The 144,179-nt window shown below is 40.5% G+C and overlaps 3 protein-coding genes and 1 long non-coding RNA gene across 13 annotated transcripts in view; 1 reads left to right on the top strand and 3 right to left on the bottom strand.

The window, feature by feature from the left end:
• Positions 1-11,209: 11,209 nt before the first annotated feature.
• LCA5 (LCA5, lebercilin) lies at positions 11,210-29,595 on the bottom strand. 8 transcript variants are annotated; one of them, XM_027696766.1, is made up of 11 exons: positions 29,522-29,595; positions 29,303-29,419; positions 28,556-28,671; positions 27,019-27,218; positions 23,443-23,825; positions 20,494-21,023; positions 18,847-18,984; positions 17,512-17,608; positions 16,342-16,487; positions 14,390-14,528; positions 11,210-12,607 (listed from the first exon to the last, which is right to left on the bottom strand). In XM_027696766.1, exons 5-11 carry the CDS (start codon positions 23,639-23,641, stop codon positions 11,802-11,804), a joined length of 2,055 nt encoding a protein of 684 aa, XP_027552567.1. In that variant the 5' UTR covers positions 23,642-23,825; positions 27,019-27,218; positions 28,556-28,671; positions 29,303-29,419; positions 29,522-29,595; the 3' UTR covers positions 11,210-11,801. The 8 variants fall into 8 exon arrangements, with proteins under 8 accessions (XP_027552567.1, XP_027552577.1, XP_027552621.1 ...); XM_027696776.1 differs by having other exon boundaries at positions 27,019-27,214; XM_027696820.1 differs by lacking the exon at positions 27,019-27,218.
• A 23,652-nt stretch (positions 29,596-53,247) lies between these two features.
• SH3BGRL2 (SH3 domain binding glutamate rich protein like 2) lies at positions 53,248-94,059 on the top strand. The gene is made up of 4 exons (XM_027696752.1): positions 53,248-53,406; positions 75,491-75,676; positions 88,688-88,768; positions 89,875-94,059. Exons 1-4 carry the CDS (start codon positions 53,362-53,364, stop codon positions 89,875-89,877), a joined length of 315 nt encoding a protein of 104 aa, XP_027552553.1. The 5' UTR covers positions 53,248-53,361; the 3' UTR covers positions 89,878-94,059.
• A 17,413-nt stretch (positions 94,060-111,472) lies between these two features.
• On the bottom strand, positions 111,473-122,746 carry LOC113972915. The gene is made up of 3 exons (XR_003536071.1): positions 122,734-122,746; positions 120,778-120,781; positions 111,473-111,601 (listed from the first exon to the last, which is right to left on the bottom strand). It is a non-coding gene; the product is annotated as an uncharacterized LOC113972915 (long non-coding RNA).
• A 21,274-nt stretch (positions 122,747-144,020) lies between these two features.
• The window catches only part of ELOVL4 (ELOVL fatty acid elongase 4), a 36,960-nt gene continuing 36,801 nt past the window's right edge, over positions 144,021-144,179 (bottom strand). For all 3 annotated transcript variants that reach the window (XM_027696729.1, XM_027696721.1, XM_027696738.1), the window contains exon 6: positions 144,021-144,179. This exon is cut by the window's right edge and continues 4,655 nt beyond it. The gene's annotated coding sequence lies outside the window, so the exon portion shown is untranslated.

Below are 144,179 nucleotides of genomic sequence, written 5' to 3'. Positions count from 1 at the left end.
GATGCAATAAACTGAGTACAAACGAGCAAACAGAATTAATTTACAGTGAAGACAAATAATTACATACTTGGAAAAAGAACATTTGTGCTTATGGGAGCAGTGACTGCACCCTGGGGAAAAGAAAAGAAGTTGAAGGGTCACAGTAGATGGTGAGATAATCATGAAGCTTCAATACAAGGTGATGACTTAAAGGATTAACATGACCTTTAAATATGTAAGGGATGGCACACTGAGTAGGAGCAGGAGTCTCTATGCTTCTGTATCTAACACCAATTGCTTGAATAGTAACATTTCTGTCCTCAACAGAAACAATGGGAAATTGTCCCTCATCACAACAGTCCTTTGTCCTCACGTGAGCTAGGTGTGAAAGGCAGCCCATGAAGCTAAAAGAGACAGGGATTGTATAGATCCCATAAGTTATCAGCAATACATTGGGTATCAAATTTCATTACGATATATTTGAGTAACTGTCACAAAATTTTAATATAGCTGCAGCCACATTTTCATTAGTGTTTTGATCAAACTACCAAAAACTATTATAATTGATAATAAATGAATACTACTTAATAATTATTCATTATTAAGAGACAAAGCACAGATCATATGCATGGGTCCTAGCTCCCTTAGCTTTGAAGGTGCTCACATCAATGTATCAAGTTCAACTCAAATTAAGTCAGAGGTCTTCTTGTCACTAAAGCAGTGAGAACAGCTTTTTAGAAGGAAGAATGAGGCACCAGAGCCAACTTGTCCTAAGACTGAGACAATTCAGGTTAAGTCAAAGATGACATGACACCTTCTCCTGTCTGAGTGCAGGACTGGGTTTCATAAAGAGGTCCCTTCTGCTTCTCTGTTTTACACTGAAATAGAGGTCAGGAGGTAGGAGCTGGTGCATCTGAACGTTGTATGAAAGTTCTAAGAAGGTCATAAACTGGAATAAAGAAAATCTTTAGACAAAACTAGAAGAGATTCAGGAGGCTATGGCGTTTTGCATGGCTGCAGTGGGACACTGTCAGGATTGAGGTCAACTGGGCAATGGCTAACATTAGAGAAAAATGAAAAGCTTGAAAAGACAAAAAACAGATATAACACTGGCACTGCTTTAAAGCAGTGGACTTCCTGAAGGTACATTCATACCTAGCAGCCATTTATTTTCCATTATAAAAGTCAGAAATCACCCTAACAATACAACAGTGTTTGAAGGAACATTCATAGTAAAAGGAGTAAATTGTCCTTGATATAAGATGGAGCTCTATTGCTGTGTTAACTACAGTCTCCTTCTAAATAAAGAAAATACTGTTGAACTTGGACTTTTCAGGGAGTAAGCTGACTGTGTTTTGGAAAAGTAAGTCTAGCTTAAAATTCAAGCAGAACCCATTATGGACATAGTGACAGAGGAACAATTTCATAATTTTTTCATCAATGACTGCAGATCACTCGAGCAGCATTGTCGGTAACTGACCTTCAGAAGAAGAAGATCAGGAGCACACATCTTTCGTAGAAAACCTCTACTAGGCTGAGACAAGTGAAGTGCTGCTGTACTTGGGACAAGCCTCCAAAAAGAAGAGAGCCAAGAATGTACTTGTGAGATGCATCCTCCTCTGTTGCTGAAAGCCTCTCTCACAGCTGCTATGTAACCTCACTTCAGGACTACAACTGCCTATGCAGCTTTGCAGTAGAAATGCCAATTTGGAGCCTGTGGGGTATACAGGGCCTCAAGTATTTTAATTTTTTATGCTATACCTGAGACCATGGCAGGGAAATACACTGAAAGGGGAAGATATAGCACGAGCAGTGAGTCAGCACAAGAAGTGACACCAGACTCAGGTTTAGTTTGTGTCTGTGGCCACTGTCTCCTTTGCTAGCTGTGCCTTTTGATGGCTGGGAACCTGCTCATTTCATGAGGCAGAAAGCTAGTGAGATAAAGCCAAGATACCACATACAACATCCCTGTTCAACCCACGCGATGCTGCAGCCTGGCAGCCTCATCTCACTCAGAGATGGTCCAGACTTGTAGCCTTAGGAGTGTTTCAGGACCTACTGTTCACTGCTTTCCCCGCAGAGCAGGTGCCTGAGGGCTCTTGAACTTGGCTTTTAAGTGTTTATAAATGGTTTTGAAACAGAGCAGGTGAAACATCTTAGATCAACAAGTAACTGATTTCGTTCAAATTTGGATTGTACTTCACCGGCATGGTCTCAGCTCTGAGATGTCTCAGATCATTGAAATATGATAGGAAGAAGTTCTCAGAAAGGGTTACAATTACTTCTAAGTTAACTGGTGACACTTTGAGGCATGCCACTTTTTCACCTTTTTTGAAGAGGGAAGAACAAACGTACAAAGAACTTGTGGTTACAGAGAGGTTGCCAGCAGCCCCACTGGCTCCTGCATGAGTCGAGATTAAAACACGGCACTTCAAGTCTGAAACTGGAAAAAGTGGATGTAGTCACTGAGCGGCTAAACCTCCCTTAAGGTACCTGGGAGCCAAATATTCTTAGGAGCTCTGGAAGAGTCAGATTCTGTGTACTTTTTCTCCTCCTGTAAAGTGGAGACACCGATAATATATTTATTTAATTGGACAGGAGTTATTTGGATAAATCCTCTTATTTAAGAAGAATACAGCATTCAGCATAATGGTGCAAACCAGTCTGAAACTCATGGTCATCTTAATGGGGACTTGAAGAACTGTTTTTCTAAGCAAATCCAAAATCCTGAATTGTCACCTTTTGTCATGAAAATAAAAACATTAAAAAAATGGTAGAAGATGAAATATACATTTGGAAACTTTTACGATGTTAGCATGTATTTTTTATTTCTTGAATGTGCTTTCTATATCTCTTTCTTTGAGGACTCCAGCTTCTATCTTTGAAGGTTTTCTCCACAACCATAGGAAAAACTCTACCCTGTTTATTTTTAAATCAAAGCTAAAAATCTCATGGGATTTGCAGACTCAGCAGCCCTGAAATGAAATTCAATCCCCTAAGGTTTAGGATCACAGCGATGTAAACATGCCTGCCATCGGTGACTATGTAAATAAACTAGAAGATTGGAAGAACTAGATTTTCTTCCAACTTGGTTCTGATGATTTAACTAGGAAAAAAAGACATTTTGTAACATTTCAGAAGAGATTTGATGTTTTCAGTGTGTTGCAAGAGTGAGGTTGCAATGCTTTTGGGAATCAAGGAATAACAGTGAGTCCCATTAACACAAAATAAGTTTATATTGAGTTTCCTGAATATCAGGTCCATCGAAGAGGTTTAATCTGCTGAGTGTTATGAAAATCACCTGTGGCAGGGATAGAAGAAGAGATAAGTGGTGGGTTGGTGAGATTCATTGGATTACATACCTAGGGACATCTGCTGGGCTGCCTTGCAGCTGTTGCTGCTGCCCTATGAGAGCTTCGTACAAGCCACCAAAGAATGGCTTTTACACCCTCATCTGGGCTCTTCTTCTTCCTTCAACCCAGTCCTCCCCCTCTGCCTGTACCAGTCAGCCTGCTCCCACTGTAGGCTACAGGCACCTTTCAAGCCAATGAATAAGACAATGTTACGAACATAATCAAAAATCTGGCTCAGACTGCAAACATGCTGAACAGTCCTCAGTCATCTCCAGTTTTAGAGAGTGGCTAGGGCAGCTCTGCAGTTAATTACTGCATAAGCATAAAATATAAACCCACATTATCAGGACCATGTTGATGCAATTGCACAGAAGAGGGCATAAGCAATAATAAGGAGTGAGAGAGAAGGTAAGCATCTGAACGACTATTTTGTTCGATGTTCTTCATTACAATAATTATCTGGACAAATGAGATACATCCTTTCGAGGGTTCAGTTCTAAAATTAATGTCATTTTTTGTTGCAGAGCAGACATTTATTTACACAATTATCCTGCTTACATCACTGTGGACTTCCCTTGAACTATGCATTGCCTCAAGCTGAGAGACTACAGTAGGCACTTTCCATGCTTCCCTGATATCTGTGCTTCTTCATTAAAAGATAAGAAGTAGAAATGTAGATTAAGCAATCTAAAAGCAACTTTCTTCATTCTAGAAAATAACTCACATCACACATTGACACCCTAAAGCTGCACCCTTTTGGAATCACTTTATCAAGCAAGATGACCATGCAGCCATATTCTGCCCACCTTGGGTAGAGCATACAAATAAAGAAATTGAGAGTGGGAGAGAGAAAGATGGAATGATACATCTGGCTGCAGAAACATTCTTTCTGCTGGAAAACAGGTACAGTCATAGGGAAGGAGAATCCAGTTTATTTCTGCAAATCCAGCTCATACAGGATGGTAAAACCCACATGTCTGAGACCACACAGTGGAAGTGAAGGCTCACTTGTGCACTGCCGTCTATGAATTGAAGCTGAGCCTTTGAGTCATCTGAAAGCTTTTGTTAGAAGACACAGTTCAGCATCCTGGAGTGTATGTTCCTTCCAGCATTTTGCATGGTGACTGAGAAAATAATCACAGCCAAGGCCTCAGAAGTCTATTACAAGGTGTATTTTATGTCAATTATTTGCATATAGTAGATAATGTGCAGTAGACTACAGCACCCAAAATATTTAGAGCAAAAAATACTGAAATGTACCTCAGATGCAAACACGTGGGTAACAAGCCTCATTAACAGCAAGCACAGGAATCGATGTAGGCTTCAAGGAAGTCAATGGTGCCCTCTAAAGGGAACTTGTGATACACAGGAGCGCTTGACAGCTGTAGTACCCATGCCCATACAGCCACGGAATAACGCAGGAACTGTTTCTGAGCAATAATTTAAATAATTAATAAGCCAACAAAATATAGAGTCATTAATATCCCTTCTGAATTTGGGAAAGACAGCCTGGGCAAAGTTCAGCTTTTTTCAAGCATTTATTGTCTAGGGTAAGAAGGTATCCTTGTCCCAAACCATGTAAATGTTGGGAGCAAGACCTTAGATCACAGCTCAGAAAAGAAAGGTACATCGAATTAGCAGGACAGTCTGCACAACTGAAAGTGGGCCACGATCTATTTCATAAAACTTTAATCTCATCTAAACAATTCTTGCCCAGAGAGGTTGTGGAGTCTCCCTCACTGGAGATATTCAAGAACCATTGCATGTAATCCTGTGTCATGTGCTCTAGGATGACCCTGCTTGAGCAGGGAGGTTGGACCAGATGATCCACTGTGGTCCCTTCCAACCTTACCCATTCTGTGAGTCTGGAATAACATAACACAGAGGAGGTTATAAGAGCTACTCAGGAATGAAGTGCGTGAATGAACAAGCACCACAGAGCAACCAAATCTCTGTAAGCAGCGCTTTGTCTTGGCCTTAGCCATCAGGAGCCTGCAATTACTCTGCAATTCACTTATAAATTTCAACATTTTCTCTCTCAAGAAATATGAAGTACCTTGAACAGCAACACATACTTTGTTTCAATTTTCCAGTTGAACTCTGGCTGACTGAACCAGCCAAAGAACATCATTTGGCCAGATCAGCAAAAGAGCTATTGATCTCCAACGTACCGATGCAGATCTTATACATGGGTATACATTATTTCTGGACAAGAATCTGCTTCCCAGGAAGATTAATCTTGCATTGAATTCAAGAGGCACCACAATGCTTCGCTGTTCAGAAAGTCAGGACAATTATTGCCAGGTTTAGTGATTGCCACTCATTAAAATCAGGATTTACTTGATTACATTTTAGAGGAACTCTAGACCTCAGAGTGTAATTTATAACTGAGAAGACAAAAATATTAATATTGCTTAAAATTAAATATTTCTACTGAATCTTGTAAATGTTGTTTATGCTTTAACCATGCTTCCTTTCCCTCTGGACTGCAGGAATGTATCATGAGGATGCTGGGATTTACCAGTCAAAGCAAAGTTACATCCTTTGCTTACAAAAGTTACATTCATGTGCCAGCATATGTGGTGTATCCACTAGAAGTAAACAAAAAATCAGAGAGACATGATTTTTAGAAGACATTAGAATAATCTTGGGAACATTTCCATCCTAGATTTATGCTTTTCATCAATAAAAGAAATTGCACACCACTCATTCCAGACTGCAGTTTGATTGAATGCCGTTTTCATTACAATTTTTGAGACTTGGATAGAGGATGCCCATACACACATGAAATTGGGAGCAATGCCTTATAATGTGTGAGAATGTAGAAATTCCTAGTCTAACTTCCACCACCAGCCAGTATGATTTGGAGAAGGCCATTTGTACCTCTCATTTCCTCAGAGTTTCCACATGGTTTTCATGAGGCCAATAGGTTTAGAGAGCATGTTGAGACAGAAATGTCTCTGAAACCCAAGTGCTGTTGTTGTTCCTGTATGTGATAGGTTATGAGACAAGGAAAACCATGTACCAGTGAAACAAATGCTTGCTTGTTAAATAAGGATCATTCCCCAGGACTTGGGTGCTTGGTTTGCACAGGCGGTTTAAGACTTGGTTTTGTGCTTGTTTCAACTGAGAATTCAAAGCCAGAGTTAGCTTTACAGCAAGAGGAAGGTCAGGTATGGGAGTTCGGTTTGTGCCCTTTGCCAACCCGAACACGATTTCCTCATGCTGAGTACTAGTAATTAACTGATCTCTAGTGAATTACAGCACCTGCATTATCCATCCTCGCTATCATGAGAATGATTAAGCAGCAAACTGTGAACCTAACAGCTTGTTAGAGGCTCTGCAAAACACAGCCTGAGTCCCACGACTCCCAGTATATCACAGCGTAGAGAACAGTAATGGAAACAAGAAGACTGTACAAAGGGAAAATGACTGGAAAGGTCTGGAATATGGGAGCAGCAGGAGGATTGGTAGAAGGGCTGTCAGAAGCACTCAGATTAGCAGGTCATCAAGATCTTAGCAGAGTAATGTACAGTTTTTTAGGTTACTTGGAATAGAAGGGGTGGCCTATACCCAGACTAAAACAGACAAGCCATTGAGGGGAGATGTTGGGAAGAACAGGCTGGAGCTCTTGGCAGTTTGGAGAAGGTGAGAAAGGACAATGAGGGAATCCTAACGACTTGCAGAGGTGGGATAAGATGGATACAAATTCATGGGGCAGTTCCTAGAGGACACAGATGGCGCTTCCAATCCCCGGTCAAAAGAGAGACCAGAAGATTGAAGAGAATTTATCAGCAGGCTCTTGGCTGCTGTGAGGACCCCTGTACAGGCCAACTGGGTATACACACCTTTGTTCCCGGTTACTGGACAGACTGCTTGTGTACCAGCACCTCAGTGCTCATGTGCGGGGTGTGAGCACAAGCAAAAGCAGTTCCAAAATAAGGGCACTTCCCTTTCCAAGGAGGCCTCTCCTACTCTCTTGCAACATTACTTCCACCTACAGGTGAGAAGAAAAACAGCACAACACAGCTGATAGGGAGCTCCAAACTGAGGAATGAAACCAAGGGAGAGGAGATAAAGGGAACTTAGCGAGAAGATAACTGTGATGCCTAGGGGATGAAAAGCAGAAGTCTGTTCAGGCAGAACAAAGGTGTTCTGATGGTTCATCAGAAGGAAAGACATGGAAGCAGCAAGAGGAGTTTATGAAAATTTGAGGGAAAGTGCAGAAAGACGGTTGCAGGACAAAGGAGGATTCACAGAAACGATGGCAAGATGTCCTGAAGGCAAAGTTTGAACAAAATGTTTCAGAAAATAGGAAGATGGAGGGAAAAAAAGGTATTGGAAAGATAAGCATGCAGGAAGCAGTTATTGTGGAGGGAGTTGAGTCAGGATTTGCATCCTGAATAGAATGTTGTCATATTCAAGGACAGATGGGCACACAGGAGGTATCTGAGGCAACTTTGTGCAAGTAGAATGAAGGAGCTTTGTGTGAAGGATTTCCACTGGAAGGGAGCATTAATACCAGTGGAATGTGGCAAGGATGACAGAATCACAGAACAGCTTTGGTTGGGACCTTGGTGGGTCATCTGGTCCAACCCCCTGCTCAGAGTGGGAAAGAAAATAATACACAGGAGATGAAAATTCCCTTACATCTTCACAGATATAAAGTTAGGCCTTAGCTATAATGCCAGAAATGTACATCCAAAGTCAAACCTTCTCTATAGTTGATGTTCCCCTGTGGAAGCAATGTTCATTTTACAGATTACTGGAATTGCTACTATACCTCTGGATTCTTTGCTATGAAGCACAGAGGGTTTTATTGCATATCAAAAGGCGGCAAAGAACACATATGACAATCAACCTGTAGCTTGCCCTAAACACACATGCACATATGATGCACAGCTGACACTAGCACAAAACAAAGATAGGAAAAATATTTCTCATGCAAACTGGGTTGGTGGTTAATCAAGTGAATCGTACCTTTTAGAGAGGTATCCTAGCAACCCCCCAGCAGTCACAAGTCCTGGCTGACGGTGCACACTGATGCAATTGTTCTCCTCCTGCAGACATCAACACTTTGCAGCTAATCAAAGAGATAATTCGAAACAGGAGAGCACGTTAAATTTGATCCAACAAAAGGGAATTTTATAAATTGAGCAGTGTCACCCGGGGCATCTCTTATGCTTAAAGTTGTCATCTTGGAACAAGAGTAGGTCAGGTTTAGCAAAGCCGTGCAATGTTGGGAACAAAATCTCCCTTCCTGCAACTGGCAGCTCGATTCTCCTGAAGGCACTCACTTCTGCTGCATTGATTTTTGCAGGTTGGTGCTTCAGAGCACCATGCAGAATTTATTACTATTTTCTTGAATAGCAAAGGCTTACCTAAAGCACCTTCTAGAGCACAAGTATCAGCAAAAGCCCTGATGATGCTCTCATAGCCACCTGTCCCACTATGTTTCCATGAGCAAATTCATACTCCTAACATGCCGGATTAGATATTCTTTCACATTTCCTGACACTGCATATAGACTCAGGGCTGGCTGGATTAGACCTTCTGTCTCAGGACCAGCAATGAACCTGAGGCTACCAATTAGCCTAAGCTCATGCTCTGCAAGTGTCCCAATTTCAGAAGCATTATAGATTTGCATTTTACCTCTTTAGGCATCGATGCAAAAGGCAAAGCAAAATCACAGACACAGGATTTACCAGCGTTCTGAAAAATCACCTTTTTTTTTTTTTCAGTCTTTAGCTAAGCCCAAAGATACCACAGAGCTGAGAAAAAAATTCAATATGTTTAAGTATTTCCTAGTTCAGTTTTCTTACCACTGCAGTGTTCTTCAGGTTTCAGTTCAGAGTTGTGAAGGGCATCCCAAGTTCCACTCTGATGGTTTACACATTTCTTCTGGACTACAGAAGATTTACTACACTCCCCCCATGCTCTACAGTTCATCTCCTCTCTCAAAAAGAGAAATCTTTATTCTTAAAACTTCCTGTTTTCTCTGTTAGGTGAGCTCTGACACTTGCCTACTCTCATCAGATGCTCCTCAGATACTTTTCTTTGATGACCACCCTCCTGGGGATCAGAACTGGATGACCAGTTTTCCTGGGGCAGTAATAATCTCCCTGAATATCCCACTAAAACTGTTAATCAAACTTTAATGATCCTTTCCTGTTGGAAAGGAGGAATTTCTCATCTTTGGTGGTTCAGAAGGAAAGCAAAACACAACACAAGTAACAGCCATACATTTAAACATCAAACTGAACCTACAACTGGATATACACATCAAATCATACACAAATCATCAAAGCTTTTGTGACCTACTTTTTACTGCACAAGTTGAATTTTTTTTTTTTTTTGCAGTCAATCAAGTGCTATTAAACACTGCCACCACTAAAAGCAACATGAAGATTACCCAGCTACAGTACCCAAGACCAGGGGTCCAGAGGACTACAGGAGATCAGTGTGCCTAGTTGTAAGGTCTATAGACCCTTTTAAGACCTTGCAAAATTTTCTTCAGTGAGTACAAAACTACTACTCAATAGCAGAAACGCTGCTTACAGATGTTAGAAGAATCAAAAGGTTTCCTCCCACTATCAGAAGATTACCTCTCAAAGTGCTGCCTTTATACATTTTAACTGTAATGGTATTTGTATACCAGTAACTCTAAAAGTAGAAAGTGTCGCAGGAGAAGAGAATAAATAAGCTGTAGAGGTGGACAGCAACGAGGGGAAAAGGAAAATTATACCTGCGATACTGTACCCAGCAGATCAATTTCTTTTCACCTTCCTAAAGCAGATACATCTTTTATTATTTGTGCAAGTCACCGCAGTATTTGCTTCAGGAAGTGTCTGGTAACAGGATGCGAAAATTTGTGAACTCAAGAAGGGGCTGATAATATAAAACAGCTTAGAAACTATACATTTGTAATTGAAACAGCAGGGCACATCAGTTCAGCATGATAGTTAGAATTTGCCAGATGTTAATGAGTTGACATGCAAAGAAACAAAAACCCATCCCTCCATACACATGATCCTTAATAACTGCAGCAGCTACATCATTGTTTTATGCCTCAGAACCCTCAGCCACAGGAAAGAAAAATAAACAATGCACCCCCTCAAAAGTATCTTCAGGAGCAAGGTGCCTTCTTCTAGAAGGGCAGCAGTCACCCACAAGTAGGACAAGAAGCTAAGACAAATAACCAGCCACTCACAAACACCCACAGTGTCTACTCACAGACTTTTCCCACCTCTTACACCACAGTATTCCCCCCAAAGAAGTCACTGCAGTAGAGTAACACAGATAGTTACATTCACTGTTGCCAGTCAGAATTGTCCTGATATTCTGACCATCTGCAAGCAAAATGAACCTGATAAAATCTGTAATATTACAATGAATATAATTGGGACTGTAAGCAAGCAGGTGAACATGAGCTGCTCTTCTCTACCGAGAAGTCAGAACAGTTATAGACACTGGGTCTGGATCTGTGACTAATTTTCTTTCTGAATGGGGGAGCAAAGTGACTGCATGATGCAGACACCAGCCTTTCTTTTCAGAAAAATCATTGTGTTCAGAGAAACCTTGACTCAGAGCATCTTGAAATTATGAGATTTCTTCTCTGTATTTTAGTATGTTTTGAATCAGGCTCATAGGGATCAGAGAGGCATTTCAAAATATGTTGTTCTAGTCAGGAATGATCTTCAGCTTATTTTCTTGAATGTTTCTGCTAAATCCTTCATTACCTACCTTTTTCATTTGCGTACACAGCACCAACCAGTAAATAACATCACTAGCAATGTTGCTACCAGCTCCTTCCCCAATATCAATAAACAATATAAAAAGTCAGAACTTTGTACTAAAGAGGATCTACGCACAAAAAATTTACTCAACTCATTTAATAAAACCATTCTGTTAAAAAATTACTTAGTAGTGATTGGAATTTTACATATAAAATTCAGAAATTACAAAAAATGGCATTGTATAACAGATATAATCTGTATATATGAGAAAACTTAGAGACATTTGGTAGTAAGGTCCACAGAAAACCTACACAAAAGAGAGATTGGCTGTTCCTGAGTTAATTGTGCTTCTGTTGATGTTATAACATGACAGCAGCGTAAAATATTCTCTTTCTAAGAGAATTTGTGCTAGGAATGTCTCTTCTATCTATTTCATGACTGATATTACACATGCCTTCTCCTGGCACAGTTAAGTGGCTCTCCAAATGTGTGAGAAAGAAAACATCTGAGGCCTAAAAGAAATACTCCAATTGAAAAGCAGTGTATTGTGAGCAGCCTTCAGGTAAAAAAAACAAACAAGCACTGCACCTCTCCTCTATACATATATCCATTTATGCAAATTATTCCTTCATAAGGCTTTACAATATATCTGACATCTTTCAAATCTGTATCTAATAAATATTACATGAAAATAGTTTTTCAGTATTTACATATGAAACATATAAAAATATGATCACTGTAAGATTACTTCTTCGATTTCATCTTCTAAAGAACCAAGGGTCTTAACTCCTGTCTTGCTTGTAGTGTATTGCAAACGGTGTCTGTTTAGGTTTCTTCCTTCACCAAAAAGCTCATTGTCTTCTTTTACTTTGAGTTTACTGTTTTTATCAACAAAAGGAGTATTACTAGAGTCCCAATCTACATCAAAAGGTGCTGTATTGTTATTTTTAGAGAGAACAATGGTACTGGCACTGCTTCCAAAGAGTTGTTCCATTAAATTGGACTTCTTTTCTTTCTTACTATCGAAATCTACATTTTCCTTAACATTTTCTTCTAATTTGTCACTTTTTTGAGTAAGCCAACTTGGTCTCCCTGATCCTTTCCCAAAGGAAGGTACATAACTACCAAATGTTAACTCACTACTTAAATCTACAGTCCTTACATTTTGTTGCTTCTGCCCTTGTGTTCTTGTGGCATCGTCCTGGCTGTCCTTTACAGGAAATCCATTAGTAACCTTCCCTGGAATCCCAAAGAATGGATTAGTTTTTTCCTTTTTCTCCAGGGAATCAGATCTTCTTGCTGTATTTATGAGTGGTGCTTGGGAAGTTGGTTTCATGTTTGCTGTACTTTGAATTTCTCTATCAATTTCTTGCATTTTAGCAAGCAGGAACTCTCTTTTTCGCCGCTCTTCCAACATTTCAGGGCTTTCGCTCTCTACTTCAGGTTTGCGGATTTCTGCCTCCATCTTTATTTTCTCTTCTTTATCCAATAAAAAATTGCTTTCTTTTTTCATTTTGTCATATTCTTTCCTTTCCCACTCTGTGAAAAATGTTTAAGCAATATTTAAAATATTTTAATTTTAATGTGCCCTTAAAAGATTTTAAAAATAATGCAAGCAAAAGCCATTGATTTTTTAACATGCTCTTCTATGCACAATGTGGTTTTCCTACTGCAAAAATAAATTCTTCAAAAATTACAACTAAATCCACTCCTGGTTCTCTGCTAAGCTATAAAAGTCTATTGTCATCTTCCAAAGGCATCAGGACATTATCCATGTATTAGAATTTTCAGAGCAATTTCATTTCTGCCAATTGCCTTCCCACTTCCTGGGTTTGAATGAAAATTAATACAACATTACTGATTTTAATAGTTTTGACTTGCACAGTAGTTTAGTTTTCTTTGTCATCATCACTGACATTAGGCCTGTCCTGGGATATATGTTTGGGGTTTTTTTCCCCCATAAAGGTAACTACTTCTGTGAAGCTATCAGATCTCAAAGTCATAGGAGTCATTACCTACTTCAAGTAGTGAATGATTTAAAATATACTGCATCCACTGCATACAGAAAACACCTTTACACAAGTGCCTGTGCATCACAGTGTGGACTCAGAGTGACTGTGCACAGCTATAAAGGGACACCAAAGGTACAAAACAGTAACAAACTTATAACCAGAACCTATAAACGCTTATGTGTAGAAGAAAGAGGAAGCTTCTCAAATATTTCTCTCTTCAAAATATTTTTCTATCGAGACAACAGACATGTATTTGGCCAAAAGTTGAATATGACTACTTGGCTCCTGCAACATACTGGCATTCTCCTTTCAACACTTTACTCAAATTTCTGACTTCTGTTTTCATGGAGTTCCATGTTATCTACTGTAATTCAGCTCAAGTTTTCAGAAATAACTGCAACAGTTCAGTTAAAATATTTAATAGATATTTTTTCAGTAGTATATCATTCTATCAAATTAAGTAAGGAGCTACCTTTCTGTCTGTAAGGTGGGGAAAATACCAGCTTATGTCGTACGATGGGTAAGGTGGTTAAATCATCTTATTCAGAGACATAATAGAGCAGATTCTCGGCTTATGTAAGTTGTGTTCGAAGATTTTCACAGACTTTACCTCTGAAAACAGCTACAGATTTTTAGAATTCTTGTCATATACAATAAGTGCTACTGTTCATTAACTATAATCACTGAAAGAGTTCTTTAACATGACAGCATGAAGTCCATCTAAAATACTTGAGACTGACTTATGAATATAAGTTATTAAGATGCTGTGAAAATCAAGTGAATAAAAAAGCAGTACTAAAATATAGAAACTGTCATTTCTCAAATAGCCACACCAAATGATTCAGATAACAAAAACTGAAAAGAGAAACTACAATTTCAAATTATACAAGTGAAGTAGATATGTACTGAAAAAATAGGCTATATTAAAGACAGCAGATTTGTTCTACAATAGTAAAAATCTACTGCCACCCTCAATAACATTTAGCAAATCAGAGCTAACATCAGCATTTACCTGCTATCTCATTCTTGTTTTGTAAAGCAAAATCTTTTGTAAAGCAAAAGACTCCAACACTTTTTTGTGGACAGCATTTTTTGCTGTTGCATACTTAATCACAGCTGAGTAGAGGACACAGATTATTCTATATCCCATATTTCTTTCTGATTCTTCTTTGCATAATATAACTGAAAATAATTTTCCACTGTAGTGATCGCTGCAAAATCATTTTGCTCTTCTCACCAGAAACCAGTAGCCTCATTTGATTAGTATTCTATGGTGCATTTTTCAGCCTTCAGCTGCCTCTTTCCTTACCGTCATGAAGTTTTGAAACTCTCTCCTCTAAAGCCTGCATTTCCTGAAAATATTTCAGTTTCTCTTCCCTTTCCCTGTTTTGGTCTTGTCTTAGGAGGTCTGTTTGCTCTTTCCACCCTTTGTCTCGAGTTTCTTTTTCCTGAAATACATTAATACAAAACCAAAACTGATGGGGAAAACCAGTCAGTAAAACAAACAAACTAACAAAATCATAAGAACTTCTATGTCATTCTGAAATCACATTCTTACTGCTACACATAATACAAGTAAGTTACCCTAAACCAAATCAAATTTGACAACCCAGGGGTTTGGCCCCAAAATATCACTTCTAGCATTGTTTTATATACCTGAAACAAAATGAATAGACAGTCAACTCTATTCTGTATTACCCATTTCAGGGAAGCTGCAGCTCCAATGTCATAAAGGAAAATTATCACTGCCAGGGTAGTTTTCTTTAGAAGCCAGAAGTTGTCTTCTTTAAGGACTTTAACAGAAGGCCAAACCTCACCACCTTATTCTCTTAACAAGCAAGTAATTAGTAACCCTCTACTTCCACAATCTGATCTTTTTACTCAAGCAAGTGGGTCGTAGATTCAGACAGTTTCTTAAATTTTTAAAGTATTAAGTAACAAACAGTGAAGGAGAAAGATTTATTCTTGCATGACAAATTCAGCTAGCGAGTATACATACACATTTAAAAGGAAGGAACTTGTAGAAAAGATAGTGATTTTCACTGCTGATATTAATAATACAGAAAAGTAGTGGCAATGAAGTGAAGAAAAAGTCAGTGTAGTGCAACATGTGGGAGCTTACTTTGTAGGTTGTGCTCATTTTAGAGCAAAATAAGCTTCTAGATTAAAAATACACTTCTAAGTGAAATAGTTACTACTTAATGAACAAAGAAAATATGACTATTAGCCAAAAAAACTTGAAAGTATTTTCCCTTCATGTACAAGATTATCATTGTTATATTAAAAAGTATAAACTACATAAGGAGATGGTGGCCAGGTATTTAAAATGCTTCACTTTAAAAACTGACTACCTAAATCTAATTTGCATTATTTAAAGCAATAACCATATAGAGATCATATAGTTGGATTTCATGAGTCCAACTGCACTTGTACCAACTGTATGGTTCTGTAACTCACACACCCAAGTATATACTGGAATAATATATATAATAAACTACATCTATGGTTACAGAAAGGATTTTGGAAGAGAGAATATACAAATGAAACAGCCATGAAAAAGTTTCAGCCCTAACTGGAAGCCAGTCAAGACCATCCTCAGAGCATTACTTCCGAAAAATAGTCCTAGTCTTATTTGTACAATTTGTACAGAATCTGGCTCATTCTGATCTTTAAGACTTTACAAATCTCTTTGATTTTAGCCTGGGGTCACAAAAGTATTAGCAATACTTCTAATGGTACTATTTTTATAATAAAAAGGGAAATGGAAAAAAAAAAATCCCAAGCATTTTGACAAAGCTGGAAAACCAGAAGAAATACCAGCACTGTGACAATAAGAGGAAGTGTTAGATTTATGCATTGTGAAATAAATCTGGAAAGTAAAAGGAACCATAATTAAGACCAAAGAGAAAAGAGAGAAAAGGCAGCCATCACCGTTTAACAGATTGCTCAAATAAGCATTAGAAACAAAGAAAAGGGGAGAAAACAAAAATGAAGTCTCGAAAACTTGAAAAATATGACAGTGGCAGAAAAAGAAATAAATTGAGCTAGTGGCTCAAGACATAGAATATGATAAACTGTCACAAAAATGGAGCACATTATTCATAGAAAGGTAGATTTTCTCTTAAAACCCAGAATGTTTTTTAAATCACATTTTCTATATATTTATATTCATATATTTACACATATTTTCTAAAAGCTCTGCCTTAAGTAGTCTGATAGGTGAATTATCTGGAGCAGGTCTCAAATTTTTATGGAACTCACTATTTTAGGAAGAATTCCTTCTTTCTTGTTTACTGTGTCACCACAGACAAGTTCTGATTCCGGAAGAAGTTCTGCTGGTGAGAAGTATCCACTGGTTTGTACACCTTTTGTGAGCTGTGGTCCTTTTTTAATATTTTGGTTGTTGGCTGTAGAAAATATAAACTAATTAAATTGTGGTTTTGCTCAAAAATATCCTGCTATATATCTGTGTCTCATTTTTCATGATTTGCAGCAAACATAAAAGACTGTATTGAAGTAAATGGAAGTGGAAAGTATGGACAAGTTCCACACTGTTGTTTTAAGCATCTGTAAAAGTTAATTATAAAAAAAATTATAAAAAAATGCATGCAAAAATTCTACTGGAAAAAATAATTAAAAAACCACCTTAAAGCTACTTATAGTGTCATTACAGTATATTGAGTATTTGTTAAAAATCCCCACAAAATATCTCACTCATCTTATTGCTTGTCACAGAAGCAAACTCATAAAATTAAAATTCACTTATTTGCATCTTTGAAATATGTACACTTATCTCTAAGGAATAACATTTTAAAAAATCTGAACCTAAAATGGGATAATAGTAGAGCATCTATAATAAAATGAGCAGTAGACAAACTGTTTGAAATACTGGCCTTAAATATTTAAAACCGTCTCATAAATTTCTGCTGCTTCTGACAAATAGATTCTACTGATTCAGTGATAACAGCCCAAGTACACACATAGAATACACATATTTATGTGGGTAGCATAAGGTTTGAGGCTCTCTTGTCACACCAGAAGAAACCACAGTACTGATAATTTTAGAAGATTAGGTTCAGGGACATATGTACCCTTTGAGGAAAAAAAGGAGTGCAGCTCATATGACAGACAGTAAATTTGAATCAGTAAGAAATAAATAAAACAGATCTCCAAAATATTCAAAGCAGTGAAAATACATATTTTTAAAGCTTTTGCAATTTATTGTCAAGTGGACATTACCTATTATAGAACAGTCAACGATCCATGTGCCCTCCTTTGTAACCAGTGCTGTGATGAAAGCAGTGCAAAAAGATAAACCTTCCTGAACAAGCAGCACCAGAGTGAAATACCAAGTGTCACAAAAGGTATAACCCAGCTGAGTCATTTCAAAGTGGTGCCAACAATTTTTCTTTATTGCTTTATACAAGTTACCTCTTTTTCTTTGTACAATATCCATGTCTTTTCTTGGTGATAGCTTCAACATACGATTAGCATATATATTTTTTGCTTCAAGTTCTCTTTCTTTTTCCTGTGAATGAAAGAGGTAGGTATAACAATGAGTTACTAATATTTCATTTACTAGCCATTAGCAAAGCTGTAAATTAAATTAAAAATACATATTGTAAATAGAAACAGAGTAATCAATTGTTTCACCCAATGTTTTAAGGATAACAATCACATTCCTAACCTTGTTTATGCTATAAGAAAGCAGATAGAACTCATTAGCAAAATATTAGGGGAAAAAAGCAGCTCTGCAGTGAAAATAAAAGTAAACACCAATGCTTCCATAAACACAAACAAGACTTACAATGTGTGTATAGATTGCACAACTAAATTTTAAGTATTGTAAAGAGTTAAACATTTCAATGCAAGCAATACTTGTCACAGGGCACGTCAGTATCAGGGAGTGGAGGCCCATTGTATCATAGAGGTAGAGGCAAACTCTTCTTTTAGCACATTTATTGAATAAAATGCAGAAATGAGCAGTGAGTTATCAGAAATCATCTGACAATGAAAATATTTTCAAACCATCAAATTCTCCACTAACAAACCAGGCTTAAAATACTTACCCTAAAAAAGTAAGTTTTAGAGCTACTAACACTATTACTTGCTTAATAGCTAGGAAGGTGGTGAACTGGTGCATCTCCAACATGTTTGAGACTTGGAGTTTCAAGGAAATTCTCCTAGAAACTAAGCACTTTAGCTCGTCTTATTTCTTTTTATTTTTTTTTCCTAAAGATAAACTGACTAGGTAGAATATAACAATATTTAAAGTACTTTAATTGAGAATTTGGGCAACAATGGCTGGAGGGATGCAAATAAATCTTTGCACAAATTTAGCAACACATGAGGATATAAAAAATACATGAAATTCATCTTTACACAAATCTACTGTAATGCAAGTACATTAGTAACATAAAGTACTGTTTATGCCTGCAGATTTAATTTTAAATTCAAGGGTTCAAAACCTAATTTTCCATTAGATTTTGTGGTTTAATCTCAGTGCTTGGTTATGTACTTGAACTTACTTTTCTTAACTAGCGCTAACAATAATGATTAATGTAGAAACATTCCTGCTATAAACACTGGAGAGTCAGAGCACAGAACATTTCGATTTAATGCAGGAAAAGAACTCACACGTGATACATAATTAAGTACACATCAGAGACTGCAGTTACTGCTAAACTATTCAAACCCGACTGCAGGTACTTCCAAAGATAAAATGCCAGAACATGGTTAGTAACTTCTATTCCTTCCACATTTTACCTTCAGCTTGTGATTTAGCTGATGAAGCTCTTCTTGGAGAACTCTGTTTTCTTCTTGAGCCTCATATAGCTTTTTTTTCTTTGAATGTAACTCTCGTTGAAAACTGCTACCACTTAACTCAAGATTTCTTTCCAGATCCTTCAATTAAAACAAAATACTATTTTTTAATAACTGAAGTCTTTTCTATAGTCAAATTACTTAAATAAAATTACAGTAAACCAGTGTCTTGGATTTAAATATCAGTTCCACCACCACTTCTGCAACACTGAATACATTTAAACCCTTAATCCTAACTTTCAGGGGGCAGATAGAGCACCTGCAGATGCTGCAGCTCATCCTTCTGAGTATTGAGAGGTGATTTGAGGACATAATGGGAACTCACACTACTTTCTGCAAGGCTCTTGCCACAGTGGACCTCCACATCTCTAAGACAAATCTCCAACTGATGAGTAAGAGACAGAATTCCTCCCTCAGAGTGCAGGATTAGAAGGAAGAAGACAAGAAAGAATTTTTAACCTTCTGACTAGAAACTAGCCTGTGATTATGATTGCATTTACATACCTTTATCTTGCAATAGATATTTTAAGTGAACTGTGTTGATGAAAGAAGAAAAAAAAGTACCAGAAAATCCCTTACTTTTTAAAGCGTGATTTATTTTAATGTGATCTAATACTACAAATGCTGAAATACCTGATCATAAACCTACAGATAACAGATGGTAACACTACAGGTGAGGTGGTTTGGCTAACTCAGTGGTTTATATCTTTGTACTTTGGGATTTATTTTACAAAAGCTTAGTTTCCAGCTTAATCCTTTGGATTTTCAGATCTGTTATCTCTGTAATTACTAATATAGACAGCAAACTTTAACATAATTTTAATGACCAACACAATTTCAGCTAAAAATAGGATAAAATTTATGTACTATGTATAAAAATACCTAGTATAAAAACAGTACAACTACCAACAGATGTAATAGTGTTAACACAATTTTTAAGTAAGATGAGTTTATAGACATATTTACAGTGTAGACACACTTAGACATGTTTAAAAAACATAAACATTTTGGCTGGACAAAATTAAAAAAAATATATTGGACAAATTTCTTACAATGCATATCCATAAAATGTTCTAAAGATCATTTTGGTATTTAAAAAATGCTCTAATTTTGTTCAGTTGAGCTCTTGGGTGTGCAGAATAGTGGACAATCAAACACTGCATGAATGCTGTTCAAAAATTGAAAAGGAATTACAATATAGGGGGTTTTTTTAGAATTTTATTGTACAGTTCCCTAAATACCCAGAAATTTTTAACAAATGCTTCCCCTCCAAGAGGATAAATTAGATCGCATAGAGTTGTACTATAACTGCATGCACTTCTGAAATATTATTAGTAGTTATAAAAACACTTAAATGCAAAAATCCACAGGCTATATTCTGAGAAAATACACTTAATTTGTAAACAGAAATTTGAATGCACAACTACTAAGTATGTAACTATATAATCACCTTGGAAGTAATTTACTTGATTCTACTTCTGTGTAAAAACAAAAAATACTGATTTTCTGTTTGCTCCATGACTGTGAAAAATTACAATTCATTATGGTAAGAAATATCTGAATTTTCTTACAAAAAGAAAGTCATCTCACCTTAACTCTTTTTTCCCTCTCCTCTAGCCTGCTCTCTGCATTGGCTAGTTTCTTTGCCAGGTCATCTCTTTCGGCAAGGTGCTTATCTGCAGACAGCTTTTTCAGTTTCTGCAACACAGTTTTTGTTCTGTACAGTTCATCCTCCGAATCTTTCAACCGTCTCTCAGTTGCACGTTCTCTCTCCTGAGATTTTCGTAGGCGCTCCCTTAATATTCTAATCTCATTGTTGTGCCGAGCAAGGAGCTGAGAGATTTCGTTTTCTGTATCTTCAAACTTATTCAGGGCTTTCTCCTGCCTGTGCTGAAGCCTCTTCAGTGCCCTGTTTTCCTTCTGCAGCTCATCTAGTTTGATGTGGAGTTCAGTCAGTTCATTTCGGAGCTCATTGATTTTCAGCAGCCTTGCAGAAAGAACTCTTTTTGTAACAAGATCTATATCTTTTGCAGGAGAATCCCTAGTGAGGCTCTGAGAACGGAAACCCCACCGTGTCCCTCTCTTGCTTGGTGCATATTTGGAATCCAATTTCTTTGTGGCTAAGAGAGAAAAAATAAAAAGCATGTTTACTATTAGACAAGGCAGTTTGTCTACTCAGGCATCCTTCTCGGAATCAAGCAGCTCTGCCTAAAACAATTTTTCAATATTTAGCAGAGATGGCAGATTTCAAACCAGACAATAAAAGGCATATATATGATAGACCTATGTTCCTTTTGATAGCCAAAAAATGGAGATCTATGTCTGTGATCTACTGTAAGAGGTAATATTTGCAGCCATTAACACAGGACCATTGTAAAGTAATCATCTGCAAATTGTATCAGAAACAACAATCATATTTTCATATTGTTTATTAAAATGGTTTAGAAATACGATACTATAATGCATACGAAATTATCAAATGTTTTAAAATGGCAACAATTAGCTAATCACTAGCTAGTTATGTATCATGCGAGATGTAATTCTCCCAGACAAATGCAGTAGTATTTTCAAATCCAGCTGCTGTGCTTACAGACAAAACAGCAGATTTCAAAGGCTCAATGCAAAAAGCCTCCAAAGCAAAATTATAAATCCCGTGAAAATTCAGTTCTCCTTGAATAATTTATTCTTGTATCACAAGTTATTTTCCACACAGTATTCTCATTTGATTACTTGTATGCACTGCTCACATTCCTATTTGGTATTATTATTTTATTTCCATCCCCATAGATAAAAGCAGAACATTTTGTTTCTATCTTCTTTGCCTCTCAAGCCACACTCAAAAAATAAAGCATATAATCCACCAAAAATATCTCTTAAAACAATTGAATTACTAGAGATAATTCATACAAGCTTAATTCATCAAGGTACCTCAGTGTTTGAAAGAAATACACTGAGCAGCAGTTTATAAATCCCAGCTTGAAAGCTGGGATACAGCAATAGTGCAGTTACCTACACACAGACAGTGAGTGTGTGTGACAGCAAATTCTTCCTCCCCTTCGGCGCTCAGCACGTTTCTCTAGAGAATACTTTTCAGCAAAAATAACAGCTTAAAAATATACTTTTATAATTTCCTACAAAAATTTTGCACAAATGCTCATTCATTTTCTGCTTGATGCTCATTTTTTCCACAGCTTGGGTAAACAAAAGGAGGTCTGTTTTTTTCCTTTACAAAGAACACTTATGTCACACTCAGGTGTGAAAAGATTATCTAATACATGCACTCCTACCACCAACTGAGGGAATTCCCATTTACCATAGAATTCCAGCTCCTTCAAGAATTTCTCCATACTTAGGACAAATTTACCGTGATTGCACTTTTGATCATATAGTTAAATTGGGGAATAGTGTCTTTCAAGACAACATAACATGACATTCACAATACCTTCATGTAATAATTATGTTCAATTCTGGCTATGTAATCAAAGAACTGGTCACTCATTTGCCCCCTTCAAATTAAACAGCACAGAGGAACTGCAGTTTTTGTTTTCCAGCGAAGACGCCACTTCGGAACACAGAGAAGCTCAGCAAAACACCAGTTGCACCAGAACACTCACACTGGCAAGGATCTGAAGAGATCCACTCCCTGGGCAAATTCAAGATCTTCTGGCACAATCTAGATCATAACGTTGACCAAATGATTCATACAGTATCAAGCACTTACAAATGAACTGGGACACCTGCTCAAGTAAGGCAGGACATGCTACGACTTCACCAGAAAATGCATACAGTTATTTAGAACAAGCTGTCAAAGTGTGGCAGAAAGCCTTCATATCCCTATTTCAGCCCAGGACCTGTATAACCATTCTCTTCTTTTATGCAGGGATGTTCACCTCCCCACACACTCAATCAAGAAAAGCAGCTTATGTCTGTGAGGGAGCTCAAAGTGGAGCTATGTCACCTCAAATTGGAAATATTTTACCCTCAGGGAAGAAACAGGAAAAGCTTTCTTTTGAATTTCTACCTGAACCTAACTGTCGCCAAACCCATTTTCTCTCTTGCCACATTGCTGGTCTTCATTTGTTTGTTGAAAGTCACAGTATTACCCTGTAAAGCTCAGTCAACTAGACTTCCACAAGACAGATACCTTTAGGTTATCTGGTCAGGGGAGCTTTAATAATTGTCTCTCTTTTACAGACTGCATAGTAAGGACTTCCCGTGGGTCCTTGGCCTCGAGTTTTTTGTCAAGAATAAAAAGCAAGCATCAGCATGATTCAACAAAAGGCTAGAATAAAAGCCACGTTCTCTTGTTAAGAAAAATACGAAGAATTCTGAAAATCACCAACACCCCTCCTCACGCAGGAACAGATCAATTTCAGTTTACAACAGACTAGTTACTGTCTACCTGCCATTTGTCGCATTATTCACATGAACCTTACTTGTAGATCCTCATAATGCTAGTTTCCCACTTTTGTTTCAGTTTTCAAAGATAATTGACTCTTTGGAGCAGTTACAAAGCAGCAATTTCTGCTATCTACCTACCTTGGTAGTGCACAAGGCTGTTTGAAGCCTGTGTTTTGTGATGTCTCTTTTCTTGGCTTGTAGATGGAGAGCTTAGCGCTGGTGACTGGCTGGATGAATGAGATGCGTTACCTTCATCTGAATAATAGGAGTCACTACTTTTATCCTCATCTGATCTCCTCTCGTGTTCAGAATCTGGGCTCCTTACTCTTTCTCCCATTTTTCAGATTTTACAGCTTTCCAGATTTTTCTCAAAGACTGTTCATTTTGGCACAAAGGATATTTCAGTTGCCACAATGGGAGCAGCTGGATTATTTCCTTGGGTTTATCATGTTCATCTCCAAAGCATGAGATCTTTGCAGTTCAGTTCAGTAAGCAGTAGTTATCGTTCAGAATGCATTTCTCTGTAACAATTTAGAGAGAGAAAAAAAACAGTGAGAACAGTGTTCTGCTGTTAAGAAAGAAAGGTAAAAAACTTGTAAAATTAGTCAGGATTCTTACAACCTTGTTACCTTAAGATATATATTCAATGTGACAAACATCAGTCTCGGAATGCTACTATTATTTTCAGAAGACTGAGGCTCTTCAATCCCAAAAGAGAAATCAGAAAATTAACACAGAATTCAGAAAATTAAATCCAGAATAAGAATAAGAAACTAATCCCAGGCTAGAGAGGGGAAAAGAAGCATTTGGGAAACAAAACAGAACACAAGCAAAAGTTTGACACTATTCAGGAAACTAATTAAGACATGTTTTAAAACTTCCTAACCAAATGAATTAACAACTTATCCATGCAACTAGAATTGAGATATTTGTGGAATTTGACTAAATCCTCCATTTCACAATTTCTGACAATCCAATGATGTTAAATAATGGGCTTGAAAACAATTGTCCCATTTATCTGGAGTACCTTCTGTCCCTAACCACTAATGAGACTGTACCTAAATATCACAATCTTCACCCTGGAAAGTACTCTCATCCTCTTCAAAATCTAGTGCTTCATGCCTTTAAGAACTGACCAGAGCACACATGTTTTATATTATATATATTTTTATATCTGATAAGAGAGACTACACTGCTGGTATATGGTAAACAGTACACCTGCAGCAGGTATAAAATGAAAACGGCCCCTCCTGCAGCCTATCTTTTGATAGAAACTGGAAAAATCCCACAATCTCAAGATGAAATCACTTCATTTTTTATTTTTGGAGACACTTCCTGAGAATATAATGGAGTAAATATGTTAAAAATTTTCCTCACCTTCTCAGTCAAAAGAATTCTCTCAACAGTTTAAGAAGTGTTTTACTGACTATGCTTAGCTTCCCAGGTCTTTTGTCTCTCTCAACACTCTTCACAGCTCTCAAGCTTATTTCTCTATCTCTCTTCAATCCAACATCAAGCCCCTAATGGGTGAATAAATAGGCCTTGCACCAGAGCTCATCAGTTCTACCTGTTGAATGACATAAGCTCCTAGCTCATTTCTAAACGACAAAGCAAATTACACACAAAAAACCTGAGCGGCTTTCAATCAAAACTGCTCTACGCTGCAGGACATTCAACACACCTGTAAATGAGCTGTAAATTTTTCACTGTATTATTTCCCAATAAAATAAACTTTGCCTGCTTCTCAGCCTTCACTGCCTATACATACAGAATTGCATAGCCAAGCAGAACAGAAATGTCAGCTGCCAAGACTGTTTCTGTTACAAATTCCAGCTTTCTGGCACAGTTCACTATTAGCACAACTCCATCTCAAGTGACTGGAATGAATCCATTCGCCCTCATAATCTATACAGAAAGAATTAGAGGAATAAATATCCCATCAGGTTTCTAAACTGGGAAGCTGCGGGGAAATTAATACCGAATTACCTGGAAAAGAGTATTTTTCTTTACTGAGGGAGTAACTTTTCAAAATAATGTTTTGTAAGCATCTAAATATTCTCAAAGTGGTCCGAATAATAATAATAATGACTTGCCTAAAACTTATATAAAAGGATTCTGATGACAACTGAAATTTCACTGCAAAGCCCAGAAAGAAGACAAGCTATGCTTATGATCAACTGTTCTAGAGACTGCTAAACACATGCTTGGAAGGTATCAGTTATTGTGAACATTCAAATGAATCTGTATTGACTGTTCTTTTTTCTTCTGAAATAACGGAATTACTACAGATATTTCAAAAGATTAGACCTAACCATAACTGTATTATCTTGTCTGAGTTTTAGTATAATGAAGACCCCCATACATTTACATGAGTGCAAAACTAAGATCATGTAAGAACATTAGAACATATGAAGGTGCTGCCCTACTCCCAAGTAGTTCCACTCCTAAGCCCTGGCCCCACAAACACCTGTGCAGAATACATGTTATTTTGCTCCTTGAAGAGCAAACTAATAACAAACTAAAATACAGACAGAGTTTTGGGGATAACCTGTTCCCTAGAGCAAGCACAGACAAGACTGCATCAAGTCTGTCTCCACAAGACAGAATTTCAGGGAATACAAAAAATTATAAAATAACATATTTATATTAAAGTACTAATATGAGATATAAAAACAGTACTCTGGAGGGCTATAACACAGACCTCATATTCTTACAGTCACCCTGACTGAAAAAAAAACATTAAAACCAATAGTTGCTTTTGTAACCCACATGAAGTGAGGTGGTGTCATTGAAGCCACAGGCTTTCTTTCCAGCTAACAACATGGGCCACAAAACTTGCCAGACTTTGTCTGAACTCATCCTGGGTGCCTGGAGCTTTGCTACAGCTTATTTAGCTGCAACAAATTCAAGTTAACAACCAGGGAACTTATCTAATTTGTTGTAGCTTTTTGCTTAGCTTTGTATACATTTATGTTTTAGAGTAAGGGACAGCAATAACCAGTAGTTATTCTCTGAAGAGGGAACCATCTGTGATCTACAACTCCTGCAAAAATGCACCATAGGGGGGTACAGGCATGGGGTGACTGCAGGGGCCTGAAAGTGCCAACACAGTACAGTGCTGGGGCCCTAACCTGTGACATTTACCTGCACTTAATTCTATGGGAGGCAGCCTCGGGAGTTGGATAAAACCCAGCAACACAGAGGACAAAGAATGAGTAGTCAACATATGTAAAACACACCATGTGTAGTAAATTCAGACGTAATGTGGAAGTGAGAATCAATGATTAGAATAGAACAGAATAGAATAAAGAGCAAGGTGTTGATAAGTGGTGTTATCAACCATGTAAAAATGATCACAAATGGACACAAGGTAAGGAGGAAGAAACCATTAGCATCCTCCTCCTGCCAGGGAATGTTGATGACTTGCTGTAAAGACATCCCCTTCCCAGCTGAAGCCAGTCAAGTCCCAGAGGATGAGTGAGTGGGCAAAGATAACACCAGAGGGTTTGGCACTAGAGTTTGTGTCTGTATCACTGTAACCATATGTGGCTTGAACTGTGTTAGTATCTGGACTAATACTAAACCTTTGATTAGACCGTTAAGATTTTAATTAGACCAACAATAATTTGTTGGCTCTGCATTTGTGTTCCTTGTTTTGCTTATAACTGCTGAATAAAACAAATTGGCAGGAATTCAAGCAGCCTAGTCAGTTACTTGGACACAAGACTGCTCCATGGCCACAATGGCACATGTGGCATCCAGAGGAGTCCCAGACCTCTGGAGGGCATACATCACTGTTAGAAGCACCACTACATCCAGAGGTGTTAACCTAGTCCTCTGTGCAGGCAGGGATTACTCTGCGAGGCAAGTACCTTCAACAGTGTAGATACAGCACAGACACAGATTTTGTCTACCTTCAGGACACAGAAGAATAAAAAGAAATCATCATGCACAGACTTTTTCTTGTTTGAAAACAAATGGGATGGCATTTAGGGAAGGCATAAATTCCTACAGTTCAATCATCAAGATGTCTAATTATATATATATATATATATATATATATAAAACAAGAACACTCACTTTCACATACCAACTTAAAGCTGATCAGTTATTTTACAGTCCCGCAAGAGTCCACTGAAGAGGCAATAATCGTTTTGAAGAATGCTTTTCATAACTCACTGTATTTAAAACAAACAAATTGTAAGAACTGGAGGATTAGAATTATCCATCACTTCTGTACTGGATATTTCCCACATTTAAGAATATTTTGCTATATTAAGTATCATTTTGACAAACAGCAATATAAATGAACAGAAATTTCTGATGTATTCTGGAAGTACTCTGAAAAGCAATGGACTGAAAACAAATTGAAAAAGGTGAACCAATGAAAGCTCCCTTGAGAATTGCCAAAAACATTTTTTGAATCTTCAAATGGTTTTCAGTTTTATAAATTTTATAATATTATCATATTTTCCATACAAAACAAGAAACCTTAGTCTGTCAAGTCTTGCCAATTAATTTTTCCATCAGTTTATAATATAATTCCATTAACAAAAGAATGCACAGTTTGTCTTGAGAACAAAAGAATCACTAAGACATTTGAGTTTTACTTCAGTGAGCCTAAGGACTGTCTAATTAAGAAATGTTTTTGTTACCTGATTTTTCAATTGTTACCAACTAGTTTGAGCTGATTATCAAGTAAGTTCAACTTGTGTGAATCCACAAAGATATTGATTTTCTACTTGTACATGTAATAATTTTACGAGGAATGAAACATTGTAGGTTAGCAGTGGGTCTACTGAGATCCAACATCACCACCAAAACCCCAGTCCCCTCTCCTCAAGTCTCCATGCAGGCTTTTAGAAGCCTAAGGAATCGAGATCAGGTCAGTATAGAATGACTTTAGAAAGAGTTTTGTTTCCAGAATTTCATACTCCTTTCACTTCAGTGACGTCTATCTATTGCTATTATTTCCATGTTTTGTATTGAGAATATGTTCATTATTACAAAAAACAGTCGAGCACCAGGTCACTGCAAAGGACATAGACAGAACAGAGAACACAGAACAACTGAAATGGTGACAGGAGATTCTCTCCCTATTACTCCTAAGTAAATCACAGAAACAGAAATAGAACCATTGGACTACAGGTATTAAGCAACAGACAGAAAGGAAAACCACGCAGTAATTCTTCTCTCACAGTACACCTAGAGCTTAGTTCTGTAATGCAAGACTCATAAAACTTTTTATGACCTTTTCAGTATTAACACCCTTCCAAGACCAGGGGATGCCCGGCGCTTTCACTGGTCGCCGAAGGGCACTTCCCGAGTACAAACACTGACCTCTAACGGCCTCCTCAGTTCTTCCACCTATTCCGAGAGAGGGACAATGCAAGAAAGGCGGCTTCAGGCAAGTACAAAAGCATCAACCCAAGTTATTAAAGTGCTGAACTTAAGAGCAAAGAAAAACTTCAAAAGAAATTCGTCTTCCTCCTCTTCCTCCATCCATCTTTTTGATATCCAAATGCTGTATTTTTTCCAGAAGAGAGAGGAGCAAAATAATTTACTGTATCACATGAAAATATACTCAGTGATGAGACTTTAGTGAGGAGGAAGTATTTTATTAGGGAAGTTTTCTGCCGCTGTTGACTTAACTATGCATTTCTTCTAGGTTTACCAGCTTCTCACAGACTCACAGAATCAATGAGGTTGGAAAAGACCTCTGAGATCATTGAGTCCAACCTATGACCAAACACTACCGTGTCAACTAAACCATGGCACTGAGTGCCACGTCCAGTCTTTCCTTAAATATCTCTAGGGACGGTGACTCCACCACTTCCCTGGGCAGCCCACTACAATGTCTTATCACCCCTTCTGTGAAGAAATTCTGCCTAATGTCCAACCTAAACCTCCCCTGGTGCAGTTTAAGATTATGTCCTCTCGTCCTGCATTTTGGTGAATTAAAATGCAATATGGTTTTAAAAGCCAATGTTATGTCTACCTGACGTTCTGACAGTAATACATAGTGTTACTTTCATCAGCTCTCAAAATGAAAAAGCTGCTCTAAGGCCCACGTCAGGAATGAGGAAACATCAAACAGGGAATGTTCAGGCCAGTCCTACAACCAGGAAAAGAGATTATATTTCTAAATCAGACTCCACCACGGAGGCCCACGCCGTCGCTCATATTCCCACCAATATCCCAGTATCTGCAGACTTACCTAGTTCAGCTTAGCCATCCCCAGGAGCAGCTCTCCAGTTTCCAAAGTGCAAGTGGGCAGCTTTCCTTCACCGAGCACAGAATACATCGAATATTATTTTCAGTCAGCACTTCCTGACAACACATTTTAAGCGTAGTCACCGAATCGTACCCACGCTAAATGACTTCGCAGGAAAGAGGCTGAATACTGGCGGCCCGAGACTTTTCGGAGGCCAAGCCCAGGACTAGGCCCGGGCCCGCTCCCAGCGCCCGCAGCCCCCAGGGAAACAACCTCCCCCAGGAAAACAACCTCCTCCCGCCGCGGTCCAGTTTCCCCCGGACGCTCCCTCCGCCCCTTGATGTCCCCTCCGCCCCTCGATGTCCCCGTCACCCCCGTCCCGGCCGTTCCGGCGGTACCTGCCCGGCCCGGCCCGGCTCCGCCCGCCCGGCGAACGCGCCGGCGGTTGCCGCGTTACGCTCGGAGGGGCCGCGCGGCGGCCATTGACAGCGGCTGCCCCGGCAACGGGCCGCGGGGGGGGCGGACCCTCGGCGCCAGCCATTGGCTGTTCGCCCTGCCAGCTCGGGGCAGCTGCTCTTTCCATTGGCGAAGGGCCGCACGCCGGCTGCTGATTGGCTGAAGTGCTGCAGGGCGAGGGGTGCCGTGCGGGGCTCAGGTCGCGCTGCCGCTCCCCGCGGCTCCGACCGCGCCGGCAGGGGGCGCTGCGGGCCCGGCGGGCACGGTGCCGGGGGAGACCTGGCGGGGGCGGTGCGGCCGCGGCCCTGCCCTGAGTCTGCCCTGCCCTGTCCTTCTCTGCCCTCCCTGAGTCTCTGACCTGTCCTGCCGTCACCATCTTGGTTCTGTCGGGCCGCGTGTGTGACATCGCAGGACAGCAGCCCAGGGAAAAGGAGCTGGGGGCACTGGTTGACAGCGGCTGAACATGAGCCAGCAGTGTGCCCAGGTGGCCAAGAAGGCCAATGGCATCCCGGCCTGTATCAAGAACAGTGTGGCCAGCAGGACCAGGGCAGTGATTCTTCCCCTATACTCAGTGCTGCTGAGGCTGCACCTTGAGTGCTGTGTCAGTTCTGGGCCCCTCAGTTCAGGAAGGACATTGAGGTACTGGAGTGTGTCCAGAGATGGGTAACAAAGCCAATGAAGGGTCTGGAGCTTGTGTCCTATAAGAAGCAGCTAAGGGAGCTGAGGCTGTTCAGCCTGTGGAAAAGGAGGCTCAGGAGTGACCTTTTTGCTCTCTACAACTACCTGAAAGGAGGTTGTAGCCAAGTGGGCGTTGGTCTTTTCTCCCAAGCAAACGGCCACTGAATGACAGGGCAGTCTCAAGCTGCACCAGGGGAGGCTAACATTGGAGATTAGGAGGAATTTCACACAGAAAAGGTGATTAGGTTGGAATGGGCTACCCAGGGAGGTGGTGGAGTCACCATCCCTGGAGGCATTTAAGGAAAGACTGGACATGGCATTTAGTGCCACAGTCTAGTTGACATGGGACCCCTGGTGGCCTAGTGGTTAGCATGCAGGACTCTCACTGCTGCAACCCAGGTTCGATTCCCCAGTCCCCAGGGCAGATGGAGCTCATTAGCCCTGTGAGGCCATCCATCTAAGAGAAGGTCACTCTAAACAAACCTACGTCCTGAGGACCTCACTGCCATTGTCCAAGCTTGCTTGACCCCGGCAGATGAACCTTAGGATTAAAGGGTGGGCTCAGTTCAGCGCAGGCTGTGTCTCACCTAAAAAATCCATTGCGCAGGCTGGAAAGGTAAAAGACCTTTCCCAAAAAATCTTCGTTCGCGAAGACTGGCCATTATTACTAGGTGAGTTCACATAACTAGTTGACATGGTGGTGTTCGGTCCTATCGGTTCTGGACTCAATGATCTCAGAGGTCTTTTCCAACTGGAATGAATCTGTGATTCTGTTCAGAGAGCTGCCAGGGAGCACAGGGGTGGACGAGCAGCCCATCACAATGTTGGCACTCATTGCACCCCCTCACAACCCCTCCAGGCAGTGGGACTGAGGGAAGCCTTTGGGGAGACTCAGGCACACACCAGCATTGCCAGCTTGAACACAAAGCTTTAGGTCAGGGCAGCACTTGGGTGTAATGACTGGTTAGGGATGAGAGCAAAAATAGAGAAAGTGCTCTCTGCTGAAATGTTTTTCTAGGATAGGAGTTAAAGAAATAGCCAGTATGACCAATATGTGACAGGTTTTATGCATATGTACATATATATCTCTGTGTGTGCATGGTGTAATTTAAAAGCAAAACTCCCCCAATCTTGCAGGAAAAAATGAAAGAGGAACGCTAGCAGATTATAAAATACCTAGAATTTGAAGCAAAATGGATTGTACTGACAAAAGGATAAAAGTACTGCCTAAAGCCAGCGAATACACTTGAATTCAAAGGCAGGCCCAATTTAATGAGGCTGTTGTGGTTTATTCCACAAAGAAGTAAGAGGGTTTCTAAATCTTGGCTTTTATTACTCCAAGTTAATGTTATATTTTTTTTTTACCCTAACGCTAATCTTTGTTAATAAATGTAGTTAAACAAACTTCTTTCTAGAGAGAGGAAGGCAAAAGGAAATAGCAGATCTTGCTTGCATCACTGGCTGATGGAATATGTTATGATACTACAGTGATGGAAGTGACACAAGAATTTGGGTGGAGTAGGATAAAGCAGAACATTTGGTACGAAAATTATAACCTGCCTGCATGGGAAGGCATAAATGGGACATTCTTGAGAAGAAGACAGATTTGCCTTTGACAGAACTGAGTTTCTACACTTCTGGATGTTCAAAATTAGTGCTCATTGACCATTAAATGAAAACAATAAAATGGAGGATACAGGAAAAAGTACCAGTTTTTTTACCATGGCAATATTTTCAGGCAAAACCCTCCACTTTCTTCACAATAAAAATAAGGAAATATGTGAGAAATTAGAGTTTTAATGCACTGGAAATTAAAATATTGTCATCCCCTCCTCCCCAACCATAAATTTTAGGAGGAAAAATAAAAAAAATAATGATTGTGAAAGAATTGAGAGATTCTCAAAAATTATATGCATTGTGTGCAAGAACTCTGAGTATGCTTAATTAAATTATTTGAAAATGTGATTTAGTGAGTAGGCTAGAATGCAATCATAAACATGTCAGCATAAACTCCAGTGAAAAAAGAGGAGATAGACACTGGTAGTTCAAAACCAAAAAAGTACCTGTGAGGCATAACCTGAAATGGGTTCTCCCAAGCTGAATGGAGCTCTTAATTTTTTGATCCTAAAATCCAAGAAAACAGGCATGAAGCATGCAAAAAAACCCAAAACCCAGTCTGTGAATTTCCTAATTTTGATTGTCTCCCTAATTGCACTTGATAATTTTGCTATACTTGCCTTAATATTATGAAATTGCTTTAAATAAACAATAAAAACTCATGTGGCTCATTTTTAAAATTCATCCTTCTGTGGCTTTGTGTAGCTCACCTTTGTGCTAAACAGTTAAACCATATAATTCATCACAGCAACGCTGGCAGAGAATCATTGATGTCCTTCAAAAAGATCCAGGGAATGACAAAGACAGAATAATTTTATTGCTTGCAACTGGAGGAAATGTACTGCTTGTATCTGGCAGCAAGCCAGGCCGGAATCTGAAATGCTGTTGCTGCTGTAAATAGGATGAAAAGGATTCATGAGCCATCTCTATGTCCACCATAGCTAGGAAAATTGTAAGCAGAAAAAGCAATTAAAAAACCAACCAGAGAAAGCACTAAAAGACGTGTAATGGGCTTTTTCTGTGTTGATAATTTATAGGCTAATTGTCATGACTAACCATTTGGGGCTTGGTTAGTAACTGACTAATGATTAGTTTCTGAATGTAAGTAATACAGGTATTGAGTTCAGACAGTATGTATGTGTAATATAGGTATTGAATACAGGTATTGAGTCATACTGAAAACAGGCCTCTTATCAGACTTCTCCATCAAATGCTCCGTTCAGAATAATGCCAACAGATTTGAATCAGCTGCTGAGCTGGAATACATTCAGATATTGCAAAAGGTTGGCATAGGGATTAACTGATGGAAGTTTGTTAATCTAAAACCTACAAATAATGTATTTTAGATATTGTCCTAACAACCTAACATTTGATACAGTGCAGATAAATGATGATGTGGTATTTCAGATTCCCTTGGACAGGACAAACATATGAATCACCTGAGCAAGAAAAAAAATTTTGCAATTTTCTTCTGTCTGTGTAAAGCAAGTCTGATGTCTTAAGTGATTGCTTGGATGGGAAGGTCGTTGAAACAGAGTATGTAATTCAAAAGCTGGAAGGGGAAGTAGAAGGCTCGAAAGGAACATCAGCCTTGGAGTTTATCTGAGGGGAGGAATGCTTTAGAAAGAGGGGTGGAAGCCTTCAAAAACTAAATCAGGTCATAGTGTCACACAGATTGATACTCCCAGAGGTACCAAGAGGGATAAAGGCCCCGGGCTTATTCAGAGGAGTGAAACCCATGCTCATTTAATTGTCATACATAAATATTGGCGGGGAATCCCTGATGCATAGAGAAAATGCTATTGATTTCCACTGCACCACAGCAATGGCTGTAGCATATGGGGCAGGAACTGTTACAATGAGTTTATCTAATGTGATGGATACAACAGATTCCCTGAATTGCCAGAACAAAGATGATGTTCAAATTTGGAAGGGGAAAATCTTCATGGTATTGCTTTCAATACCACAACTTCTTGAAGAAGTGGTGACTTAAAGTATGCACGGAAATATAAATGAGGGAGCCAAAGTGACATACTGCTTGCTTTATCTAGGAACACAGCATGGTGTGAAAATTCATCATGAGATTTAAGTTTAGACACTCAGTTTATGCAAAAGATCAAAGGCTGGTGAAAACTATCAGGTTGAGTATGAAGTACCAAAGAAGATCCCTTTTTGATCCTCGAGCCTTCACATTTTCTGATGCTTTCCCTCAGAATAGGCTATATGATACTGCCTTGCACATTGGAACAAATGCATAAACTTAATATGTATCTCCCCACATATATACCTAAGGCAGTATTTTGCATTCACATGTGCAAAAAAATCTTTGTTTAAAGTCAGTGAGTTTATACTAAAGAGATTTTGGCTCAAAGCAGTTCCATAGGTCTGGGTAGCCAGGAGTGCTAGTTCAGGCAGCTGCTCCCAGTAGCAAGGCAGATATTTAGAAGATAGAATCACAGCATCATTTAGGTTGAAAAAGACCTTTAAGATCATTAAGTCCATCCATATTTTGTTCCCACTCTCCACTGCTATAAAGGTGGCCTACAAGGTCAGTAAGATCTCTCTATTAGAGCATGAGTATGGATGTAGTTATGGTTCAGCTGAAGGTTTTTTCCTTAACATATGTTGTAATATTCTCCTGCATACAAGATACACTGTGTATGAGCACACACCTCCCTTTGCTCTCAATTATCTGCAATCATATCATCAAAATGTTTCAAATTCTAATACAAATAAAATTAAATGTTAGTCTGTTTTGATGTTATAAATATTCATGGTCTCCTTGTAATGTGTCAAAATAAGCTGTGGTTTTGTTGGATGCCAGCTGCTTTTCTTACTGTAGGCTCACCAACCTTGAGAAATGAAAAGCCCAAGATCACTTTCAGAATTTGCCTCCCATGCCCTGTGACTTGAAGGGATCCAAAACCATTTCTTTTTGCAAGTGCACCTGAGTCATCCACTGAATAGCAACCGCTCACCTTTTACAACTTAGTGTTATAATTCCTTGAAACATGTCTTCTGGTGTCACTTCTCATACTATGACAGGTTGCAACCTCCTCAAGGGGATTTTCTTGAGCGTTTTCTGACCATGGTGGCACTGGAGCTGCTGCAGTGCTCCTGACACCTCTTTTGTGTCTCTGACAGGCACCGGAGAATGGACTTCCATGAACTCAGCTGAACTTGAAGATGTATAAAAGATGCATTGAGCATTGTTCATGGGGATTTGCTTTTAATAATGCAATTTTCCAAGGCTGTGAAATATGGAAATATTAAAGGGAAAGTATAGTGCAGTGAAAGAAACATTTACATATACATTGCAGTACTAGTTGATTTCAGAGAATTTAGGCATTTATTATAATTCTTTGTGTTAGTATACCTGCTTGGATTTTGATCTTAAAACTGCCTTGTGGAGAAATACCAGATGAATAACAAAAGTGTTTGCTGGTGAATCCCAGGAATGTAATTTACAATGTGATGAATTAACACTTCCACATAATAAAATAAGGTGCTCCAATACTACAATATGAAATTTTAGCTTCTCATGTTGTCTTTTAGCAAGCTCCCAAATTAAAACAAGGTAATTGCTTATGGTCCAGCAACAAGTAATTTATAAGCAATTTAAATTACAAAAAACCCCCAGTAAAGCCTGAGAAGGTGGAGAAGATGCTGAGCAAGTATTGTATGTTTATTAGAAAGAAAGTATTTGAAGGAGACATTTCAGTTTAAGGACATCTCTCTTTGGAAGACATATGCTACTGGGAGGAAAATTTCACACGTATTATTCAGGTTCTGGTAGTTTTATGTTAAATACTGCATTTATTCTTGGAAGGTTTTAGTAATGTTTCCAGAAAACCACTTTTTGAAGCACAAACATGGCATCTGTGGACTTGTTTCTGCTGCTTTTGCATAATCTACAATTTCATATTCACAATATGTGTATTAGTCTTTGACAAAAAAAAATGCGGTGACCAAATAATTTTGACAAATTGTTTAATCAGAAGCAATGTATTTTGCTTCTGAACATCCATCTCTTTTGGCTTTAAAATTAATTTCTACTGCTAGGATAGGAAACGAATTTTGTTCTGTCTCTGTAGAGTTTAGTGATATAAATTATGTTGTGGAGGAATAAGGTCAAATATATCTTTGAAAATATCTTTGAAACCATCTTTGGAACCAGTAAAGAGAACGAATGTTATGTCAAAATAAATTTGGCTTCAGCATTGAATGTGACTGCTTTGAAAACAGTTTTATTGTTCTAGTTGCACAAATGTTGTATAGGGATGAAGAAAAATCTTCCCCTTAAAAAACAACCTTCATTCAAAATGGAGACACATTTTGATTACTAGTGTTAAACTAAGAAAGAGACTTAAATGACTCACACCACTTCTAGACACCTGAACATGTCATCAAAATTTTTATTTTTATTTTTTTTATGCAAAATGGAATATTTCCCAGGAGGAAGAAGTGCCACCATTTTAGCCCACAGTCTTGTGTATCACAGACATTGGGAAAGTAGGATGTAGGGATGTGTCCACTCAGAGGAGGGAGCTGAAACTTGGGTCCTTGGATTTCTGGATGTGCCTCCCAAGTCAAACTTGTTAAGGGAGAGTAGGCAGACTGAAGCTGTCCGTGAGACACATCCAGAGCTGCCAATCACTGTGAAGGCTGAGATGCCTCTGCGCAGAACATGTACCTTGGGCACTTTGGGCACAAACGATTAGGACAGCAGCTTGGAGACAACATTCTTGACTTCATGACCTTGATTTGTTAAAATCCTGTTTAGGGTGCATTTGAGCCTTTACAGCCTGCAGTGCATAAACTCCTGCAATGTATGCATCAGCTTACTGGAATTGTCTTTATAAGAATTAAATAACATTGACTTCGATGATCCTTGTGGGTCCATTCCAACTCAGGATATTCTATGATTCTTGAACATGATTTTTGTCCTCTCAAGACTTGCAGTAGTTTAACAGTTTTGGGTTTTTTTCCAAAAAAGCTAGAATATTATACTATTCATGTTGTGCCTCCATACTCTGCTTCAAGGATGCTTTGATTGATGAAGTCTGCTTTCTGGATGTTTTTTTTCCTTCCTCTATTTTACAACCAAAACTGTCAATCCTCTTCTAAGACCTAATAAATAATGAGATCAGTCACTGCGTTGTTGTCAGAAAAGCAAGGACAGTGACTGAACTAACCTGGACTGCAGGGGAGGGATGTTTCATATAGTCAAAGAAAAATCCTGGGCCTGCTCAGACAAATTGAAGGACTGCATAAGGGATGTTTACAAAGGCTAACGCTGGGCCCGAGGGGCTAGTCCTCTGGACAACTTGTGTCATCAATAAAAATGGAGAAACACCCGTCCAAACAAAGTGGTGAAATAAGCTTTACTCTCACTTGCTTTATCTCTTTCTGGTCACTGTGTGAGGAACCTTCTCGTAGCCCAACACAGTATCATGAATGGCCCTCTTGCTGGACACATGGTCTGAATTGTCATGAGTCAGCTACTAGCCGATGGGAGAAGATGGTGGTGGGGAATGTTTCCTTGAGAAAGGAATGGATTTGGGTCTGTGTTTCACCTGTTCCACAGAGCAGATTCTGCTCCCTTCTTTCTGTCCTGCACCTTTCAGGCTTATGAGTTTAGTGTAGGCTAGAACTGGAGAAAGAATCAGTTTGTACCTGGGACTGTAAATCCATTTCAGTTAAAGTAATTAAAAAATGATAAAGAGGTACTGGTCATTGGGCATTTAGTCCAGTCCATTCCATGACTGCTGCCAGGAGATACCAGTCTGGAGAGAAAAGTGGCATCACATTTTCCTCTACCACAAGTCTAACCTGTCAACTGCAATAAGGTAGGCTGTTGTGGTGTCCACACTTGAAGAAAGGTGTTGGAAAACATTTCAAGAATCACCAGGGGTCCACAAAACTCAATGTTACAGTGAGAGACACGCAACAGAAGGTACAAATAAAGGTTGAGAGATAGTTTGAGGGTCAGTTCAATTGTTCCTCCTGGTAGGTGACTTTTAGTCCATCAGTAAAAAGGTGCAAGGAACCTTAGTTGTTAGAAGTTGCAACTAGTTCCAAGCAAGAAAGTGCACATTTTTTAAAGGCAAAAGGGAGTGCTTTTACCCAGATGAACTGAGTGGAAGAGATGTAGGAGCTTTATGAGTGACCCCAGCTGCCTGCTCTGCCATGTTGTTGCTGGTGACTGCTCTTATGAGAGCCTACAGAAGGAGATGAGGGGCAGTATTTCAGGTAGTTTGGAGTAAATCTGGTATTTTGAGTCAAATTAATCTTCACCGGTGACTGAAGCTGCTCTTCCAGGGAAGGGGAAATTGTATCATGCTAAATTACCATAGCAGTGTTTGCCAGAAATGGTGAGTTGTGTCCTCATTGCACTGTAAGAACAACCTGTAAGGCCCAGTTGACAATGACTACCTGTTACTTGGTGAAATAACTGTGAAGAAGCAGGTTGGAGAGGTTCTCAAAAGCAGGATGTTGAAATGAGCTAACCGTATGGTTTTAACTGGATCCCAGCTCCGAGGTCATTTCCAGTCTGGACCAGGAGTGTGTGTGACACAGAGTACCTATGCCGGGAGGTAGTTAGGTACTGATCTCTTGCATGAGGTATGAATGTTAACATGAGCCAGCAAGGCACTCTTATGGCCAAGGCAAGCAATGGCACCTGGGTCTGTGGGGGAGGAGTGCTGTCAGCTGATGAGAGGGGGGACTCTTCCCCTCTGCTCAGCACTGGTGGGGCACTTTCGGAGTGCTGGGACCAGTTCTGGGCTCCCCAGTAGAAGAGAGGCATGGATATGCTGAAGTAGGTCTAGTGAAGGGCCATAAAAGTAATGAAATTATTAAGGCATCTGACGTACAAGGAGAGGCTGAGCAAGCTGGAACTGTTCAGCTTGGAGAAGAGAAGGCTCGGGAGGGTCTCATCAGTGCCTGCAAATACTTGGTGGGAGGAGTGAGGCAAAGGGAGTAAAGGCAAAGGAACCAGACTCTTCCCGGTGATGCCCAGTGGCAGGACAAGAGGCAATGGTCACAATCTGAAATACAGGAAATTCCATTTAAACCTAAGACAACACTTTTTACCGTGCAGGTGATCAAAGACAAGAAGTTTTTCCGGGGAGGTTGAGGAGTCTTCATCCTTGGAGATACTCAAAACTTGACAGGACATGGTCCTGGACAACCTACTCGGGCTGCCCCTGCTTGAACAGATGGGGGGTTGACCAAGGTGATATTCAGAGGTTCCCATGACTTCAGCCATTCTGGGATTCTGTGATACCAGAATACATATTATGGACATGGAGTGCTGGTGCTAATGACACTTGTTCTACTAAGACACTGTATCATTCGAATTCTCATTTATGTAATGTTTTGATTAGGACTTTTACTGTGGCATCAGCATCCAACTGCTGTTCATTAGCCCCTCTTCTTCTGATGGGCTTCCTTTAACATGTTCTATTGCATTTTAGGACTCAGCCTCAGATCTAGAAATTTAATTGTTTTTGGTTCTTAAGTGCATAAGCTTGTGTTTGGGATCACACCTAAATTAACAAAACTGGACAATTTTTTTTTATCTCAGCAATTGATCAGTCAGTCTATATAATAGAACTGTTGCCTTTATTGTTTTCTACATTAGCAATTTATGCGTCATGTTGCAAATTTTATGTGCAGTAATGCTATGTTTTCATCAAGGGCATTGATAAACGTATTGAAAAAATTCATGCCAAAAAGATCCTTCTATAAGCTCACAAAATATGCAATTCCTTGGAATGAAAACACTTCAGCTATAGTCTATTTTTATGATCTAGTTGTTAACCAGTTTTAAAAATTAGCATTTAACAAGTTACATTGATTTTTTTATAGTTATTTTTTAATGCAAGATTATGTCAGATGTTTGTTAAAGACACTATTTCAATCACAATCTTCATTATCAGTCTAATGCTTAATCTCATTAAAGCAGTATCAAATTTGTTTGATATTCTGGGTTCCTGGCAAACTGTGTCAACTGACATTAATAAACCCATAATCTGTTAATTCCTTCATTAGTATCCTATAGCAGCGTTTCTATTAGTTTGCTTGATGACACTTGCTAGCTAAAGATGCCTGTAGTTACCCAAGTGATTATATTTCTTGCCTGAAAATATGGTTTCAACGTTAACTTTTTCAATACAAAAACTGAAATTCAAATTACTGCTGTCCCGTTGCCAAGGGCCCTGACAGCAGAAGCACAGGATTGTCGAGCAGGCCATTTTGTCTTCGGTTTCTTAACCCTTCTCCACCTCCTTAAAGGCGACGGACGGGGTTTTGTGGCTTCCCCCTCGCTGCCCGCCCCGGAGCGCTGTCGGTGCCGGTCTCGGCGGGATGGCGGGCGCAGTAGCGCGGCGATGCTCTAGATGGGGCTTCAGCACCGGCAGAGGCAGCGAGCTGGCCTGCCCGCCTCTGTGCGAGTAAAACCAGCCCTTAAAGGCGGTGGAGGGATTGGAAACAGCGTGGTCCCTCCTTCAAATTCGTCCTTCCTTCTTTGCTCCAGTTGCCTCTTTTCACACGGGCTTGCTGTTGGCTAGAGGCATCCATCAGGGATGGAGACTGGAGCTAGTGTTGTTTAATGTCTTTATTATCGAGCTGGACAAGGGGTGGAGTTTGTTTGGGCTTTGGGTGTATGTTTCCGCTCCTGGGGTTTGGCTGCTGGGCTTGGGGCTAGATCCCTAACTGTGCAGCCGAGAGTGGCCTCTGGGGATTGGGGGGAGCTCTCCAATGTGCTGTGGAGAAGTTGCAGCCAGGGCCAACCCTTGCCATCGGGAGCTGCTTTCAGCTGCCTGTCTTGTGCCAAGGGCACTGACCTGTAGATGGGACCTCTTAGCTCATCCACAGGCAGTACTGTGGTTATGGACCAGTCTGGTGACCACAAGATCTGGGCTGCTCCCATCACGGCACCAGCCTGGCCCTGCTGGCTCTGCAGGCACTGCAGAGCTGGCCCCAGTCAGTGAGACCCTGCAGGCTCCACTTTCACCCTTGGGTGAGAGCAACCCCAGGAGGTAAGTATGGGCCAGGAGGCAGTTCTTCAGAAAAAAATCTGGAATCCTGGTGGACAACAGGTTGAACATGAGTAAGTAATGTACCCTGGGATCCTCTGTCTGCTGTTGCCTGCTGGGAGGGTGTGGGGAAGACTGATCCAGACTCTTCTGTAAGGTGCCATGCGGGATGATGAGAGGCAGCTGAACACACACTGCAACATGAGGAATTCTGAGCAAATGTTAGGAAAAAAATTGTTCACTACAAGGGTGGTCAAATAATGAAGCAGACTGCCTGGGGAGATCATGACGTCTCCAACCTCGGAGATAAAATCTCAGCTGTACACAGCCCTGAGCAGCCCAATCTAGTTGCTCCTACTTTGATCAACTTATCTGACTGATGGCCTCCAGAAGTCCCTTCCAAATTATATTAGTCTGTAATTCTGTGATTCTGAAACTGTGTTGCTATATCTAAACCAGCAGTGTGCCCCGGCCTGTGCTGCCTCCCAAAGCGTGCATGGAGATCCCTGGGGAGAGTGCTAGCTCATCCACAAAAGCCATGGCACTGGCTGCTGTCCCAATTTAACAGGGAAGGAGACAGAGTTCCAGTGCCTGGAATGGTTTAAGTAAGAACAACTTTCTAAAATATAAATTTGGAAAATAAAAATACCTCTTTATTTCATGCAAATGCTGTTAGCTTGCCAATTCCATTAATTTCATGTATGGCAATAGTTACAAATGTGAAATCCTAATCCTTCTCAGGCTGCAATCTGGACAGGGATCATTGGTTGCTTGTGCACATCAGTATAACTATATACAAATACCTTTTCCTTAGCAGAGATATTTCATTTGTACTTTTGTAGATTGAACCCCCTTTTTGAAACTGAAAGCTGAAATTTCAGAACCAAACTAAAGAGTTCTTAACATTTGACTGACTTCCTTTAATAATACATATAGCTAATTATTAAATCCTTATTCCTGGTTAAGGTCCATTCATATCAAGATTTATAAAACATGATGACTTTTAGGATTGCTCAATTTTTTGCATACAGAAGATGGTGTTTACTATATACATATTTTAAATAGGGTTTTCCGGAGAAATCTGGAAGTTGAGAGGAAGCTGAGACTCTTTCCTGCACCTTCCAAGTTCACAGTGTCATTCCTAGAGGGAGAATATAAGCCAAAGAAGCTGAAAATGCCCTGCCATCAGCCTTTCTCTGTTTAATCTATTAGCCAGTCAGCTGTATAATGTATTATCTGTCACACAGCGATAAGCAGCTTAGCTCTCTGAGATAATATTAAATATGTTCAGTTTAGCCTAATTCTGCAGCACTCTGTGAGGAGACACCCTGATGTCCACCAGGAGCCCCTATGAAACCAGTGCAGCCCTGCATAGTGATGGGGATCCTCCTGAATGGCTCATGGCCTTGGAGAAGAATATACTTTACAACTCTCTGGCCCTTCCTTCTTTTTTAAAACCATTTCTTCAGTTCCTGTTCATGCACTTTAAAAAAATGAAATATTCAAGTGAGCCCATGCTCTAGAAAACAAAAATATCCCTGTCACAGATCATCCAGAAGTTTAGAGGTTAAAGTAGAACTGCCTCGATCTCTTGCTTAACAAGTTCTGCAGTAAAACCACATTTACTCCTACCCGTATTTTCCATAATTTAAAATCACATCTATTTAGTATTTTATTAGTATTTCATTGGAAGTTTGACAATCACATCTACTCCCTATATGCTCTTTCATTACTTGTAAAATTCATGTCACCTTGCAAAAACCCCTGAAAAATCAAGATTCTCTTGAGCCTGCTGAAAGCCTTAATGACACTAATACATACGTGAGGTAGCGGTCTTTGCCTTTTTTTGATACCTCTCCGAGGTTGAAGGGATAAAGACTGTGTGACAACAGATCCTCTCAGCTCCCTCTCCACAGTGGATCCAACTGTTCCTGGCACAGATGCATGGACTTCTTTGCTGTTCAGGGAGCTCCACCGGCAGCTCAATGATTACAAGCTGAATTTTAACCAATGGATATAAATAGATTTGATGGGATGATGAATGTGATAGTCATCCTTAGACAGTCGCTGCCAAGAAAACAGCAATATTATTTAAAAAAAATATATCTAAAATGTTTGGCTTCTTCGAAGAGGGAGAATAGGGACAAACTGAGCTGAAAGGATGCAGTTATGGCAGATGCAGAACTTAAAACCAGTATGAACTGATATTTATGTTGAATAAATATAATAAATACAGCACTGGCTAAAGCTCAGGGCTACCAGTGTTGGTGGGTGACCCTGAAGTAAGAATTGGTGAATACTGTTTGTGATAGGAAAAGTAGAATAAACACAAGTTTATGCTCTTTTTCCTTGACTTTTCTGTTAATTCTTTGCATATTTTAAAACACAATCACAGTCCTCAGGTCATCAGCTTAAAATAAAAATCTGCTCAGACTTCTGCTTATAAATTCTAAAGTTACTGTTTTTAGAGTATTGCATGTATTCCTTTCGGTGGGAAATTACATTTAACACTGGAGTTAAATGTCATATGACCTCAAACAAGATGGGCACCAATGCTGAGAAAACTGAATAGCATGGTACAATTTCCACAGGATTTAAAATTAACCTCATTGGATGATTGGCTTACATTTCTAATCCGATATATCAGGCTAAATATAGACTTTGAAGACAATTTCTTTCCATGCAAATAATCACTGCTGGCTAAAAATGAGTGAAAATGTAAATTAATAAAGAAAAATATTAAATTAAAAACTGTCGCTTTCTAGAATATTGACCTGAAGATGCCTGCAAGGGAGACAATGTAAAAGTGGAAAAAATAAAGAGCAAAATTATTATCTTTGAATATATATTTATAGAGGGAGAGTTCCTGATGCTGTCAGCAATTTCTGTCAAAGATCTACCTTTAGAGGCATCACTGCTGACTTTCAAACATTTCATGTTTTATTACTGCATTTTAATCATTAATTATGAATGGTGTCCCTGAATGATCTGCAGGAGCTATGAATCATTCATTATAACTAAAACACTTTTTTTAAAACCAGGAAAAGGACAGCAGAACCTTTAGAAAAGAACTAACATTTTAGGAAATGCTACAAATCTGTAACTCTAAGGTTACAGAAGGAACCAGAGAGTTGAGAATAGGACTGTATGCAGGTTGTTTTTTTTTTAATTTTGTTGTCTCCTGTAGTCTCCTAAATTCCTGAAGGATGTAAGTATCATAAAATGTATTATGTATGCAGATGCAAGTTGAATTTAGTAAGTCCATATTAATATTTGCTTGCTTCTGTGCAAGAACCAGCCCTGTGGCACTAAACCAATTTGGGAACAGTCTTTAATTTCCCATAATAAAGCAAGACATGAATTTCCATGTGACAGATAAAAAATATTTGCTTCACTGACAAATGTTGCTAACTCTGTTGGAATTCAGCAAGTTCCAAACATAGGAGAAATATTATAACCCAGTTCACTTGGTTTTATTTATTTGTTAGTGTAACTTGTGCCAAAAGGTATAAATAGCCCTTAGTTCCTGGGGAAGCTCACAGCACTGTTTTTGATCAGTCTCACTAGAAATTTACTCTGAATCCTTAATGAGTTTATTCTTAATACATGAATTCCAGACTATGAGAGAAACTGTGTCTTCAGCCATGATCTTCATTATATCCTAGTCCCATAAGTCATTCTCATGACTTTTGATGTCTTATGACTCTCAACAACATCTAGATGCAGTTTTCAGACAAACAGGTGAGACAACCCAGGCTTGGAAGTGACAGCAACAAGTAGACAGTGTGAAGATACCACAGGTAAAGCTGAGTCTGAGTAAAATGGAGATGTCTATAAGTATGAAAACCATGACTAACAATTACCTACTGCTTGTCATGCTTAATGGCTGCATCCCAGTGAGCTACAAAATGGAAAGATCCTAAAAGAAATATTGAAAGGGAGACTGTCTCTCAGAAGTTGCTTTAAAGAAGATATGCAAGACATATATTATTCTCTCGGGACCCCTGGTGGCCTAGTGGTTAGCATGCAGGACTCTCACTGCTGCGACCCAGGTTCGATTCCTCGGTCCCCCAGGCAGATGGAGCCCGTCAGCCCTGTGAGGCCATCCATCTATGAGAAGGTCACTCTAAACAAACCTACATCCTGAGGACCTCACTGCCATTGTCCAAGATTGCTTGGCCCCGGCGATGAACCTTAGGATTAAAGGGTGGGCTCAGTTCAGCGCAGGCTGTGTCTCACCTAAAAAATCCATTGCGCAGGCTGGAAAGGTAAAAGACCTTTCCCAAAATCTTCGTTCGCGAAGACTGGCCATTATTATTATTCTCTGATTCTCTGCCTGCTGCAAACTAGGTTGGCTACTAAACTCAGAACCAAGCCAGGTTTCTCGGCCTCTAGGCCAGTGTCTCACCACTGGGTCATGCAATGGAAGTTTTGTAGGGCCCTCGCCAGTCATACTCTAAAAAGAATATGATCTTTGAGTTCATGATGATTCACAGTTGCTGTCTCCCAGCATGAATCTGCAACCTATTTTGTGGAGTATCCATTTTTCACACAGATAGTCCCATTTACTTGTCTGAGTGAGGTCTACTCAATGGGAATACTCAATGCAGGTATGGGTTTTAAGATTTGATGGGGAACTGAAATGAAGGAGCTGAACTGGCTCTATGGACATATGAGACAATATTTTTCCATTCTGTGAAGTCTTCTATGCTGGACCCTTGCTAGTCTTTGATCCACTGATGATGTGAGTGATCTCAGGAGGAACCCCTCACACTGGACCCCAGTGCAGCCTATTTTGTAGTCCAAAAACTCTGAGAAAGTCTGTTTTATGTCGTATTATCTAGATTCCATTAAGAAATGCTGCATCCAATTGTGACACCAAAGTATCTACTGTGTTGAGTTTAATATTTCTCAGACTTTCCTAAACTGTAGTAACCAACATTAAAAAGTTAGTATCAAGTCAAAGTTATTTCCTGTTATTTTAAATAGAACTGGTGGGGGTTTTTTATGCATAGAAAGTAGACTGGGTATCACAGATATCTACCCACTTAGGGTACAGGACATGGAAATGCAAAACATAACGAACTTTATTCTACAAATCTGAAAGGAAAAAATAAATGTTAGCAAATTTTGCAGGATTACTTTACCAAAGAATACACAAAGTGTATATACTTTGATAGGCAAGTCCATGCTTAGCACAAAAGAGTTTGGATTGAGACTAGAAAGACAATGCATGGAAGGACAATGATTTCTCTACCCATTGCCTGAGACATTGTATGGTTTCTCATTTATTTGGCTGCTGTTTAACCTAGCTTACATTGCCTTCTACATGTTCCTTTGTTCAGTGTATTAGTTGAACAGATTTTATCTTTGCTGATCTGCCAGGCCAGGCAGCTGGTTTCCACCCAGTGCACTCTTGCTCTGAATCCACATCTCTTCCGCTTCTGCACAGGCAGTAGAGGGTCCTCACTGTTAAAACCATCCCATGAATCGCAACGATTTCCCATGTAGGGCAATACGGCCTGTCTGCAGCACATCCCTAATCATTGTTGCCATATTTTCCTCTTCTTTCTTCTCCCTCCACCAGCTTCAGCTCAAACTTACTAGTCCCCTCTCCAGCTTGGGTCATCCCCTCTCCAGTTTGGGTAACAAGATCCATGTGGTTTCCACACTCTTTCATTCTTCTTGGTCCCTGACCATGAAACCTGAAATGCTATCAAGGCAGCACTCCCCTGGCCTAGAAGAATGCCAGTAGGTTGTCTGCAGCTGCTTTTATGGAGTTGAATTAATGCCATTTATGCATCCTGTCTGTGGGGAGAGTCTCTGGCAGTTGCACGTGATCTTCGGCAGAAAGATGGGCTACACCTCTGACAGGGCAGGCGTATCCACACTGCACCTGGGGCCTCTGAGATAAGGATTAAGGGTGGGCCAAAGTCTCTCTCCTGCTGGTTCCTAAAGGTCATCTCAAACCTGTGACCGAGTACAGTCTTGTGTCCCCTCAATGTGAATGTGGCCCCCATTCATGGGCTTGAACCCATACTTGAAATGAGTGCACACATAGTCTTTATCCTCAAATTTATGTCAGCTTTCCAAGTTTGAGATGTTTCCCCACCTCTCTGTTCTGTGAAACATCTAAAAAACTCCTGACTATAAAAATGTTAACTATTCTTAGTTCATTTAGTGCATACACTTTGGGAAAGTTGCCAGTATTCATGTACTCAGCTGCTTCTTATTCTCCACAAGTTTGCTCGCTCTTTGTCCTTGTATACATAAATATTATTGGAGACCCAATTCTCCTGCATCCTGCAAGAAATGAATCTTCTAAAGTGCCTTGTCAGAGTAGAACTGGTCAGACATGGAAAACCAGCTGGAAAATGGCCAAAATGAATGTGGTGGTAGATTGTTTTTCCAAGGGCTTGGCAGAAGGTCCCTCCCGGAAGGAGCTGGCAGGAATGTAATGCTCTATGGCTACTCCCTGAGTGCAATTCACATTTCGAGTGCTCACTAATTCAGGTTTCATTGGAACTGCAGATGGGAAAATGGTATTTGTGGAGGGTTCCATCCCTCTGCAGTAATGAAGATTACTAAAGGTTGTTCAAATTAGCAGAAATAAGGATGCAAGCCTACTGAACCAGCCATTGTTAAGCCTGATTTATTTACAGTATATTAGACTGAAAGAGTAGGTAGGGTGGAAGGCTGGATGCTGAATGAAACCTGCCTGTGTTCCTGCCCCTCAGTTAGAGGCACCATCTTCAGCAATGGTGAGATCTTTAAAGACATAAGTAGAAAATGAACTCTGGAACTTCTAATAAAATGTAGCTGTAAGTTTAAGGAATCTTGACTGATTTAATACAGAACATGAAGGATGTATTAATCTCCAGATTCAGTTATTGCATGTCAGATTACTGAGCTATATCAGATGATGAATTTCACATGAAAATGTTTTTCTTTTCAAAGGTTCTTAGTATTAGGAATTCATGGAGGGAATCAAATCAGCCACAGATACTAAAATCAGTCATGCTTCAACTGAAGAGCAGCAGACTAAAGGGCAGAAGCTGAGAAGAATGGACTCATACAGCTTTGGAATTATCGAGGTATATTTAGATTTAAATGGCATGGAGGAAGGCTTACTCAGCTCTCTGTGGATTTTTTAATCTTTTTTTATTTGTTTGGGTTAATTTTTTTCAGCTACTTATAAAGAGATGGTACAGAAATCATTCTGAAATCAAGAACAGTGGTACCTTTCTGCTTTCCTCAACATGCCTCAAATTTGTGAATGTGAGTGTCAAAACCTTTCTCAAAGTCGTTCCAGCTCTGTCTCTTTCCAAGAGCCTACTTTAAGACGTGCTTTGTAGTAGCTTCAGAGTAATTCAAGTCAAAAGAGAAAAAGCTTTATCTTGGGACATTATCTCTAAAATCTGACCATGGGGAAAGCTAAGAAATGCTCTGAAATGTAAACCTCTGGCCACAGTGAAGGTTCTGGAAAAACAGAGTCTTGTGTGAATCTGAGCTTGTTATTGAGAGATGTTGGTAATAAAACATCCAAAGCATTTTTTCAAGGGACAGGGTGATCTTGACTAGGGGCTGCCTGTTGTGCATGTAGAAGAGGACTCATAATAGCATGTAAAGCACACAGCTGCAGGCATTAAGCACAACTGAGAAAATGTACCCTAGAGGTTTCTTTGTGATTAAAATGATACTTTAAAAATACAGTGGCTTCCAGGATGAATGCAGAGAATTGGGCTCCAAACACCATTATTTCATATGCTTTCAAGCTGTGTCTAGCAAAGTTGTTTATAGGCTATCAGCCACCACGCTGAGTGCCATTATGCAACAAGTGGAACAGTCTTGCACTTCCATTACATTACTTTGGCCATTTTGCATGGTTTAGAGCCTTTAGGTTATCTTTCTCTTGGATTCTGCAGTGAGAGCAGCTGATGATATTCTGTAGCTCTGTCGAGGCTGGAGCACTATGTTTTCTCTGCTGTTTTCTGCTCCCTACCATGACAGTCACATTTCTACCAAGGAAGATTGCTCAGAACAATCAGAGCTTTTAATGAAACTCTAAAACTGTAATTTTCTAAGTTTTGATAGTTAGCATTTTTAAAAAGTACTAAAGAATCCTTTAGAAATTTCAAGTATGTGGATTGTTGCAGAGTCTATGTGATCTTCCAGCTTAGCAACATTTCACAGAACCCAGAGAAGTAACTGATGGGTACCAACAACACAAAGACCAGAAAACTTCTAATATGCCTCGGACAGACTGTTCCTTTCAGGTGAGAAATGAAGCCATCTTAACCACTTTTTCAGTCCTGAACAAAATATTCTCTTTCTCCCATATTTTGCTCCTATCCCTGTTGTATCTTGCTATAAAATTCATCTTTTATCATAATTAGAATGTTCTTTGTCCAAAGATGTACTTTTATACTTCTGTTTTCACATACTTGTATGCCTTGGTTTTGTGTGTACTTTGTTACCTTAGCAGCAGTAAAGTTCTGTTTAATCTTCCATGAAGACCTGGCATAACAATGAATCATTCTTACCAAATCCTTAGAAACTACCCCGTGCCCCTCCTGTAAGGATTGGAAACTGCTCATAAATCATTTTAGCAATGTTTTTAATTTATTACACTTTCTCTACTTAACTAAATGTTTGTACCATTGTCTTCAAGCCTCTAGAACCGTACAATAGAAATGAAGTTAAAGTATGGCCTTAAATAAATGGCCTCAGGACATTTACCAGCAGCAGCTGCAGGACAGAGCATGATATCCAGTCTTAACCTGTACACCACCTGAAAGTGCAAAATGTCACATGATGCTGTCTGATTGGTTTTATCCTCCACAGAGTAATACTTCCCTGCTTAGGAGCCATGTAAAGTAAGAGGCTGCTCTACAAGCTTTAAAATCTTTAAGTGCTCAGTGTAATGTTTCTTTTTCCTAACTTTCTGGATTACTTCCACTATGAACTAGCTTCTTGATGTGTATGGATACACTAGCAAAAGAGAGAAATGAGAAAGCTGTCTGGATTTTCAATGCCTATGTTGCATCCAAATTGATACCAAGAAATTAGGAGTGCAAAAATTTTAGCCCAAAATATTATATATTTACTTATAAAAATTGAGAACTACAAGAAAATTCATTGAAATACAGATTTGTTCAAAATCTGCTTCAAAGGGTGTTTGAAAGGACACTTTAATTAGGTTGTTGCATTTTTGTCAAGTGGTTGAATGCAGGCAGGAAGCCCCCTGCTCTGCCTTTGATGGTGTCCCTAAACATGTGTGAAATAAGGATGCTGAAGCTTTGGCTAAAGCTGTGTCAAGTGTGATGGTTGGAAGAACTCCATGAGCTCTGACACTTTAGCTCAATTTGAGTCTATGAACTCTGGCCATGAGTTTAGCTGCTTAGACTCTGTTTTGAAACTCAAACTGTAGGAACCTCCTGACCTAAGGGCTACAGGAGCAAAAGGGAGAATCTAAAAACAAAAAGAAAAATGTATATTGCCTTGGCTGGCTACAGGTTAGTTTGGGGTATTTGAAATGGAATAGTGGGTCTGGATTCTTCTAACAGGTGATAGTTTTACCTTTTCGACTACCTCATTTTTTCCCCAGAGATTTTTGTGAATTTATGCAGCTCTGAAACACTTTCAAGTGAACTGAAATGAAAGTTGTTTGTTTTCCAGATAGGAAAGGAGACTAAATCTGTGGCTTTTGAAGGTTACAAAGTAGAGCATTCTTAAAAGGAGAGGAAACAACCTTTAAAATACCTTAGTTACAGTTTTTACAGTCCCATTAGAATTCTTAATTTTTTATTTACCTCTCATGCTTTTTCCAGTTAGTGCCATTGCCACATGGCTTCTCTAGGCTACTGGTTATGTGTCAAGGCTCTCTCTGATAGGTAGGAGCATCCTCTTCTTCTATTTACTGAGGGATAAAGATGCTCAGTAGCTTTCAGAATCAGAATTGCTATCATTTTTTTTTCTTTTTTTCCCCAGCTATATTTAAGAAATATATTAGGAAGCAGGAGTTATTAATATTACAGTTTAGTGCTACATATTAGTGCTTTGAGTGAATCACATACAACCAGCTGCAGTGAGTTGCCCCGATTCTATTTGTTTCATAAAATATGGCCAAAATTGAATATTAAAACCAATATTTTTAGTGGTGAGTAAACAGAGAAATAAGTAGGAAGTAAGCACGTCCATCTTTTAAAGAAAACTTAGAGAAACACAGGAAAATATGTTGTCAGAAATAATCCTGCTGTGTGAAGGAAATTCATTGAGTAAGGTAATGGGAATTTTCCAGCAAATTCCTATAATTACACACCTGTCACAGAATTTTAACAAGCTGTTTGGTGTTACCTTAAAAACCAACATAAAAAAAAGTTTGTCTCCTTTGCTCCTTTTGCTGAGCAGTCAGCAACAATCAAGCAGTAAACACTTGTTGGTCACTGGTTGGTGGTTCCCACAGTAAAAGTTATGCTCAAGTGAAGACAGGAGCGCCGAAGCCAGAAAATCTTAACCTTTGTACTTAAGTGTACTCTGAGAAAGTTTACTCTTTTTTTCAACAAGCACTCTCATGAAAACAAAGTAATGGGTATCTATAAATCTTTGCAGGATTGGTAATTGAATTCACTTTTTAGGATTGGACTTTATATTGCTGACATTAAGCTCCACTCCAGAGGACAGTGAAGTCAGCGTAAAGCTTCCCAATGACTTCCACAAGGTAAATCAAGCTCAATGTGAGCACTGAGCATTTTATGGGTCTTGCTAGGTACCTTCTTCAAGACCTGCAGGATTTCAAAACAAATGATCAACATTAAAATGTAAAGAAAGTTTTAGGGACATATTTAGCAGCAAGTCAAGGTCTGTGCTTAGTCTGGACGGTGGAAGATCATTGAGGGCAGTGGCAATGCAAAGGTGTGAAGGAGGCTGACACCATGCACTTTAGAATTGGGGTGAAATGGTTGAAAGGGAGAGTTTAGTCAGAGGAAACAAGTAACCATCTGGCTGCATGTAGAGAAGTAAGAAGATGAGGGTTACAACTGTAGTAACATGTGTAAGGCTGCCAGCTATGCGGTTCTTAGACTTTAAATAAAGGCAGGCTGCGTCCTCACAGACCCAAAAGCTGATGAGGGCTGTAGGGATTCCCCTTGGTCCTTTGCAGATGAGCTGACTGACGAAGGGTTATTTGGGGTTATCTGCTTATCCCTTTGATTAATAACATCTGTTCCACGGCTGACAATATTGGGAACCGTACATCTATACCAGAGAATGAAAACGGGCAGCACCGTTTAACTCCTTTGGGATGTATGGTGTAGGACAGCTCTCTTGCCCAGTGGCCTACTCACCTTGTGTTGTCCCTCTAGCTTGCCTCGACAGGGATACCTGCCCAGAACGGCTTCATTTTCCACCCCTTTGCCACAGTAAGCAGCGACCAGCGGAGCCAGACCTGGCCCCAGTGGAGCAGAGCTGACAGCTCCGCACGGGGCAGGAGGACCAGGAGCAGCCTGAGTTGTGAGCGAGGAGCAGCCCTCTTGGCGGGGTGGGTCAATTTCACACGTTATTCACCGCGACCTGGGAGCAGCGCACTTGAGGGGCGGCGCAAGCCCCTCTTATCCTCCAAAGGCGCCCGTGGCACCGAGCAGTCCCGGGCGCTGGGCACGGCAGCTGGATGCGGGCAGGCTGCCGCTCGCCTCCCTTTCCCCGGCAGGCAGGCGCGGGCAGGCTGCCTCCCACACCCGTCCTGCGGCTGTCCCCGCCCGGGCAGGACTACAGCGCCCGTCGGTCCCTGCGCGCCGCCCCCACATTGCCGCCTCTCGCCGCTATCGCCTGCCTCCTGCCAGCCGGGAGCCGGACCCGGCTCACCGAGGGGGGCTGCGGCCGCCAGGCAGGGCAAGGCAGAGCAGGGCGGGGGTGCTGCGGGCGGTGGCCGCCCTCGGGGGCGGTGGCGGGGTGGAGCCGGGCGGCCCCGGCCCCATCTGTGCGGGGGAGCGGCTCCTGCAGCCTCGCTGCCCCGTCCCGTCCGCTCCCGCCGCGGCGGCTCATGAGGTGAAGATGGTGATCCGCGTCTTCATCGCCTCCTCCTCGGGCTCGGTCGCGGTGAGTGGGGGCAAGCGGCGGGGAGGTGGGAGGGAGGGAGGGGAGCGGAGCGGAGCGGAGCGGAGCGGGGCCGCCGCAGTCAGAGCTCAGCCTGCGGGACTGGTGCTGCGCGGGGCTGGAGCCGCCGCTCGCCCGCCCCGCGGCTGCCGAGCCTGCCCTCGGCTCCCAGCCTTCGTCCCGCACGCCGACACGGACCCGAGACCTGAGAGTGCGTCCGTGGGCTGTCCTGGAGCGCCGGGCTGAATTCACCAGGGTTGCGTGTGCGTTGGGGAGGAAAAAGACAAGTATCCCCCCAAGATTGCCAGAGCTTAAACTAGTTCATAAATTGTCTTTGGCAAATCAAGCACCCCGAAACCCCTTTGTAGGGGGCAAACCTTGGGCGTGTTTAAAGGGTCTTAAAGGTGATTAAACAGGGCTAAACTTGCCCGCTTGGGAGGCGGTCAGCAGGGGAGACCGCCCCGAGGGGCGCCGAGCCCGGGCAGGTACGGTGCCTTGGTGCCTGCACCGCTGCGGGATGAACAGATAAATACAAGGAGAGCCCAGGGACAGGCTTCAGGCCACCAGCACGTCTCTGCATTAAGAAATACTCTGGAAGAGGTACAGTTCCTTTCAAACTCGTTTTTGAAAGACATCACTGCGTTCGCTGTTTAATTGAAACTCATACATCATACATAATTGAGTTAATTAGGCATGTGACCTATGAATTTCCATATTTTCATATAGAGCAACAGTTTTCCATTAAGGAAATCTGGGTGTTAGTGTTCTACTAAATTTGTTCTTTAATGACAAACATCAGAAGGATTTAAATATAATTGATGTTCTTTATGCTTCAGCAGTGAGGGCAATGGCATTTTTTGCATTGCAGAAGGATGTAGCACTGAATTTTCCCATCTGAAGATTTACTGTGTGTTCACTTCCTCCAGCCTTTTACTCTGCGGTACTAGTTTTCAGTTCAGTGGCATGATGACAGGTATATGTTCTGATATGTTTTGGCATGAAGTGTTCAAAATGCTTAGTGGCTGCATTACAGCTAATAAAAACTAATTATCCATTTGAGTAGCCAACTGAGTAAACAGAGTGTCTTCAGAACTCTATAATCCAGGTCCATCAAGCATCCATAAGTGAAACATCTTCTTCCCCACATGGGCAGTTATTTCACGCTGTGGTAGCTTAGTATTGCTAGGTTTAGTTTCTGTTTCATGCCTCATAGGTTGAACATTAATGCATAGGTTCGTATTTTGTTTTTGTTGAAGCCGTAGAAAAGGGCCACATAGCTAACTCACCCACATGTCCAGTCTGCAAGGAGGTTATTGACAGGGGTTTTTGGTTCTGCTCTCTCCGTACCCTGGCTGTCTGCAAGGTACATATCCTGTTAACAGCAGCAATATAACCCTCTTAAGTATCTATTAACCCAACAAACCAAATCTGAATTTGACAATCAATTTAATTTGCACATTAGTGCACTTGCTGACTTTTTTTCTTGGTTGGACAACAAGAAAATGATATGTAATACGGGTAACAGTTTGCATGCTGGTGATAGTGAACTTTCTTCATCTAGACAGCAGTACATCTGAGTACAGCCTAGCCAGAGAAGAACAGATTATTTAGTGATTGAAGGTACTGTTATACAGGACAAGAGCTGTGACATCTCTTTTCTGTCAATTTTTCTTCATCTGTGTTATCACAGCATTTAAGAGCTTTCATTATGGGCTAGGTTCCTGCTGTTCTCAGTGTCATATCATGGAGGCTTTTTTTCTGTGAGCTTTGCAGGGAGTGTCTGTAGGTCCTGGCTAAGTGATAGAGGAAAATGAAAAAGAAAAAACTAATACTAGCTGGTTATGTGGGAATCTGCATCTGGAGAAAAAGGTGGTTATTATATTGTATTGCATGTCTGTAAACATGGAAGTTTTAAACTTATTTTCATTCTCCTGGAATTAAACTTTAGTGTAAGGAAACAAAGTGTTTGAGTATCTAATTCCTTGTCATCTCCTCCAGCCTTCAGCACGACTACATCAGCTGTTTTTTGGGATCCTGTGCAATTCATGAGACAGGATGATTTCCCTGTCTAGAGAAATGAGTATCCCTTATCGATCCTACTCTGTCTCCTGCTAAAAATGGTGTCACAATCCATGATTTAATTTCTACCTGTAGGTCAACCTGAGTCAAATTGTAATCTAGCTGCTAGTGAGAGTGGATGTTTCTCAGATTAGTATCTGACCTGCTGTAATTGACCAAAAACTTCTATATGTAATACTGGCTGATAAACAAAAAGCAATGTTGTTGTGACACAATTCACTTTCCTAATCTCACTACACATGCTTTGTTAAATTACTTTTTATTTTAAAATAAAAAGTCCATGTAGACTCTAGGGTAAGCTTTTGTTTTGGCAAATATAGTGAGCTAAACTCTTTGTGTATGACTCCTTTTGAAATCTTCAGAATACTGAGGTCAAATGATAGGCATTTGGCTGAAATATTCCTGAGAAATATACTGGGTATGTAGTATATAACCAGGCTTCAGTCAGCGCAGGATTCAGTTTGCATAAATATAACTTCCTCTGGAAACTACTAAAATATTTATTGATCTCGATACTTAGTGTAATTTCTTTTGTGAGAAAGAAGATAAAAATATGCAATTATCATACATAAGTCTAAGAGATAAGTGCACATAGTGTTTTTAGGGGTCATTCAGAAGAATGAGAAAAGGAAATAATTGGAGTAGATGAGAAGGAGCCAAGAATAACATGAATTTTCCCTTCATTTCGTCTTGGAGTTCTCCCTGCAACATCTTCCAAATATCTGAAGGTTCTTAGACCCTCAAGAGGTTACTGGTAATAACTGGTTTTTTTGTGTTTTTGTTTTGTTTTGTTTGATTTTTTTTTTAATAGAAGCTGTGAGTATAAACTCCTCATGAGCTTAAAGTAGCTCACAGATCCCAAAACCTAGTTGTTGCTTGAGTGAAAACATTGATTTTCAGTGTTTAGGGAAGCTGGACTGTGGTTTTAGCCCATAGGGACGCTGTAGACAAGTTTCTGAAACCTTCTTGTGAGAAGGGAGGAGAGAGGCATTGTGTGTGTGTGTGTACATTTCTGAATAACCTCGTGTTGTTTGAAGCATGCATTAGGCAGATCCGATTGAATCACAATGTGAAGCCTCTGAATAGGCAGGCAGGCATGTTTCTACAAGCCTTACGTCTCCTACTTTTTCTGACCTGAATTTCTACTTGTGTTGGTAAGCTATGTCTTGAATTCCAAGCACTTCTTTGTAGGGCTGGGGAGACAGGCTTTGCTACTCCTCCCTGATAAGGACATTCAATGTTCTTTTGTGCCTAGGAGAAAGGTTATTTTTAAAGTAGCCTTTGCTTTTCTCCCTCAGCAGTGCTTCACTGTTTTCAGGAAATAGCTTATGTCCATGTTTTTCACCAAATCATTCCTAGGTGACTGTAATTTTATTTGTTTCACTTTTCCGAGTCTATTAATAAAAATTTACATTTGTGCTACCATACTATGTATTGACTCATAGTTAAATGGTTTTCAGTGTTTCAAAGCAGCTCTACCTTTGTCAGGAAGCTGGTAGCATGAGCTAAGTAACTCTATGTCTGGAATTCTTACAATTATCTAGAAATACCAAACCAGAGAAGACTTCAGTCTTGCAGTCAGAGGACTGAGGATCATGTAAGGGGAATATCGTTGAAGAGCTTTCAAATAATGGAGAAACTTCAAACAACTGCCTCACTTGTACTTTCTCCTTTGTGGTTTTTATTTATTGAAACTTCACCTGTTAAGCTGGACAGATAATGTAGGGAAGTTAGTGGAATAATGACACAGTGGGCAGAATCTACTCTGACTAGTGAGAGATGTGAACACACAAAAATGTCAATGGGAAAGCGTTTCACAAGGTGAGAAGAACACATCACTGAAATGAATTCCATTTAGTGTACAAGGGCAAGTGCTGCTCAACCACATTCTCCATGAAAACATGTTTAGAGGGACAGGAGGGTTTTAGAAGGAACAGCAACGACTTGAAAAGAATAGACTTTTTTTAAATGACCAAAACTTGGACTTTGACTCTTGCTACTGAAGAGAATTATGGATTTTTTTACTAGGAAGCTTGATAAGTGCAGTTACAGTTAAATTGTTTCTACAGCAAATATTGGGTTTATGAGACTAAAGCTTGGGTTTTGTTTAAGCGTATTATGGAGGTCAAACAAGTTGGATTTTTCGTTTCCTGGAATGATTTTAAATCACATTATAAAACATTGGAATGTCAGAATAATTACAGTCAAGTTTGTTTGGTTCACATGTTGTTGGGTAATGTAATGAAGACAAATACAGCGCTAGCATTCTTAAGGCTGAGCTGGTCTCCTATCAGTGGTGAATTTCAACTCCACCCATGTTTGTACAAAGTCACTGTACTTCAACATTTCTTGTAGCACTTCTCAGGAATATTGTGCATCTCATAGAGTGGGGTGGAATAAGTTAACTTATAATATGTCACTTTTAGAATATCCACCATCTAACTTTTTTTTTTTTCTTCTCTGCACCCCAAAAGCACAACAGTCAAATTTGAAAGTGATTTGATTGAGTGATTTAAGTGCCTTTCGTGAAAACAGTTAGTTATGGTGGTGATTTGCAGGAATTTACAATTTATTGCATGTGATTTACAGAAGTTCAACTACCTATAATATAAAATAATAATATTTGCAAATTATAAACATTATCATGATTTTTTAAGTTTATAATTTAGTAAAATCAGAGCAACAAGTAAGTTAGCTTTTCAGAATTGAGACAGTCTTTACAGTTAGAAGTGATCCTGCAATATTTACTTGGGAAGTAGCAGTAAATTCTTAACCACTGAATTGCCTAACATGTCAGCATGCCGAGGGTACACCTGTTGGGTTGGATCTTCAAAGCCTGATTTATGAATCCCACATGAACATCGTACTTTGTCGCCTCACTTGGTCAAGATGGTGCTTTTGGTTGTGCACCTACAGATCAGTGCTGTAACCACAGCAGTGATACTGGATGAAAAAAGCTGGATCCTTGCTCAGTCACTGGACACATCATGTGTATCCATGTCTTGGACATTAGCAATTATATCATGCCCGTAGGAGAGATCTGGAGACTTTCTCGATTTAGTCCCTTTGACTGACACAATTAGTTCCCTCATCCTTCCTCAAGTTTCTTATTGTCAGGTCAGTTGTCTCATATTCCTCTTTGCTGGCTTCTGTCAGTCCCATTTTGCAGGGCTATGATAAAGGGGGCCTGAGAGCCTCACTCATGACTGTGGATTCTTTGAGGCAGGGAGGTCAGTGCTGGTTTTTACCTTTGGCTAGTTTTCACCTTAAGGGCTGATTGTCTGTGGATCTAGGTTTCAAGTCTGTATTCCAAATAAGTCTAAATTCTAGTTAATTCTCCTGCCTTGTGATAGAGAGAACTGTGAGCCTCTGAACAGCAGCTTAGATAGCTCAACGAACATGTTCAGGAGGGAGCTGAGTGAGAGCCCTAGTCACAAGGATGCAGGTGGAATTTGTGTGTGGTATTCAGTACCTAACAGTTGCACCATTCTTGTATGCTCTAGTGCTTTTCAAATATTTACATTTCTTCTTGGCAGATAAAGTATGTCAGAAATAATGCTACCTTGAAGTAGCACTGTGGACTACACAGTGTCATGAGCAGTAGGACAGTTACTGACCTTTGATTACAGTTGTAGCTGTAATAAAATTTCAAAGGAGGTGTTGTTCTGACTGGGTTTAAGAAAACTTTTCCCCTTTGTTTTTCTATAGAGTACAGCAGTGTCAAAGTGCAAGTCCCCAGATGGGCATACTTTGCTGATGGTGGCCTGTTCTCCTTAATTTTTCACCCATATCGTCAAAGCCTAGAAATTCTGTTTCCTGACCCTGACCATAGTGTCAGTGATCACTGGATGTCACATATAATTGAATTTGAATATATTAATGAAAAAGAATATTGAAATAATAACTAACTTGTATGCAATTTATTAGTACAAATTACTTTTGGAATGCTTTTATTTTCCATATTGTTTTGCAAAATGGAAATGAATTTGGGCACATAACTGTCTAGAGAAGGAAAGGCAGAGATTGAAGTGTTTGCAGTTCTTTGCTTGTCCTCATTTTGTTGTCTGACAGAAGTACACCAGCATATAAACTGTCACATTTACAGTTGTCATTGTCACATTATTCTCTGCCAACATTGCTCCTGCAGAGCATAACTCCAGCTGAGATGTGAGGCTGGTGTCTCCCATGCTGGAACACTTTGGGTCACTGCACCTGCTTGTTTCAGTGCTGCTGAAATGAAGATCCTGGTAGCAGCAACTTTAATCTGGTGAATTCCAATTGAAAGCAGCATGTTTTCCATATGCAGCCTACTGCATGCTGAATGTCTGGTTTCTTGTCACTACAAGGGTAGCTCAGCCAAGGGACAATGAGCTGCATTTCACTACATTTTGGCATCACAGAACTGCTTTCCCAAAATTTGTTCAGCTATCCCTCTGTAAACCTAGGTCAGATATTTGCTTCCTCTATAGACCTTTTTTTCCCCCAGGAAGTATTATTTGGGCAAAATATGCTAAGCACTAGAGGTTTGGGTGGTGGGTTTTTTGTTTGTTTGGTGTTTTTTGTTTGTTTTTTTTTTTTTTTTAAATGAGCTAAATATCTATGTAAAAAGAGATATTAAAGAAGATATTGAATTAAAGTCACTGCTGGACTAATGTGAATCCTGTGATCTGCAGTCATGTACTAGGTTGTGGTGTTTAGTGTAGTAAATTCATGTAAGATGTGATCCAAAGTTTGTTGAAATTGGTGAAAACATCTTCATTGACTGACTGGGCTTTTGTTCAGGCTGGATGATTTCCATGCTTATCATTAAACCCAAAATGGTGTCTCACGTGTGAAAAGTTCAGGACTTTAATAATGTGTATTGTTCTGAAATTTTTTTTTCATGCCTATAAGAGATAAAATGCTGCTGGCTCCAACTTGGAATTGCTCAAGTATGTCTGCAACATTACATGTCCTCATTAACACTAAGGAGGCATGAACATCAGGATATAATCTACCTAAAATGAAAGAACTAGCTTGTTGGTAGAAGGGTTGTATTGGACTCCTAAGCCTCTGTCCTTTGGCAAACCATAGCGACTGAGTACCAGCTACATGTTTTACAGTCCGCATTCTAGGCAAGAGAGCTGAATTTCCTGAATCTCCACCTTCTGGTGGACAGAAAGGCTAGAAACAAATAAATAGCTCCTGCAAAGTTATGTCTCTCTTTTATTACTGAATACTTTCCCATTTTTAAGGTTTAAGGACATATAGGTAAAATCCAAGAAAAGTAAAAGTTTACTAGGCAAACTTACCTGATAGTGCCAAAGCCCAGCAAATCTTGCCAATGCAATGGGACGGTATTTATTCAGAATAAACTACCTTTCTTAGTACTTGTAAGAGCTTGAAAAAAAATCCTATATTTTAATGGATACATTAAATATTCTGGTTCTAATAGTCTTGCTAAAAATGAAGTATACTGCTAAGTCCATTACACTTGCTATATGAATGCTTTTGGTTTTAATTTAAATACAAGCAAAACTTAAGTCTATAATTCAACATGTTTCAGCTGACCACTGTTAGATTCTCTCTGGTACTCTTCTGTACTATCCATTTCCCAGTGTAATTATTTCAGACAGTTTATACTTCTGTTTATCCAATACGGGAAATGTAGAAGAAATTGTTAGTTTTGGAAAAATAGTCAGCATTTAAGGAAGTTCTTCATCGTATAAAATCATTATCACCTTTGTCTTTAGCAATTTGAATGGAACTTGGAGATAAAGAATTGTCACTTTACTGGTAACCAATGTATCTCCTTATTAGCAGGTACACTAAGGGCAACAGCTTCCTCAGCTGCAGCCTCAAGTGTTGATCCCCTAAGGGAGTCTCTCCAGAAGGAAATGCTGCTATCTGTGTTTTGCTTAAAGTGTGTAAGCTTGCTAAGAGGAGTAATGAACACAGAAATGCTGAATTTTGTAGAATCTATTTCTAGTTGAAATCTACTGTATCTAACATTCCAGTATGTCAGTGTTTTTTAGCAGCTTAATTTTTAAATAAGTTTTACAGAAGATAGTTAACGTTTTGCAAGTCCCTTAAGTTGGTAAATTTCCTTCCTGGCAAGGTAAGGGGATATCTAGAGGCAGCAGTAGTGTTTCTTACCTGTGGCTGGCAATGGAAAAAGTCTGCAGTTAGCTGCAAAAGTTCAAAAAGCTTCTGAGTTACTAAGTAGCCATGAGATTGTTTCTGTAATCATCTCTCCTGGGGTTGGTATATTGTTTGGTTGGCACCCACTAGGTGGGCAAGTTGAGTCAATTCAGAAACTTAAGTCACTGTTGACTGTTATTTCTGAAAACATCAAATTTTAGTGTGACTCATGTAGGTGAGCAAAATGTGACCTGATCTTTCTAGAAGTGACTCAAAGTTGTTGGTGAGTGGGCAGAAGGGGTGACAGATACAAACATTGTACAGGCAATTAATTTAATGTAGTTTGTCTCATAGCAAGAGAGCGTGCATATAAAGCTTCCTTTCTTTTCTTGTATAGGCTTTAGACCTCCATCTGTCAAGTATTTTAGGGTGAAATCTTTTAATTATTTTGTTCAAAGCTGTGACAGTGCTTCCATTCAGGTATGCTGCTTTACCGTAAGAGATATTTGTCACCATTCTGAAGGGGCTGAGTCTAAAGTATGTGGATATCCTTCTTTTGGGGTGAAAAGAGCTACAGTGATGAGGAACTTTCTCAAAACCAAGTTATTTCTATCTCATTAGCGGGGGAAGAGAAAATCAGTTTGATTTTACATCAGTAAACAAGCTTATTTAGTCTAGATTTAGTATTGTACTTTACTATAAACTAATTGAATTTGGCACAGAGAAAAGGGATTAACTGTCTTGCTAGCTGATTTATGAAGAGCTCTTAGGAGATGCAGGTTGTTCAGTGAGTCACATGAATCATCACAGCATGCCCTTCTGTTGCTGCCCATCTCCCTTGTGTAGGACAGACCTTGCCTTCACAGTTTAGAGTTCCAGGATTTGTTTCGCTGTTCTATCTCTGGATAACTAATCTCCACCCTTCCTACTAAGACAATGTGGAAAAACACAAAATGTTTCTCATTTTACTGCAAGGAATAAACTTGCAGAAGTTAACACCTGGGAGTGACCTTTCTATATGTATTAACCTGTATTTTGTTTGAATATACATATGTAGAAATGTACTTTTGCATACACACATACATATGGAGAAAGAGAGATATCTCTATATATATGGAGATAAATATATATGGTTATGTATATATATACAGAGTATGTTATGTATGTTTATATCTGTGTATATGTGTGCATGTAGGTATGTTTCTTAACCTTGGAATCACCGATAGATACTAATTATCACTCAGTAAAAAGTAAACCACTGATTTTTGCATGCTCAGAAGAGAAATAAAAAGTTCTGGTGCATTGGTTACTCAAGATATATCAGGATCTGTCAGGGCTGTGTCAAAAATGCCTGGTATCTGTCTTCTGTGTAAGCTAGAGTACTGAAATCATGGTGCTTGCTCAGCTATCTCTGTTATTCCACGTCTGGCCTATATTTAAAAGCTTTACTTCCGTAACTTATTTCAGATAATGAGGTGTTTACAAAATATCAAAATAACTATACCAGTGTAAGATACCCACCAATATAATTGTGATGGCTAATGGGGACATGCAGTAGCATAAATATTTCCCTTCCTACCTAGGAAAATGGTAACATGAGTGTAAACAATGTTTTGAGGATTTTTATCTGACAGCTTTCACGGGGCTATTGGAGGCAATTGAAGACCTTAGTGCTGATAACTTCTAAGTTGCTCTTCTGCCTGTTGCAGAGCTCCAGGACAGAACACGTACCTGCAGTGTTCTGCAGTGCTCTGCAGTGCTCTTTGTCACAGCCTTGAGCATTTGCCTTAATGAATGCGAAGATGGACTAGTGATACATTGACCCATGAAACTGAGCATCTGCAGCACCAGGCCATGTCCAGTTTTCTCACTCTTGCAGGAGTGATGATAACTTTTGGCAAGCTTCTACTTGTGATAAAACCTTAAATAACCATGGTTTGTGGTTTTCTGAATGTCTCGTTTCATGGCACTGTTCTGTTGCAAACTGCCAGCAGGCTTACCCTCAGAGCTTTTTTTTGTAGGCAGAGCCCTGAAACCACAAACTTGTATTTCATGTTAAATGGAAATCAAAGCATGATTGTGTATGTTCCCTTCACACATGCTAAAAAGTTTTTCCTGTTGGCTTTTGGATTTTTATGTTTTTACAAAAAGGCAGAACATTGTTTACTTTCATATGGCCCATCGAGATTCTTTTCACCAATCCATGTTATGCAGGTCCTGTGAATTGACTGGATAGATCCCAGTTTAAGCAAGAGAATGTGACTCAGTAAAAAATTCATCAGAATTTAACAGTGGAAATTCTATCACAACTTTCACAAGTTTGTTTTGTGTCCTGGCACTTTCACATGCTGCAGAGGATGATATTGGGTATTATCAGTGCTATTAAATCCTTTGAGTGATTATTTGGAAAAATTTAATAGTAACATTACAAATCAAATTTCTTGATTATGGAATTGGGGTCTGTGTTTTTTAGAGAAAGGCAAATGAATTTTTGTGTGTCTTCATTTGAAAGGAAGCTTCCTTTGCTTTGTTGAACAATAGAACATCAGCAACTGAAACCTGTCATTATGTTGCTGCAGGGATAATAGTGAAATTATCCCTGTCTAATCTAAAGAAATGCAATTCAAGTATGCATTAAACCTTTGATCTGGATCTACATCTCCTAAGATCAGACAGTCTTCCTGAAACATCTCTAATTGAGTGATCTGATATGTGTATATAGAAGCAGAGATAGGAGTGGCATTTGAAGGATTTAAATAGCATCACATTTTTCAGTAGGAACCTCCTAGGAAGCTAAAGTTGGTTAGAAAGAAGATACAAATCCAGTCTTTGATCAAACAATACAGCTGCTATGAAGGCCCTGATGCACAAGCAGTCCCATCCTGCTCAGTGAAACTGGGTTGCCTGCAGCATGGTCTGTTTTCTGGTAAAGGTTCCCAGCATCAGACCCCAGGGTATGAAAATCTACGGGTTTATGCAGAGTGGTATTCAGTGATAACTTTGGCTATGTGGAGGTGACTCCTGTTGACCTTACAGGAAATGTGTTTGCAGTTTATGGGATAATAATCAGATGGCTGCTGTGTTTGGGGATGCAGCTAGTCACTAAGAAATGGGTCTGCAGAAGTATGAAAGAAAAGAGAATTTACAGATATGGAGCACGAAGAACACATAAGCTACATGGATATAGCTGCATTTGTTGAAAGAGAAATAATGTTAACATTTATTAATAAAGTTAGAAGCCTTGTTCTGCTCAGTTGAGTCAAAGATAATTTTGTTACTGATCTGAATAATAGCAGTGGCAGTCAGCCTTGGTTTAGAGAATGATATCAACAAAATCCATCATCCTAGCCTTACAAAAACATGGTGGTAGAATGTTGCAGTAATACAGTCCAAGTTTATCTGAAGTATGACATTTACCTAGAGCCACAAATGCATTTTTCAGTTGCAGGTTCATATGCTGCTGGGAAAACTTGTAAATATCTGTAAAAACATAGCACAACAAATTCTGAATGACTTGCATTGCTGTTACTGCTGTTACTTGCATTGTCAGGGTGTGTATATCTGTAGTTGGCAGAATGACACCTCTGTGCCATGTGGATAGTAACTGTCAGAAGAAAATAAGGAAAGTATTGACAACTTTATTTCACATACTTGTTTTTCAAATTCTTGGGAGCATTTTGAAATCATAGTATCTCTGATCCTTTAAGATGAGAAAACAAGTAGATGCAAGCATAGTCCTTTTAGGGGAAGACTAGATTTCCTACTACCCCTACCCCCTCAAGTGTCCGAGAGGTCTTATCATTTTTCCAAATTCCTGGAGGAGGATTGGTACCTATGTGGGAGAAACATGGCTTGTGTGGGAATAGGATTTTCCATTAAGCCCAGCATACCGTTGCTGGGCTAGGCAGTACTTCAGTTTTGGACCTTGCCTAAATGTCCTTAAAAACTCTGCCATACTGTCAGGAGACTCTACTGCACGTGACATCTTACGGATCCACATTCTATGTTCACTGGCTCTTGTTTCTGGAATAGCTGGAGCTACAATTGGCTGTAGCTGGGTTCTGGGCTATGGGTCCTGATTGACAAAATAGAGAGGGTGCAGCCTCATGAGTATGGCAGAAGATGGCCAAAGAAACTTCTGTCTTGAGCTGACAGAACTGAAACCCCACCCATGCAATGAGGCTGATTACTTGTTACGCCTCATGGGCTGCTAGGTGTTTTTATCCATTCTGATAGGTAAATACTCCTATGCCACTGGGTTTTGATGCTTAATGCTAATGAGAAGGAAGAAATATGGCCTACATTTTTTAGTGCAGAAAATATTTCTTTTATATCTCATTTGCAATAAGTACAGAAAATAAAGCTGGGGATGCTTTATTCATTGTGAAAAACAATGTGACTGATAAACACACAGAACTAGTTCAAACACTTTCAGTGCTCTGCTGACTCACTGTGTCACAAAAAAAGATAATAGTGTGTTTTCATCTTGAAAGTTTAGATGATGAACACGTTACGTAATAGGAAATGTGTGTTCATGTCTAACTGTTAGAGATATTTTGTGGTTTTAAACTTTTATTTTTCTTTGCAGAATTTAGAGTAGAATAGAATATTTCAGTTTGAAGTAACCTACAATGATCATCTAATCCAACTGCTTGACCAGTTAAGGGCTCACCAAAAGTTAATTAAAGCATGTTATTAATGGCACTGTCCAAATGCATCTTAAACATTGACAGGCTAGGAAGCCTATTCCAGTGTTTGACCACCCTCTGAGAAAAAAGCATAAACCTCCCCTGACACAGCTATTATGCGACTCATCACTGGATACCAGGGAGATCAACACCTCCCTCTCCACTTCCCCTCCTCAGGAAGCTGTAGAGAGCCATGGGGTCATCCCTCAGCCTCCTTTTCTCCAGATTAGGCAAGTCCAGAGTCCTCAGCTGCTCCTCATAGGACACTCCTTCCAGCCCTATCACCAGCTTTGTTGCCTCCTCTGGACACATCCAAGGCCTTTCACATAAAGTGTGGGGCCCAAAACTACACACAGCACTCCAGGTGGGGCTGCACCAATGCTGAGTGCAGAGGGATAGTCGCCTCTGGTGATGCTGTGTTTGATGCACCCCGGGATGTGGGTTGCACTCTGCTGCCAGGATGAATTGCTGACTCATACTATTGGAACATTTGCTTACTTTCCAAAACCTGCTTATAAAATTGCTCTCTTTGGTTCTACTTCACTGAACTTTAAACAATTACCACATATTTAGTGTTTTAAGAAAATAAAGAAACAAAATACATTTATCATGTTTTTCTTCCCTTCACAAAATCATAATTCTACCAAGCAAGCTTGATGCATGCTAACAAAGTGACATCTCTAAATCCTTGCAGATTTTTAGCTATAGCAGTATTGGACTTCCATGTGCAAGACACCAAACAATTCCCCTCTCTCCTAACTCTGCGGGAGGAACTGTGAGATTCAAAGATCAACTTTCTGTTCATCTATGCAGGACAGAGTTTCCAATAATTCAGAACTTGACTGTTCTCATCTACCTTGCTGAGCTGGGACCTTGCTGGAAAGCAAAGGATATTCTTCAGAATCAAATAATTTAGACAAATCAAAAGAAATAAACATATGAATAAACATAATATAACATGGAGATCAGAGAACAACTTGCATTTAGTTACGAGGTACTGAAGAGTAGCTGAATTAATTAGGGTTGCAGTTATGATACTTGTATTTATGTGTAGTATACATTTTGAAAAGGAAGATAGATGTTGCTTGTTGAAAGGGTTTCTTTCAAGATGCAAAATACTTGCTATAAATGTGCCATTTTGACAAAAGGGAGTAGTATGAGGAGGAGTTAAATGTAGAATGCTAAACAGGAGATTTAAATTATTCACTGGCATCTTTGAGAGGTTTCTGTTGGAAAAATGCATGAAAATAACACTTTCTTTTTAATCACTCTCTTAAACTACCAGAACATATGGTAAGTCACAAACAAAACCATCTATCTATTGAAAGAAGTTAGCTGCCAGCCATGGTTTGAACTGTTAGTCTTTTGAAGCAATAGTCTAGTCCTGCAGGATGTTTCCATCAGAAGTTTCTGATAGCTCTGGATGTGCATAGGAATCCCTGAGACCTTATAAACTGCTCAAAGTTTCTCTTGTCTTTTGTGCTAGCCGCTAGGATCATCAACTTTCTTAAGAAAAAGAAGTCCTAGCACATAATTCTAATAATTTTGACTTCTCAGCTCGTTGTTGACTGAGACGTTTTAAAAACGAAATCAAGTTACCAGCATGCTCTGGTAATTTGCCCTCTGTTTTAGCCGAAGTCCAGCCATAGAAGAATCAGCATGCTTTCCCAGTGTCCTCACAAGGAAATACCTATGACTAGGAAATATCCTATATCTGAAGCAAAAATACCATTTCAAGCAAATAGGAATGTTTTCAGGGTAGTGTAATGTCACAGAATGGAGCTCTGTCTGTAGGTTACAATGTACACTAGCAATAGGCTTTGCAAGCTCCCCTACTAGAACAACCAGCCGTGCATCCTGACCTTCAATCTGGCAATCACCTGCTTCTTGCCAGGCTAGGCAGGGAACCTTCTTGCTGTGTTTCTCAGTCTACATGGAGTAGACATCATCTCCTTTGGCTACTTGTCTGTCTCTCTGATTTGGAGCTGCCTATCTGTATACTCAGTGGGACTTCCAAGTTCTGGTTTGATTCCTGTTGCAAAGTCTTCAAGTTTTACTTTGTTTTAAGCCATTTTTTACTTTCACAGCAGTGCTTTTTTTTTTTTTTTTAGTTTCACATTGATGCAACAGAATGCAGATTCACATCAATAATTGGAAGATAGATTCAGCTTCAGTAACATTCTTATTTTTTTGATGAAGAAGTAATGAGCCAAAATTTGGATCTCATAGTATCTGTTTTCCTGCAGTCCATCAGAGACTCATGTGTAAGTGGATTTTCAAGACTGTAAGGACACATTGTTCCTACTGCAAGAAGAAAATTATGATAGAATCACTTACTTAATTTGTGTACTTTGTTGGCATGTCTTGTTTCCTGAAAAACAGAAGAAATCAAAAGAAGTAGACTTGGGAGTGACTTTAGAGGCTTTTTCAGCTGAATACAGCTCAAAGGCACCCTGTGTGGCACTGTCTCTAGGTGATTTTTCTGTAGAACCTTCTCCTCTTCCTTTCTTGGTCTTTCCCCTTTTTCTGTTTGATTTTTGTCTGTCCTTTTCCCTTTATATTTACTGAAACAATGCCTAGTAAACCCCTGAGCAAATTCTCATCTCTTTGTCTTGAGCAGTGATAGATGTATTTGTACTCGCTAAAGACTCCTTCATGTTTCTGAATGTTACTTGCATTCAAAAGTTCTCTATTACTTGCACAGAGAACAATGATTTCAGACAAACTACCTTAAATAAGAAACTTTTCCCTTCAGCTTGTGATAGACATACATAAAGACAGAAACAGATTTAAATGCATTTGTCATAGTGCAACATCTGGCAAGGAAAGTATCAGGTTATGAATGCATTGGACATGGAGAAGTCTACTTTCTTTGTAGCTCTATAGGAAAAGAAAAAGAAAATGCTTTCCTTTGCTGACTGCTTGCGAGAGTTTTAAAAAACAAACCTGTCTCAAATTTTAGTTGTATTTCTTAAATACTGGACTCTTTAAAAAATACCATGCATACGTTACACTGAGGTAAAGGTGAGCACGTTACCTGGCTAAGCAGTACTTCAGCAGCTCCCAGAGACCTGCAAACTGATTTTTCATAAAGCTGAACAGATTGCCCTCCCAGTTCAACAGAGTGTTTCATATTGTGTGTCCTTAATTATGTCTCTGTGTGCAAGCAGAAGATTGCTGCTAGCAGGAGACCAGGGCAGTGCAGACTGCATGTGGCCACTGTTCACAAACTGTTCCATTTCTTTTCAGATTGAAAAGTTCTGGGGTCAGTTTTTACGATATTGAAACATTTTCTTGAGGATGAAGCATTCAGGTGTTTATTATTGCTTCCTTATGGAGCAGAAATGTATTGGAAACATCGAAAAGAATGCAGATGTTGTTTAGTGTGTTTATAGAGGCATTACCTCCTCCTGGCTTTTCTAAGGAGGGTCTGTGTACGCTTGCAGTTAACACTGTTTAGAATTCTGTTTGTTTGATGTGGTTGGGGCTTGCATCTCTTTGTTAGAGCGTAGAATCTTCTTATTATGTGGGAGTATGTGTTAAACCTCATCTGTATGAGAAGTGAAGATTAGTAATCCTCTGCAGTAGCTATATTATATTTACATTTTTCACTTCAGCAGTCCCTTTGGTTATGGTTGCATGACTTGTAAAGGCAGAGGCTCACATATAATATTTTCAGTTGTGGGAGTGAGCTGAGCTTGTGTTTATGGAACACAAATGCTGCTTATGCAGTTCATATTTCAAATACCTGTAGCTGGTCATGCTTCAGCCTCTGCTAAATAATATAATGGCCAGTCTTCGCGAACGAAGATCTGGGGAAAGGTCTTTTGCCTTTCCAGCCTGCGCAATGGATTTTTTAGGTGAGACACAGCCTGCGCTGAACTGAGCCCACCCTTTAATCCTAAGGTTCATCTGCCGGGGCCAAGCAATCTTGGACAATGGCAGTGAGGTCCTCAGGACGTAGGTTTGTTTAGAGTGACCTTCTCATAGATGGATGGCCTCACAGGGCTAACAGGTTCCATCTGCCCGGGAGACCGAGGAATCAAACCTGGGTTGCAGCAGTGAGAGTCCTGCATGCTAACCACTAGGCCACCAGGGGTCTCAGCCTCTGCTAAGCCATTTTCTTAGGATGCAGTTTTGTTACTGATATAAACTGATGAGATTGTGGTACTGGCATTATTGACACTCCTCCCCTTGTTCCCCTGGTTCTTGCATTATGCTTCTGCAGGAAAAGCTGCAGGAGCTACTTGGCAGGAGGGAAGAACATTGTGTCACCTCAGTGACAGCCAGCCGTGAGATCTGCTGAGCTGTATTATCAAACTGCGCTATAAAGGTGCCCCTGCCAAATGGAGTACATTCAGTTTTTGACTGAGTCAGTGGGTGGATAATGTGGCTGATGCAGTTCTGGAGTAAGGGCAGGTGTGAGGAAAGCGTAACCAGACTGAAAGGGAGGAAAGCAAATCAGTGGGACCACCTCCATCTTTAGAGGTACAGGTCTAAAGAGGTGTATGCCAGGCTGTGAAACAAGTGTTTGAGGTGAACTTAGATGTGCATTCACTTTTCGTTTTTTAAATGAGGGACTTCTAAAATGTGCCTGTGGTCTGACAAGCCAGCTTAGAAGATAACCATCACAGGGCTTTGTTCTCACTCTGCATGTGTGGTCTGAATATTTTTTTGGGGTGGGATTTTGTGTCAGAAAGCTGGCTATTTGTTCTTGGATCTGTTTGGAATGAGTGGACAGTTCAGATTAGGCTTTCAGTTCCTTCCGTTCCAGGATGAAGAGGCTGTAGGACAGGCAGTGCAACACATCTCGGTCACCAGCCAGTGCACGGAGTGGTACCTGCTGTCATTTCCTTCGCTTGCAGGAGGGAGGACAGAAACCCAGGGAACACCTTATCTCCAGAAGGTGGGGACAAGAGTCTAGAGCAGAAGACCAACCTTCTGCATCTACTTTGAGAGCACCAGACACCCAGCAACATGCCTGCTGACAGTGTGAAGAAATTTGAAACTGAGAATGTGTCTGCTTTGTACCATTTATATTGACTGTGCTAATGAAATAAGGCAGAGAAGTTGTCTTTAATCATGACTATTTAACAGTTCCTATTAATATTGCTACTCGAGTCATCTTGCATATAGTATAGTAGAAGTAATATTCATTTATCCTATTTGAGTTAGATAAGTCCTGGACTAGTGAGTTTTTTGCATGGTATTGAATATCTTGGTTAAAATAGTACAGAATAATGAAATGCTCCTGCCATTTAGTAATAAAGAGACCACATGCTATGCTCCTCTGGTTCGGCAGCTGTCAGTAGGCAAGCCTTTCTAGTACAGAAGAGCTTCTGAAAACAGATTCAGGAAGCATAGAGAGGGGGGAAAAAAAAAGAAGGAAACTCTCACCTATTGGAAGTGATGAGAAGCTTCCAAGGAATTTTGGATAGAGGATGTGATCTGATTTTGCTAAACCTCTGCTCCAGTCTGGACATGATTTATGATGGTAACATCCTCATTTTCTCATTCTGCTGTTAAATGAGCAATGGGATTTCTCTTGTTACTGGAGAACATATTACTCTCTCATATTACTTGCGTGGGAAACAGAAGTCCTAGAACAGAATAGTTTTTAGTGTGGCCAAAGACATGAAAAGTAAAGTGTCTGAAAGCTGGAAGTCAGGTAAACTCTGAACAGAAGCAAGTAGATATTTTTTAAGTGAAAACAGTTAATTAACTATGGGAACAATTTGCAAAGACTAGCAGATTCTCTGTTATTATCAGTTCAGGAAGGAAAAAAAATTCGGAGAAACTCTAATCCTAAAAGGAATTAATTCAGGGATGCTGAAGGTCAGAACAGATAATCCCAGTGGTCCTACCTGGGCAGACCTGAATATGTCTTTTTCCAAAACAGTCTGAAAGTCTGGCTATCCTCCTGGTACCTGTTGCAAGTCAGTATAAAAAAATGAAAACTAGGGCAGAAAGACAGAATACTTATGCTACAATAGACCTGCTTCATAAATTGAGCTACTGGTTAAATTGGGCTGAGTGATTAGCTCATTTTAGCAGTTTCATATGTCACAATGGACATCCTATTTTGGCTGCTTTTTAATTCTAATAAAGACATCAGCTCTGATATCAGGATAAAATTGAGATGTCTCTGGGGATTTTTTCTGTCTTAGTTTTTTGAGTAGAAATGTAGATTAACAGTAAAACCAAACCCAGAGAAATGATGTTCAGAAAACAATCACCCTTCTAAAAATAGGGGAGACAATCATTGAATTATAATAGGAGACCATTAGCTCTATCAGAGTTTTCTCATCACATTTAAAGATAGATTAGGAACATATTATGTAAAGATTTTCCTCTGAAACTTCCCAGTGGATATGTTTTGATGGTGTATCTCAGTGTCTTCTGGTGTGCTGAAAGATATTAAACCCAAAATATTTTGATGCTGAAGCAGTCTGTCCTGTAAGACTACAAATGCTTTCCCGAAGAGGTGCATGAATAGCCTCCAACCAAGCTTTTCTAAACGTGGTACCTCTGACAATATGAATGCTGTTTTCAGGTTCCTTTCAGTTGTATCAGACTCTGAAAACCTTGGAAGCATCAAGGTACAAAGTAAAGTTTTACAAAGAGAACTATCCACCTCCATAGTTTGTCAAATGAGAATGTGTATTTCTCCACTGGGCTCTTGACAGGAGTTCAGATTGTCTGCATAGGCTAGTGAGGAAGGGAGAACTGACACTGCTCTCTGCACCGTGTTGTCTTTGCTCAGTGTTTCACGTGGCTGAATGCTGGGAGCTTTTAGAGCTCAGAGTAAGCACAGATGAGAGCTGCAGCAGGATTGTGAGGCTGACGCACTCCTGCGGCACAGATCCAGTTGTAGAGGGAGACAAAGGTCCTGTGGTTTTCTTGGGGAATAATCAGCTGGCTTCTGTTGTGGCAGATGCTCTGAGCATCCGTCTTACACAACAAGGCATAATTTAATAGGATTTTAAATGTAACTAATGCTCTTGTTTCAGTTTATAGGCTTGAATCAAATCACTTGGGGGAGGAGAAAATGCTACTTTTTTGGCTTAAAATTTTCTGGCTATTTTGTTTAAATTTATGCAGCTGGTACATCCACAGCTGATAACTCGTACAGATGTCATGTGGAGAATTGTAAGGCTTATGGCTAAAAAAACCCCAATCCAATCTATTTCACTTCAACATCTTAATAAGTTTTATAAAAATAAAAGGAGAGATTAGGAAATATGTGTTTGTGGGAGAATTTTCATGGTGTGAACTGTAAAATAATAGGGATGTGATTAAATCTAAGTTGCAGTTAAACTCCTGCTCAGTGTACAGGATACTGGAAGATACTGTACTAAAAGGTACAGCAGATGAAAATGGGTACATGTCACTACATCTGTACTGGTGCATGACCTGGCCCTGAGAAATGGAGCTCTCTGGCACTCTGAAATGGTTCGAAGAATGGTTGCTGGCACAGACAGCTTTGGCCAAGGCCAGCTCATGGCCATGATTTAGATGTTACAGCATGCCAGGGATCATTCCCAGTGTATAGTTTGCATGCAGCCACTCTGAGAGGCTGCAGATTTAACAGGCTTGGCCAGATGATGCAAACTGGCTTTGGGGTCAGAGGGCTGGACCAGCCACTACGTATTTTGCTAGTTCCTCTGACTAGTGCAGGAGGAATTTCATGTTAGTTTTAGCAGTACTCCACTGTAAGGAAATGACTTCTCTCACACATAATTTTAGATTTTTGGTGAAAGACAGGAAAATACGTTGGTCTTTCACTTCTACGCTTGGAATTTTTAGGACCATAGTAAAAGGTGTGTTGTATTGGGTAACAGCAGTGATGATGATGTGATAATTTTGCTGTTGTTGATAATGTGTTAGTTGCATGCAATTTTAGGAGCTGCCTTCTTGTATGAAAAAGCGATCCTTTCACATATGCCTAAGAAACCCCACTAGTATACACAAAGAAAGGAAAAAGAATATGACAATGAGACAAAAATTTACTATGCAGTAAATTTCACTTCTTAAGAAATACAGTAATTGTTTAAGAGCACTGTTTTTGCAGTTTCTTGGGATGCCTGCCCTCTTGTTTCAAGGAAATAATGATTCCATCAGTATTTCCTTCAAAAGTTAGTAATTTTTGTGATGCATTTAGATAGACAGACTGGGTTCTTTGACAAGAACAACTAGCACATGCACTTTAAAAATCCTCTAATTTCCAAATAGTATCTAGGTCATATGATACCCAGAGGCATGATTCATCCACCTGGGCTTTATGCCAGCCAGCAACTGCATGGATCTGACACTCTAGGAAAACTGTAAAATTCTTAAAGCTGATTTTTTTTTTTCAAATAACACTACAGCATCTATTTTACAGTTCCATTCTGAAATAATTAATTTCATTATGCAGATGCAACAAGTACAGAATGGACTGAAAAGAATGCAGAGCAGACCTAGCTGAAAGATACCAGGTGGCTTTCCTTGGCCATATAGACTTTACTTTCAAAGGTTGTTGTTTTGATATAAAGTCCTATTTGAGGCAGAAGTAGTCTTTACCCAAGTACATCTGCTTGAAGCCCAGCTAGCCATCAGTCATAGGATCATTAAGGTTGGAAATGACCTCTAAAATCATGGAGTCAGCCAGTCTTAGCTACAATGACCTAAAAACTGCCAGTGTTCTGCCTCTGTTAGGCTTTAAAGATGATAATCTCTTTGAGGGGCCAAACCCCCATACATTCAGTACAAACCTCATGCTACTTTTTTTTTTTGCAAAAAAGTTAATTTTCAAGAGATGATGTCATGCTTGTTTGAAGGCATATGTATTATGCAGACAGACACTCTTAATTAAAGACTCAGCAAGCTTTGCTCAGGAGCATATAGAGCTGCGTTTTAAAATATGTGTAGATGTCTAGGAAAACAAAAATATGTGTAGCTGGGTTGGGTTTTTTTTCAGATGTAATGACATGTTTATCTCAATGAACACTTATAGGAGTAAATTCTTCTGGGACTTGCAAGGTTGTTTACCTTGCATTTCTAGGTGCCTGTATACTTTAAAAATGTAGTCCCTAATGACATTGAAAATTAAATGCCTCTTTTAACTTCTACTTCTGATGAGACCCTTACATGGTCTGTATTACATGTCTGTATTATGGTGGACTTGCTATGACTATTGTTTTTTTCTTTCTTTTATCTAGATAAAGAAGAGGCAACAGGATGTGGTGAGGTTTCTGGAAGCCAATCGCATAGAGTTTGAAGAAGTGGATATCACCATGTCAGAGGAGAAAAGACAATGGATGTATAAAAACATTCCTGAGGATAGGCAGCCTGCACAGGGCAATCCACTGCCACCACAGATATTCAGCGATGATCGGTACTGTGGAGTAAGTAGCTGTCATGGTTCCAACAGATGATATATGAATATATCACAGCTGGCCATTTAAAAATCTGGGGCTTGCTGTTATGCTTTCTCTAATAGTATCAGAATTAATTGGGTAGTAGGAGGAGGTAATGATCATACTGGGAAAATTCAAGTCATTCATCTGTAAATCCTAAGGTTATCTAGGGGATTCCCTCCACAAATGTAAAAATTGGCAATGTCATATGCTTCATGTACAACCTGTTGATGCTGAAGTTCTTTGTGAGACTGCTGTAACTTGGGGATTTGTGATTTTCTTCCTACTTGGGTCTAGCCCAAGCACAAAAATTCAGAAGGAAATCTTTGGCACAGTGAATGAGAACATTGTCTAGATTGAGTTATATTGTCATTGTAATTAAGCTCCTTCTCTGCTGCTGTCATGGTGTAAATTTCATTTATGCTTAGAGCGTCTTTATGCAGTCAGAGTCTCTAGGATAAATGAATAGTATTTGCTGCAAATCTGACAGCAGATTAATGGATGGGCTCTTTTTTTTGGTGTAAGCTTCTACATCCACCAGTGCAAGCTGAAGCAGGAACCTTTGATAGGTACATTCAAACTGGTTCTAACTTAGTTCCTGCCACATTCAACAGTGCTGTAACAAAGCTGCTTCTGGCTGATGTATTGTTCAGATCTGATGAGAACTTGTTGATTGCCGTACAATTGTTAATTTAATGTAGGAAGCACGTAGGAAGTGATTTAGTATCCTCTGCAACAAGCAGATTGAGTATGATGCAGTAGCTAACTGGCTTCTTGAAGTGAGGTATTTAACATCCTTCCCATATGCTTTGTATTGGCCTTACTTGTTTACCTGAGCAGTATAACTCATATATATTTTCTTACCTCAAGGTAAAATCTGTCAGTCAAAGCAATGTATCTGGGACATGGAAGGGATTTTGGCCCTTGCTTATGAGGCAGCCCCTCACAAATAACAACATTTACATTGCTCTGTGATTTTAGTTTGCCTGGGAAATACAACATTTTAAGCTGTTTTTTCTTACCGTTTCAGCTTGTCTTAATAGTGTGTTTTAACCTGGTCTTAGAATTTGCTGTTTGGAATTAGAAAGGCAGAAGATGTCATGCAACATGTGAGATGATCTCATTAATCTGTCTGCTGAGCTGATAGCCGGTTTGGTTGAGCAGAGTTAATCCTATTACTAGACTTCACTGTCTGCATAAACATCTTTAAAGAGCAAACATGCTTTGAAGGAAACTATATTTTCTAGAATGAAAGAAGCATGCACAGGATCTCCAACATTTATCAGTTAGCCTGCTGCATTAGTTGATGAAGTTCTTAGGCAATGTTGATGACAGTTCTTAGTAAGCGTGGAGGCAAAACATGCAGGAGACAAAGGAGGTCAGTGCTGGAAAGGAGAGTAAAATATCACAATTAGATAAAGTCAGCAGACATTGCACATATTGTCTCTTTGTCATTCCACCGTGAGTGTTTTTATGTGTTTATTTTGACATAAATAACTAAAACATAATCTCTATTAAGTAACTTTAACTGAAAAAATACCTACTGAGTTTTTTGTTAGTTGAGTTAGTGAAATTTGTACCTTATCATTCCTGATTTGTGTCCAGGCAATTTTTAATCCAGTTTTCTCTATTAACAAACTCTGTCTGTTTTTCTTCCTGGCAGTTCTAAAATCTCACCAGAAAACTGTCTATGTACTTATTCTGTTTCATATGTTGTCACTGACAATTCAGATTTACTTAAGATACAAACTGGTTGGGTCTATTGCTATTCCTCTAAATGTATGGGGGCTAGACAGTGCAAAGCAAAATAGGTACATTTTTTATTTTGGTCATGTTATTTTAATAGAGGTTCACAAGCACATGGTGTATGAGCCATGACTCAGTGTCATGTTCATAACTATGCTGGTTTTTCTGTGTTAGTATTAGTATTAATAGTTTTTTGGATTTTTTTCTACCTATTTTCTATTTTGTAGAAAACCTCAGCAATGTGTACAAGGGTTTTATCTTAGAATAGATTTTGTCTGACATTGCCATTTGAAATAATCACTTTTCAGAACATAACTGCAGGATAGAGGTTTGTCTTTAATGGTGTCAGTAAGTATCCAAAAAGGATTTGTGTCACCCATTTGAACATCTGACTCAAATCATGGATTATTTTCCCCCAGCGTTAGATCTCACTGAGGTACACACTAGGTTTTCCCATCCTCCTGCATTATCCACCAACTACAACCTGGTCCTTGTGCAAAAGCAACCCCAGGTTTGACTTTTCCTGAGGAAGCAGCAACCCACACTGTCTTTCCCAGCCTCTGTTCTCCACAGCAGAGAGGCTTTATACACTTGAATTGCTTAATTCATGGCACATGTTTCATATTCACAGATAACCTATTCAGTGGCTTCAGTGGTCAGGCCCACCCCTCGATCACGAGCCCATCCATGCATTGCATTGCTTTGTAGGTGTTCTGATGTGTCATGGGCCCACTGACCCATAATTAGCTCACCCTTATGTTCCCAATCCAGCTCCACTGTAGCCATTTCAGTTCTGGCAGCCTGGTCTATCTATTCCTTGTTTCCATGTTCTTTGGTGACATGGCTCTTGGGCATGTGAGTATCTATGTAATGTCCTTTTAGAATAAAGTTCTCTACCTGGGCAGCAATGTCCAGTCACAGTGCAGCAGCCCAGATGAGCTCTTTAAGCAGAAAGCAAGAAATGCTGGAAAACTGATGTCTGAAATCAGCCTGTGACTTGCACCTCCCCTGTCTTGAATTCTCCATAGTTTAATACACAACACCTCTTAGACTAGAAGTGACTCCTGGATCTTTCAGAAGATTGTAAATATCCACTTCCCTATGAAACTGCACTCTTGCAAAGCTGCAGGTTAGCACTTTGAACACTGACAGTTTTATATGCAGAAATCTGTCACTGATGTGAGATTGCCTGATATTTAGGCCAATCAAAATTAAAAGGAAATCTATTTCCAGGTGGGAGTTTGAGTTGAAGGGAAAATATTTACATAGCAGGCTGACTTTTTTTTTTCTCCCTTAGAGTGTTATGGTAAGTCCTGATAGAGTGCCTAGTGGGCAGCAGTAGAGGCAGAGATATGTGATATTTATTGTCCTTCCCTGAAATATAATATATGGGTGTCAACTGTAGCAAAACAGTGAAGGCCTATAGATAAGAAAGAAATAAGATAGGCTGCTGGAAGAGGTACAATGTTCTTGGGAAACTATTCAGTTCACAGGCAATTACTGACACACTGATTTCTTTGCACTGTTATGTATCATTCTCTTCTGAGTTTTCTTTAAAGATTGTGGAAGGATGCATACATGTTTCTTTTTCTTTTTTGTAGGCATCAAATTACAAATAGGTAACTACTCACTGACAAAAGAAAGAAAAGGAAAGAGAGGATTTTAACAGAATTGGCTACGGGCCACCTCAGAGTTTCTGCCCTAGTCTGTCGTTGGGGAGTTTGTCATTACTCTTGTGCCTACAGAGAGTTTGAACTCTGTCTCTCTAGATCCTCAAACATTATGGCAGAATTCAGCTTAGCACGCCAGCTGTCGTGTGTTCACTTTAGGAGCTAGAGCAGTTGTGAGGCTAATTTGTATTCAGCAAGTCTATATTTGGTTCTCTGTACCCTTGGACATGTCTTACCTGACTCACTTAGTGTCTTGTTGGTTCAAGTCTGTCTTTAGAAGAGGGATAATTTTGCTAGATAAAAGTTAATGTGAACTGTTTAGGGATCACGTAACAACTGTTAATGATTGATGATGCTGAAACTCTCTTGACTAAATATTTTTACCATCAGAAGTAGAGTTTCCTTTATGGCCAATTTAAGTTGTTTGTGAAATCATTCTTAACTACCTATTGCAGTTGTATTGGAGTAGTTTTTGGCTCACAGGCATCCACAAACCCTAGGCTGAATGTGCATGACTTAAGGCCAGTGGCATAGCACTGTTTATCTTCCTGATTAAGCCCTTGTCTCAAGTGAGGAATATAGAAGTCAGAGCTGATGTTGGAAAGCAAACCTTGCCCACGTGTCTTCCCCATGTTGGCAAGATACTGTTCAGATCATTCACAAGGTCTGTATGGTTATTACTTTCAGGCTATGCCGATACTTTTGCCAACCACTTCTCCACTGCCTTTCTGTGTCCTGAGGCAAAGAGCTTTAGTTCCCTGTGATATGTACTTTATAAAGAGGAGTGTGGTGCCAGAGGCAAAGTGTAGAGTACCCAGCTTGCCCATTGTCCAGACTTAAAAAATAGAAGCTCAGCAACTTAGTAAAAATAAAATAATCCAAGAATTTTGTCCTCCTCAGAGAAGTTAGAACTCATATCAGTAGTGCATTATAGTTCTGCTGTTTACCCTGTAGTGGAGAGAGTACATTTCTATTGAGCACCATGGTTTTTATTTGGAGTCTTTTCTCTCTGCATTCTAAACTTCATGAATAGCTGTTTCAAACTGAAGTAGCAAGTATTTTGTAAGCCATCATCATGGCTAGGCTTCACGAACGAAGATTTGGGAAAGGCTCTATCCACATTTGTTGCAAGCACGCTGGTGGCTAATAAGGCCAGTACGAGATAGACATGACCGATTGCAAAAACCATCCTTCTACATAAAGATGATAGCTGTCGAAGACATCTTTGGAGATACCTTACTCTGTTTCCAGACTTTCTATTTCCTAAATATAATAATAAAGGATATTTGTGTATTTTAAAGCATGTAAAAGTGACTGATATAAAATTAGACATGTTACCTTTGTAGGGTATAGTAGAAAATACCGCACATTTTTTTCTTTATGATTTTTGTATTTAGTACATTGATGTTCTGCAATACTTATGGATAACCAGCAAAGATGAGATAATTACTAACAATTTTCTTTGGGATCCTAATTCTCCTTTTCATGGAAGGGAAAGTTCTTTTTGTACCATACTTTCTTGAAGAAAAGGGGTTTATTCTTGAAGATATTGTGACTTTAATTAAAGTCCTTTCTAAAAGGCCAGTTCTACTAAAATACAGGATATATGGTATATGAGATGTATGGGGAAAGGATAAGAAATCTTACTAAGTGGCAATAATACTTTGAGGGTGCACAGCATTGCACAAAATATGGATGTAGCAGCATAGTGGAACAATATCTAGAAAAGGTCATGGATGTTGTCAGAGAACAACCAGGACAAAATAAGTAATTCAGTTCCCGCTGCTCCACATTTAATCATGATAATATGATTATCTACTAAGAAACACTTTGAAGATATAACAAAGTTATAATCAATTTATATGTAAAAATGGTGTTAGACATGCAGTGCCATTACAATTAGTGTGAGTATCTTCTTTCTTTAGTACCTTCCCTTTTCTGTTCTTTGAAGGAACAGCAGAAAATTAAGGAAATGTTGAAAGATAATTCTGCCAGTGTCCAATTCCTAAAATAAATGGAAGGGGGAAATTCGTATTTCATTTAGTATTCTGAAATGTCACCTAATATTGTTATAAGTAAAATGCTCTTAGAGGAAAACAACTAACGTGTGGTAGTCATGTCCTTTGTTAAAGTTTCAGCTGCCTTAAAACATGTCCAAGTTAAAGTATGTGCTTGCAGAGCTTCTCTGCAACACAGTTGTTTTATGTCTTTTAGCCATGACTTCATGTAGTAGGATGACTACCATAGTCAACTCCCTGATGTTTCCATGATTCCTCAAATTCCTGTTGTGGTCTGATTTGATGATATTCTTATCCAAACAATTTGTAAAACAACATGATGAGCTGCAAGGTGCACAAAAGTTGGAGGTGACACCTGTTACCATACATACTGCTTACTGATTCTGCCATTGACACCCCCCTGAATATTCCCCTACCCCAGGTGGGCTCTATGCCAGTTTGGAGTCTTCAGTGCTTGGCTGGGAGAAGCCCTTCTGCACTTAGACTCTCTGCCTTAGAGCTGAGGGATATTGGTCCTTAGATAGTTGATGTCTGGGTACCTTGTCACCTTTGCTGTGTGAATGGCAAACATCACATCAGCCTGAGTTTGTCATGTACTGTCCAGACAATAGAGCTGTGGCTGACATCTGCTCTCTTTTATTAAAGCCTTTGTTTCTGAAAGCCTGTAACTAAACAGATTACTGAAATAAACTTCTGGCCTTTAGTAAAGGAGTAACAAGTTGCTTTGTAGAGTCAATTGTATAAGCTCTTTAAAAATCCTGTGCAGAGATCTTATCAGAAGGTTAGGTAATTGAAAACTGTCATGTTTACCTTGTCCTGTGTTGTGCAGACAAGATCCTCTTATATTTGTATATTTATATAATATTAAAAAGGACTCACACATGCGCACACTCATTCTGCAAGGAGAGCTGTGCTGAGTAAGAGTTTTCCGTTGTAATCCTAATCAGATCAGTAAATGAATGTCATCTGTTCTGGAGAACTGAACTGCCCTTTTCAGGAAGGTTGCTAACAGTTCATTCTCAATGGCACACAGTATTAACTCAATCAGGAGTAAAGTGCTGATTCAATGTATTTAAATTACGAGTTCCCCACAATTACTTGTAGTAACAATTATGTTGCCCCTTTTATAAGAATGGAGAGATCCTAATAATATATTAAAAATATTGACAAAGAGAAACAAATTTGAACAGCGTGTCAGTAGACTAAGTGCTGTTCAATAATCACTTCATTTTAAAAACTCTGTAGGAGAAGCAGTGCAAGCTACACTTGAGTGGCTTCCTAGTTGTCCTGCTTTTTGGTGTTGTTAGTATTGTTTTTCTGCTTCTTGGTGTTGTAAGCAATAAGGATTTGTCTGAGGTGTTCTTGTTGCAAATTAAAAGCGAACAGCAACAAAGCCAACATGGTTGTTTAGAGAAACTTATTGGAAGGAATTTTATTAACAGTTACTGTATTTTAAACTTCATTAGATGTAATGTTCTCCTAATCTCAGTGCAATAACGGATAGACGGCGTCTGTATAATTGCTAATTGTAAATGAAATCTACTTTGTGTTACTGTTTTACTTTGACCCAATGCCATCACGCTTGTGTTATGTTCCTTGAAGCACAAACAGTTATTTATGCTGATTTGAAGTACCGCCAGTTTTAACTTTGGTGTGCAGTAAATAGTTTCTCCTCAGCAGTGACAGTGTTTATTTAAACAAGCCTCAGTGTACCTGCTTAACAGAATCCTGAGCCAAATTAATTATGGCAGTGTCTGTAATCACAGCACTACACTGATCTGGTTTCCTAGCACACTTAAGATCTCCACATCACAGCTGGAATCACAACTGTAACCAAATTGAGCTTTGTGATCTTGGTAGTTGTTATAGAGAGAAGAAGCTACCGTGGAAGTGGGATTTCTAAAGAGGAAAGAGTTCCCAAGGACCAATGGTTTTCCTACTGGGGTAAATTGGCATAAAATCCACATGAAGGCCAGAAGAACCTATGTGTCATAATGAAGAGCTAAATCCAGATTTCCTGAATGTTTGTCCGCTATCTCAAAGACTAAGCTGCTGTTAGTTTTCTGTAGCATTTAGGCAGTGGATAGCCTTTGGGATTTCTATATGATGTAGACATTAAGGAAGTTCTCCTGTCTTTGATCAATCTGGTTTTAAAGAGGTGCAAAGCAGCCACAGCACCTCTTAGTTTCAGGATAAACTGCAAGGATTCAAATTTTAAAAACAGAGCTATATAAGTGTGAGGCTTGCAGGCTTGTGTTGTTTTTTGTTTCGGTTTCTTTTTTTTTTTCCTTTAACCAGCATACACAATGGAAAACACCACTTGGCTTGCTGATTATTGGGAGTTGGAACTAGATGATCTTCAAAGTCCTTTCCAAACCAAGCCACTCTATGATTCTATTATTGTTTTAAAACTTTGTGTAAAATACACTTTAAGAGAACATAAATGGCCTTAAAGGTGTGAGACTGAGGGTCCATCTAGCCCAGTTTTGTCCCAATAGTGGCCATAAGCCTAGGGGAGAACACAAGCAAGTTAAGCAAATGAAATACTTGTGTTGAGTATTTTCCTTGTCTCCAGTTACTTTTCTAAACAAATATCACTTTAACGTGTTTAGTAATTCTTACTGCATTTCTCTTTCATGAACTTGAGCCTTCTGGTGAAGCCATGTAAACATTTAGCATCTTCAGTGTGCTATGAAAATGTGCTCCATGTGTCCATTGAGCTCTACATCTAATACCAACCATTCTACCACCAAAGGGAGCTTCACAGCCTTACCAGCCTTCCTCCCATTGCCCTCTGGGGTAACTTTGGTCCCAAAGACCTTTGCCTGTCCCTATCCCAGTTTAGATGCACTCAGCAGGAGCTGGCAAAGCAAAGAAGAGCTTTAGGCCACACAAAGCTAGAAAGATTTTGCTTGTCTGTAGGTGACAAGCTCACCTACAGTAGCTTCAGTTTATTTTCAACAAAGCAAGAGCTTATTAGGTCAGCTAATCCATTCCCCAGTAGCTCGGTAGAGCATGTTTAATGCTGTAACTGTTCTGATTAAAACAGAGAGGCTGTATCTTGCTCAGGTTACTTGGTGGGTGATCAAGCTGCCATTGATTTTAAGGGTGAGGAGCCAGGCCTGAAGCAGTCAGATAGTTATCTTGTTAAGAAGCCTTTTCTGCCTTGAAATAGCTTTTTACTTACCATCTTTATGCTCCTGTCACTTCTTTATCCCCTCCAACCATTCTGAGATATATTTTTTCCTCCTAACTGACTTTTGTCTCTTTTGATAAGCTTTCATACCCTCAGCTGTGGGATTTATCATCTGTATTTTTGGCTTTTCAACTTTTCCAGAGGGATTGAGCATCTTTGCGTCACTGATGATTCATGTCCACTGTCTCTTGTGTTCCATCAGTTTTTTAGTTAATCAGCTACTGATGTTGCCAGAATTTTATACATAAATAAAGTGTAATTAGGCTCTCTGGAAAGCACCAAGTATCACAATTTAAAATGTTGCAGTCAAAACTATGTTTGTACACATAGTTGCCTTTTGAAGTGGGGCAGTGGGTAGCAGTTTGCTGTACTAACAGCTGCTTTCTGAGTGTCTCCAGGGTGTCAGTGGGAGCCGCTTCCTTGCGCAGGGGCGAGACAGCACTGCTCCACTGATTCCAGCAAAGCCGCAGCACCTGCTGCCTTGGTAGAGCTGCTTGGGACAGTGACAAAGGGATTGTAGTAACCTGGTGCTGATGCAGAAAGATGAAACCACTGCATGGCCAAAACCAGGGAATTGTGGTGTCCTTCTGTGGGAGGCAGACTCTATTTTCCAGATGGGTCCGTTGGCTCACCAGTGAGTTGGGTTCTTGCTCATGTAAAAAAATTCTCAGCTTCCACTGAGCTTGGCACCATTTTACTTCTTCAGCCTCTGCATCTACTGCTGGTAGCAGTGGGATGTTCTTTATGTGAGATAAGAATTTTCATGTCCTCACCTATGGATTGCTTGTGGCCCAAATCTGCACAGACTTCCTCTTCTTGTAAAGGTAAGATCAAAGGCAGGGTCTTTTGGAACATCTGTTATCTCATATGTGTTACAGGAAAAGCCAGGTTTACCCACTCCTACCACATGCCAAAGCACAACTGTTGAGTTCCTGAGATCATATTTCTCAGTAATCTCTTAAGAAACTACTGTGCTAAAGTGATTCGTTAAAATCAGATTATTTATGCATTTTTATAATTTTTTTTTCACATTTGAATATTTTGAGATTGTTTTAATTGCAGAGACCAGTAGGAAAGTTGTCCTATTTAAAATTCTACTGCTACTTTAGCTAAAAGCATGATGCTTCTTCCCCCTCATCCCGTATGAAAGTAAGTGTCAATAGCATTTTAATAGGTTTTGCAATGCAGATATTTCAAAACATTGGGGAGATTACTTTTAGTGGATAATCTCTTGTGGTTATTAAATATCCTGGTCCTTTCAAAATTAATCCACTGGGTTTTGTGCCCTTTCAGACATAAACTTACTCAGTTTAGCTCATTGTTTAACCTTCACAATTTTTTCAGTAAGTGAATCCAGTAAAAATGTGGACAAAACATACTAAATCAGGACTCAATAAATCTGAAAGTAAAAATTATGACTGATGCTTGAAGACAGCTTTTTATTATTAAGTATTAAATTACATTACAGAGGTTAGGGTAAACAGATCAGTGGATTAACTGAGTCTCAAAGTCATTGTCAGAGCCAGCAATGCAGCATTTTTTCTTATGACATTATTTTCAGTCTGTGAGTTCTTCCCTACCCTGGTTTTTTACTAGTTTATTAACAAAGAGTGAAAAAAACATGGTCTTAGACTAGTGATACTTTCAGAGCTAATTGAAGTACTGGGATTAAGACACTTCAGGAGAACCACAGAACTTGAAAATGGGGATAAGAGATGATGACTCACCTGAACAAACACAGGACCTTCCTTGGACGGACTGTCAGGACAAGTGTCTGGGGGTTCATGAAAACTGCCTCTGTGCTTAGGAGGCATGGATGCTCCTGGCAGGGACCAAAACAGATGCCTGCCTTGAGCCATGCTGCTTCAGAAATACTCACAATAGCTGTCTGCCTGCAGGTTGGTTGCTGGTAGTTTGCAGGGCTGCAATGAGCATCTTCAGGCAATTTAAACCTGCCCTGATATTAAAGGAGTGGTGCCCTTGTGCTTCTCACTGTGGGTTGTACTCATCCACTGCTCCCCTGTCTTCATCTCCAGAGACAGTGTGACTCACTTATAGATGAACCCAGTAGAGAAAATTAAGGTTATTTCTTGGTTAGATCATGCGCTGTCTTCACGTGTGGGTGCTTATATAGCTTGTGTCTCTTGTGGCTTTTCATCTGCTTTTAGAAGAGTCAAAACAGACCTTTTACAAGTTTAAGTGTCCATTCAATTTTTGAAGTCTCATTCGTAGAGGTCAAGGACTTAATCAAACATCCTTCTGTAAAGCTTCAGTGTTACTTATTACTCTTCTAGGAATTCGGTGATTATGTTATCCCTTTTCAATCCATGGCACTGTTGAGATTCCTTTCAGTACTCTTTCAGCCTACACCACGGCTTAGTTGATTTGTCTATTTTATTTGGATTGGCTTTCAGGCTATTAACTGTAAGTTTATGTTAATTCAGAAATTAGCATATGCCATGTTTTAAGAAGGAAACAACAAAACCCCACATCTTAAGAAGGTTTACTCTTTCTGCTTTCTACTTATGTCAACTAATATGTCTGAGGCCTGATGACCATTATACACTCCTGCAGGCCTCTCTGTCTTTCAGGGCTCATACTTTTAGTATAGAGGGTTGGGCTGGGAAACTGCCTTTGTGCAGCTGTGAGTTGTGGTTTTTTTGGAGGGGCTGAGACTGTTTGAATAATTATGCAACTGCAAAGTATCACTTAGCTAGGACAATTGTGTTCACATTGATATAGCAATATATCATTATCGAAATGCTGGTAAAGCATCTTTATCTAGTACACCATAAATGTTTTTTGAGAAATTCTGCACCTCTGCAGGGTGAATATGGATCTCATGGGAAGTACATAATTTTTGCTATGGTGACTGTGTATTTTCTGCCCAAACAGTCATTTATTTTACATTGATGGAGAGAAAAAAAGAAAGAGAACTTTCTGAGAATAACCAGGTCAGAAGAAGATTTCTTCTTTTCAGTTAGAACTTCTGTTTATCATCCATGCTCCCCCTGTAATTGTGGGGTGGTTAGATGTTCAAGAGAATACAGGAAGGAGACAAGTAGGCAAAGCAGCTGCTGCTGGGGAAAAATTGAGGTCCAGTTTCAGCAAAAGCACCTGAAAGTGTGTCCCAGCCAAAACCAGGACAAACTAACGCTGAGAGATGAGCTCCCAAAAGTAATGAGATTAGAGGTTAGGAGCCAAAGAAGTGCTAACTTGGGGGATCACCCGCATTGGGAATGGCAGGTAGGAAGCATGTGGAGATGCCAAGACTGCCTGTTATTGTTCTGTGTTGAAAGCATGTATGTGCACAGTCAATATTTAAAGGGATTTCTCTTGTTGAATGCCTCCAAGTTTAGCATAACTGCTAATCTTGGATATTTAGAGATAATTGCTATGCAGTGATGAGCACATCCTTGAATTTTTCTGACATTTACAGAGTGTTTTACATGTCAGAAGTGGTTAAGTAAGGATTGATATTTCCATTTTGCAGTTATGTGGTGGAGGAAGAATCTGAACTGTGTGCTTTCTTGTTTGTTAGTGGTCATAGAAAAAATCTTTGCCAAACCACAAAGAGCTCAGGAAACTTCTTGCCTCCTTGCCATATGCCAGATCCATTCACTAAACTGTGCCCTGATTTTCTCTGTTTTTTTGCCTTGAAAACTGAATATTGTCAGCTCATCTGATGATAGATGAGTAGCAGGTATCCAATGCAATAATCAAATCAGTAAAAGTAGTAGTTAACACTTCGAGATCAGAACCTGATTTTAGGCAGCTGAAATCTAAAAGGAACTTAATCATGATAGTTAAGCTTGGTTTTTATCTTTATATAAAATAAGTTTATTTATTTTATATTGAACTATGTGATAGGCCAGGGCTGAGATATGATTGCTGATTTCAAGGGATATAGTGATGATGAAGTCTCTGTTCCATGACAGAAAAAATAAGGAGTTCAGCTGCCTTAGGACTTCTTGGAGGTTTCCATGTTAGGGAGTATTTTGTTTGCTAAAATGCAAATTGGAAACCTGGTCAGAAACTTATTTGCATTGTCAGGCACTTAAATACCTTTAAAATATGCCCACAATGGATTTCCTTTGATGCAAGTTTGTGTTTATACTTTCCTGTCAAATAAATTAATGAGAGGTATTGCAGTTAGAGAATATGTGTTTTTCTTTGCCACTGTAGTTGGTGATATTGTTGCAATTTAGAATAGGTTTTAGGTTTGCATATAGGACAATATAGGTAAGTATCAGTATTTTTCTGAGCATTATTACATGTCAGCCTTTAGTCTAATACAAGGTGTGGTAATATCAGTCGGGAAAACATAAATACAAATGTTGACTCAACTTTCTTGCTTTTAATTCTCTAGGATTATGATGGCTTTTTTGAATCAAAGGAGAGCAACACTGTGTTCTCCTTTCTTGGACTGAAACCTACTTTGGCATCAAAGGTCAGTGTCATATTGCAGACTTTTCATGGAATTCTTGAAATAGTGAAAATTAATTTTCTTTGAATGGAAAGAACCCTGTGTGTTCGGATGCACCACTGCCCTGATCCATACCTTGTCCGTATCAACTTCATGCTGATGAGGTAATTGAAATGGTTGTCAGGAAAAGCAAAGCATTTTAAATGAAACCAAGCATATACATGGGAGCTAATTTGAGACTGCAGGTAAATTAAGTTTTAAGAATACATTCTCCTTCACATTATCAATCTAAATTGTAAGCAACTGGCTGAATTATAACAGGAGACAGAACTAAGATCTTAATCACTGGAATGTCTGTAGCCTGGCGTAATGGCTCAGTATTTATTCATTAGGCATTGATTTTATTTATTTTTTTTTTAATGCTGAAGTGCTGGAGCAGACAGGAATTATATCAGTTTTTTGGACAAGAATTCAGTTTTAGCAAACACATATACACAGGTCAGAATACAAAGCCAGGTAACATCTTTCTATTAACATCAGTATAACAGAGGAAATTTTATTGCCATATGGAAACCTGGACACTTGTTCAAAGAGACTCTGTGGTGCACCTTCTGGCAGTAGATTAGACACATAGAAGAGGATTTTTCTTCCCTTGAGTACTGTAGATATAGGTGTGTTTGGTAGTAGTACTGTCTCAGGACGGGATGGTAGCTCTCGTGTATCTATAGAGCTCCTCTTCTGCCAGAAATTAATTTATTTATGGACCCCATGAGGGACAGGAGTGGGAAGGAACCTCAGCAGAGAACTGCAAAAGCAGGTTATTTTGGCAGCCTGCCTAATTTTGTAGCTTGGAGAATTGTAGGAAAAAGATGATGTTCTACTGCAATCTGAAATACTCTATTCCTAAAAGCTCTATTCCTAGAAAATATGCTGTTGTAGGCCTGGAGGAGGGTCTCTATAAAGTATCCGCTTCAGTCTGGTAGCACTTCAGCGGATGCATCCTCCTCTGCTATGTGAACCAAGGGTAGGGACACCTTATATGCAAAGGGCACAGACACAGGAGATGAGAATGTATTCATAACATTAATATTATGTTAGTAATAATCAATATTTTGTTTTTGTCTTTTCAGTAGGCATCCGAACCCTAGAAAGCCCAAGTGAAGTCCCAACAAGCACATTTCTGAATGAATGACCCTGTTCTTCAGCACATAACAGCTTCCCTAATGGATCACTGTGATAGAGCAAACATGCATCATTAGTAGTAGTCTGCTTGCCATGAGATGGTGCTCTCCAATAGTGTGGAGCTAATGACACACATATGAAACAGGCCAGGCTACTCATCTTCCTTTTTAATAATACTCACTGTTGGTGTTTCACTTTTGTCTTTGGATTGCTTTTGTAACTGGCCCTGATATTCTAACAGACATGTATGTTTGCAAGTAAGGAGTGGAAGTGTAGGGCTTATATCATTCATGGATATACTTATGTAGTCAGACTTCTTACTGTTTTTAAATCTTCCCAAATTAACTCATCATTATAGTTAAAGTGCTGGTGGTTATTAGGCTGTCTGTGCTGGCTATGATCCAGAAGATAAAAAACATAAATCTTGAGATCTCAGTCTAAGCCAATAACTGCTGTGTTTTTGCTCTACATTTATTTATTGTGATGTTTATTCTAGATCATGGTTATTTTAAGAGACATGGGCTGCTAATATTGTTAATGAAAACTTGATTTGTCTAATGATGTACATTGCAACTGACTGTTTAAAACCAGTTCCTTTTGTGAGGGAGGTGCCAAAGTGAAATATTTTGACGTTTCCTCTTCCAGGTGAAATGTGCAGAAAAACACTTGGTGGAAATACTGGAGAGTTCAGAAGAACTAAATGGGTCTCATAGCTAATGGTAATGTGAAGTTATCTCTTAAATGAGAAAGTCTTAACACCCACAGTTGGAGCTCTGTAGTTGGACTGTCTTGAAATTTTGCCAAAACCTTAAGTTTACCTCCAATAACACACTGCTGCACCACAAGCCACGTGAGAGTCAGGGAGATACTTTGAGAGTCAGGGCTTAGTCCCATGGGTGGTTAACACTACCATGGTCCAAGAGCACGCCTAACTTGCCTAGCTGTTGTCCTGGTTATATCCCCAGATGTGGTCATGTGGTGGTGCCTCAAAGACAGTGAAAAAGCTGGGTGTGTGCTTTGTCGGATGAGGCCACAATGGCAGCTCAGCTGAGGAACAGGAGCCAAGTAAAGAAAGTGGAGAGTATTCTAGGGAGACTGCATTGATGCATAGAACAGAACTTAGACCCGTGACTTGCCAATAAACATTACAAAATGCATTCTAGAGAGAAGTCAAATTGCATTATGCATCTTGAATTAAGTTTGGCTATGAAAATAACAGTTATGCTGTAATGTATCTTTTACTCAAGTGATTTCATAATAATAGGGTAGTGCCATCACAGTCTTTGGGTAATGAAAGACAACCATTATGTGGAAGAGCTTCTTTGCAATCACAGTACCACTCAGACTGTGTGGCTTGAAGGAAGCCAAACTTGTAAAAAGTGTCACGCTGTCTTGTGCAACAAATCGAATGTTCTGTTAACATCAGTAAATGTGGCATACAAGACATGTTAGTTGGAAGGGACAACAGTTGGAGGTCATCTGGCCCAGCACTGTCAAAATCAGGGCTAACAACAACACTGGCTTGGATCAGATATGGCTTTGTCTAGCAGAGCATTAAAAATATCCAAAGATGAAGATCTCATAACTCTCTAGGTAACCTGTGCCATTGCTGCAATGCTTTCCTAGTGAAAACTTTCTTATAAAATCCAGTTTTGACTCCTAGGCTGTAATTTGTGGCTGTTGCCTTTGCTGAGTTTTCTGGCACTGAGAAAAAGATTGGCACCATTCTTCTTGCAACTGCCCTCTAGATAGTTGTAGAGACTATTAGATGACCTCTTAGCCTTCTTTGTACCAGACTGAACAAACCTGGCTCCTCAGTTCAGTTAAAGGGCTAGGTGGAGCAAGAGCATACACAGATCTGAAGTTCATGGTTGTATTTACTGGTCAAAATCTTAGCCATGGCACCTTCTCTACAGGAATCCCGAATGTATGTTTTTAAGAATTGTTGTCTGTGTTAAGGTACTGTGACATTCTTGTAACCAATCCCGTATTTTCATGAGACTTGAACCTCGCTATAGGAAGGGAATATGACATTGTTAACTTTATCAAGTTAGCAGGAGAAGGAACTATTCCTAGAAGGAAGTTAAATATTTAATTTTGTAAATGAATACAGATATAAATTTACATAATTGCGCAGTTGATTACAGAGAAGCCATCCTGGATTTATCATGTACTTGATACGTTGTAAACTTTTAGAACTGCTGAAGTCCCAGGTTTGAAAAATTTACCTAAGTGTGTAAGTTTATACACATGAGTAATCCTGGGCAAAATCCCAGGTTTACTGATGTGAAAGGCAAAACCACACTGATTCCTCCAGGGATAAAATTAGTTTTACAAAACTCCTCTTGAATTTTGATAAATGTAGAATAGAAGGCTCTCATTTAGTGGAGAGTTAGTCTTGTTACAACTGTTAAGTAAACCTAGCTTATTTCAGAGCACACATGTGGGCATAATCTGTGTGGAGGACAACACTAGCTTTGAAGATATTCTGCCTGCTTGTATGGATTGGCAGTGTAAGTCCCTTAGAATATGTGCTTTTGAATTATAAGTGGATAGCTTAAAAAAAAAAGAAAGTATATATATATATCTCTCAAGGTGTTATTTGAATGTGAATTTGGTCTGTTGTACAACAGCCTTATTTTTGTAGTTAAACTAAGTAGAGTTCTAGTTTGTTACACAAGATGATCTGGAATTTTTTAAACCAGTTTTGTAATAATGAAATGTAGCTATCAGGTAACTGAAAAGGTCTGAGGAAACTAGAGACAGTTATTGAAAGAAATAGTAAATTCTTAGTTCTCTTCAAAATTTTTGCATATAAAGGTATGCTTGAGAACCAAATGGTCCAAATTTCTACTTCTAACTACTCCACTTTTTAAAAGGGAGAGCAGTGTGAATTAAACTGTAGATCTTTGTACCTAGCTGAAACTGCTGTGTGGGCTGACGTGCACATGCACATTCACTGTATCAGTGGCTTTGATAGAGGTGTTTTTGTTTGTGCCACACACTACTGGATAGTGCCTTGCCAGAAAGAGGACTGTTTCTGTAGGGTCTTCTTAGATGTGCTTAAACTTTGAACTGAGAAAGGGGTAGTTTCTATATTGCCATTTTTTTAATAATACAGTAAATTAGTTTCAAGGCCTGAGTCAAAAGACACGTGCTTTGTAAGACTGAAACAGTTTCTGATGAGTCTTCTGAACGTCTGGTTTTTCTTAGGTGACTTTCTTTTTTCTCTTTTCCGATTTGTTGACTGTATAGAATCAAACCTTCCAAGGGAAGTGGACCTGCAGTAAAGCCCATAAATCCATGTTTACATTTACTTTACAATAAGTATCTGATTCAAGTGTTGAGCAGCGCAAGTGCTGTGACTGAAGTGAAGAGTAGCTGCCAAGCTCTCACTGCATTTCCTGGTTGTCCCTCCCTGCCCTTTTCCCCCATCAGGCCATTATTTGGGGCAATACCGTGGTTCAGGTGTAGGACCCTGAAATTTTAGGCAGTGCCTTTTGGCACTTCACAGGAGTGCAAGAATGGGGTGATCATCAGGAAAGTGCCAAATCCCATTAGTCTTCAGTGACTCACTGATTTCACCAGATCTTGGCACAAACAGTGGCAGGAGGATGGAGCCCTGTGTGTTCACCCTGCACAGAGAGTGGGAGTGGCAGACGTGGTGCAGAATGGCCCACGGCTTGTGATGACACCGTGACCAGGGGTTCTCACAGGGGCCTTTGGCTGGCAGTGCCATGTGCAAAAACACATAGCACTGCTTTCCACAGGACTTCCACTGCATCATGGCCTATCCTTCACCCTCTTGCTCCCTAAAGAATTTGGGAGGGAAAACGGAGAACAGTTTGTGGAGAGCAGTCCTCCAGCCAGGGCAGATCCAGCTTACTCCTCTTTTCCTACTTCACCTCTTCCTAATGTGCGTCATCCTGTCCTGTGTAGACCTACATGTGTGCAAAGCTTCCACTCCCAGCCATCTGTAACATCCCTGTGAGACACAAATGCAGAGCTGGTGTTCACCTTCACGGCGTCAGTGTTCTGTAACTCAGTAGGGGAGGGAGCACGTTGCATCCTAGGCCATGTACACATTATGTATTAAACTGTGTTCATCTAATAAAAAGTTGTAATTCAAAAAAGACATTTGCTCTGTGTTGTATGTGCCAAAGGAAACAATGAAAAAATATGGCTCTTTATTCTTGCTGCAGCTCACTCTGGTGACGATCAGAGTGCTTTGGTTTGGGCAGCTTCTCCAGATGGAAGCACTGCAGAACTTTTAACCTGGAAGGGGTGGACCTGATTCTGTAAGAGGCTTTGGACCCTGGTGCCTCCATGGGAATTGCAATGTGCAGAATGCCTGCTGTGCTAGGGTCTCCCCAGGTAAATAGTAGTAAAGAAGAAAAAAAGGGATGATTTATTGTCTTCCAGTTTTTGTGCTTGTGTTAACTGATAAATACCACAGAAATAAAGGACAGATCCTTTGGGGCAACTTGGACATTGGGACCAGGAAGTTTCCACACGCTGAAGTTAACTCCTAGGTAGAGCTAAAATCTTCACTGCTTTTTATTGTCTGAAAGAAATGTGAGTTCCTGGTTTGCCCATCCACTTTGTTAATCCATAGAAGGTAATTAAATATGTAAGTGTCTAACCAAAGGTACAGGTTTGCATCATTACAGTCTTCTCTTGATTCTCTGTCTAGTATGTATTTTTTAATACCTTATTGTTCCTGTCTAAAACTTTTCCGCTATCTAGTGTGAGCACTGCCATGAAAACTTTGCCTATTTATGACTTCTGCACCTTGGAGCAAGGTTCTGTGCCACCTGCTCTAACCCAGGAGGTAAGGATGGAAAAGGCAAGCCTGAAATGCCTGAAGTGGGATCCTCAGCTGAGGGAGGACCAGTAGCACCTTTCTGAAGTGAGCAGAGCTCTAGTAGCTCAACTGTTATGTCATGGTGGGAAGAAGCAGACAGATTTTGCTGCAGGGGTGGGCAGGAGCTTCTTGATTTGCAGAGAGGAAGTGATGTTCTGTGTCACTTTGCTCATGCAGCATCACAACCTGTGTGTAAAGTCACGACACTCACACTTCTCTTACCCGGCTGCTGAGGAATACACTGAGAGCAGGCAAAGGTTGCACAGTGCAGGATGCTTTGCCACAGTCATCCTCCCATGCATCCCATCTCTGTGTCTGCTCCCTCTGCCAGGGGAGCGTCTGTGGGAAAGTGCTTGAAAGTCATCGCTCTATTTGCACATGTGCACACGTGTGTCTGCCAGTCTGTCTCCATCTCATTCCTACCCCAGAGCTGTTGGTCTGGGCTGTGAGAAGGTCCTCCTGAACTTGGTCATTTGCTTGATCTGCCTTTTAGGTGCCAGAAGGACTTGCCTTCTTTATTCCAAGCTGTCACTGAAGGTCCCTTGACACTCTCATCTGAAGTGACCTCCCTCAGGTTGCATGGTGCAAACATTCTGGGTGCAAGTCCTCCATACATTGATTTCTTTAAAGGTGGCCATTACATGTGATGGAATCCCCTGGTGAATTTGGGAAACATTAGAAAATTATAGGATTAAGGAATTAGCACCCTAAAGAAAAGGTCAGGTGGAGCCTTGAAAAATTGTGTTTAGAAGGCAAGAAAGAAATTATTAGATTGGAAACAGGGAGTTCAGAAGCAGAGTCTTTGGGAAATGTGTGCCACTCTCTAGCTGCTTGGTTGTCCTATCCAGTTCAGCTGTCCACAGTACATACATCTAGTTCAGGAGGGGAACCTCACTGTCCAGGGAAAGCACATACTTCTGGCCATGACTCCTCAGCCCAGGGAAATACTTAGAAGTCAAAAAATTTGTGTCTTAAAAATCCCTGCTCTAGAGGCATTCAGATGCAAAGCCAGTGGTAGGTAGGCACAGGAGGAGAAAATCCTTTCTTTGTGTCTGGGGAAGCAGGCAGACCCTGTACACCCTGTCCCAATCCCCAAGGATGCCCCAGTAGGCACCCCGTAAGGACCCTTACACGGTGAGGCTGCTATTCTCAGAAAACACCTCACATCCTGCAGCAGCCCTGCATCCACCTGGGGATGCTTCCTGCTCCCTGCTGCTTGAGAAAGGAGGTATTTTTCACATACCAGGAATAAACAGTGCACTGGTTCAGTGCCTCTCAAACTTCAGAGACCGTATACCTCTTGCAGTCCAGGTGCTACCTCCTTTATCTGTGCCACACAGCAAACCGTGCTTACCTTTCACAGCTTTATATCCCTAATGGGGGGAGGCAGGAAGAATGTAGGTGTGAAGAGGCAAAAACTGATGATGCACTGACCAGACTCTCATATGTGAGAACTAAGAAAGCTGAATCAGTCTTAAGCATGATATGAACAGCACACTAATGTTTTCAAATACAAAACTTCTATCATTTTGTTGTAAATTTTCTGATTAAAGCTGTGTGTGGACAGGACCCTAATTCTTTCTTCCTCAGCTTCCTTTGCCCATATACTCATATTGTCCTCTTTCAGCTATTGCCTAGTAATTGTCTCTGCTGGGAACGGCTCTTTCCGAGTCCTCTGGTGACATCATCTGTCTGCAACAGTGACATGACCATATGTCAACTCCAAAAGACAGGGCATCTGCTTGCTGAACTGTCTGTAGTGCTTTGGGCATTGTGCCTGTCCGGTGCTGCAACCTACAGAGTCAGGGCATCCCACTGCTGTCCTGATGTGGGGCACCCCATAATGGCTGATAATGGCTTTCACTGCTGACCCCCAAAGTAATGGTCTTACTACTATGAGACCTTGGTAATCATTGCTACTGTTGGTATAATTTTCCTTCAACACATTTTCTTCTTTGGGTTTTCATAGCTTTAAATCTTCTGTTTTTCTTCATGGTTTTATTGGATATGCTTTTCTTCTTTTAGATGTCTTCTGTGAGTGGCATAAATTTGAGTTTAAGCCATGAGACAGCTTTTAGGTCAAGACAGCTCTACACCATTGCTGTGAAATATGCTCTTGAGTCATTAAGGTAAATTGCTGTAGCATCAGTGCTGTTCCAGATGGACTATAATACTTAAGCCCTAAGTGACCATTTCATGTCCTTAGGAACATTCTCACTCTGACCAAAGTGTGAGTATCCATCAAACCCACTTACACCTACCGAAACCTACAGAGGGGATGGCATTCCAGTGCAACAAATTTCGTGGTCTGCATTAGCCAACCTAGAGGAGATCTCTTGGGTTAGAGAGACAAGTCCTCTGCTGTTTCTGTCATCACAAAGTCTGTTTCATAAAACTACCCAATTCCAGCTTAAAGTACCACACTGGGTCTGGGTTGATATTTTTTCCTGTGGGTGTGGTTTTCGTTGTTGTTGTTGTTTTTGTTTGTTTGTTTGTTTTGGTGTTTTGTTTTGGTTTAGTTTTTTTTGGCTCTGCTATACCAGTTGGAAAGTTGTCTCGAAATCCTGCTTCTCTTGTACCAAAAATAATAAACTTTCTTCCAAATTTCAGTTGAACTTTATTCGTGTCTTCATTGTCCTTGTTGTCCTTTCATTTAAAAAGCCTCCCTCACAGGAATTACCTGTCATATGAGCTGGTTTCCTCTACTGCCTTAGCTATGCTTCTGCCAGTGGAGAGTTCAGTTCTCTCTCTGTCAGCACCACTGACATCCATGGCCAACTGAGATCCCTGGGAAGAGGAAATTCCTTCTATACAATAGCATGGAGTAACTCCATGACGCAAGTCCAGAACAAGCACTTAAATTACTTCAGGTACCAAAATTTGTAATTAGAGATGATTCTGATATTTGCTTTCAGTCTCTTGGCAGAAGTGTTGCCATTTAGCAGTTTCCCATTTTAGCCCACTGAGTTATTGTTCCAATTCAGCATATTTCCTGGGCATATTGTGTGGGCAGATGAAAGAACTGCACTTGCTAAATACATGAATTAAACATTCTCATGACAGACGTTAACCTTCAGTTAATTCAAAGGTGTCAGAAAAATCAATAACCAGGGATCTGGTCCTTGAACTTACAACAGCTGCAGTAGTAAAATACAGATCTGGAAAAGACCATGAGTAACCAGTCATCTTTTAGAATTTTATTTCAGTTTAATAGGTAGACATATGTTTTAAAAAATGTTGGTAAAGGCAGATCCTAATTCCCCACTAATTCGAACGAGAAACATGACTCTCCTTGGCAGACAGCAGTTACTTTGGCATAAAATCCTGTACATGATGTCCCTGCGACCTGTTGCAGTTATGGCCCTGTTTGTGTGCTGTGGTGAGCAAGATAAGGGCAATGGCCATTTTTCCCCCAGCCTGTACACAATCTGTCTTGTGCCTTTCAGCAGTTGAATTCTGCCTGCTGGTGCTGCACTGGGCTCAGGATCTCCCTCTTCCTTCTCCTCTTGCTGTTGTCTCTTGTTCACCTCCAGTCCAGTGCTGCTGCCTGGCTTTTTTGCATGTCAAGCCAAAATCACTGGATTTGCCCCAAAAAATCACTCTTGTAGTGTCCTTACAAGTGATACTCTTAGACACTTGACACCGTAGGGCATCAGTAAAGGCAGACTAAATCATGGTTATACCTTCTTGAAGACCTTTTTGACATCCTGGGAAACAAGAGGGGGAGGTATAAAAAGAGGGTGACGTTATAGAATGAGGTCTCTAGTGAATATGGGCTTCACACTGTGCTGACTGAAGATGTTTACATTAGAGATGTTTAGAAAAACATTGTCCACTTCCCCACTTCCCTTATATTATAAAAAGATGGAAAACAAGCCAATGTAATAAATAAATTATTTTTTACATTCTTCTTAAAAGATAGAAGCCCCAAAGAAAGTACATTGACCTTTTTTTTTTTTAATACTTTCTCTCACCTCATTTTTCATTGAGAAAGGCTCTGATGGAAAATTATTTTACCAGCATCTCCATTAATAATAAATTTAGCTTCTTATAAATTAGCATAGGAAGTTGTTGAATAGACTTTTTTTCCTCCTGCACCTACTTATCTGTCCATTGTTGGGAGATCCTGCTGTAACACCACCAGCACACACTGGCATGGCATTCCCCATCCTGATCAGGGCCTACAGTAATTCTCCTCTGCTCACTTCTGAGGAGAGCATACCTACTTTGGGAAAGCATGCCCGTGTTTTCATGGAGATCTGGATGGCCTCGTCCAACAGTGCAGAAGAACATACCATGTTGCCAAGGAGTGGTAATCCAGGGGAAAATCAGAGACTCACCTTTTCAAAAAATGAGGTCACAGATTTACATATCAGCTTGCTTTGGAGGACCATCTCTTTTGGTGCTGCCACAAAGGGTCAGTCCCGTATCAGAGACAATGAAGCCAGAAAAAGGAAAGGAGGGAAAAGCTTGGCCCAGCCATGAGGAGGTGTGGGTGGAAGTGGGGAGCTGGAGTGTGCTGTCTGTCACTGACATCTAGAGGACAGCACAGACAGTATGTACATTGTGAAACTATGAAATAACCAAACCCAGGGTATGGTGAGCCTTCCCAGGCCCAGCATCACTCACGGGCATAGAGATGCTCGCAGCTGACACTCACTGGCTTTCCAAACTGGTGCTCATGCTACCTTTAAGCATTTTACCCACTTCACCCACTGACATGGCATTTTCTGTTGTCCGTGAGACACCAGCACTGCTGAATTCTGTGGGTGCTTTCTTGTCTTCCTCTCCCCAGCCAACATAAAATTTGAGGCTGACCAAATTTGCAGCAAGAGAAGTTTCCTCACAAGGAACATGCCAGCAGCTGCTGTCACCCACTGTGACTATGAAGTCCATGGGCTTTACTCAGCCAGGTGAGGGAGGTCAGGCACTGGCAGAGCCCCGTGGCTCTAATGCCAAGGTCCATGGGCACCTGCTTGGCACCCTGTGCTGAGTGAGTGCTGGTAGGAGGCTGTGGGATGCTGCTAGATGCTGTATGGTATAAGCCCTACTTCAAGTTGGGAGTTCTGCCCCGCTGCGCTGTGGTTGGGGGCCGAATGGAGTCCCTCTGGTTGGAGGAGTGCCCAGGAGCATTGTGCAATCCTGTTGTCATCTGTTTGTGTTATGAATACTTTATGCCTGCCTGTAAAGAACATGTTGTTCAAGCTTCTGTTAATGCAAGATAAGTCAGCTTTTAAAATTAAAGAAAGTAAGTAGGGAGGCTCCTGAGAAATTAGTTTTAATTTTAGAGACATATTTTCACAGTAGGCTCCTCTTCTTGGCACAGCTTAAGGGGAAGAAAATGAAAGTTATTACAGATAGACCACCTTCTCCAATTCTTTTTGTCGACACCAAGCTTTTGCAGATGCAGAAAACAACTGAAGAGGCTTAAACAGCAATTCATACCATTTCCAGGAAGCTTTAGAGAGATTATTTTTACCTGTTTGCAGCTCGTTGGACTAGACTGGCTTCTTTTTCCCCAGGAGGTGGTCAGTAATACTTCAAGCAAAGGAGCTGCTTCTTCTGTCTCAACAAGGACAGCACCAACAGAGATAAAGGAGTCATTATCCCACTCAGTGCTTGTCAGTCCACACCTGGAATGCTGTGTTCAGTTATGGTCCCTGCTGTGCAAAACCAGATGTGCACAAGCTGGAGAGTGTCCAGAGAAGGGCCACAAAGATGATTGAAGGACTCCACACGAGGAAAGGCTGAGAGAGCTGGGTTTCAGTCTTAAGAGGAGAAGGCTTAGGGAAGATGTTATTTCTATGCTCCAGTATTTGAAGGATGAGACCCCTGGTGGCCTAGTGGTTAGCGTGCAGGACTTTCACTGCTGCGACCACGGGTTCGAGTCCCCGGTCTCCTGGCCTGATGGAGGTCGTTAGCCCTGTGTGGCCATCCATCTATGAGAAGGACACTCTAAACAAACCTACGTCCTGAGGACCTCACTGCTATTGTCCAAGCTTGCTTGGCCCCGGCAGATGAACCTTAGGATTAAAGGGTGGGCTCAGTTCAGCGCAGGCTGTGTCTCACCTAAAAAATACATTGCGCAGGCTGGAAAGGTAAAAAGACCTTTCCCCAAATCTTCGTTCGCGAAGATGGGCCATTATTATTATTATTATTATTTGAAGGATGGCTACAAAGAAGGTGGAGACTCCCTTTTTGAAAGGAATTACATAGAAAATGCTGGGGGGAAGGGGTACAAGTTACTCCTGGGGAGATTCTGACGACACAAGAGGAAATTTTTTTCCCAACCAGAACAATCAGCCAACGGAATGATCTCCCTAGGAAGCAGTGGATTCCCCAGCACTAGACACTTTGAAGATTTGGCTGGGCCAGCTTGCCTAGACCATGTTTTTGCCAAAAAATATTGGACCAGATTATCTCTGAAGTCCCTTCCAACCTGGTGTTCTGTGGTTCTATGATTCCTCTCAAGGTGGCTGAACATGCATGCAGCAGCTCATTGCTCTGCTTAGACCATGTCAAATTGGCACTTTCTGAGGACCACGGAATTATCCTAAACCTTTGTTTTCCAGTACTCCTGAACAGTCTGTCCTCATAAAGAAGCTGAGCAGAATAGTATAAGGATGAGTAAACTGTTTTGCACAAAGCTAATAAACATTTTTAGAGGGATTTTAAATGAGTGCTGTATTTAATTAGCTTTTCCCATGCTTACAGCTTTGCCCTCTGAATTTACCAGAGGTCAGGTAAGGCAGTATGTGTAGCCTGTGCCACTGCTTCCCAGCAGCTCTACATATTGGCTAAACAGTGCTCCAGTCAGCCACCCCCACTGCTACCTACTTTGCTTCTGAGGAGGCTTCTGCCAATTTGCCTTTGCGAGCAGTGGATCCCAGTGGTTGAACTTTCCAGGGACTTATTCTATTTTGTTGGATTCATGAAAGATCTTCAGCAGAAAGATGTTGCCAATGAGCATGGTCCTCATGCCTGTGGCATGAGGCAAACAAAACCAAAAAAGTCGAAAAAAAAAAGAAGAAGAAAAGAAAGAAAGTGAGAAAAACTGTTCATCTGCAGTGAAAACATGCTTTGTGTGGAAAATAAATCGGGTGGTGGACTCCTGATAGTATTGCAGTAGAGCTGGATTGCACAGGGATTGACTTCTTCACAAAGCTTTAAGATTGCAAAGTTCTTCCAGTTGTACTCTGGAACAAAACTCCCAAATCTTTGCTGTTTCACTCTATAAACCAGCCAGTAGCCGCTATCCTCAGACCTAGGAAGTTTCTTCAGTGGATGGAGAAAGGTTACTTTATTCCTCGTCCCTAATTCCCCCAAATGAGGGGCTGTCAGGTACAGTTTCAGTATGCACCCTAATGAAGGACATGTATGGATGAGGCAGAAATGGCCTCAGTTCAGGGGACACCACTGCCCTGGCACATGAGACACCTCTCTGGAGCACTCCTGAATGAGGACAAAAGCTTTGGGGGTCATTTTGCACCATCTGAGACAGCCAGTGTGGAGGACAGTGCCTGCTTGCCCAGGGAAGACTAAGTCCATGGGCTCAGCTCAGTGCCATGCAGGGACACCCCAGCATTCAAGCTGGTTGCTAGAGAAAATCAATTTTAAAAGCAGATGGTTTAATTAGAGCACTAAGCTCCCTCGTTGTAATGCTGTGTCTCTAGATAGTTTTACTGTTTTATTAACAAGTCTTTTGTACTATTTCTTTCCCGTTACTTGACAGATGCTTTCATCAGGGTTATATAAAGTCCTATTTTCACACCTATTTTGCCTAGAAATAGATTAAAGAAAAGCTGAAATACAGATTAATAATTATATGCAGAGTGAAATATTTACCACATACATTTTTAAAGTGAAAAATACAATTTTAAGCCAGTTTTACAAGAGCTATTGTTCCACAGCAGTAAGTACGTACCTAGGAGTGGTTTTTCCTGGGAAGCAGCTGTTCTGCTGAGGCTGACAGGAGCTGTACTCTGCTGGGGGAGAGGGAGAGTGAATTGTCTCTCCTTGCACAGGCACACAGAAACAGGAGAAACCCCTCAGAGAATTTCAGTGCTGCTGTTGTCATGCAGAAAATTAGGCTGCAATTAGACAGGCCTCTGTGAAAATGTGTTGCTTCTGCTACACATGTTACTGAGCAGTGAGACTGAAATTATGTAGCATGACACAAGTTCACCAAAAATTCGTGGAGTAAAGTTAGCCCTCCTTGTTGCTGGGTTCAAAGAAGAACCCAGAAAGTAGGAGCTTACCATCGATGGTGCCCCTGCAAACTTGCTCTGTGGGATAGGCAAATGTAGATGTAACAGGTACATTTTGAAAGCAGTTATGTGCTCTCTTACAAACCAAACCACCCAAAGCACAAGTTCTGTTAAAGCAAACCATGGTCATAGGAGCCACTAGACCTAAGCAGCACCATTTTCAATTGTTTAAATATTGGTTACAATCCTTCAACATTAAGGATTCTATCAAGATCATAGCAAATCTACAAACACCTTCTTGATGCCCCTACCTCATCAGTTGGCTTTGTCACTGAATAAATGCATCATCGCTCTGTTGACATTAATTACAGTCCATAAATTGAATGCATCCTTTAGCTTTGTGTCATTTTCTTCAGTTTAGAAAACATGCAAACCCTGAGATGTGGCTTAGCTCCATTTAAAATAAGTAAATGAATATTCTCATGTGAACAAGGAATCAAAGTCCCCATTACTGCAAATGGACATCTAGAGAAGGCTACTTGGATGCAGGCATTTAAGCCTGAACCCAAATCCTGTCTTCTGTGGAAAAGATAACTAATCTCCATATTTTGTTCTATGTCCATCTTCAATGCACCAGCTGTCACAGCTTCCAGACCTCCAGGGACACATTTTCTTTCTGCTTGTTCTACACTAATTACCCAAACCTTTGCTATAGACACTGTGAGGCAAGATTTTGAGGATGAAGGGAAATAAGAAAATGTTTGTTTGAAGTAATTTTAAAAGTTGTTATCTTTCATTGAAAAAACCTGATTTCAGTATAAAATGAAAGACCAAAAGAAAAAATGAAAAGTGATTTGGTCTTACAAGAACTTTGAAGGGCTCAGCTATGCTTAAGATTTTCTCCAAACCTGTGTATCTGCATTACATTAATCAGAAGAAATGTAAGCTCAGAAAATATTCAATATTTATTTTAGCTGGCATATCTGTATCTCAAAGATGGTTCATAAATAGGCTCTGTATATCATTATCTTCTTCAAATAAACATCTTCAAAAAACAAAGGTGATTGAAGGAAGGATATTTGGCAGTAAAGTCGACTACTACTAGAAGTGTTTCCTCATAGTCCCTGGAATCACAGATCCTCACCATGCAGTGACTGACTCCAATATTCACCTTCCGCTGTCTTAACACAAGCCCAAGCAGTGCATGAGCATGTGCAAAACACCAGTCATGGCACCATTTGGGCAGCAGTGGTCCCATCTTCTGGGACCTAATAAGGAACCCCAAAAATACATCGTGAGTGTGCTTCCCTTTGCAAAGGGCTGGATTTCTTTTCCACTGAAAATATGCTTATTGCTAATAAAGTACTAACATGGTTGTGCCTGATTTTACACATCAAAAAGGAGCAGAATATCCTTTAATTGTTCTTGAGGGAAGAACAAGAGAGTAAAGGAATGGGACAATCTCAACATTCCCTAATAAGTTGCTTTTAATGAATGGCATTTAATAAACTATAAGCACTATATATTACAGACTCTGTAGTTTAACTAAAAGGGGCCATAAGCCTCTGGAGTTTACAAGTGCTTTGTATGAACTAAAACAGTTTGGCTGACATCTGCCTTTACAGCAGATTTCCCATAGCATCCAGCTATTCCAGTTTATTAATAATTAAGTAACAACACAGACATCTGCTTTAAAAGCAAAAGTAAACCTTCCAAAGCTGTTAGAGCTGCTTGGTCTTGATATTATTTTTTTACAGCGATGAGACCATCTTCCTTTCCAAATGACCTTTCATTAATCTTCTTCCAGCTACTTCTGCAAATACTACCATTGTTCATGGTTTGTTACCACAGTAATTACTGAACTAGAAACAATACAGAAGGACCTTTCTGATAAGATTGCTGGGGGTGCAGCAGCAGCAGCAAAGGAAGGATCAGGATAGGCACAGTGTCACTGGCACGAACAATGATAACCTTTAAAAATATTTCCTATGAAGTAGAGATATGGTAAGAACATAATCAGATCTTTACTGATATCAGATAAGAACATAATCAGGTCTTTATCAATACCAGATAACAGAAAAAAAAAATCTTATGTGGACAACACTTACTCCAACTTTTCTGCTCAACTGGCATTTCATCCGGTTTATGTGTTGTGGAGGAAGATAAATCAATGGAGCAAGTAAGTTCTTTCACACCAGCCAACTCTGTTTATAAAGTATTTTATAAATTACAGAAATGGAAATAAAATCTTGTTCATCTGTCCTTTGATCACCACCCTTGTTTGATTGTTGCACTTCTGTATCAAAGGAAGCCCAGGTTTCTTCTGTGTTTTCCTCTACCCTTTCAACATCTATCCTGATCATAATATGCTATTTTCAGGTTCACTTGAAATTTGCTTGTCTTGAATTTGCAGCCGGTGCCTCAGAAGGTAAGTGACCAGCTACAGGGATGATAGAGGTCTCCCAAAGCTTGTGTTCCTACTAAGATTAATACAGTAAATTATTTATCACCTCCACGGAAAACATCTACCAATAGAAAATGCTTTTCTCTGATACTTAGAAAGAAAAATTGCTTTTACCCCATCTGATGTCAAATAATGTGGCAAAATCATAGAATCATAGAATCGACCGGGGTGAAAAAGACCTCCAAGATCATCAAGTCCAACCCTTGATCCAATACTGCCGTGGTTACCAGACCATGGCACTAAGTGCCACATCCAGTCTCATCTTAAAAACCTCCAAGGATGGTGAATCCACCACTTCCCTGGGCAGCCCATTCCAATGCCTGATTACCCTCTTTGTAAAGAATTTCTTCCTAATATCTAATGTAAACCTCCCATGGCACAGCTTAAGATCGTGCCCTCTTGTCTTGCTGATAGTTGCCTGGGAGAAGAGACCAACCTCCACCTGGCTACAACCTCCTTTCAGGGAGCTGTAGAGAGTAATGAGATCTCCCCTGAGCCTCCTCTTCTCCTGTCTAAACAACCCCAGTTCCCTCAGCCTCTCCTCATAGGACTTGTGCTCAAGTCCCTTCACCAGCCTTGTTGTTCTTCTCTGGACCTGCTCCAGCACCTCAATATCCTTCCTGAACTGAGGGGCCCAGAACTGGACACAGCACTCAAGGTGTGGCCTCACCAGTGCTGAGCACAGAGGAAGAATCACTTCCCTGGTCCTGTTGGCCACACTGTTCCTGATACAGGCCAGGATGCCATTGGCCCTCTTGGCCACCTGGGCACACTGCTGGCTCATGCTTTGGTTTTGTAACCCCCTTTTTAGGCAAACCCAGGTTTGGTCAATTCTCACCAAAGCTGTATCATCCAGAAATTTGTTTCCTCCTTGAGACAAAGCAGCAGTGTGCACATCTGTTCAAGCCCAAAGCTTGAAGTAAATCAACCCACCTCCAGAAGTGACAGATCCAGGCAGATCTGAGCCGCAGACACATTCTGTGTAGTCTTCAGTGAATAGGAGGTTGTATGTGCCCCACTTCCCTACCCCTGCTGAGGTGCCCGAACTGGTGCTGTGCTCAGACTGGGTGTCCTTTCAACACCAGGAAAGCATTGCTATAGAGCAGTGGAGTGCAGAGAATTTGGATGGTGTTCATGTCCTCTGTAGGATGGTGTTCAGACTAATGACTTGTGACTGGGAAGAAAAGGAAGAGCAAGATGTGCTGAGAACACAAAAAAACAGAGTGAGAAAAACGTTACAGGAGAAGCTTTGTATGGGACAAGACAGTGCTTGAGCTTACCTGGAGATGAATAGAGGAATCAGGACACAAGCAAGATGTTGTGTCTCAGAAAGCAGATAAGACAAGCCAACTGGAACCAGTATGAACCAGATAATTCAAGGGAAATTCAAGCTCTTTTGGGGAATTGAGCCTTGCAAGGGCAGGTGTACCTAGGAAACCATATCATTAATGACATTTAATGCTGAGATGGCGTATGTACTGCTGTCAGGCATTTGGAAATGGATGTAGTAAAACTGGGATTACAAGGTGGTTTGTTTGGGAGGAGACCGAGTGGAGAAAGGGAGGTAAAGATGGTAAAAATGAGAGCAGAAATGGGGGAAAAATAAAATAAGAAGGCTGCATTAAACCTTTCAGTGAACAGCAGGATGTGGGATGTTCACTGGCAGGAGCATGGACACCTATAGGCAGTTCTGAAGCTGATGGGCACATCCGAAGCCCACCAGTATGCTGAAGGGAACACCTTGGATAACCCACCAGACACTCCATCAGTCCAAAAGTCTTCTTTGGGGCAGTAGCCAAAGAAGGAAGGAACTGCACTACAGTGACATATAGTGTGGGAGGGCACACGAAGAGGTGGCAGAACTGGAACCCTTTGGAAACGACCAAGGTGTTATCTGTCAAGCTGTTGGAGTTTCCCATTACATTTTTCAACCTCATAATTAGATAGATAAACTACAGTCAGTCACTAGAAAAAATCATAGTGTTATCACCCATGCTAAAATCTAAATAAAATAAAATTCACATAGTCTATTCTAAAAATAAGGAAAACGTATTCCATGAGGCTTTGAACATCCTTTTCTTTGTGAAAAAACATCTTTGTGTTCAACAGGCATTTCTTAATATGGGGCAGGTAAGGTGAAACATTTGTCAACAGATACATAGTTGTAACTTAGCTTTTCCTCTTTACAATAAACGACGATGAAACACTATGGATTTAGGAAGTGACAGAGTAGTGTTCATAATTTATAATCTGGATGATAAGCCAATAATGCTGGACTGTTCCTTATTAACCCTCTGTTCTGGCAGATAATGGTTCAGCACTGAGCACTGTCATGTCAAGGATGCTATGGCCTCTGCAGTCCTGCACATCTACATGGGCTTGGGAATGCAAAACATGGAAAGGCTCTCACTGGGTTAAGCAGTCAGAAACTCTCCAAGTGCTTCCATAATCTGCTTACTGGCTAAGCTGGTTGGGAAGCAAGAGGCTGAGATCTTGCTGACCTTCCTCAGTGGGGTCATCTCAGTCCACACAAATTTCAGAGGGTCTCAGACTGCACAAAGGGGGCATGTTAGCCCTGCTCAAAATTATTGCCGCTGCATCAGAGATGTGTGGCTATCTCATCTGCGTGAGCATTTAGAAGAAATATGGGTGTAATGATGATGATGATAATCTGTTGTTAGCTTGGAGAGTTTCACAAAACTGACAAGAGGCAAATAACAGTAGCAGGAAAAAAACCCCAAATGTGCATTTTTCAGCAGAAATGATAACACCAAATTCAAGTAAAGGCCAGAGATTTCTTTTCCATGATACTTATTGAATGGCTTGAAGCACAAAGTTTCCCATACATTGTATTATATTTATATTTAAAAAAAAATATAGGTATGAGTGTGAATTCTAGGGACTGGCTGGATGGAGGGGGATAGAATTATGCCTCTGTCTTGAACATATAGTGTGATACGATGCTTTTTTCATACTTGTTCAAGTTATCACTGAAAATATTCATTATACCACCTTCTATTTCCTTAATTTAAATATTTATTTATATTTCAGATGTGGGTGCTCTCGTGACAATTTACTTGGTGTGATATTACATCTTTTATACTTCCTTTTGCCTTCAATGAGGAAGCCACATCCAATTCCAGAGGTTCCTAAGGCCTGGTTCTACTAGAAAATATCAAGGCAAAGAAGGCATTAAGTATTTTGGCTTTTTCCATCACCTTCCCAGAGACAAAGGTGTGTCTCACGAGCCTGTAATTCCCTGACTCCTCCCTGTTACAATGTGTGAAAACAGGACTGATATTTGCTTTCTTCCAGTCCTCAGGATCCTCTCCCAATTGCTATGACCTTCCAAAGATGGGCAAGGTTGGCCTTGCAATGACATTGGCCAGTGCCCTAACAGGCCCCACGGACTTGGGTGTGTCCAGTTCCTTGAAATGTTTCCTAACCTGGTTCTCCTTCACAAAGGTTAAGCCTTCCTCACTCCAGACTTTCCCACTGGTCTTGGGGACCTGTGATTCCTGACGGCTGGTTTAACCTGTAAAGACCAAAGAAAGAAGGCATCCAGCCTAGCTTTTTCTATGTCCTCTGTCACCAGGTCTCCTGTCCAATTCCTCAGCAAGCCCACATTTTCTTTTGCTCCCATAGATACACTTGAAGGAGCCCTTCACTTCACACCCCTTGCTGGATTCAGCTTTGGAAAGGTTTAACTGTCCACCTCTCTTTCTGTCTGTGCTGTATTGCCACAGGGACAATTTGCATTTAACCTTAACAGAATATTCTAGTTCTTTTCAGTAGTTCTGTATGATTTTCTACAATGATTTTATATTATTAGTATACTCTACATTTTATTTATTTTAAATTGGCACCAAACTATGGACAGTTATTTATGTGTGAGTGTTTGAGATGACTCCTCACTCCATTAAAGGAACTTGCAGAAGCATCAAGTTGTTACCATGTTAAAGGTAACTGTTATCATTATTTATGCTTAATATATATGTTCTTTTTCTAGGATGAAAATAAGAGACTATAGGATGGTTGGAACTTCTTCCTTCATATGCATTAGAATTTATCTGCAGAAATATTTCTGAGTTTGGACTCTTTTTTTTCCTGTCTTTGAAGTGGTTTTGTCCCTACAAATAAAGTAAAAAATAAAATAAAATTAAACATTCTAGCATTTATATTTCTTGTCATTTTCTACAGGGAGTAAACATTATCACAGAGTAATGAACTTCATACTTGTAGGAGGTCAGGGGAATAGACCATCAGCTGTGTCTGTGTTGCACTAACCAGGCATGGATGACTGCTGTGTCTCCTGAGGGCTTTCTGGAGTTTATTGACATCTCATAGTGTTTCCTACAAGATGCATTTCTTTTCACTGCGATGCTGGCTTGACTAATTCCCAACCCAAATGCCTTTGGCTGAGGCCGCTTTTACCCCTCCCCCTTCAGTTGTTGACACTGTTGACACTGCAGTAGTGTTGCTGGTCCTTATCTTCCCAACCCTGTTTGCAGTGGACCTTAGTGAACAATGGCTGAATTGGGGGCAGAAAATGAACTGGAGAAAGGGAACAGTGGAACAGAGTAGTGGCTCCTGACTTGAGCAGGACTTACTTAATCCAGCTTTGCATGAAAGTGGACTATTATGCAATTATGATTTTGGGTGCCAACTACTTCTGGAGAGGGTGAGGAAGTAGCCACAATTCCAAGATGTTTTGAAGGATTGTTGTTTTTAACCTACTGAGCCTCTTGATTTTTCCTAAGAAAAAACAATGTTCTTGTGAAATGAAGTCATACTCTATTTCTCATTCTACACAGAAATGAACAACCATCATGTATGGGTAGCGGAGAATGAGGACAGATTTCCATATGTTGGGACCCAGGAATGACGGAGTTTGTTTATTTTTAAGCTGGATTTGGTAAAGATTTGTGAAAGATTGATTAACAGTTTTACGGTAATTACAACTCCCTTGCTAATTTAAAAGAATCTCTGTGTCTTACCCTGTTCACCCTCAGAAAGAGACTAAATTGTTTGTGCTAGTAGCAAAGTTCAACTCTTCCCTCTCTGCCAACTTGCCCAGGCACCACTACAGAGCATAGCTGCTGACAGGTGCCCCTGGGGAAAACCTGTACATGCACACACCAGGGAGGTTCAGCATGTCTCAGTAGGCATGAACAGCCATCTGCTATAGTTCTTATGCTTAAACAGACATCTGGCTCTTCCAATATTGCGTCCCCACCACCATCCCTGCTCCCTTCCAACCTCTTTTTCTCAGGGGTCGCTAGTCCTCTCTTTCTAGCACTTCAGCAGTACATGTTGGACCAGGCTGTGCTAGCATGTACTCCTTGCAATCACCCGGGGTCCCCATCAAGAACAGACACAGATTTCCCCTAAAAACCCAGTGTGATGGGAATTACTGTTTTTTACTGATCCCGAGTTAGTTTAAAACTGGAAGATTCACATTTGAAGAGAAACATATGGATTAGTGCTATTTATTAATTTATTTTTAACCGTTTGCAGATGTTGTTACTGATATTCTGGTTTCCAAGTCCTGACATAGTAAAAGGGCCTTTGTTTGCAGACACTTCACTGTTCTGATATGTTTAGTAATGTTCTTCCTTAAAATCCATTGGAAAGAAAGCATTATACATCTATGAGTCTGGTTCAATTGAATTCTAATAATAGCTTCATTTCAATAATTTCCTGTTTCTAATTACAATGACCAAAGCTACACACTGGTGTCTATTTTCAAACACTGTATATAATTTATGACATTGTTTATATAATTTTATAGAGATTTATATATAATATTATTTATATGTTTGTGTTTTCACTTCTCTTCTAGATCTCATCAGACAATTTACCAGATTCGAATTTCCAGTTGATTTCAGTAATCTTTGTATTTCTATGCTTCACTTTCCTGGCACCAAGAGGAAAATTAACAGCAAAAAAAAAAAATCAGTCATACAACCATTTAGGTTGAAAAAGACCTCTAAGATCATTGAGTCCAACCATTAATCCAGCACTGCCAAATCCACCACTAAATCATGTCCCCAAATGCTACAGCTATACATCTTCTAAAGACCTCCTGTGATAGTGACTCTGACACTTCCCCAGGCAGCCTGCTCCAATGCTTGACAATCCTTTAAAAGAAATTTTTCTTAATAACCAATTGAAACCTGCTTTGGCACAACTTGAATCCTATTGCTTGTTACTTGGAGACTGGCTGCTGGCTACAACCTCCTTTCGGTCATAGAGAGCAATAAGGTCCTCTCTGAGACTCCTTCTCTTCAGGCTAAACACTCACAACTCCCTCAGCCACTCCTCATAAGACTTGTGCTCCAGATCTTCCAGCTTTGTTGCCCTTCTCTGGAAACTCTCCAGCATCCCAATGTCCTTCTTGTAGTGAGGGCCCAGAACTGGACTCGAGGTGCAGCCTCACCAATGCTGAGTACAGGGGGACAATCACTTCTCTGATCCTGCTGGCCACACTATTTTTGATGCAAATCAGGATGCCATTGACCTTCTTGGTCACCCGGGCACATTGCCAAGGAAATGAAACAGCCCAGCAAGCAGGCCAGTGTAAAGAGGCAATTAGATCGAAGGAACAAGGACAAATGAAAAAGAGTAATTCCCTTTCTCTTTTTGAGTGTCTTTTAGGCATTTGTTATTTGTATCCTCCCACACTCATTTTCATATTCAGGTAACCCATTCAGACTTGCTGCCTAGCTAGGTCACTCTTCTCTTCCTCCTCTGAGAGATGATTCCCTCAAAATATTTTCCGTTTTGCAAGGGCATTCATCTTTTACATTTACATCTTTGAAATCTTAAATTCAGTTATCATTTAAAGCTCCACCTTCCATTTCTGGCCAAATAACTCAAAAAGTCACTTCTCAGGCTGGATCTATGTCACTCTATTCTTCTAATCCATTTGACATGATTTTTAGTTGACTGCTATGGACAAAGCAACATGAAAGTAAGCTGTGTGATTGAAAGGCATCTTTCATAAAAACAGGGGACGCAACCTGCTCTCAGCATTTCACTGAGAGCGCTGTGCCATTAGCATGTGTTATCTCTGCTGGAAAACAGTCAGATTGCTTTGCCAGGTATTCCTGTGAGGGTTTCTTTCTGCCAAATCACAAAGAAATGGCAATGCTGGGGCCTGGCTTTCCTTGAAAGACAATGACTGCCTTGTAAAGTATCTTATTTCTGAGGTAGTTAGAAAAAGGGCAGAGTTTACTCTGTAGTGCCTATTTCAATACCAATTTTTATTCCAAATACTGTTATTTCATCTGTTTTCCAGAGATCAACCCTATAAAGTGAGGTGATTATACAGTGTAGGCCTCCTTTTGCTTGGAAGACTTATAGCTAAACCTAGCTGTCCTTACCAACCAATTAAACCAATTTTTTTTCCTCTTCAGTGCGGATAATACAATATCTTCAGTGCAGAGCACAGAGTTTTTTCTCTTTCTTTTGTATAAACTTCACAACTCAACTCTACTTCTTCAAATTGCAGATTAAGCTGAATTAATCATAGAACATATAGGAACACCTTTGGAAAGCAGGGCAATTGCACACACAATTTTATTTCCAGGATAAATGTTAGCTTTTTTTGCTGCTGATGAGAAGACTAGCAAATCACGTGATGCTGCCTATCTGGCTAAAGAGGAGACACAGGGTATGATACCTTAGGCATGCAACTGAAGCATTGAGGATGCGTGTGTTCCATGTTCCCCTTAAATAATCACTGGAGATAATACGTGTATCTCCATGCCATGTTGACCCAGAGAGTTAATTTGGGGCAGGATTCCGGGACTGGAATCACCTCCCGGTTCAAGCATTTAGCAAAGAGCTCTGGATTTTCAGGTCCTCTTCATTCATAAGGGAGACCAAGCACAGGGAAGGGCAGTGTCCTCTGCACCACTTCTGCGGTCACAGTCTGACTTTCCCTCTCTCTTCTCTCTCTCATTTATAAAGTTTATTCTGTCAGACTATACTGATAATAAAATCCTATCCAGGAACATGTTTATCTGAACCTCCTAATATTCCAATCCTTCTTTTTTTCTCCTTGCATCCCCACAGTAGGTGTTACTGGTGCAGACATCTATGAAGTGTGGAGGAATTCCTGGGTATGTGTGTAGTGCTTCTAGTGTCTCCACAAGTCACATCAACAACACAGTTAAGGTTTTCTAGGCTACACAGTAGGTTAGAGGGATGAATCTGTTCCAGAGAGATTACTGAAGAGTAAGGCTTTGCATCCTCATACTCTTGAAAAGTGCTTGCAGTGACAGTTCTGTCCTTTTAAAACACTCTAGTCTCCTTTTATTGTTTTCTGTCAGCAGCGTTTTTCAGATGTGTCTAAGTGAAGACTTTTGCATATTGACATTATATATAAATTGGATATATATATTGGATGACATGATGGCATGAAAAACAAGTAGTCTGAAACTATTTTTTGTTTCCATAATAGTAAGCCACATGATAAAGTAGGTTTTGCAAATCTTTGAGTTGGGAATTGCAGATCAGATTCCTGACACACTCCACTTCAGTCCCTGCAATGGTTCCCTGGAAGATCTCCAGAGGGCTGATGCAGCAGAGGGAGGCTCTGTTGCCTGCAGGGTCCTGTCCTCTCTTCAAGAATACTGTGGTGTCACCAGGCACACCCTTGCACTGCCTGAAGGGCAGAACTGATTTTGGGGGCTCTGAACAACCCCGTTGGTGCAAGAGGAATGTGACATGCTGCTTTTTTATAATGTAGGTGTGGTGCCTGGTAGTGGGTGGTTTTCATCACAGCCTCGAGCCTCTTCTGAGAACCGAGTAGGGGAACGAAAGAGTGATCAAAATGGAGAGTAGGCATTGCTCACTGCTATTTTTACTTACATCGTTACCAGCTGCCTTGCTTGTCCTGCTGAGTTGTGCTGAGTTGTTTGAATTAATGGGAGACTCAGTGGCACAGAAGGCAGAATTACAAGACATGGCAATTTGTACAAGCAAGCAGCCGTAAACGTCATTGTCAAGTAGGCTAAGGATGGCACCATTGCTCACATCCAGCTTCTAGAGCAGTACAGTGGAGTTAAGGGCTGTTTCATTCTGACACAAATTTTGGAACAATAGTCCACTGTTCCTGAGCATTATCTGAAATCTAAATAATTCTAAGTGATTTGGAGAGCAATCTGAGTTTGGGTGATACTCATGGTATCTGTCAAAAGTTTGTTCCCTACTTATGAGAGTAATGAGTTAAAATGGGAGAAAAAGAGTCCCTGATGGCATTCTCATCACTCCTGGACTCCCTGAATGGAGTTATTTGAGCACAGACACCATGGGCACAAGGAAAAGTGTTGCAAACTGGTCATTAATAAACTTACACTGGGAAATAAAAGCTTTCTAATTACATATGGTATAAATCCTGAAATAACTTCCAGCTGAATGCAGAAAGCCATCTGCTTTCAAAGCAGAATTTAAAAGATATATGGGAGGGATGAGATAAGGTAAGTAGGTACATCAGCTGCCTTACTTGCAATGACTTAATATGTTGGAATTTATTTTTCATGCGATAGTCTGAATCATAATGTAAGTAACTCCCCACACATGGCACGGCACTAACTTGCCATTGGACACATTCTGTGCCAGTGGTCCTTAAGGCATGGCAGTATATACTCTGGTGGGGAGGTTCACCCTAGTGAATAAGCAGGAGGACAAGATACTTTTCAAGGATGAGTGTTTCAGGTTGAACTGGGAAAGCCAAGGTTTTCAAACTATACTTCTCTATGTCAGGTGAGTACCTGTGTCTTCTGTTTGGCTCAGCAGAGAGGCTCTGAGCAAGTTTCTTGGGTCAATATGACCTTGCAGACAAGGCAGGTGGGGAAATAGCTGGTTTGAAAATCCTCCCATTGATGAGATGGGAGATAAAACTCTGAGTAGCTTAATGGGGTCAGGCTCTTTCTGGTTGTGCATAAGGACCCCAGAGGAAACACTGTCACCCTGGGGAGTGGGGAGACTGGGTGAGTGCCTGTACAACACATGTGCTGGGGATAGGCACAGGAGGTTGGGCACCTCTTCTTCAGGGGTTACATCTGCTGTACAGTTCTAAATTCAAACACCCATGTAGCTTTTGGGAAGGAGATATTTTTATTATTTCACACGTAATGTTCCAGATATTTCCAAGACATCGCACCAGAAAAAGGTCTTTCCTTTACCTTCTGGCTGCTCTTCTGCTGGCTACATTGGAAGGACATTCTCTATAATAAAATCATCTGAGCATCCCAAATCAAAACAGTGCTGGTATTTGAGGACTGGAGACAGTGGTCAGGTTTTATGCTTGGACTGGTGCAGTTCAAGCCCCTGGAGTTGTTTGCCACAATGGTCTGAAAATGTAACTGCATGTATGGCTCTTGTAGTATGTTTCAATCTTCAAGTAAATAAGATATAATCATATTTCCTTTATGTGCCTTTAAAGCCCTAATCCCTGCAGGAATAAAAGGAATTATTTGGTAGATTAATGTAAACACTTCTTTATATAATCAGAAGTTTTATGTTTGGGCCAAAATATTTATGTTTTCCATCAGTAGGAAAATACATAACAGACACCTGTCCATTATTAATCATCTTTATGTTAAGAAAACCTTTCATTTATGGTTACCAAGTACATATTGTGTGATTAGACTATTTTAACACATGATGAATGAAAATTTTACCTCTGTTCTGCCAATGAGGCAATTTTTATACTCGGATGATATTTATATTATAAATAGCACAAGCTGACTGCATTAATGCTAATAGAATCATTTGTTATTGCTCTTTCAGCACTCCTCCTGAAAGCTGGCTTCATTGGATTTAAATCCAGCTAGAGCATTTGCTGAAAAGGTATTTATGTGCCTTTAACACCCACTCTGTGCTGGCATTGGGGTGCCAGTGGGAAGCTGTGTCTCCCTGCCTGTGAGCTTCATGTGGGAACAAATCAGTGTCCTTTCATGACTTAAATTAGAGTATTTCTCCCCTTCTCCCCTCGCTGATTTGAACTGTGGTTTTCACGGTAACCTTCTAAATAAAGCTTGGAGATACCTATGTGACATCTCCTTGACTGTTTTAGGTATCCAAATTTCCATGAGAGCTCCAAGTCTAATAAGATGCTATGGTAGTTATACAAAGGCTGCTGGGTAATAGTGCAAAGTATGCTGCTGGCATGATTAACTCACCTCAAGCTCTCGTCATCACAGAAATACATTTCTATTCTGGAATCCATTTCTACACTCAACCCCTTCAGCAAACAAAACAATAGTTTCATGATGAAGGCTGAAATTACCCTCTCGTGAATAAATTTCCAACAGTGCTTAGGGCTGTGTGAAAGCCTGATATGAGTGGGGATACAGAAAATCCCAGTGCCAGACCTTTCTGTGGACCTCCAGCACCATCTGGCCCTGTCCCCTGGCTCATGGGGAGTACGAGGTTGCAGCCTTCATGTCAGCATGCTTTGCTTTCCTTCTCCATGGGTAATAACATCCTACACACACACACAGAGCCACAGGCAGAGGGAGCTGCATTAAAAGCACTCCAAGGAGGGCCAGTGGCCTCTCTGGGGCAGCACTGCCACCTGTGCCAGACCCTTGATGCATGGTCATCACCAGTCCCTGCTTGGTTTTCCCACTGGGCTGCTGCCAGGTTCAGAGCTGGGGAAGAACCAGCCACGCTTTATTTACTGTATGCTAGTCAACCCCTGTTCTCAAATGCTAATTTCCTAATACTTTTTTCCTGTGGCATTTCCCATAACATGCCTGCTTCACTAATTAACATACATTCACTGCTTCATTAATTAACATACCTTAAAAGCATGCCTGCATCAGCAGAGACACGCCACAGGCCTGATTTCCAGCCCTCCCGAGGCACAGAGTGTTTGATTGCAAACTGCGTCCTACCAAGGGCTGGCCCGAGGCAAGCTCACCGTGGGGGCAGGATAAGCGAGAATGAAACTTCAGGGAATCTTATTTGAGCGTGTATATACTCAAGAGTCCCCCTGAATCCCTTAGGTAGTGGCAAAATCCTGCCCTACCAGAAGTCAGAATGAGATGTTATAGCTAGATGTTATTCTCTGTCCTTTCCAACATCCTGGGCGCTGAGCTGGAACCTCAGCTTCTGGTACCCTGGGATCAGCATCAAAGTGGAACCAAAGGGGACATCTCCATCCTCATTGTAACTCCTGCAGCCTGCTCATCAGGCTGAGAACAGTGAATTAGGTTTCTGGTAGCAGGAGATGGCATCTCCACCATCTGGAATGAGATCCCAAACAATAAAGCAGAAGCAAAACTATGGAGAGCTGAGATCCTAACTTTCTGTATTCAAATATCTTGCTTTATTAACTAGTAGAGAAATAAATACGAAGCAGCCAGTAGTCACAAAGGCACTTGTTCAGACCATCTGCAACAGAGCCAGCATTGAAGATAGCAATGAGTGATGTAGACTCTCTATTGCCATTTTCTACGCTATGGTTGATGGAAGGAGTTGAGCAAGTTGGGTTAGACACCTGGGCATGAGCTGTATGAATATGTCCCCTCTATCCTCAAACTGCAGAGACTGGAGTGTGACCACCCCACATTTTTGCAAGTCTGATCAACTCAGCGCTTTCTTTGTGGGAGATATGAAAACTTACCTTTGTGACATAGCAGACTTTGACTATAGCATGGTATTATCGGAGACATGGAGTGAATCACCATCTCTCTGTAAAGGGGATATATATGAGGAATAATGGGAACAATACTTCAAATGGAAAACAGCAACCCTGAAACCAGCAAAAGTGTGGTGCTGTGTTCCTGCTCTGTAATGCTCCGCTTACCAGAAACCCATCTGCATCCTTGCTTTAGGGGTCCTCTCTCATTTGGACTCCAGACACTTCCCTGCTTTTAATATTTAGTTTTATGGGCATAGATGCCCAGTGACAGTCAGAATCTAATTACACATCCTTATTTAGAAAGATAATATTTCCCAAAATATGGTACTTGAAATGCCTTGTATAGTAATGAATGGTTTTGGTCATTCCTAGATTATAGACATTATAATTATCACACATCATTTTTCTGATAGTTGGAAAAAATCTGTTTGTTTTTTGGAGGGGAGGAAGGCGGCCGGCAACTTATTTATATATATTGGTTTGTTATGCTGAGAAAAAGAGACATACAAGAGCACAAAGTGTCCCATTTCACTTTTTCTGTCTCCTCCTAGGTTATGCATTAGCTGCCACTAATCACAGGTCCCTTTCAGGTGTTTCAAAATTTCTCCCTCAATATAGTTGATATACAATCAACATACATTTCATAATCAATATCTTGATAAAATGTGTTTTAGGGTTATTTCTTTCTGAATAAAGCTTGCCATTTTTTTAACACTGAATCAAACTTGCTGGCTTTTGCAATTACGTCACTAACCAGATTTATACAGCAGCTAAAGTAAACTTAGAGAATTATTTTATCATAGAATCACAGAATGGTTTGGGTTGGAAGGACCTTAAACGTCGTCGAGTTCCAAATTCTCTGCCATTGGCAAGGACACATTCCACTAGACCAGGTTGCTCAGAGCCACATCCTATCTGGCCTTGAAAACTTCCAAGAATGAGGCATCCACAACTTCTGTGTGCAACCTGTTCCAGTGCCTCACCACCCTCACAGTAAAGAATTCCTTCCTAATATCCAATCTAAATCTACGTTCTTTAAGCTTAAAGCTGTTTTAGCAAGAAGCATCTCTAACCTCTTTCATGTTATTTTTTTTTTAGCTCTGTTAGAGCAGCAATAACAAAACACTCTTTTAGATGTTGCTTTTGTTCTTTAAATCATAGTATACAATGGAATTGAGATGAGTCTACATGGACCATTATTCCATGCAATATTAGCTTACCTTGGGGGTAAGTTCTGAGCAATGAAAAGTTCAAATAAATAAATTGCAGCCCACAAAATCTTCTTATCCTTCTATCATGTTATTCTCCTCCAAAATCTCAGCTGATTTCATGGTCACAACTTCAATATCAAGATGTCACCAAAGCAACAAGTAAATTTTTTTTTTGTGGCTGCAGAACGTGGCTTCTGCTTTTGTGCCACATTACACTGACTCACACTTACCTTCAGCCTCTCTGTGCACCCAGTTCACCCAAAATCTCTAGTGATAAACTTTTCTGTAATATGTACAATATTTCTCATGGGTCTGGTGTCTCTAAACACTGATATACCATGCTCACTCACTCACTCACTCATGGCTAGGCTTCGCGAACGAAGATTTGGAAGGGCTCTAACCACGTTTGTTACAAGCGTGCTGATGGCTAAAAAGGCCAATACAAGATAGACACGACCAGTTGCAAAAGGCACAGCAGAAGGACTCCTTAGGTGGTATATTCTGCAAGGCACGATTCTTTCTGCATTGTCTTTTCTCCTCAAGAGTGATCCTGCGTGCTTTCTCAAAAGCATCAGCAGCGTTATAGATGGTGTGTCTCCAGACCTCCCGATTGGAGGCCAGAGTAGACCAGTTATATTGATCAATATGGTCAAGGCTGAGGTGTTGTTTCAGGGAGTCCTTGTATCTTCTCATTGGGGCCCCTCTCATGCGGCAGCCAGTGGCAAGTTCACCATAAAGCATGATCTTGGGGAGGCGGTGATCTTTCATCCTTGAGACGTGCCCTGCCCAGCTCAGCTGTGTTCTCAGCAACATGGCCTCAATAGTTGTGACTGCTGCTTGTTCTAGAACAGACGTATTGGTCACATAATCTGATCAGAGGATGTTTAGGGTTGTACGGAGGCAGTGTTGATGGAAGCATTCTAGGAGTCGCAGGTGGTGGCGGTAGACGTTCTAGGAGTCGCAGGTGGTGGTATGCATCATCCTTAATAAAATACCCATGAATAAACAGTCAGGCTATGACAGAGATTTTTGAAGAGGCTACTGGAGGTTTCAAGTATTGCTTTAAAACAAACCCATGGGATTTAAGTAGAAATCTAGTACTTTACTTAAATCCATTAATTTTAACCATACTGCCAACTTCCATCATTTGTCATTAAAGCTGTATGACGTAAAAGCTCATCTGTCCAAATATTTTAGCTGTGGTTTTGTTCCCCATTTTATCACTGCCCAGCAAGTACAGCAAGCCTCAGAAGCTTAAAAATTAAGATTCCTGAAGACCTCTGAAACTAGAGATAAGCAATACTAGCTCTTGTCATAAGACCTAATTAACTGGTTTGAAATAGTGCCGTTCCTTGACACTAATTCCACCCAAGGCGTGTGTGTGTTCAAAAGAAATAAACAGGTAAAGGACAGCACCACAGCATTAAAAAAGGATCTCTCAGTCTACCTCTCTTAACTTTGAAGTTGATGTGAGCTTGCTGTTGACATTGTGGTAATGCAGATGTAAGTGAAAAGGTGTGTACGTTTTCAGACCACCGTTGTGGGAAACGGGGAGCACTTCTCAGGGACTCCCAGATCCTGTGCCTCCTCTCCATCAGGTCATCCTACCATTGCCTCTGTAGGGATGAAGGTGACAGGGAGGCATTTGGGACCCGTGGTACTCACCAGTTCATTAATGGCAGGTGTCCTGATTTTGGTCAGAAGAAGCTGTTCCAAAGAGCCTCTTTCAAGTGCCTCTAAATCAGGCTTGAAATTATAGTTGTGAAAACCTTCATGAGGGTTATAACTGGAGGATCACTCAGGCAACATGGGAGAGGCTGAAGTGGTGAGGGCCAGCCCAAATCTGCAAGTGGAAATGGAAGGCTGTCACAGGACCACCTCACAGGTAATAGCCCATGTGCCCTTAGAAAGGGTCTCAATTCTTTCTAGAGACTTTTTTTTTTGTAAAAACAAACCATTTTGTATTTCTGCATGTACCAAGCGGATTATAATATTCCTGCCTTATGTCTTGGACCTTAATTATCCTTTCAATCTTGTTCTCAATCACTTTAGTTAATTCATTCTTTAGTTCTCTTCGATATTCAAAGGACATGTCTGTCAGAGTAGATAAAATGAAGCTGAGGTACTGATTCAAATCCTGACACGTAATTATCCATCAAGCTTAAAGGAAAGTGTGGGGAGAGGGAATTTAGGGAATGTCATCTGTGAACTCTACCAGGTCATTCGAGCATAAGGCCAGAAAATGAGCTTCATGGTCCTCTACATTTACTAACAAAAATATGACCACTAGCTCCAAAAAAGTCATTCTCAGTGCCTCCCTGTGGCTGGGCTGTTTGCAGTCACCCCCACAGTAAATGTCCTGTGTGAATTTTGGGCAATGTGCTTGGATGCATGCTTCATTTTGGTTGTAGTTCAGCATGTCAGATGTTTCTGCAAATTTAAAAGTGTCCATCTTTGGGTGTGGAAGTGTGTTTTTACAAGTTGACCTGTTAGCTCCTGGAGCTTCTTTCTGTGAAGATAATTTCTTATCCTGTGGTGGTCTTGTCTGGATGAAACATAAGTGAGCAGAGGTACTGCAGAAATAGCACACTCCACTGCATAACTATTGTCAGCTTAAAAGGTTTATGACTGCTGTCCCAAAAACTGCTCCTTTCTATAGACACATTCCAAAGAGCCTCTTTCAAGTGCCTCTAAATCAGGCTTGAAATTATAGTTGTGAAAACCTTCATGTGGGTTATAACTGATGGTCAACTCTTTTCAGATGCTACCTGTGAGTCCTGTGTTTGTGTGCAGTGAGGTAGAGGGGATCTGGAATCTCAAATGTTGTAAATCAGGCAAACACGAGCAGATTTACACAAGCTAGCCATTTGGGTGAAGGCCATTATACTTTATTTATGTAATTATTTACTTCTTTCTGAAACTCATAAACACTATACATCACTCTATAATCATTGTTACAATAGATAATAAGTGGTACTTTCAGCTGGTGGGAAAATCACACCAGTACTTCTGAATCTGGAGCTATACAGTGAACCATGCTGAGGAATCGATCTGGTTAAAATCAATTCAATAAAGAAGATCCACCTAAGACTCCGATCAGGGTCATTTTATGGTCCCACAAAAGCTGTGAAGGCAAAACTGAGGAGATAACATGGGGCTGGGAGTGCTGAGAGACAGGGCAGAATGGGAGCTGTCAAAGGGAACTTTTGTCAAATGGCAACCTGGCAGGAAATATGGCTGGTGTCATCAGTAAGTAAATCAGCTGATAAGTTATGGATAATCTTTGACCTCAAATGTGCTTTCAGTAAACCTATACATCTATCTAGTATAGGCTTAAGCAATTTGACTGCACCTGACATCAATATTTGACTGGTGTGACCAGACCTGCCCAAGCACATTGCACTGGTAAAGGATTTAGGATTACATGTTATTAAGTTAAGAGGCAACATATGAAAGGGAAACTAACATTTATTCAGAGTTAACTTTAATTTTTACAAAAAAAGCACAGGTTTTAAGTTCTTAAGGCTCCCTGGGTGTTTAATACATTTTGATGGTAAATTACACATTCCAAGATTTTCTCTTTCTTATAGTGATGTGGGTCTGAGGGGAGATTAAAAGTTGTATTTGAGGACATTGTTATGTAATTAGACTTGTGTGGCCTTTTGTTAGCCAGTGCAGTTGCTCCCTCAGACCTGTCCATGTAGCATGATTTATAATTCAGCACAGAATAGGTTTTCTTGGCTTCACGTAATTACTCAAATTTTTATTTGTCAACTGTTGTAGATCACAAGCATTTTCAGTTCTGCATAGATAGGCAAATGCTGCTTAAAATAACCTACATTCTGCAATTCTTCCCTCAGGAGTTTATCCATGAACATTTTCAGTGTACTGATTAATAAGACCAAGCTTCCCCCTCGCACTCGTCTGATTAAAATATTTAAAGGAATACTAGACGAATTCAAATTGTTTAGTAAGTACTGGACATGCTCTTCTCTGTATTAGCTGACTCTTGTTCATCTTGATAAAAGATGGCAAGAAAATCTCAATAAATCAGAAGTCCTCTACTGTCTGAGTCAGGAATGCTCTTCTGAGTTGTGGAGGGGACAAGGTTTGGCAGGTAACAGATAGGTGTCAGGTCGGACCAAATATTATGAAACAAGTGATGAAATAGGTAGCAAAGCTATTATACAGTGCAAGTTAAAGAAGTATCTGTTTCAACAAAATTTTAAAAATAATTAATGACTGGGTCTGCCAAAATGACCCCAAGGTCTGTGACTCAAATGGAGAATGAGAAGACCCAGTGTGAGAATTCAGAGGCTTGACATGAAACGAGTTAAGCTCACAGTTTGTGTGTGATAAGCATTCCTGACATTCAGTAATGGGATGTCATGGCAGGCGTCAAGCTCTGCCCATTTCAGCTGCTCGTATGTGAATCATACAGATTCTTCTTGACAAAGTCAGTGTTTTCTCTTCATCTGCTCATCATTTTTTATACCAGCTGCACTCTTAAACACAGGGCTAATCTATTTATTCCTAAGAGTGTTATAAAATTTATGAGGATGAAGAGTGAACTGCATCCAAATGGGCCTCTCTGAAGCTAACAGTTAATAAAGAAAAACATTTCCTCTACAACCATGATTTAGGAGCCCTAATTTTTATATATATGGACATGAGATCAATGGGCAGATGTGTGCTATGCTCAGCACATGCAAGTAGGGAAGGCATGAATACAGAAACTTCTGTTACAACTACATTGTGGGAGGCAATTGGGCTGTGGACAGCTTGGGCCCTGAATTTGAGTGGCTGCAGCTGTGAAGTTGTGAAGGAATGTCAACAATGAAGATGAGAAGGTGGACAGGGAGGACGGAGCTGCGGGGCAGTTGTGATAGCCAGAGAGCCTGGACTGTTTACTGAGTCACCATGCAGAAGCTATAGAGCAACCAATCTTAAGATGTGTATGTAGTAAGGGCACCAATGGTGGTGAAACACACTGGCTAGGGGAGACTACAAATTGGCCATGTTTGTATGAAATAAAGGCTTTTCTGCGTGAAATCCCAGTGTGGTGTCCGTCCCGACAATGGCACTACATCCCCTGCAAATACTGACTTTAAACTCCTTTAAATATATGTGCCTCTTTGTCCTCTACAACCTTTAGTGGCTTGAAATTCTTTGTGAACCACCATCCCTTCGTGAAGCTGTGAAATGCTGTCAGTGCCATTTTGGAAATGGGGAAGAGGGAGGCTGAGGTCTGAGTTCACAAAGGCAAGCTGAAGCTGAAACACAACTGCTGTCCATGCCAGCAGCACATGTGTCATGCCCCAGGTTATGGGCCAAGTCTCCAACAAAGCTCAGAAACAATCAGGAACCTCCCAAAGCCAAAAGCACCTCCTCGTCAGAATGGAAACTGCTTGGCAAGCCTTCCTTTGCTGCAATTGCAAGCAGAGAGTATGGCTTTGCCCCAGCTGAGGAAACCTTTGTGCAAGGATAGGCTGAGGCTGAGGGTGGGTTCCAGCCGCTTTGCACCAGCCAAGTCAAAAGAAGTGAGGCTGGAAAAGCAAAGGCTACAAAGAGGAAGAAGTAGACTTTCTTATTGGAAAACTCTTCCTTTATTTTAAATATGTATATTTTCAGTACCTCTAGTAAGAAAAGGTAAAAAACTTTAAGAAGATCTTTCAATCCTACAATTTTCTTCTGATTTTCCTGCTAAGAGAGGAAATTGGCACATGGGAAGAAATGTTGATGGGAGGTGTTTCTGATGAAGTCAATGGTGACCAGAAGTAGGATGCAGCTGCTTGACCACAACAAAATTACTTAACCTCTCTATCAAGAGAAAACCCTGATAAGACAATACTGACCAAGAAGGGAAAGTTTAAAGCTGCTGATAAATTCTGAGTGGAAATGAGACAAGTTGCTTGGAGATTCCCATGAAAGGGGGTGCATGGGATGACAGTGACATCCAGATCTCACCACACAGCTCTGGGGGTTTCTCATCTCCCTGTAGACATATCCCCTCTGCACTGGGTCTTGGAGTCTGTAGGGCAGGAGGGAGTGGCAGGAGAACTACAGGAAATGTGGGTTTTGATCCCATGAAAGTGAAGGTATTAATGATCCCACTGGATTTGGGAGCTTGAGGTGTGAACCTCTACGCTGTTACCGTGGCTGATGGGCCACTGAGCCTTTGCCATCTGCTGGCCCACTGAGCCCCCTGCAGCACCTCAGGCTGCCCTGGGTGGGCACTTGGGTTTTCTGCACAGCCCAACCTTCCAAAATGTGTGGGAAGAGGAAAAGAGAAGGAAGAAGGAAGGTGAGAAGAAAAGTCCATGAGAGATTCCTTGAGGCAGAGGTACAGGGCAGGCAGTGGAGTAATACGGTCACAAACGAGCAGGTGCAGCAACCGAGCCACATGCACACAGTGTGTCTGGTACAGCTCCCATCCTTCCAGGTCAGGAGAGGCTGTTCTGACTGATGATTTCATCAGCATATGGGAGAGATGCTAAAGAAGTTTCTCCTTAATCTACCATCAAGGCTCAAAGAGTTTCTGAAGGAAAACAATATTAGAATTGTTGATTTTTACAGAAAAAAATAACATCCATTAATCAAACAAATGGCATGCTCAGGAACTGAGCACTGTGGGACAGCAAATTGATTGCAGGAGTTGTCTGTTCCCCCTATATTTCTCAGCATTTCAAAATGGACACAATACTCCGTTTTATTATTTGCCAGCCCTTTACGTTGGACTTGAAATGCAATTAAAATAGCACTTGAGAGAGCCATACATTTTAATTAATGCCTTGCATTGCTGAAGTTGGAAAACAAAGACAGCATTGTCCACTTGGAATGAGTTAATCAAGACAGATGCATTCCTGGGTGTCTATACATCAATATGAAGACATAATCTAGTAGAGCAAGAAACCCATCTCTGCTGTAATATCACTTGTTTTGCTTCAGAAATCTAGCCCAGTGGGTGTGTATGATGAGCTGAGTGCCAGAGGAACAGCCACAGTTTTTAAAATTGGGACAAAATATATGAGTGGATGAGGTGCTGCCACAGGACTCAAAAAACAAAAGGAGCCCCCATGAGACTCAGCCTGCTGAACTCCCCTCCCCATTGTGCTGCTTCTCCTTTCAGTTTCCAGCTCCCAGAGCTCTTCCTCTGAGCTGCCAAATTGGTGGCTCAGATGCAGCAATCACAGATGAAGGTGACACCTAAGAGTGGTGTGAGAAAGATTTGAGCACTGTAATACAAAATCTGGAGTTTGCTCCAGCTCAATAAGCTTATTCTCCCCAGCAAGCACGGACATTGCTGGGAAGGATCTTGGCTAATCCCTGCTGCTCCCAGTAGCACTGCTTCCATGGACAGCGTGGATGCAGCAGCCCTCTTTTGAAGGGTACACGAGACATAAAATGCATATATATGTGTGTATATGTGTATATGTACATATTTATGCCAAAGACTGGTATCAGGCAGGTTTCAAGCACAGACATGGACTTTCTATTCCAGTCCCTAAGTTCACAAGTATTTTACATGATGATCATCTTGTACATTAGCATTTACCAGGAATCATATATCCACCCACACATCACACACCGTTTATGATTTCAGCTAAGGAGCAGGGGCTACATGGAAGAGATTTCTTCAGCACTTTACAAGGGGAAAACCAAACTGAAGCAAATGAGAAAAGGTGAAAGTCTTAGTAAAGGCAAAAACTGAAACAAGAGACTGGAAAAATGCAAACCTGTCAACCATTTCAAAATGCATTTAGAGACCTTAAAAATACAGAGTGCAGAGTTAATAATTTGCAGCCGACAGCATTTTTTAGGTAAATTTTAGGTAAATATGCCTTTCCTGGACAGGAGAAACTCCAGGAAAAACTGGCAGAAGAAAGTCCCTTATGAAACAAGATGACGGAAAAAATTGGTTCTTGTCAGTATGAGATAATGAGTCTTTGCAGAAATATGTTGAGCTCTCCTGTCCCCTTATTCATGTCTCAATGAAATCTGACTTTTTTGGAGAAAATATGGATAACCTTTGGGACTATAATCCAATCAGTAGGCCCTGATCTAGGCATCTTCAGCAAAACACAGAAAGGATGGGAATAGAGAAATGAGAAAATGCCACTTAACGAGACAGTAGTCCTCCTGCCTTCAAATGCTTTGAACAGTTTTGGTCACCTCATCTTGAAACAAGAGGTTGAAACTGACGGGCTCCAGAGAAGGGTCAGCAAACAAATGAACACAGGGAAAATCTCTTCTCCTTGGGGTGGAGGTAGATGAAAGCTTTCCATTCATCTTGAAAGAACAGTTCAGCTTTCAACACTTGTTCTGTGTCATGGAGGACTGCAGAGCACAAACTGACCTATCGTCCACCTTTGCAGAATTACATCCTTCCCTGAGCAGCCTCCCACGAGAGCCACTAATGCAGACCAGCCTGCTGCCACATCCAGGGACAGCAAGGGGTTTGCTTGTGCAGCCTTTGGCAAGATTGTGCGCTGGCAGAAACCAGCTCAGAGAAGTAACTGCAATGCTCTGGACATAAGGAAATGTCCAAAAGCTGCCAAGAACACCTAAATATTCCTTATGTTATATCCATTGTTTGAGATGTATGGTTTTTATGGTGAGCAAATATAGAATATCTCTTTCTCTCCTTAACCATGAACCTAAAAAATCAGTTTTTTATTTGTATATATCCTCTTCTCTATTTCCCCTCTTGGGACTACCCAGACAGTAAGTTGCCAATGGTGGCTGATGGGACAGTTGACTCTTCCTGTGGTCACTGCTTCTCCAGTTGCCTCATACCACGTTACTGAGCAATCCAGCCCAGTCAACTTGTTTATGTGTCTACAGCAAAGTGCCAGAGGGGTCGTGGGCAGGCATAAGCATCTCTCTGCCTGCTCTGCAGGTCTTGACTAGTCAGGAGATAGAGACCTGAATGTCCCAAGGAAGTTGTTGGCACATGTGTGTGCAGAAGGGAAGTTGCATATGCATTGGTTGGGGTGACTGGGGAGAAAGAAAAAAGGAGATTTTTGCAGCCTGGCTTCTATCTCCTCTGCCTTTTCATTACACATGGTGGGAAAATATTCCCCAAATGGAAAATAGTCGTTTGTATTTTTTTTTCCTCAGCATTTAATAGCTTTAAGCAATTGCATTACTAAGGTTTTTTTAGCAACTAGCAGTCATAGTAACATGTGCCCACTTCAGAGTGCACGATTTATGCCTGAGATCAGCAGAAGGTGGGTGTACCTTAATCCACATCTGTGTATTCACTGGGGAAGCAGTCAAGATGAAGTACTTTGTCTTCTGGGAAGTCTGCTTGAGTGTGCAGATTTCCTACTGACAGCAGTTTAGCAGAAACTGGAATATCTTATTGTCACCCAGTCTCTTGTGAAACAAAGCCCAAACAGTCCCCTTACTAACCCCATTTTATTTTCTGAGGTATCAAAAAGCCAGAAAGGGGGAGACGTACATGAAAGGCTTTTAGTGCTGAAGCAAAGGGACCTAGAGACCTAGATAAGTGCACTGAAGTGAAGGCAGGGAATCTGCATGAAAAAAGGGATACTGTGCAATTACTGAAATAACTAACACGTTGCTTTACAAGCCACAAACCACTTATTTAGGGTACGCTGTGTTCTGAACTTTGATTGACTCACATAGTTGTGTCTTTATTGCCAACTTCTACAGAAAGAGGAAACAAATTCAGTCAATCTAAGCCCCCAAATCTACAAGCAGTCATTGATGCCAAGAAGTAAATCCTCTTCTCTATTGACCAAAGACTGAAGGTGAACTCAAATTTCCAAGAACTTGAGGCAGAGTCTGAATGGGAATTTCCAATGAAAATGGCATGAGCCTTTGGATCAAGTATCCAAGATGACATACAAAAAACAAGGATATGTCAGCTTCTTTTGTGATTTGTCCATACTGCTGTGGGCACTCAGACCTGACCGCATTCCACCCCAGAGCACCGTCCCACTGACCACCTCATGCATGCTCACTGATTTTGCCCTGCCTATCCAGCAGGTGAAAGCCATCCAGTGGTGCAACTGGTAAAGAAATGGCAAGTACACCCAGCCAGTCTGCTAGAGAAACGGGGAAATTTCATTATTCTGAACTAAAAGTGGATAATACCTTTGCTTTATCTCTGAGTTTTGAATCCAGTCTGAAGGTGTATTTAAGTAGAGCATTTGCAGTGGGACATAATGGGGAACAAGTTAATTGGAGGGGGTAGGAGAAAGGGGGGGTGAGGTGCAGTGGGGAAATAACTGGGAAGCTACTGGAGGATCTTCACCTGCAGCATTTTAGCTTTAAAAATTTTCCTTGAGAGCTATACTACCTTTTCTAACAGCAAGTCCTTACAGTGCTCCCTCATCTATGCCCACAGTCAACACTGGTAATTTTTGCCACTGTTACCTTCAGCCCTTTCAGGTACTCTCCCCATCCGTAGTACTACTCAAGCGAGGCTCTGACTGAGACATAGCACATATACTGGGAACAGGTAGAGACATTTCAGGAGAATGTTTGTGAAGGACAAGCACACATTTAAAGATACTCATAGCTCTTAGTTGGGATTTGCTTATTAAAGACAGAAGAGTAATTTTTTTTCATGAATTCACCCCTCTTTTTGGTTTGTGAAACCAAACAGCTTGAATGCCTAGCCTTTAAAGAGAAGCTTTTGGAGTTATAAAAACAGGACCGAAAATGGGAGCTTGTCAAGATTCAAGTTCAGATATGAAATAGCCATAACTATACTCAGCTGAGAGGGAAGTAACACAAAAAACTTTGCTTGCATCCCCAGTACAGCCTTTCTGTGAGTAAAGTCACTAATGGTTACAAGGCACCATGGACTGGATCCTGCCTCAGGAAGTCCCAATACTGCTGACTGATTTCTGGAGGGAGAGGACAGATACCCTAAATGTACTCTCTTTTCAAACACCTTCCCTACAGATGTACGGTCTCCTGACAGAGTCAGTGCACTGAGCAGGGTGGTCCTTACTCTGGTCTTTTCTAGGGTCCCCTCTGGTGTGGCAGTCCCCATGTTGCTGTAACTACCCCTAGGTTTTCTTCTTGCTGCCTCCAGAAGTGGTACCTGCTCAACTAGATGCTGCTTGCTGGTCTACAGAATCATTGAATCATTTAGTTGGAAAAGATCTCTAAGATCATCAAGTCCGACCATTAACCCAGCACTGCCAAGTCCACCACTAGGTGGACTAGTGACACATCTCTGTGTATTTTAAACACCTGCAGGGCCTATTTGCCTCAGTTTTGCTTTCCTGTTTGGTTATTGCTAAGAATGATTTCAGAGGGAAAGGCAAAACTCCTGCAGCCCAACAGGACCTTTGGGCTTGGTGTCCATGACCCATGGCCACGTCAGATGTGAATCAGCACTTCAGCATACTGCGGGCTAACGGCAAAGCAGCCAAGGCTTGGGCTGTCCCCAGGAAACTGGGACATTCAGGAAAAGAAATAAAAAGGTCTCCAGGATGATTAAAAGCAATGCCCTACAGGACTGACCCACTGCTGGGGCAGAGGGTCCCTTTGCAGGACCATGAATTCCATTGATAAGATCTGAGGTTTCCCTGTGGGACAGTTCAGGGACTGAACAGGTTAACTGAGAGAAAACACATTAGATCTTTAGAAACAGTACAGGGCAGCTCTGCACTGTGTAGAAAGAAAACCCAGCACACGGCTGGATAATCTTGTGATATTTTGAAGAAATCGTGCCCCCTGCTGATTTAATTAAGTTTTTTTTTTAGCCTCAGCTCTAAACTTGGTGAGAACATTCAAACATACTGATTAGCGTTCAAGGTCAATAATTCAGTTGTCCTGCTGGATAGTAAAAATCTTCTCTTTCAACACTGAAGTAAGATGCTTATTATTGATTTTTGGAAGCAGAAGGCAAAAGATGAATGGTGTATCCTTGGCAGGGTCAGCATTTTGAGACCCTATCTAGTGTTTTACATGTCCTTTGTAGCATTTAATGGGGACATAAAAGCCAGTAATAATAATAATACAAGCAGAAATTTGTGACCAGGGGATTTGACGGGTTTATAAAGTCTCTGCTTGTGACTTACTTGCACGGTAAAATTATCTCATTTTCTAGTCTACCTACAAAGGACAGTCATTGGCTGACTCTTTAAAATGATCATGAGTGATTAGCAAAAAAAAATAGATCACTGTGATCACTGTGGAATAACAATCACTGTTGTTTTATGAGATGGTTGGTTATACCCAATATCCCACATCAACTCTCTCATTGGCCAGCAATATGAAAAAATTGCATTTTTTTTTTCCAGAAAATCTCAGCTATGTCAAACCAGCTAGCACAGAGGTCACTTCCAGCACAGGTCAGACAGCAAAAGTAGGAAAGAAAGGAGGAAACCCCAGCAGTGTGCTGGGGCTCCAGCCAACCCCACACTCCAGTCCCACAGTGGGGCCAGGTACAGGCTCACACTCCCCAGGAAAGGGCCAACAAACCCCCGTTTCCCGTTGCCCCATTTCCATCTGGCAGTCTGGGGCCACTGGAGCTGTGGTACAGATATAGTCCTGATTTAAGCTCATCCAACATTTCTTTCCCCTAAAATCCTCTTTACTGTGCTTTCTGGTGCTGCACTGTGCTGCACTAATTCAAGGATCAGAGACATTTTCTTTTGCCTTTCCTCTCTCAGTCACCAGACCGCAAACCTGCCTTCACTAGGAGGTCATTGAGTACCCTCTAGTGGATATTTTGGAAAACATATCTCAGGTCTTTATTGGTCTCTGGAGTCTTGGCAGCAGCTCTCTGGAAAGCCTTGTGTTTATAGTTAAGGTACACAGGGGATGAATTACAGTAAGCACAGCACATGGAAACAGTTGCAAACTCTTACGAGAGCTCCTTCTCTTTAGTTAAATCAAATATGAAGGGCAAACAAGACTAAAAATCAATACTTCAAGACAAACTGGTTGATTTTTTTATCTAGTAGATGTATACAAGGCAAAAAATACCTGTAAGGAAAAATCAATCTGCCAAGAGCATTCAATTTCAGTTTTTGGAATGGCCTGAGATGGCATTGGGCCCCCAACATATGGCATCCAAAGACAGGTTCCTGGTAGAAGCAAGAATATAACCCTGTGATTGGCCTCCTTATCCTTTATTTATTAGCTCTATTAATCATCTATATTTGTGGGTTTTTTTTCTAAACTAACTAATGCATTTGCTTTCTGCTTCTCATGATCTGTATGTGGTGGGTTAGTCTTCACAGACAGACGAAATCCCTTCCAGCCAGTCACTCACACACACCCCCTTCATCCCAGGTCTTGTGTCAAGGTGAGGACAGGGACCTTGGTAACTTGCCAGTTACCATTGCAGGCAAACTAGACTTGATGGGGAGGGGGAGAATATTTTAAGTTGTTGACAATTAAAATAGATTCATGCAGAGAGAAACAAGGATAAACATTAATATTATATCTTTCTTCTGCTTTTCACAGCCTTATCTTCGTTCCCAACTCCTTTAGCTCCTCTCCTCCCCAGGTTGCACAGGGGGTTAGGGAATGGGAGCTGGGGTCACTGCACAACTGCTGCTTCTTTCTCATGTTTTTCCCCTGCTCCAGCATGGGATCCTCCCTGGGCTGCGGTTCTTCAGGATAAATCTGCTCCAGTGTGGGTCCTCAACAGTGTGGTGGATATCTTCTTCAGCTCCTGAAGTACCTCCTCCCCTGCCCTCTTCCTTCTCATCCTCTGTCCTTGGTGTCCCCTCTGCTGTTTCTCACTTTGTCCCTTCTCCCCTGCCCACCCAGAGTTGTCTGCTCTTTCTGATACAACTTACAATAACATTTTCACTAAAGTGTTGTATGGCACTGAACCAAGAGATTCACAGAAAACCAAATATCTGCCTACACAGAGTACAGACAAAGAGTCCCCATGTAGGAAAAAAAACAACCCTCAAACTCTTCCTTCCTCCTCTTCATCACAGTGAGCAGCATTAGTTTCTGTTCCTGTCATCTATCAGTCCAATCCCTCTGTCAGCAGTCTCATCGGTTTGCCTTGGGTTGATGTCAGACTAAATGTTGTACAATTACCAGGCTCATCTTTATGCCTTTTATCAGTGGCTTAATGCTAATGCTCTGTAAGACCTCAGGAATTTCCCTGGTACACCAGGATGTTCTCAAAATGAAGATAAGTGGGCCAATTATCTCCTAGGCAGATTTTCCAGGCCTGAGTATGTAGCAAGACTTAAACCTGTTTATGTCTAATACAGATTTTTAACATCCTCACTTACAACTTAGCAGCTAAAAAAAGTCACTTCTCTCATTTTGCTTGAAAATACCATCTTGCCTATTTCTAAATGCATAATAAAAATATCTATCTATCTGTCTTTACTTCTTCTCTACCACCTCCTTAGTAGGGTATCACTGCTGCCTGCTGTTTTTCAGGGATATTCATCAGGCTTTGCCCTTTGCATGTCTCACCAGGAGCACAAGTTTTATGCTGGTCTGCTGGATATTTCATACAAAATACAGCATCTCTGGCAGCTTAAAAGGCTTCTAGACCTCTCCTGGTGGGATGTTGTCAGTTCATCTCCTTTTCCAATGTCTTTTCTTGTGGAGCTTTTGGCCATGGCTCCTGGAGCTGGACCTCATATGCACTGTTCTTATTCCAAATTCTGAATTTTCAATTTCTGAACCACCCTGATGGATGGAGTTTTGCCTTTTGCTGGGAATCACCATTATTTCCAGCACGTAGCTAGCTGCCTGTTTGTCATGATTTAAAAGGAAACCAGACTGTCTCTATATACAGGAAGGTAAAAGATGAGCCAGTTGAGCCTTGAACCCTCTGTCTAACCTCTTCTTTCAGGTCCTTCTTAGTCCACCCTCTTCACTAACAGCTGGGACACCCACAGTCTCCCTCTGCCCTCTCCCTGTGTTAGTCAAAGTGTCCAAATAGTGAGTGTTTGGTAAGTACACATTTTCAGTAATGTGTGTACTCAGGGGTTATCTGAGGAGCTTCTCAGTCACTGGAAAGTGGTCCTGATCTGAGCACAGGTTTGGGCCAGAACGTCACCAGAGAGATCTCCCAGGCTACATTGTTCTATAATTCTATGTAAAAATATGGTATATCATATAGTAAGATAGCTGAAAGTATTAAAAAGAGGTAGAGGTGGGGTACAGGATGAGATATAAGACATAACTACATTATTGAAAAAACTTGGGCTTTTTTATTTTATTTCCTGAAGTAAAAATCTGCAGGAAGTGTATAACCATTTTTTTTTATATTCCCTAATCCAATGATTTTTAAAATTGCTTTGAAGGTTTTCCATTGATGCCAGGTTACAGTGCTGGTGCCAAGGCATGTACCCAGCGCCCGATGATGTACGTTTTCCTTGTTTGGCTCCTCTGTTACACAGAACCTGTGCTCTCTGGTGAGTGAGACAGCGATAACACTGCTGTTTTGAAAGCAATGAGTCACCTGCATTTGCTAGTAATACATTCAAAATCTGTGCCATTTCTGGCTGTGTTTTAGCCAGGGCTCTGAAATACCTGGGGCCACAGGAAGAAGTTATCCAGCATCAGCAAAAGCTAAAAGTGGTTTTCTAAGGAACCAGACTTGACTTTTCAGAGATGCTCTGTGAGTACACATCTACCACACAGGAGACTTGTGTGGCCTCTCCAGAGCTAGCAAGTCCACGGGTTTGGCTTTGAGAGTTCAGTGGTGCATGAGGATTTTTTTCCCTTTCTCTTACTCCACAGGCTTCAGAGAGTTTTCTATGGCATTGGAAAACAGGATGCATTGTATTTGCACAGCAAGGTTTTGGTAGCAGGGGTCTACAAGGGTGGCTTCTGTGAGAAGCTGCTAGAAACTTTCTCCACGTCCAACAGAGACAATGCTAGCCAGCTCCAAGATGAATCCACCACTGGCCAAGGCCCAGCCCATCAGTGACAGTGGTAGCACCTCTGGGATAATGGATTTAAGAAGGGGGAAAAGGTACTGCCTGGGAGCAAACTGTAGCCAAAGAAGAGAGGAGTGAAAATATGTGAGAGGAAGAACTCTGCAGAAACAAAGGTCAGTGAAGAAGCAGGGGAAGGAGGTGCTCCAGGTGCCAGAATAGAGATTCCCTTGAAGCCTGTGGGGAAGACCATGGTGAGGCAGGTTGTCCCCCTGCAGCCCATGAAGGTTCATGCTGGAGCAGAGATCCACCTGCAGCCTCTGGAAGACCCCACACTGGAGCAGGGGAAGTGTAAGGAGTCCTCTCTTTGAGGAGGAAGGAGTGGCAGAAACAACGTACGATGAATTGACTGCAGTCCCCGTTCCCTGTGCCCCTGTGCTGCTGGGAAGGAGGAGGTAGAGATATCGGAGGTGAAGTTGAGCCTGGAAGAAGGGAGGGGTGTGGAGAAGTTGTTTTAAGATTTGTTTTTATTTCTCATTACTGTACTCTGGTGTTAATTGGCAATAAATTAGACTAATTTCCCCAAGTCAAGCCTCTTTTGTCTGTGATAGTAACTGGTGAATGATCTCTCCCTGCCTTTATCTCAACCCATGAGCTGTTTGTTGCATTTTCTCTGCCTTGCCCAACTGAGGAGTCATAGAGAGCTGCTTTGTTGGGCACACAGTGTCCAGACAGGATCAACCCACCACACAAGGACGTGCCTGTGCCAGCTCAAGCACCAAAGAGACAGTCTGCTTTACAGATCAAGCAGAAGTGGTTTTTTTCCGTGTGATTTCAAGTACAGTCAACAAACACTTATAACAAAAAAATAAATTGGCTTAGCCAGCTCTTCAAGGGGTGTGAGTTGCCATCCATGGTAATTTCAGTGTGATACCTACTGCCTTCCCCTTTGTAAAAGGCTGTTTGAGTGACTCATGCACTCATCTACTCACATTCCTGGCTTCTTAAACTACACCACTTACTCTTTGTCTTGGACACAAAATTTCCAAATTGTTTTTAAAAGTAATTTTCTTGTGCATGTAAGTGTGTATTCACAGAGCCTTCTTTTGAAAGACAGGCATTGCCAGCCTGCACACCGAGAGACAGGGCTGGTAGCAGGAAGTCATCATCCTCTCTGGTCTTCCTCACCTCACTCACACTTGCTTTTACCTGCAAAGGGATGGAGCTGTGTCCTCCCTCCCCACAGGTGCCAGTTGAGACACAGAGCTGCCAGAAACTCTCTGTCTCTCCCTGGCAAGAGGAGCCTTGCCCTTTTCTGATTAGACTGCAAAGTTATGATGCTGACCTAAACAGAAAGGCAGGATCTGTGGGCACTTCCTCCCCCTGCTTTATCACTAGGCAGAGGAAGGAAGTACCATGGTTCCAAACCCTCCCTCCTTTGGATCCCCCCACACCAGCTCAGATGTGCACCATTTCAAAGAACTTTCAAAATCTTTCCTAAAAAGCATAACCATTTTTATTTTTAATTAGCTCAGATGGCAATAACTACTTTTGAAGAGGTATAAGGTCCACAACTCCCCAGCCCTGCAAAGAGAGCTGCAGAGTGCTGGCATGGTGTGTGGCACTGCTTCCCATAGTGGCAGGCCCATGAGGCTATACTTTCCCAATGCCTCCAGTGAGAGATCCGCTTAGGAAAGTAGTTCTGGTTACGTTTAGCTGCTTAATCCTTTTCTTTCCTTCTCCAGAAGTGACAACTTTTCTGTTTGCACCTCCATTGCATCACCACTCCCCTCTACAGCTGCCCTGCATTTTTTTTGCCTAACAGCATGTAATTAATCAGCTCTGGTTTATAATAAAATATGACGCCCATTTAATAGACTGAGTCACTGGTAGAACCAAGCAAAATGAGCCGATGGGAAGGATGGCAGGGGAGATAACACAGGGCTGTCAGCAGGCGAGGGGCAGGCCTGCCTTGCACAGCCAGCGCTCTTCAGAGGCAGCCAGGGCGACACCAAGACCAAGCCTGCTCATGTTTCCCTGCTGCTTGGTGATGTTTTGGCATGTTTTCCTGTCTAAGCCAGCATTTCTGCAGCAGGAGCCAGATCGGTCACTCCTTTCCATAAGTGATGGGCATGAGCTGAGCTTAGGGAATGGGGAAATACAGAGAATGGTTGGAGCAGAGAGGTGATGGCCACCCCTGTAGAGACACTTGCCCTCTGGACAAGGTGAAGGAGCTGGACCCCACTGAGGGGATGAGCCTTTTGCAGGATGCACTAGCCTCATTCCTGAGCTGTTGCTGACTTTTCAAACATTGGGCCAATTTTGTATTTATTTGTAGCCTTTTTTGTTGATGGCTGTGGTACAGTTACAGCATTAATTTTCATTAGAGGATGATAAAATACATATATAAACACCTTGCAAAACCAGCTGATCACCGGCACCATACTTCATGTGCTCTAGACTCGCAGGACAGAGCAGTTCAGTGACGTTATAAAAATCTCCCTCCTGTGGCTCAGCAAAGTTAAAAGCTAAGGAAGAGTTGTTCTTGTGCAGCTGACAAAGCTTGTGCAAGCTTTAGGGCTTGCACACAAACAGCTAAACTGGTGTGCCTGGGACTGCTCATGAATAACACCAGAAAGATGGTGGAGGTTTTACAATTTACTTCACAAGAGCTGTAGAAAAATATAGCACCAGCAGATTAGTTTAATTTTAACATTAAAAAAAAGAGAAAATAGCCCAGATACACTGAACAGGTGGTAAAACACAACTAACCTTTGAAATAAAAGTGAAAAGTGTAACACCATGATTTTGGAAGGATGGGTGTCTGGGTGTATATATGTAGACATATGTAGCAAAAATAAACACTTTCTGATTTTATGGCTAACACAACTGCTGTTGTGTTAGAAGCTTTTAAAGCAGAACTGTTTTAGCTCTATGTCAAGCAATTATGACTATTTCCACCTGACTGCTTTTCAGCTGTTAGAAAATGCTTATCTATGAATTTTTTAATGATGTAAGCTTATTACATCCCAAATTAAAAAAGACTTTATTATTAATGAATAAGATACTGGATTTGGCATTAGCTTTCAGCATTCAGCACAATTTCTATTAATGCTGCGCAAACTAATTCAGTCTCTTATCCCAGAAACTGCAAAAGCTGTGATGGTAGAAATCACACGTTGCAGCATATTCACTGCACGAGAAGATTCAGGGTGCTCTGGGGACGGGCAGAAGAGTAAAAGCTCTGCCAGTTCTCGATGTTTCTCCATACCACCATGTCCCAGGAGGCAGCAGTGGCCGCAGCACCTCATTTCCAGCCCCTTGGTGTGACAAGTCCTACACTGAACTTGGAAGACAGAGCACCAGCCCTGTGTTAGCCTGCCATGGCTGCAGAAGGAACAGGATCAAAGGAGAGAGTCATCCTTACCCAAGTTCTTGCAAGTCTTGTTTCTGGTTGTTTACCAAGCATTCCAACCACTTTGTAAATGCCTTTTTTTTTTTTTTTGTTCTTGAAAAAATATTAACAAAGAGCTAGGACTTACACAAATTACCTACCCCGCTTTTTACTGTTAAATTAATAATCTCCTCACTTTATAGTGCTGCCAGGAGGGATAATACTATTGTTAAGGCATGACACCACACTGCAGAAAGAGTGTCTGCTCAAAGCTTGTTCAATCCTCCCATCCTTGCCTATAAACCACTGGAAAACCTACAAACCTCCCACAGTTTGCACAGTAGCTATTCCGTGTAAACTACACGTCTTCTCTTTTGCTCTCCTTTCCCTGTTAGGCAAGAAATAGCCCAAAGCTAAACACCCAAGAGTGGTCTTTCACTGATGTTAAGGAGCTCTTGAAAGAGCAGCTTTTCCTTCTGCTGGTATGTGGACACCAGAAAAGCCATTTTATGATTGCCCATCAGTTAAAGTCTTAAAGCCACGGAGGTGGAGCTGCAGAAACGCCCTTCCTGTTGATGCCAGAACATTACTTAGCTCTTCCTTAGAAAACATCAGCAGTTGGGAAAGGCTCCAAGTTTTCCCAAGGAAACACTGTAGTGAAACACATCATCCAACTGGCTGTGCCTTCACTACCACTCACCTGTATCTGTCCCTGCATCGTGTAATCTGGTGACAGCTTGCAGGTTGCGCAAACCTGCTAAACTCAATTGCCACCCAGAAAATGTTTTGCAAGTGGATGGAGTTTCCAGCTATGGGAATGTTCACTTCCCCACTAAATCATCTGGAACAAATATTCAGCATCTGTAATTTTTATTTACTTACCTATTTAAATTGCTGCTCAGTCAATCCAGTAGGTCCTCAAAGTCAAACCAGTCCCAAGAAATAGGATTGATGAGTGATGAGAATGTTGTAATTTTAAAAGTGGGTCAAGGCCAAATATTTCTAATGATTTCTAATTCTTTCAACTTTCACAGGATGCTAGGGCCATCCCTCTGGGTGCGGATGGATTATTCCTTGCTAACATAACATGCTCCTTCTGCTCCAGAAATTTCCAGTTTCAGGAACTGAAATTCTGGCAAAAACATTCAGATAACATTATATCGCTGAAAAAAAGAAATCAAGAAACATAATTAATTAGTCCACTTCTGATTGAGTATATCATTAATCTCTTTTCTAACGCTTTGTGCATTTGTTGGTAACCCAGCACATGTTCTGACTGCCCCATCTAGATATGATGTGAAGAAAATACTAAGAATATTTAGGTCAGATTAAAATACCCACTTACTCTCCAGTCAGTTGTTAAAATTCCAAACAAAACACATAACAAAGTAAATGGATTCCTTCTTCCTAATGTGTCACCTACTGAGTTGAGCAGCCATCTTCTAGTACTTGCCATGAATAGACGAGAGCACTGTGCTGCTCCCTGGTAGCCAGTGGAAGGACCAGAGACTCACAGAGTCAAAGACTCAAGGTGTTGAAAGAATGAGAAATTGTCTTATCGCCAAAAATGCTCTGAAACATACACATACGGTGCCTTGCAAAAGTCAGTATGAAAAAAATTACAGGCTTGTTTAATCTGGAATTCAAGCTATTGTCCTAATAGCTCAGTTCAAGTATTTTAGTAAATCAATACCTCTATAGTTTTCAACAGGCTTCAGACAACACCTTCCAGATTCAGGAGATTTTGTAGACCTGTGAGACAGATAACTTATGCCAACTGCTTATCAAGATGGTACTACAGGTGTATTCCAAAGTGCTGGTGGAACCAGAGGCATTCAGGAGAGTTTGGGATACAAATGTTGCACACAAAGTCTAATATCTGATCCCGTATGAAAAGCAGATTTAATAAAGTGTCAGAAAGCAAGAAAAAAGTCTGCCTATGCACTGGTCTGCAGCAAAAGCAGGGTTTTCTCAGTAAGGAATCTGCTGCACCCAACTGATAAGTTGAACTGATAAGTTCAAAATACATTGCCACTTTAAGTGTTTTACTAAAGTAATTATACCTTCATTGTAAAGTCGTTAAAAAAAAACTAAATAGAAAAAAAAAAGATTTTGGTACTTATTTTTTTATTGTCCTCCAAACTTCTTAGTGTGCAATGTGAGGTCTAAATGGTAAGTGTGCTCTTATAAATTCTGTTAGCTTCATGGAATGTCCTTAGTGAAAATACTCACTGAAATAAGTGAAACTGTACATATAGAACACCAAAAACCATAAAAAAGCCAGGATGAGAATTTTTACTTGTGCAAGAAAATATTTATACTAGTTACCTGACTTTGAAATAAAAAAACCCCAAACCAAAGGTCAGATTTATATAAAAATCTGGTTTTTTATTAAATTCTGATCACAGAAAAGAGTAGTTCAGTATAAAATCTCTAACAAAGTGATTTTATAGTGCAGTAAACTCTCTGTCTCTCACAGCCATAAGCTCTGGTTATGAATGTACTATACGCCTTCACATCATAGAATACAAAACTGGAGTTTGTCCTTGTAGCCCCATATTTATTAAGCAGGAAGACAATATTTAATAAAAACTCTTCCTTTTTCTAGCTTACTGTATCCAGAACACCCAGTTTTGTAATGGTATTTTGAGACCATTAAATGTAAAATACTATTACTACTCAACCTGCTCGGACTGTGTGGCTGCTGTTCTGCATTTCAGACAGTAAGAAAAGTCACTTCACATGCCCCGGTGACAAATCTCACAGCAGTAAATTATTCCCTGAACACATATCACAATCTTTATCCAAGGAGTCACACTGGCAGAGCAGAGGCATGCACAGTGATTGAAGAGGGCAAAAGGGAAAAAAGGGGAATTTCTCAATAAAAATCTAGCTACTAAACAAAGTCTCATTTCCTGAATAAATCCTTAAAGGGTGTGGGTTTTTTCCTATTTAATTGGAGCATTTCCAGCATATTTGATTTCTGTCAAGCAACTAAAAACTGAAAAGCATGATAGGCTCTCTATAAATACTGAATCTAGAGATACATTTTCTTCAAACTCTGTACCTCATGCTGTCAGTAGAAAATGTTCCAACACCTCCTGCTAAGTTTGGTGTTTTGAGAATAGGTAGAAGTGCAAAAAACATTCCTCTTTGGTCCAAGGACTTCTCCTGCCCCATCTGCCAAATGTATGGAAAGCAAGTCCAGGTGAGAATCCGTTGTCCAGTAACGAAAATTCCTAACAGGCTAGATGGACCCAGATTGCTGTGCCCTGTGTCCAAGAGCAGCATTTGAGGTGAAGCCAGTGTATCAAATGATGCTATGGACACGAAACCCTTGCCTGTAAAATACCCCAGAGTTCATTTTAACATTTTACTCTCTTGCAACTACTACAAGTCTTTCTATGAAATACATCCCACTCTGAAATAAATTAGTAAGCAAGCACCTGACCTGAAAATAATTTATAAAAAAGAAACTAAGAAATAATAGGACCTCAGCAACAACAGTTTTTTAGCAGTTATACAGCTATTTTCAGTTTTCCAGAGTTTTGTATTAGTGCAAGCAGCTCCTCAGAAGCTCTGAAGATTATTAATCAGAAAATACAGAGGAAAGATAAATTATTTGTGGGCCCTGCCAATGCAGGACTACAATGTTTGTCATTACTTACTTAACCACTAACATTTGTGGTTAGATAAATAGTTCCCTTTGCTGTCATTTAAGACAAAGCAAATTTTTATGTACTTCACAATGTACTTATGCACAAGTACACTACTTGGATACAATTACAGCATCCATAAAAAAATAAATAACAGCAGTAACAGTTATACAATAATCATTTAAATTCTGCAACATCTAGGGGCAAAGGCAAAAACTAGAGGAGCAACTACATCATGTTCTCTAATTTTTGGCCCAAATTATTTCTTGTATTTCTCTAGTTTTCTCTCATAAACACACTCCAAAAGATACCAGCATAAAGGTGGTTTTCTTATGAAACACATTAAGGTGATGCCACTGCAAGAATAACAGTTCTCCATTTAAAAGATATCATTCCATGAATCAAAGATTTCTTCTCATTTAGCAGACTGAAACCTGCCTGATGCTGATTTGACAGACAGTGATGATGCCATGAGATGGTGTCAATTCCCACATACAGAGTCAAAATGCAAAAAGCTTTTTCCTCTCAAAGCTGCACTGACTTGCATGGTGCTCTGGCAGGAACTGCCACCACTATCCTAATACTATAGACCAGTGTGCACTAATCAGGGCCTGGACAACTGACATGGCGATGATCAAGAGTCTTAATCTTGCCCATCAATAAGCATCTTTGTAATTAAGTCAAATGTGATGTCACTGACACATCAGGCAATCAACAGAAAAGTGTGTGTGCATTCATGAGGTTCCCTAGGAGAAGTCTCAAGCAAAAAAAGACACCGAAAGGCACTAGTCCAAAGAAGGTACTGCCATCAAAGCCGTCCTTGAGTACATGCTTCGTGTGTGTCTGAGACTACAACCTGCATTCACCCAGTGCTTTGAGCTGAGCAAGGAAACAGGTAACAAAGCCCTTTCCCCAATCCCAGTTTTCTGGTCTTCAAGAAGCAAGTGATACAATAAAGAAAATTGAACATGAAAAACAGAGGATCCAGTCTATTCCATCCAATCATCTGATGAATCTAACTTGATCATGTGTTCTGATTTTTAAATCCTAGTGGGGAATAAGTATTTCGGAAAAGATGCCTGGACAGAGAGCCTAACTCCAGCACATATTAATCATCTAAAAGACAAATCCTGCTCTGAACACTTAGTGTATTTTCAGATTCCAGGGAGGATGTAAGCAGTGGATTGAAGCAACAGCTTAGAATTATGCAAGAGATAACTGATCACACCATATTTTGCTGTGATGGCAGACTTGATTCTCTACTACCTGACATCCGGAGTAGCTATTTGCATTTAGATGCAATATGGGTGCAACTCAATATTATGAGGTTGATTACAGAGATCATACTTGGCAAAGTAACTCTGAAGGAACTTACTGTACACAGCAACATGTAATCACAAATTGTAGCTACTGCCAAAAGTGCTCCATATTCTCTGGGATGAGAAATCACATTAACACAACACATTGTCCCACAAAAGCTAAACTACGTGCTAATTGTATTCCTAACTGTTAGTACTTTCAAGACCAAAAAAAGAAACTTAGGGGTTTAATTTGTGTAAGTGGACATCCTATTTTCAGCCACTACACTACTCTTTGGGGGCAATATTCAAAATTTGGTAATCCCCATAACCTTAAAATGGGAGGATGTGCCACAAAAATATTTTTCTCAAACTTCTGGGCTACAGAACAGATTACATCACACGACCTACACAATACTGAAATTAGCAAGCATCTCAAAGCAAGATGGGATGCAGAAGAACACACTACGGAATGTACAAAACCAAACTCAAGCAGCATGAAAAAAGTAATGTTTATTTTTAATGTTTACAAAAGCATGAACACCTTATGCAAAAGCAGCACCCTGAGCCATACATTTTCCTTATCCTCCCAGGATATTGGCAGAAAGCAAGTACTGTCTCCACTCTTTAGGGTTCAACGTACCCTG

Source organism: Neopelma chrysocephalum, unplaced genomic scaffold, assembly GCF_003984885.1.
Source record: "Neopelma chrysocephalum unplaced genomic scaffold, ASM398488v2 Primary Assembly neopelma1_23b, whole genome shotgun sequence".
NCBI lineage: Eukaryota > Metazoa > Chordata > Aves > Passeriformes > Pipridae > Neopelma > Neopelma chrysocephalum.
Note: the sequence above shows the minus strand (reverse complement) of the source record. Positions and strands in the feature narration are given on the sequence as shown.

Bases quoted from the DNA above. Each gene is read 5' to 3' on its own strand.
- LCA5 (XM_027696766.1), bottom strand. From the start codon at position 23,641: ATGGGAGAAAGAGTAAGGAGCCCAGATTCTGAACACGAGAGGAGATCA. The intron at 21,024-23,442 runs GTAGGTAGATAG...TTTCTCTCTTAG, and splicing joins CAGCCTTGTGCACTACCAAG to CCACAAAGAAATTGGATTCC. The intron at 16,488-17,511 runs GTAACTTGTATA...TATTTTCTACAG, and splicing joins TATTGTACAAAGAAAAAGAG to CCAACAACCAAAATATTAAA.
- SH3BGRL2 (XM_027696752.1), top strand. From the start codon at position 53,362: ATGGTGATCCGCGTCTTCATCGCCTCCTCCTCGGGCTCGGTCGCG. The intron at 53,407-75,490 runs GTGAGTGGGGGC...TCTTTTATCTAG, and splicing joins CCTCCTCGGGCTCGGTCGCG to ATAAAGAAGAGGCAACAGGA. The intron at 75,677-88,687 runs GTAAGTAGCTGT...TTAATTCTCTAG, and splicing joins GCGATGATCGGTACTGTGGA to GATTATGATGGCTTTTTTGA.